At 46.9% G+C, this 129,889-nt stretch overlaps 1 protein-coding gene across 1 annotated transcript; it reads right to left on the reverse strand.

The window, feature by feature from the left end:
* Positions 1-7,806: 7,806 nt before the first annotated feature.
* OSCP1 (Organic solute carrier partner 1) lies at positions 7,807-96,905 on the reverse strand. The gene is made up of 7 exons (XM_084587084.1): positions 96,794-96,905; positions 38,086-38,240; positions 37,245-37,382; positions 36,591-36,671; positions 36,449-36,534; positions 36,295-36,393; positions 7,807-7,948 (listed from the first exon to the last, which is right to left on the reverse strand). The coding sequence occupies exons 1-7, from the start codon at positions 96,903-96,905 to the stop codon at positions 7,807-7,809; spliced, it is 813 nt and encodes a 270-aa protein (XP_084443210.1).
* Positions 96,906-129,889: the final 32,984 nt, after the last annotated feature.

Genomic DNA, 129,889 nt, shown 5'->3' on the forward strand with positions numbered 1-129,889 from the left:
TGTGGTTTTGCCGTGGGCACCTAGTGCTAATCGTCCAACGGTTCTCTGATTTATTTCTAATGTCGACTGTACCTTGATTTTAGGCACAAAACCGCATTTCCGAAAGTAAGTTCGGGCACCATAATAGAGGTTTTACAAAAGTTAGCGCCATCTAGTGAAAGAAAGAGAAACTGTGCGCGGCGGCCATGTTTTGTTCAGTCCGCCCGCGCCTCCCATCGAGTACGTGGTCAACGCGCGCCTTCGTAGAAACCGTGCATGCACCGAAAGGTGCATTGGAATGCTCACAAGCGATTGTTTCATTTTTTAACATCACAGCAGTCGCTGTTAGCTCCAAGCTCTATTCGGAATGATGCCAGCATGTTGTTGTGTGCTCTTCTGCAGCCAGCGCACCGTCATAGACGCGCACGGAATCAAGGTATACGCGTGTATGCGACCGTTTGTTTGCAGTCCTAATCGGCTTTACAAGGGTCACTTGCATCATGTAAAGCATTACTGCACGTCCCTCTGACTGCTAGCTCACAGAATGTGCTATTACCTTAAACATCAAGGTTGTTTTGCGCGCTATGGAGCCTTGTGAACTTGAAAGATAAACTTATGCTGCGATGGAGGACACGGGAGAGGGAGCAATGCATGTATAACGAACGCTATTGCGCAGATACGTTCTTTGAAACATTTTGTACGTAGGTTTCATTTGCCATTGTGTATTTGATTTAAGACACGGGCATGATTACCGAAACTACTTTTTACAGTCGTACGAAATGGTAGTGCTTGGTGCAGAGAGCAATACGGTTGTCTAGTGCGCCCGAGATGCGTGTTTCACGCTGCAAAAGCAAGCGGCTGCCAAACCCGCGGTGTCTAGAAAAGCAGGAAAAGATGACATCCCACTAGTGTGTTGTAACATGCTCACGTGCAGCCCGTTTCGACCGGTCCACGTCCAGAGCGCGCAGCTCAGGTTTTATACCTGCCAGAGCGGCCGATAAAATAACGAAGCGCGCGCTTCACTTTTGTGTGTTTTTTTCGAGTCACCCGATGGTTCGCTAATTCACAGCTACTTGAAATTCTGTGAAATTTTTAATTATGTCGATTTCTTGTTTATTCCCTCTGTCAGAAAGTAAACATTTGAAGCCGTAATCTCATATGAAAGCGCTGACATTGGAAGCTTCGAGGAACTCGGAGGCGGGGGAACTCGGCTGAAACGAAAAGAAATTTGACAAGTCAACTCACATTACTGCGAAGTGTTTGTGCTTTGTGCAACTGGCTATGTTCATAAAATCAGATTTATATTATATCATATCGTTATAGAAAAATTAGGGGGTCACTTAAGCTCCGCCGTTAAAGGTATAACGCGATAGTGTCTCTCTCTCATACACACACGCACGATATTTTCTTTCTTCGCGTGTTATATTTTAGCTCTTTTATTTGTTTATTTATTTATTTACCAAATACTGCAGGCCCTAACTGGGCCCTAGTAGGAGGGGCGAAAAGAGTACAATGCAGTGAAATATTAATTCATCAAAAGTAACATACTATACACAAGTGTAGTATGTTATATGTTGTTATGTATGTTATATTTCTGTTATGCATTGTGCGGTTCTCACGGGGCTCCGGTTCCGCTCTGAGAACCGAGGCCACACCGCTAGCTCTGGCCACACCCGTGGCCGTCAAGAACGTCACACCGAGGCAAACATAGCCAGCGGGCCAAGCTGTTTATTGGGAACGCCCAATGTTCTTCCTCGGTGTCATAGCAGCATCCGCGCGCTACGGCGTCGCGGCGTCGTCTCTCTGGGTGAAGCTGCTGTCCGCTGAGATGAGAGGGGAGGAGGAAGGAGGGGCCGTTCTCTCACCCCCGTGCTCTCCGCCACAGCACGGGAGGAAGGAGGCCAGAAGGGGAAAGATGAGGGCTCCCCGAGAGAGAGAGAGAGGGTGTTCGCAGCGTCATGCGGGCAAGGGAAACGTTGAATTCCCACAATATGTTATGTTATATTTCTATCATTTCTTTCTTTATTTTTATTTTATTTGACATTTTATATTTTTATACACCAATACGCATTCGTCAGCAACAATCGGCTTTCCATTCTGAGCAATTTGACATTTTTGAACACATTCTTCAATTATTTCAATTAATCAACTACACATTCTAAATTTTCTTCTTAGCATCACCAAGCACTGGTTTTTCATTCTGACACCTTTAAACCCTTACTTCCCAATTTTTCCTTTTTTTCGTTTCTTTATTTCATCCATTGATCAATTAATTACAAAGATTTTATTAACTCGTCATCGCCTATCGCACACCAATCAATATTCAATCACTGGAAGCACAAATTACCATGACACTTTTTTTTTTACGCAGCCCCCGATTATTTCCGAGACTAATGCCAACTACTGCGTCGACGGCATGGGAAGGAAAATGCTAAGCGCCAGTCCAACTTACGTCATTACGCACGATCCTTTTATCATAAAATAAAATGCATCCTCGCTCATTTCACCAGCCAAGTATCTTCCAGTGGGATGAGCGACTGTGATTGCGCAAACCAAGCAAACAAACTCGCGATGATCTCTCATAGGCGTTTAAGCAAACAGCAAAGGCGCACAGACAAAAAAAATCCACATTACAGAACTCTGGATACTGTACCTGGATAGGGATGACGCTGCGGATTGCCGAGGGGGGGCCCATGCACGACTCGTAGAGCAATTTGTAACTGCGCTTGGCAGCGCGGCTGGTGGGCCCCGCCACGTCTCGGCTGTCAAAATACGCTTCTAGGCGCCGCTAACAGAAATCGCCAGGGACCGAACAGAGGTCCAAGCACAGCACACTAGGTTAAAACGTGAAAAGCGAGAACAGAACGGCGAGCGCTGACGGACGGACACGAAGCGAACAGATGGAGCGAACAAAATACGGCGGCCAGCGCGGGATCAGCGCGCCGCTCACGGTTGCCAGACGTACTTTTGTAAACCCTCTATTCCTTTCCAAATACCCCTCAAAACCTCATACCTGTTGTATCCCCACAATGCCCCATGCTTCATTATCCCATACCCCCAGATATTTATATTCTGCTACTCTGGGTATTTCATGGTCTTGTATTTCAAGACCCTGATCAGTTGAGCCGTTGAAAATCATCAGACCCGACTTAACTGCACTAAAACTGAAGCCTAGAGCGTCCCCTTCGTCTCCGCAATACTTAAGTAGAGTTTGCAATTCTTCCAGACTCTCAGCTAGCAGCACAATGTCGTCTGCATACATCAAACCGGGGAGGCGCTGCTATACCGCCTTTCTACCTAGTCTATATGACAGGTTAAAACCTAGGTTGCTTTCTTGTATCCTCCGTTCCAGGTTTATCATATAAGGCATGAGCAGCAGCGGTGATAGAGGACAGCCTTGTCTTAATCCTTTGCATACTTTGACATCTTCCGTACTTCTTATCCCTTCTCATGTAATTTCTACTTTGTTATCTCGGTATATTTCCTGTAGGTACTCTATTATCTCATAACCGATACCTTCTTTTAATATGTTCCACAGGAGTTCCCTGTTTACGTTGTCGTACGCCCCGTTTATGTCCAGGAAGGCCAAATACAAAGGTCTATTTTCCACTCTAGATATTTCGATGCATTGGGTAAGCACGAACAGGCTATCATCTAAGCGCCTACCATTTCTAAAGCCGTTCTGAAGTTCTCCGAGTATCTTGTTACTTTCTACTCATGCTTGCACCTTTAATTTCACCGCCTATATGGCCAACCTGTACATAACAGATGTTATGGTAATCGGCCTGTAGGATTTTATGTGCATCCTTTCTCCTTTCCCTTTATAAATCAAATTCATTTTACTCTGCCGCCAGCTGTCCAGAATTTGCTTATTCGTAATGACTGTTTCCATAGCTTTTAACAACGTTTCCTTACTTTTTGGACCAAGTTCATTAATCAGCTTGATCATTAATCAGATGCACCACTGCCATGGTACTTACGTCATGGAGACAATTCTCAGTGCCATTCAGATGCATCACTGCCATGTTCATTTCAATGAGAATAAGCAGTGAGCATATGATGCGATGCAAATATTGAAGTACAACGTTTAAGTGATAGCTGATACAGCTCATTCGGTCAAAAAGCTGTCGGCTAAGTTGTAGTAGTAGCAGTAGTCGGCACCGCATGTTGTAAACAATCGGGGGCTTCGTAAAAAAAAAAACATTGTATCGTGGCAATTTGTGGCTCTAGTGATTGATGATTGATTGGTGTTTCACCACAAACGAGCCGAAATGGGGTAATGCAGAGTAGGGCGTAACCCCAGGTCTATGCTTGGCCAGGGCCACGACGCATTAAACCGTCGTTTACCGGCATATCATTAAAGGTATACCTACCTACCTAATGATGAGTTAATTAAATCATCGACTGATTAATTGATGAATTAGAGAAATTAGTAAATATTGGACAAAAGAGGGCTCAAAAGTGTCAATATGGTGAGACAGCCAATGCTTGATATGTTGAGAGAGTATGTAGTTTATCAGTTAAGTGATTGAAATAGCAGAAAAAAAGAAATTGGAAAAGCTGCAAAGGTGTCGGATTGCTCAGAATGTTAAGCCAATGCCTGATGCTGCCAAGACAATTTAGAGTATGTAGTTTATCCATAAATTGAAAGAATTAATAAAAGCAACAAAAAATTGGAAAAAGAGTTTCAATTGTGTAGAATGCTATAACGTGAAGCCAATGCAAGATAATATATTAAGACCATTTGGAGTATGCAGTTTATAATTTAGTAATTGCAATAATTAAAAAAGTGGTAAAATGGGTTCATAGGTGGCAAATTGCTCAGAATGGAAAACCAATGCTTGATGATGCTAATTAAGAAACTAAGAGTGTAATTGATTATTTGAAAAGATGAAAAATTGAGAAAAGAGGCTAATGTGTCAAAACGATCGGAATAAAAAGCAAATGCGTGATGCTTATTACGCAAATTTAGACTGTTATTGATCAATTAATTGGAACAGTTGAAAAAATGAATAATGCATTCAAAGTGTCACACTGCTCAGAATGAAAAGCCAATGTTTCTTGATGCTAAGTATTGGTGAGTAAAAAAATTGAAAAGAATAATTAAAAAGTAAAAAATAATTTAAAAAGTGAAAATAACACCATCCTTGTGAATGAAGTGCTATCACATATTAATGAGGGCAGAGCTTAAGTGTCACCCTAATTTTGTATCTGAAAGTTTGGAAGGATATTAAAATATTCGTTAATGACTGCGACATTGCAACTAGCGTGGAAAAACGCAAAGGACAGCGACAAAAGGTACCGAGTCGGGACAGCACGCGAGTGCACACGTAACAAAATTTATACACTCGCATTAGGCGCATGCTCAGGAGACTGTTCCCCCCCTCCCTGTTCCTTTATCAAGTCATAACAAAGAGTAAACATTTAAACCAAATTATTGGTTTTTGCCACCCTGCTTGGACCTGTACAAGGTTCGCAGTATTGAAGAAAGAAAGAAATTGACGCGCAAGTGTTTTGACAAATAGATTGCCTTTTTTCGTGAGGGCTATTGAGGGTGTGCTCACACACTTATCCCCTGTCTTATCAATACAAAACGCCTCAAATATCATCACCCTGCCTATGAAGCCGCCTCAGCACTCTGGTGTGGCTAAAAAGTGGAACACATTTTTCTTCTGCCTGTTGTTTTTATTCTTCATTTGCGGCAATGTGCGGCCAAATGGCAACCGGCCATCACAGCTGCGACTGTAGTCCGGTGTTTTCGCAGCCTTTAATTCAGGCACTGGCCTGTTTGCCCAGTATAGCACTTACCACAGGTCAGTGGGATTAAATACACCAACGGCGTAGTTCACAAACCGCGTGGCGTGTTTCGTTGCGCAGGTACGCACTGTTGACCATGCGGCACACAGCTTTTTGTGGGGCTGTTAAAACGACACGAATGCCGCACTTTCCCGCAGGCGATGGGACAGGTAGCTGCTGTCCCTTTTGTCGCTGTCCTTTGTGTTTTTCCGCGCTAGTTGCAATGTCGCAGTCATTAACGAATACACACCCTACTGTCTTCCATGATATTAAAATACTCCACAGTTTTGCATAATAAACAGATGGTGATGACAGTTCAAAAGCATCACTCTGTTTGTGGAGCTGCCATTCGCCAATGGCTGCATTTAGATATCAGTGCTGCGTTTATGCAGTGTGTGTTGACTTGGCTTTACATATTTGATTTTCAAGAAAGGGTATGAGCACTTCAACTATATACTGATACAGCATTTTCAGCAAAATTGCTAAAATTATATATCTGTGCAGTACAGCGTACTGCCGGACTACTAAGTCGTTATTTGAAGACTAATCTGCTATATATGTAATTTTTTTCTCGCTTATCACACTCTAAAAAAGTGCACTGAAGCATTCCTTGAGGATATTGATTGCTCTCTAATTGCGTGCCGACCTGTATTTCTCCTTAGACTTCACCACCAGAGAGTACAAGGGATGCAAGAGCTGTGACATTGCTCGCTTGAATACAAGTATCGCAACAATGCTGGCCATGGAGAAACAACATGATGAGTTTCATTTCCACATAAAAGTTTTGTGCCAGGCATTGTGCGTGCGAGGTACATTTCATCTATTGCTACTAAAAGCACGGAATGCTTCTGTGAAATTTGCAGGGCAACTCATCTTGAGCAGGAATCTGCTATATATAAGACTAACAAGTTCTGCCAATTAATCCTTTTGTTCAAAAGTGCGACTGCATATTGTAGTTTTAAGTGTAGCACACACACATGGCGGATGCACTATACATATATAGCTGAGAGTAGTCAATAAACACCCAATAAACTACCGAATGGATGTATACAGGTCTATCAATAAACACTCAAGTAAGTGTGAATTGCAGATCAGGTATATAGGAATGGGAAACAATAGACACGCAAATATATGTTAACTTCCCGATAATCGCATATGAATTGAAAGTTTATACATGCAGTTAAATGCGTATTGACGGTTTAGCTACAGGGAATTAAATACGAATTTTCAGTTTATGGAACTGAGTTAATAATAAACAATTAAATCACGGTGGCCAATTTTAAATTCAAACTCAACACAAGAAGCCTACACGGTGTTAAATCTCAACTAGTCACCAAAATAAATGTTATTTCGCAGGAAAATAAAAATGAATTCTTAGTTTGCAAATGTGCAGCTAAATATAAACTTGCAGCCAATTAAAAATAAATTCAGTTTTATAATATAGGAATAAATGTGAACTTTCAGGCAATTAATCCTAAATTCAGAGTTTATAAACATGCAACCAAATGTGAATTTGAGGTTTGTGTGCAGGCAATTAAATAGGAATTACCTCGTCTATTAGGTTGAGTTAATAAGTAGCCAATTAAAACACGGGGGCCAATTTTAGATACAAACTCGACACAAGGAATCTATAAGCTCTCAATTGGATCTCATTATATTGCCAGCGATGAATAAGCATTCTATTAAAATTTTATAAAAATTTTTGTAAGGTATATATCGATCGACGTGGTCACACTTGACAGCACGCGTTTTTTTGTGACCTTGGCTAGTGTCATATAGAGATTGGTCACATATGTAAGTGTCGGAAAAAGGCATTAAACATCCTGCAAGACCGGAGCCGACGAAGTTGAATGTCTTTTTCGCCTTAGCTCGATCCCCCTAAATATATGAGGAGCCCATGAAAGTTTATTCTTCGCATGTGGTGAAGCGATACTTCGATTAGTCAACTTTAGCAACGACATATGGTGTCCCGTTGCATTACTCATAAGGGTGTTGCAAGCAGATCTTAATATTGACTGGGCACGGCAGTGTTCAACTAAGTAGATGCTCATCGAAGGCGAGGCTGGCGAGACCGGGCTCCTCGTCATCCGGTCCCAGAAGCCGCAGCAGAAGACCGAGCTCAGCTAGGCCTGTGCTGGGAGGAGTCACCGACGATCCAGATGGTCCAGCGTACCTGCCAACAAAGACACTCGGTCTTTCATACCTCTTTTTCTGATCCACCCATACACTGCCTCTCTATTCACGTGAACGTTGTATTTTATAAAAAAAAAGGAAAAAAAAAAAACTTTCTGAAAGGCGAAAAATATATGTATATAAGTATAGGACAGCACGTGTGGCCACACTTAATTCTACTCATGTGATTGTGTTTGTTGCACCACATTTCTGGGTACTATTGTGTCTTTATTTTGGCACGGGTCTGCAGTTGAGTGCGACTGGGTGCGTGATTCTGTGTGAGACAGGCTGTAGGACACACGGCATAGTGTTACACCTGATCTCTGTAGTGTGCGTTGTCCTATTAACTGTGATGTGGTGGCGCGCCTGGTTGACGCATACTTTCATTGAATTGATGTGGCGTGTATACGTAAACGAACAGTAAATTCACCACTGCCACTCTGTAGCCGGTGAGTGCGTTTGTTGCTGGCGTCGACTCGTGCCCAGAAATGTACACATTGTTTCGGTTTGACAACGCACAGGGGCGCCACGGAACAGCTATTTTCGCTGTTGGTCGTTTTCCTAGTCCGTTGCAGTCCCCATCGAGTAATGCTTATGGGGCGATTTGATTGGTTGTTTCCTTGTTTTCATGTGTGGCTGCCATGTTAAGGTAATCTGCACATGGATGGATGGAATATTGGAGTGTCCCCTTTGGAACGGGGTGGTAGCTGTAGCTATCATGCTCACTTTTCTCCCTATATCCTAAATATTGTTTTGGTTAACTATACCATCATTCTATTTATTGAATTTTGTTTCTACATTATTAACATTGCGACCATTGCGACTGAATAAAGTGGAAAATGGAGTCAGGAAGGAAGCTTTCTTTGATAACTCAAGAGGCAGTGCCCTACTTTTTGAAGCTAGATCAGGGTGTCTTAAAACACGCAGCTACAAAAAGAAATTTGACAATGGAGATGACGCATGTGCTGTATGTGGTTACTCCAGTGAAACAATTGACCATATTATGCTCGAATGTAATGGTATCCAACCGGAAGTTGATGCAGGCGTGATCACTGTTCCTGAAGCACTGGGGTTTAGAGATACCAGTGGCCGGGTGAATAAACCGGCGGTGGAAACTAGCAAAAAACGACTGGAAGATTGGTGGCTTAAAAGCAGAGAAGTGACACAATGTTAGTAATGTAAAAACAAAAATTTAATAAATAGAATGATGGTATAGTTAACCAATCTAAAACAATAATTAAGATATAGGGAGAAAAATGAGCATGATAGCTACTGCTACCACCCCGTTTCAAAGGGGACGCTCATATGGCTTTTACCTGGTTTCGCGCGGTCGCCCGCGGGTTTCATGGTAAGTGCAGCTCCGAAATGAAAGAACACATAATGTAGATGCTGGGGCGGCATGTCGTCAGCGTACTGTACACGTGAAAGGACCTCTGTATATAAAAATACTATCACTAGCTAACGTTCGACAAGAATATGACATACAATATAGCATGGTAGCTACGTTTGTTCATTTTAATCCAAACTTTCCTCTAGCCTGTACAAGAACAGGGAAGAAAAACTTAACAGTGATCACATCGAAGCTTCTTCAAGGCTAACATGACAGCCCTCAACATTCAACGCTAGATGCGAAACCGTCCCGGTAGCACCGAAGATGAAAATAATTTTATAAAAATTTAATGTAAGTTGCATAATACTTGCATGACATAAAGTATTAATATAACTGTCAAAATAAATGTTGCAAGTTTGAGTTTTCAGCATTACTATAATTTATAAATTAGCCAATGTGTTATGTATTATAAACATTATATTAATTTTGCAACCTTGTTTTAACGAAACCTTTACATGATATTATACATATTATGAAAACAATCAAACATATTAATTACACCACTTGTGCTGGAAGCTTAACGGGCGACCAATAAATGACACAGGTGATTCTCGATTGCAGTGGCTTACTAATGAGTTCACTTGCTATATCGAAAGCATCGTTAAACGACACTTGACTGAAGAAACATTTCCGCCATGAAGTCTCTCGGAAACACCCCATTGAGGCTAATGCGCGGAGGGAATGAGAGATGCGAGTAACAGTGGCACCACATTGCCAAGACGGACGTTTAAACTGCGAGCAAAATCAAGGAGTCGATTCTGCAGCAAACAGTAAGCGAGGAACTGGAGGAAGTCTCTTGTCATCCCGTTTCACATATTCCTGTTTAGCAATGATAAAAAGGCGCCCTTTCTCATAGTCGCTTTGGCACATTAAAGCCCATAACCAAACCAACCAACAAAACAATTTAGCTCTGCCGTTAAGGGTATGCGTTTCACGCACACACACGGAGAGGGCGTTTTACACGTTTCCTGTCTTTTTTATTTTTACTTGCTTCTTTTATATTGTTCATTTTGTACACCGATACTTAACATCGGCAAGCACTGGCTTTCCAATCTGAGCAGTTTGACACTTTTGAAAGCATTTTCATTTTTCTATTACTTGAATTATTAATTATCAATCACACATTTTCACATTTGCATTACGTTTTTAATTGGCATCACGAAGCAGTAGAGTTTCATTCTGAAAATTTTGACATTTGAACCCTTTTTCATTTTTTCATCTCTTTTATTCCTTTAATTCATGAATTACAATGGTTTCATGACCTCGTCATCACCTGTTAAACAGCAATGAATCATCAATCACTAGAACTACAAATTGCTAAGATGAAATTCTTTTACGGAGCCCTCGATTATTTCCGACACGTGGTGTGGCTATTACTACGCCGGCAGCGTTTCTAGCGAACGAGCTGTATAACCTATACCGCTTAAAATGAATAACACAAATGACGCGGCGTTTGCAATCTGATCGTTGACTTCCGAAGCCCACATTCGTAGCGAAGTCGAGCATTTATCGTAGTTGTCTAATGTGAATGTTTGCTTCAGAGAGTACACATTATCAACGAACTTTTCAACCTATTCAAGTTCGATTTACGGAAAATAAAAGTCAAGCAAGCAGATTTCTCTCAAGCCGCGCCGCTGACGGTACACTGCGACGCGCCTCAAATGCAGCGTGATTTTGGATTGGAAAACATTTATTTCGTCAAAATGCAGATGCTGACGGTCCGCTCTAGACAGCCTCCAGTCCATGGCTGGCGGCGACCTGCTCGGTGGCCAAGGCTTGAATGCCCGGATCCGAGCTGACCAGAACGGCCTCCCATCGCTCAAGAGAAGGAATTTGTACTAGATCCTCCGGTGGAGCTTTACATTGTCATAATATGTGATCATACGTGGCTGTTTCGCCACAGAACCTGCACGCGTGGTTAAAGTCATCCGAGTACATTTTTGCTAATATATAGAGGTTAAGGAAGGATCCCGTCTGGGTCTCTTCAAAGCGGTCTCCTGTGCCTTATCCAACGTTTTGACAGGTGCTGGGAATTTGTGTCGTTCCCATCTGTAATGAATTGTGATATGGTGAAAAGATGCCAGCCCCTCCTTGGACTAATCCATGGATACGAACGACTCACCGACTCGGTTGACGAAACCTCGAGCCAAGTTGTGGGCCGCCTCATTTCCCGGATCCCCCGAGTGAGGCCTCATTCTCACAGCCGGTTTTTCTCTCCTCCGTCGCCTCCGTCGCGCCGGCGCTCGCCCGAGAAGGGGAGTTAATGGTGCCAGTACTCCCCGAAATCGGGTGGCCGGCGCCGTGGGGTTTTGGCTCCAAGGCGCCGCCGGTCCGGCGAGCGGCGGACTCCGCCCCACGAAAGACGGACCAGTGAGCGCGCTCGCTTCTCTCACGTGACTCTACGTCACGGCTTGCGTGTCGCGACCGAGCGAGCGCTGGCGGAGCGGCCGCGCGGCCATCGCGGGCTCGCATGCAGACGGCGGTGCGCGAACACAGAGAGAGCGAGAGAGAGAGAGAAAAGCGGGAGTTGCCCTCTTGTTTGGTGCCCCGCGAAGCGCGCGCTGACAAGAGACAACAAATGCCGTTTTTTTTCATTTTTCAATGCACCGGGTGTCGCAGCTAAACATGACCTCCTACAAAACTTAACGATATTTCAGTTGTATGTTTGAATGGGTGTATCAAAATAACTTTTGCAAGTTCTGGCGACCCATTCCTTTATTGATGACAAAGTTATTATATATGTTCCTATAGATTTCTTCGATTTCGCAGACTGCCATGAATAATATTATAGATGTGCACATTTATGCTGAGTTTGGACACTGGCTTGATATGTATCCGTACCCATTTGTTGTTCCGTAGTACGTGCGGTGTTTGTACTGAGGCTGAAATAAGAAGGCGTTCCAACTCTGAACTGCTGCGAGAAGTCGCGACACTAAAAGCGGAATATAAGAGACGGGTAATTTTTTTTTATCTTAGATGCTGAGGTAACACTATTTTCAAGTAGTAGATTTGGAATTTCACTCCCTTTCAATTTGGAGCTACGCAAACGGTACCTCGCTGCAAATAGTTAATCTGGTAGTTTTTCTCGCCAACCTAAGTCGATCCAAACGCAGAACAGGTTCTTGACAAATTGAAATCATGTAAAGCATGTGGCTCACAAGTTGAGCTAAGAGCCATTATATAGACACAACCAGAACCAAAAAACAAGTACGGAGTGGCAAACAAGGTTCGAGGCAGTAAAGATTTGGATGGACGGAAAACCTGCTGGCTAGGCAGGCGAAGAAGTCAGAACGACTGCCGCACAGGTGAGGAAGGGAAAGGAAGAGGTAATGGGCAAGGTGAGGAAAGGAGCAGAGGAGAAAACTGAACAAAGAAAAGAGAGAGAGAAAAAAAATGCAAACAGCGGGTAAATGGCGCGGCAAGAAAACTTCGTCAAGGGGAGGAGGTCTAAGAAAGCAAGTAAAGAAAAGGCATATGAATGGGGAAAAGAAATGTAAGAAAAGGTCGCAATCTCCCCGCAAGACAGAGAATACTTAAAAAAAAAAGTTGTGACGAAATTGCGTTTCAAGAGGAAGCCACAGCTTTTGAAGCCGCATTGCTTGCACTTGCAGGTGATAGCGAAACATTATGCGCTACCTTAATATCACGAATGGTGGTATCGACAGGAACGTTTCATTGCTGGTGAACAATGCTTATATTGATAGCAGTCTTGAGTTGCGTGGAGTTTCGTACAGCTACTGAAGCACCAAAGCACAAGAGGCTAACAAAAAATGCCGATTTTATTTAATTTTGCAATATGCAGGACGTCACAGCTAACCTCGACTTCCGACAGATTTGCGTGAAATATTATTTCAGTCGGCGCCATTCTAACTTGATTTTTTAATGCTTCTATCAAAACCATCTTGCCATGTTGTCGCGAACAATTCTTTTATTGATAGAATAGTTCATTACGTTTTCTGTGATTGTGGAGTGAGCATACCTTTTTGCGGTTTAATACATGCTTGCTATAATTATACTCATTTGTTTTGGCGCAGTACGCGTGGTGTTTGTACCGTTACCAAAGCTGAATGAAAACGCTTTCTAGCTCCAAACTGCTGCTAGAGCACGTGAGACAGCAGGCTTTTTTTTCCCCGTACAGACGCGGAGTACACGACTTCGGCCTCATTCTCACAGCCGGTTTTTCTCTCCTCCGTCGCCTCCGTCGCGCCGGCGCTCGCCCGAGAAGGGGAGTTAATGGTGCCAGTACTCCCCGAAATCGGGTGGCCGGCGCCGTGGGGTTTCGCTCCAAGGCGCCGCCGGTCCGGCGAGCGGCGGACTCCGCCCCACGAAAGACGGACCAGTGAGCGCGCTCGCTTCTCTCACGTGACACTACGTCACGGCTTGCGTGTCGCGACCAAGCGAGCGCCGGCGGAGCGGCCGCGCGGCCATCGCGGGCTTGCATGCAGACGGCCGTGCGCGAGCACAGAGAGAGAGAAAAAAAAAAAAAGCGGGGGTTGCCCTTCTCTCTGGTGCCCCGCGAAGCGCGCGCTGACAAGAGACAACAAATGCTGTTCTTTTTTTTTTCTTTTTTTTTCATTTCTCAATGCACCGGGTGTCGCAGCTAAACATGACCTCCTGCAAAACCTTACGATGTTTCAGTTGTACATTTGAATGGGGTTATCAAAAGAAATCTTGCAAGTTCTGGCGACCCATTCCTTTTTTGGTGACAGAGTTATTATATACGTTCCTATAGACTTCTTCGATTTCGCTGACTGCCATGAATAATATTATAAATATTATAGGAGTGCGTATTTATGCTGAGCTTGGATACTGCCTTGATATATATTCGTACCCATTTGTTGTTTCGTAGTACGCGCGGTGTTTGTACTGAGGCTGAGATAAGAAGGCGTTCCAACTCCGAACTGCTGCGAGAAGTCGCGACACTAAATGTGGAATATAAGAGACGGGGATTTTTTTTTTATCAGGGGTGCTGAAGTAACAGTACTATTCTCAAGTAGTAGATTTGGAATTTCACTCACTTCCATTCCGGAGCTACGCAAACGATACCTCGTTGCAAACAGTTAAGCGGGTAGTTTTTCTCGCAAACCTAAGCCGATCCAAACGCAGAACAGGTGCTGGGCAAACTTAAATCATATAAAGCATGTGGCTCATAATTTGAGCTAAGATTCATTATATAGACACAACCAGAAACAAAAAAACGTACGGCGTAGCAAACAAGGTTCGGGACAGTAAAGATTCGGACGGGCGGAAAATCTATTGGCTAGGCAGGCGAAGAACTCAAAATGACTGCCGCACAGGTGAAGGAAAAGAAAGAGGTAATGGGTGAGGTGAGGAAAGAAGCAGAGGAGAAAACGGAACAAAGAAAAGAGAAAAAAAAAGCAAACAGTGGGTGAATGGCGCGGCAAGAAAACATCATGAATGGGAGGAGGTCTAAGGAAAGAAATAAAGAAAAACCATACCAATGGGGAAAAAAATCAAGAAAAGGCCGCAGCCTACCTGCCAGACAGAGAATCCCTTTTATGAAAGTTGTGACGAAACTGCTTATCAAGAGTAATATAACTAGAGTGTGCATTTACACTATGTTTTAGTACTCGCTGCTTATATTCGTACCCATTTGCTTCCGTGCTGTACGCGCGGCGCTTTGCAGTAAACTGTGGAGTTGCGTACAGCTACTGAAGCTAAGATGGCAATGCCTTCCAGCCCCAAAGCACAAGAGGCTAACAAAAAATGCCGATTTTATTAAATTTTGCAATATGCAGGACGGCACAGCTCGACTTCAGATAGATATGCGTGAAATATTATTTCAGTCCGTGCCATTCTAACTTGATTTTTAATGCTTGTATCAAAACCATATTGCCATGCTGTCGCGAACAATCCTATTTTTGATAGAATATTTCATTATACTTTCTGTGATTGTGCTGATTGAGAAGAATAATTTCGCTGATTACGAAGAATAATTTTATTGCAGTGAGCATAACTTTCTGCGGTTTAATACATGCTTGCTATAATTATACTCATTTGTTTTGGCGCAGTACGCGTGGCGCTTGTACCGTTAGCAAAGCTGAGATGAAAACGCTTTCTAGCTCCAAACTGCTGCTAGAGCACGCGAGGCAGCACGCTTCTTTTTTTTTCCCTGTACAGACGCGGAGAACACGACTTCCATCGCTGCAGAGAGGGCAGCCGCCCTCCGTATTTTTTTTTCTTGCCGGAGAAAAAAAAAGCGCTCTGGCGTGGAGTCACGTGGGAGCGGCGAAGCCCCGCCCGAACAGGTTTGACGGCATCCGGCGGCCCTTTATGTTTGAACATCGCGCCGTTCCATCCGTCGTGCGGTGTCCCCCGGCGGTGCCGCCGCGACGGAGAGGAGCACCGGCTGTGAGAATGAGGCCTTCCACTGCTGCAGAGAGGGCAACCACCCTCCATATTTTTTTTTCTTGCAGGAGAAAAAAAAAGCGCTCTGACGTAGAGTCGCGTGGAGCGGCGAAGCCCTGCCCGAACAGGTTTGACGGCGTCCGGCGGCCCTTTATGTTTGAACATCGCGCCGTTCCATCCGTCGTGCGGTGTCCCCCGCCGGTGCCGCCGCGACGGAGAGGAGCACCGGCTGTGAGAATGAGGCCTAAGGCCTAAAGGCCGCTGTACGGTCACTATTTGGGCGCTGCGCCCGTCCGCTCGAGGACGCATCCGCCAGGTCCTAACAATGGGACGGACGGAGGCATGCGTCCTCCGCCCGGCTGCCGCACAGAGTTCGTCAATTTCAACTTTTGTCGCATGCGTTCTGGAGGCGCATCGCAAGCTCCTCCTACTTTTTCAAAGATGGCCGCCGGCCGACCGAGCGTAGGTGAAGCAAGGCCTAGGCGGACGGTGCCTGTCGATGAAAGATAGACCATGTCGCTATTGCTCGTTTATTACGATTATTCAAAGCGACTTGGAAGTTTGCCTTGCCATGTGCACAAGCATCGAGTGACAGTTCCCCCAGTTGAGTTGGCCCGCACCGAGTTGACGAGTGGCCGACAAACCTACGGAAGATGTACTACTGCTACACAGTTGCGGTGCCTCGACGTGTTTATTTGGAGCCGTTTGTGATTGCTGCAGGATTTTCACGGACAGCATCAAGAAGCAGTTCCCCGCAGTGAATTAATTCCCTGTGCGCGTATACAGTTTCATAGCAACGACAATTAGTGGGAGTGTAGCGAAAGTGATACGTTCGGAACGACTGCTGTTTTGCCAAGTTGGTGAAATCGCCTGCAAGTATATCTGTTACGAGTGAAAAGCTCACTGCACACGCTTTGTTTTGCGAATGTTGATATGAATTCTGAGCTGTGCTAGACGCATTCATTCGTCTGCGTGCAGCGATCGCGAGCAATCACTGATATCAATCGTGTTTCGTGTATGTGCTGTGCTTCAGAACTGCCGTGGGTGTGAAGTGCCCTTTCTGAAAACTGTGTTTTACGTGCGCGAAACGATTTTGGCTGCACGGAGAAGCGTCGGGAAGCCGGCACCAATCTGCGGCTTGATGCTTCGTGAAGTATGTTTGCGATGGTTGCTTGTTATCGTTGCTTCGTGTGATGTCTTGACAGATGTGTTTATTGGGTTTAATTGTTGTACTCCGAATGCTCTCATTACAACCGTGCGCGGACGGCATTGTTGTTAGTGTTCTTGGCCTCTTTATATATAGGTATGAGTTGTGGGCACACAACCACGGCGGGCTTGTAACCAAGTTTTAGTGCCGAGAAAAAAAAAAAACAACGCATTCTTGTTCTGTGAATGGAACGATTACCGTAGAAATGGCTGAGAAAGCTAAGAGGGTGTGTAAGAATTTTTAGGACAAGTGTAATAGATTGGGCAGTGTTATATGGTACAGGAAGAAAAGTACAGACACAATCTGAAATGAAATGCCATCTTATGTGTTATTCAGTTTGCCCATTTAAGCATTATAAGGTTAGAAGGATGGAAGTTTTCTGCACATTGTGCAGGACAGTCCTCATGATATTCGCATAAAAAAAAAATCTCGCACTGTAAGCCATAATAAAAAAGAGTAAGAGTACCTGCAAGCAAGATCTCAGTAGAAAACCACCTGCACGAAAGTGTATAAGGCTCCATGGATTCAGCTTTATCATGCGGCTCACAGAGCATAGTGTGAACCTTGGGGTGCAAATACATGGCACAAGACAAATGTTTACATCTGGCATGCCTTAAGCTGCATGCAGTAACACTTCATGAGAGTGATGAATGCTGGTACTCTCAAGTATGACTCAAGGAGCAAAGATTTTAGGGATATAGCAGAAATTAATGAGTAGAAGGTATGTAACACGGTCACACAAACACTTGCGGTCCTTATTGAACTCGATCTGCATTCAGCTCGTGCAGTCGTGCCCGAGCCTGCTTGGATCGAAGCTGTTTCTAAGCGCTCTTGAGTTTTGAAGCACATCCGAGAGCGGGTGTCGCCACCCTCGATGTCACCTAACGCACACGAAGGAAGCTTCTCAGTGGTCATTCAAAACGGCCGTGCAGCACCGGATGCTTCAATGCTTCCTGAAAACCTCAATGCGGATCACAAGCGTTCGCGTCGCAGAGGTATAAGAAGGAGCAGGTAATTTCAGACTGAGTTTGCTAAGAAATGGGCTGCTACCACAGTTCTTTCAAGTGCATTACAATGAAAAACCAAAGGTATATGCAGAAAATAGCATCTCATAAGCTTTTGTACTCTCAAGACAGGCAGTTTGCACATGTAAGCACTTCAGACGTCACGTGAAATCCTGTGAACAGCTGACCAGCGGCATTTCCCTCATTGTCTTATGAACAGCCAAAAACAAAAATGCTTTTCATAATGGCAATAACATGCACCTATTATTTACTGCAGATTTCCTGCTCTCATTGATTCATTTCTTTTTTTTTTTAATATTTACTTCTTAATTATTTCGTGGTTTAAATTGCCTACAAGTATTTGATTCGTTTGAAAAGCTCACTACACATATCTTGCATTCTGAATGCTGAAATAAAGTTCGATCTGTGCAGGTAGTCGCGTTTGTTCTTCCCCCTGTAGTGACCATGCATGCACGGCTTTTTCCCTGCAACGTGTCCATCATAAATATTGATTGTGGCTCATGTGTACTGTGCCTGAAAACAGCCTTGGGTGCGATGTGATCTTTCTGGAAACTATTTTGTATTAACGAAATGATCTCCACTGTCTGCTTTCTGATGTGACTACAGAAGCATCGGCACCACTCAGTGGCTTGATTCTTCATGAAGTATAATTCTTGCAATTATAGCTAGATTATAGCAAGCCTGTCTTGTTCTGATTAATCGTTATGTTGTGGGTGCTGGGCATCATGATGGTGTGCCGACAAAACTGTTAATTTTCTTGTCTCTCTAAAAAGGGTACATATCTATGATGGGTACCGAAGGTTTGGTGCTGAGCCAAAAACAAGAGGAGAGATTCATGTCCCGATAGAGCACATGCCGTGTAATCAACTTCTGTCGTTCTATCCTTAGCTCAACAGAGCAAGATGCCACCAAATGAATGGCTAAGAAAGATGGTAAGGCCCATTATAAGACTGTAATGAATTGGGCAATATTATGGTGCAGAATTAAAAAAAAAATGTACAATCTGAAAGGAATTTTCAACTTGTCTAAACATTCTTCCAGTTGCAATGATACAACAATATACAGGTACTTGCACACTTTTACCAGGGCAAGGCCCTTGATCACACTGAGGGGAAGACGAATTCAAATAACGAGTTACAGCTGAGCTAGATGAATTTTCAAACAAGTTTCCTTGAGTCTAAACCGTGAAGGTTCGATAGTGTCAACCCTCTACAGCATGATAATTCGGATAGAATCCCGTCGCACAACCACATTACCTTGCATTGCCTTGAGCTGCATAAAGTGATGCTTCTTGAGAATGTTAAATGCTGCTGCTTAGTGTAGCAAGAAAATGAAAATTACTTGGCAAGAACCAAATGTTGAGGAGAACCAGAATGGGGAGGATAAACATTTATTTTCTGGCTTCAAAGACCACTATACGGGTAACAGATGCAAGATGCTACAACTGGGGATATGCATATAACAGCTTAAGTTTGCTGCTACAGACAGGCAATATTCATTTTTTGTTCATGGTATAGCATGCAGAAATCTGGATAAAATATCCTTTGCTTTGTTGAATTTCCTGGCTTCAACCAGAGCAGTGCAGCATTACTATCAGGCAACACAAACAGCTTGAAATCTCAAAAAAAGCCATGTTACATACACCTAAAATCACTGGAGTGCTTCTAAGTACTCCACAGATATGTTTGTCAAGTGAAAATGCATGCAGTTGTGTCAGCATGTACCTAATTAGCAATCTTGGACTGACCGAAAGCTTAGTGCGCTTCACGACTCTGGAACACAGCACCTTACAGCATGTTATGTGTCCTCTCAGAGCAATGTACTTCTCTTTCCTTGTTGAGCTCAGTGGCTATTTTTATAATGCCCTCCTAAATGAAGCTGTCACTGTATACACCCATTGCAAGGACCCTTTTGTATTTAAAATTCCACAGAGCCTGTCTCCACATGCAACACTGCACAAGTGTGAAGAAGTGAGACTACAGTACAAGGCTGCATGCTTGAAGAAAACACAATTGTAATGAATGAGCAAGAGTAGTGCTTTGCCAACTTATCTATTTATTCAATTTGTCGGGGTGGCGCAGTGGTTGCAGCGCTCGACTACTGTTCCCAAAGACGCGGGATCAAATCCCGGCCTCAGCGGCAGCTTTTCGATTCAGGCAAAAAGCAAGGCGCCCGTGTGCTGTGCGATGTCAGTGCACATTAAAGAACCCCAGGTGGTCAAAATTTCCGGAGTCCTCCGCTACGGCGTCTCTCATAGCCTGAGTTGCTTTGAGACGTTAAACCCCACAAACCAACCAACCAACCAATTTGTGATAGAAAAGAACCCAGCAATATAGTCATCCACACTGCTCAAAGGCAAAACAGCATTGTCTGCTAGTCTACAAGGTGGGATCATCACTATATGTTGTGCATACCACTGTGTATCACTGCTGCATTACAACAGTACCCCCCCCCCCCCCCCCCCCCTTCTCGTTTACTTGGGGACTGCGCATTAAAGCAGACAGGATCTCCCAAGTGTGAAACTGCATGGACTAGTTTCTATCCAGATTTAAGGGGAACAAAGTGGAAACGAAAAGCACAAAAACAAGGCGCACAAGAATCCGTAGTGCTGGCCAATGTTATTCGACGCAGCCCAAAGGCCTGGAGAGTGAATGAAGGGAAATGACAATGGCAGAGAAGGAAATGAACACAGTACAGCGCAGGTAGGAACGCATCCACAAAGCTTCACAGGAATTTGTGCATGATCCTGGAAACATCTAAAAAGTAACATTGAAACACAGACAAAAAAAAAATAAAATCAGGAATGCATATAGAAACCTACACGCATCATCTAACACGGGACAGGATGACGTATCATGCAGCATGAGCTCTTCAGGCGATCTAAACTAAGGGCTATTGAACCAGGCACAGACTAGAACCTTGCAGTGGCAGTGAAGCGAGGGCGCCGTTACGCATTCGAGAAATAGTAACCCAGCATAACATGATCAATAAAACGGCAAAAGAACACGATTACAGGGAAAGAAGAGGGATTGAAAGGCGCTCTTTCTTTCCATCTTTTCCTGTGATCATGTCCTTGCGCCGCTCAAATGGTCAGTGTGAACCAACTATAGCATTACAGCAAGTACTACAAGCATAAAATGGTCAGCACATGTAGCATCCTAGTGGCATGTTTCCATTGCAAGGCAGATGCTGTTTGAGTTACTAAATGGCACGTATGGATGAGTTGCGAATGATTATTGCATATGCATGCATCCTCTGGTAAGTATGCAAAGCCTCACTGGTCCATACATTTACATTCAATGCCTTTGTAGAGACAGACTCCCTAACGAAGGATCCTGCAGCGGTTGACCAAAGCATGAAATGTGTTTTTTTACGGTACACCTGCTGCTTGGTGATATTGTAAAATGACCCAGAAGCCTCCATATGTGCCTGTAAATACACAAAATTCAGTGAGATGAGCAATCCAAAACACAAAGCTACATTAGATGGGTTTTTAAGCATAGGTAGCATTGAGGAAAAAAAAACACTGCCAGTTTCAGTTGATTAAGGAAATAAGTAAGTATACAAAATGCAACCATAATTTCAAACGGTTCAATGGTGCGCATAGCCAGAATTTTTTAAATCAGTTTCAAACAGGCCAGGTGATTGTAAACAGTCAATAAAAGCATTTTTCTTGGATTGACAAGATTATCCAGCAGCTTTCTCACTATATGCAATTATAATATTGACCTAGTAAACATTTTGCAGTTCAGTGCTGCTTTCCTTGCCTCTCTGTCTTAGCATTCGTTACTTGTTACACGAGCCACCGGGTATAAAACATCTGGGTTTGCAAGGCATTTAGCCTTCCGTGGCAAGGATGCCTAACATCCACACACACTCGCTTTCTTCCATTTTTCTTTTATTTGATAGTTCAGAGTTCCAAGCACAGTTTTCTTTCTTATAAGAGTATTGAATTCTCAGAGGGGATATTTTATTCGATATCACAAGGTGCAGTTTTGTCGCGACTCTTTTGGAAAACTGCACTGTGTTTACATGCCACTACAATTGGTTTCTGTTCTTTGAATTGAATGAGGATCTGTGTATTCACTCCACGATGAATTTGATGTATGGGCTTGCAGGATATTTATGTAAACAAAGCAAAGGACTCGGGTAGGTAAGTACACTAGTCATAGAAGTATAGTATTTCATGTTCACAGACAAGTCAAAATTCCGTCAAGTCTGCATGCTGTCCTGGCAACTAAGTAACATGCCATTACACTTGGTCACTGTTTTACAATTAGCCCCTAGACAGTTTTTCTCTACAAGTGGGGACCCTTAGCTAATGCAAGGCAGTGGCCGCTAAGTATTTCTTGATCCCAACTGACCACTCCGGCCATGCACTATTACCCTGTCGTGCAGTGACGTGACTTTTCAGTGCTTACTCTTAGCTGTATTGTTTTTAAGTATGAGAAATAGTGAAATAAAACTACAACACAAGAATAAAACACTCATTCCACACAAAACATCCAATATATACATATTTGTACTTAGAATAGTCATTTCATATCATGCAATGTTTCGAAAACTTTATGGACTCTTCCTCAGCAGCAGCACAATTGTGCCATAATTCTTGTTTATTTGTGCTCGGCACTAACTGTACAAATATTTCACTTGAAATTTGACTAGTAGAGGCTGTCTCAATTGGTAACAATTCTTTTCAGTACATGCTGCAGCTGAGTAGCTTGAGCTGTGTTGCATGTTAACACTCAATTGCCAGATTTCATTTGCTACTTTCTGTGTCTGAAATGACAAAAGCAGTGCACACACATGAAACCTAGGAAGACCAAATGGCATAGGTCAAGAAAAGGAAATGTATGCTGCACTTGACATGAAGGCACTTATTAATATAGGCAGCATTGAGCACAGAGATGGAGAAACTAGTATTACGTACTGGGGGGCATGCGAATTGTAGTTTTGCCAACCAAACCGATTATGAATAGCATAGTCTTGCTGCTGAATCAAATATGAATAGTGCTGAAAACCAAACTGAATACAAATAAACTAGTTGAGCAGCTATTTTAAATGTCTTTGAAGAAGTAAACACATTGAATTTTAGAGATAATTTGAACATGCACTGTTTGAATCATTTGCTATAGCATGGATACCATAACAAATAATTCCATGCACTTTTAAAGATTTGTTACTGTCATGAACCTCGACACATTTTCTGCGTGCAAATGCATCTCGTATGCAACACCACAGCTGTACGTTGCAGCCAGAAATGAGGATTACGTGGCGAAATGTACGCCACTAAGAGATTGCTACCACCGGGGAGAACCGCACGGAAAACAGTGCTTCTGTACATGTTACAAATGATGTGCATGTTAGTTTATGCTTTGCAATCTATTTTCTCACAGTAAAACAGGTGTGTTGTAAAATGTGTTTAGGCTGTGATTTCGGATGAAAACATTAAATGACCAGCTCCTGTATCTTTGCCGCGAGTGCTATACCGAAGTGAACGCGCGAACACAGGCAGGGGAGATATGAATATATACATTTTACATTTAAATGTATACGCCTGGGAGTACTACGCTGTTGCTGGATGATTGCATCGCCGGCGACTTAATCGCTCTACTAATGGTCAGTTCATACTGTTTGTGCTGTATATGCGGGGGCTCAATTACTCTACAGCTAGGGTGCAAATTAATTTGATAGCCGATGATCGAGAGCCACCGTGAAGAGGAAAAGTTTCCCGAAACCAGCGCCGCAGCCGTCATATGCAGCGTTTCGACGTTCGAAGCAGCGCGCGCCGGGCGCGCCAATCAGAGCGCTGGAGAAATCCGCCACCCAAAAGATGCCCAAAAGTGACCGTATAGCACCCTATGCGCCTCCCGTGCCGAACGCGTCCGGCAGCTGGCGGAAGGCGGACGAGCGCAGCGCCTCTAAAAACGACCGTACGGGGGCCTTAATTCTCACAGCCGGTTTTTCTCTCCTCCGTCGCCTCCGTCGCCTCGGCGCTCGCCCGAGAAGGGGAGTTAATGGTGCCAGTACTCCCCGAAATCGGGTGGCCGGCGCCGTGGGGTTGTGCTCCAAGGCGCCGCCGGTCCGGCGAGCGGCGGACTCCGCCCCACGAAAGACGGACCAGTGAGCGCGCTCGCCTCTCACGTGACTCTACGTCACGGCTTGCGTGTCGCGACCGAGCGAGCGCTGGCGGAGCGGCCGCGCGGCCATCGCGGGCTCGCATGCAGACGGCGGTGCGCGAACACAGAGAGAGAGAGAGAGAAAAGCGGGGGTTGCCCTCCTGTTTGGTGCCCCACGAAGCGCGCGCTGACAAGAGACAACAAATGCCGTTTCTTTTTTTTTTTTTTTCATTTTTCAATGCACCGGGTGTCGCAGCTAAACATGACCTCCTACAAAACTTAACGATATTTCAGTTGTATGTTTGAATGGGTGCATCAAAAGAAATTTTGCAAGTTCTGGCGACCCATTCCTTTATTGATGACAGGGTTATTATATATGTTCCTATAGATTTCTTCGATTTCGCTGACTGCCATGAATAATATTATAGATGTGCGCATTTATGCTGAGCATGGACACTGGCTTGATATATATCCGTACCCTTGATATATATCCGTACCATTTGTTGTTCCGTAGTACGTGCGGTGTTTGTACTGAGGCTGACATAAGAAGGCGTTCCAACTCTGAACTGCTGCGAGAAGTCGCGACACTAAAAGCGGAATATAAGAGACGGGTAATTTTTTTTTATCTGAGATGCAGAGGTAACACTATTTTCAAGTAGTAGATTTGGAATTTCACTCCCTTTCAATTTGGAGCTACGCAAACGGTACCTCGTTGCAAATAGTTAATCTGGTAGTTTTTCTCGCCAACCTAAGTCGATCCAAAAGCAGAACAGGTTCTTGACAAATTGAAATCATGTAAAGCATGTGGCTCACAAGTTGAGCTAAGAGCCATTATATAGACACAACCAGAACCAAAAACAAGTACGGAGTGGCAAACAAGGTTCGAGGCAGTAAAGATTTGGATGGACGGAAAACCTGCTGGCTAGGCAGGCGAAGAAGTCAGAACGACTGCCGCACAGGTGAAGAAGGGAAAGGAAGAGGTATGGGCGAGGTGAGGAAAGGAGCAGAGGAGAAAACTGAACAAAGAAAAGAGAGAGAGAGAAAAAAAATGCAAACAGCGGGTAAATGGCGCGGCAAGAAAACTTAGTCAAGGGGAGGAGGTCTAAGAAACTAAGTAAAGAAAAAGCATATGAATGGGGAAAAGAAATGTAAGAAAAGGCCGCAATCTCCCCGCAAGACAGAGAACCATTAAAAAAAAAATAGCTGTGACGAAATTGCGTTTCAAGAGGAAGCCACCGCTTTTGAAGCCGCATTGCATGCACTTGCAGGTGATAGCAAAATATTAAGTGCTACCTAAATATCACGAATGGTGGTATCGACAAGAACGTTTCATTGCTGGTGAACAATGCTTATATTTATTTATTTTATTTATTTAGTGCATACTGCAGGCCGTGAGGCCCAAGCAGGAGTGGATTACAAACAAGTTATTACGAGTGAGCAATAATACCAAGATGCGAACAGAACAAAGCACAAACAGCGGTAAATGAAAAAGATAATGGCACAGCATAACCAAAGCTAAACATGGTCATAAATCAGGTCAAGAGACTGTAGGCAGGTAGCTGGCAAGTTATTCCAATCACTGATGGTCTGCGGAAAGAAAGAGTGTTGAAATAACCTAGTCTTAGCAAAGTACGGGGTAAGAGAAAGGGGGTGAGAGTGTCGGGTTTGTCTGGTGTTCGATACTAGCAGGTACGGTGAAGAATCTATTCCAAGTTTATGGTTAAACAATAAGTATAAAAATTTCAGTCGAGGGAATTTTCGCCGGGATTGAAGGGTAGGTATTGAATTCGATTGCATCAGTGTAGAGACAGAGATTGTTCGACAGTACTGCGAAAACATGAAACGGACGGCTTTCCTTTGGATCCGCTCTAGAGCGTTTATGTTGGTGACAGTATACGGGTCCCATACAATACAGGCATACTCTAATTTAGTCCTTATAAAAGTTTCGTATGCTAATCTTTTAACTTTGAGAGGGGCATCCTTTAGCTTATGGCGCAACAAGCAAAGTTTTCGAAATGCAGACGAGCAAGTGTTAGAGATATGAGTGTTCCAGTTTAAGTTGCTTGTTAATGTCACACCAAGATATTTAAATTCGTTAACTTCAGCTATTAGACCTGAATCCAAAGAAAAAGAGTATTTTAACGGATTATGTTTTCTTGTAACACGTAGTAACACCGTCTTTTCCGAGTTTAGTTTCATTCCCCATTTACAACACCATGTGAATATGTTGTTAAGGGTCATGTTTAGTGCTACCTGGTCGTCAACTGACCGGATCTCATTAAAAATAATGCAGTCATCAGCATACATGCGGATCTGCACAGGCTCATTAACTATATTGACAATATCATTGCAATATATCAAAAACAGCAGCGGCCCAAGAACACTGCCCTGAGGGATACCAGATGTAACCGGAAGAGCACAAGAACTATCTCCGTTAATTGTAACATACTGTTTGCGTTGCAATAAATACATAGAAACCCAGGCAACTAGGAAATCGGGCAATCCTATCATTTGAAGTTTCTCTATTAGTTTGTTATGCGGTACTAGGTCGAACGCCTTGCTGTAATCCAAAAAAATTAAGTCTACCTGGCCGGTCCTATCCACGACGGAAGCAAGAAAGTGAAATAAAGTGACTAACTGTGTGACCGTAGAAAACCCTTTCCTGAAGCCATGCTGGTGTTCCGACAAAATGTTATTATCTTGGAGAAATTTAGAAATGAGGTCGGCTACGATATGCTCCATGAATTTACAAGAAGAGCATAATATAGATATGGGTCGGTAGTTAGATAATAAAAGTGGGTCCCCCTTCTTCAGGACGGGCACCACACGCGCAGTCTTCCAGTCTTCAGGTATGGATGCAGTTCTAATAGAAGCTCGAAATATCAAAACGAGAAACTTGCTAGCAGTCTTGAATTGCGTGGAGTTTCGTACATCTACTGAAGCACCAAAGCACAAGAGGCTAACAAAAAATGCCGATTGTATTTAATTTTGCAATGTGCAGGACGTCACAGCTAACCTCGACTTCCGACAGATTTGCGTGAAATATTATTTCAGTCGGCGCCATTCTAACTTGATTTTTTAATGCTTGTATCAAAACCATCTTGCCATGTTGTCGCGAACAATTCTTTTATTTATAGAATCGTTCATTACGTTTTCTGTGATTGTGCTGATTGCGAAGAATAATTTTAATGGAGTGAGCATAACTTTTTGCGGTTTAATACATGCTTGCTATAATTATACTCATTCGTTTTGGCGCAGTACGCGTGGTGTTTGTACCGTAACCAAAGCTGAGATGAAAACGCTTTCTAGCTCCAAACTGCTGCTAGAGCACGTGAGACAGCACGCTTCTTTTTTTTTTTTTTTTCTTTTTTTTTTTTTCCCGTACGGACGCGGAGTACACGACTTCCACCGCTGCAGAGAGGGCAGCCGCCCTCCGTATTTTTTTTTTTCTTGCAGGAGAAAAAAAAAAAAGCGCTCTGACGTAGAGTCGCGTGGGAGCGGCGAAGCCCCGCCCGAGCAGGTTTGACGGCGTCCGGCGGCCCTTTATGTTTGAACATCGCGCCGTTCCATCCGTCGTGCGGTGTCCCCCGCCGGTGCCGCCGCGACGGAGAGGAGCACCGGCTGTGAGAATGAGGCCGGCCCCCATATCACCTTAATTTCTTTGTATGGTTGCTTCGTCAGTTTCAGTACCGGCTGTGCCGCAGTTTAGATTCTGCCCCCACAAAGCTACGAACGGCAAATTTAGAATCAGAGAAGATTGTATCCGCGTCGCTGCTCTAGTGCCACAGCTGCCTGTTCCGCTCTTTCCGAAGATTTTGTCACTACCGACCCTGATGCCCGCTCGTGCACGTCCACCACCGCTTGTGAGCGAGACTGCTTTGTATGCTAGCCTAATTATTGTCTCGGCTTTGCCTTTCACAGCGGCATCTAGCTTTAGGCATGGCAGTGCATACACCATCTGTGGCATTATCGCTACTTGTGTGATAGTAGCTATCTTAACAAGTGCACGTGTACGTTTGCAATACTCGGCGTCTGTATATATACTTGTCATGTCGCAATAAAGAGAGGCTTGTTCCCTGAGGCCTGGTCGAAGTGTCGTCCATCGAACTCCACACCATCCTGCTCAGGACCTGCACTATCCTACAAAGGTTTTTTTTTTTTTTTTTGTAAGCTCCTTTCCTACGGTTGGAGATTCTTCCGATTAGCCTAATTGACATATTAAGTAATGTTTTCATCTTTTGTAGGGTTTATTTGTTTTTCTTGTTAGCAATTGTAGATACAGTCCTAGGATCGTTATTGACTGCACCTCCTTGATTGTAAGTCCCCCCACGCACAAGTTAAGCTGGGTTGGGGGCGCTTGGCTCCTGGAACCGGGACCCCTGGGTTTGGGTCGGATGACCAGTAGCTCTGATTTTGGATGTGAGCATGTTAGTCCTGAATGACCTGCGAGCTCTGCGATATTGCCTACCGCGCGTTGTCATTCCCATTGGTGGTCCAGAGTGAGATGTCATCTGCGTAGAATGTATGTCTCAGCCCAGGAATGGCTTCCAGTCTTTGGTGGAAGCTTTATGAGGGAGAGATTGAAGAGGAACGGTGATAGTACCCTGCGGTGTCCCTCTGCCCGAAAACGCATTGACTCTATCTTAATTGTCGCGGCCCTATGGCTGAGAAATGAGGGAATGTATCGGAAGGTTTTTTCTCCCGGGTTAATGTGTGAGAGGTTCTCGAGAATGGCTTCGTGTGCAACGTTATCGAATGTCTTGGCATAGCCCTAGCACTGCTTTGGTGCCTTTCCCAGTGTCTATGACATCTGTTTTGAGCTGGGACATCCCTATTGAAAAAGCCGCATGAGGAATGAATGAGAAATGTGTGATAGTTGATTTATGTGTATGATCTGAACGATATATGTACGTTAAGGATGATATTTTTGTACGATCTCATACAAAGGTCGAATGATTTCTGTTCGAGATCATATAACTTGTCTGATATCGTCAGTCATACAACATCGTATACGTCACACGCCTCATTCAGCTCTCATACAATTGAACGTCCATCTCATTCGGGATCATTCAGTTGGTGTATGAGGTCACAAGAATGGAGTGGCATCCCATCATTGACAATCAGTCGCCGTGACTTTCTTATCACATTATACGAAATTTTTTTGTAGACAACATGAACAAGGTGTAACAGTGCTTGAGAAATAAGGATACCTTGATGGGCATAATAAAGGTTGTAAAATATATCACGAAGAGAAATGAGTAATGTAAATAACTTAATGGATTGCTGCACAGCTTTGGACTTACATATTTAGTGAACGCAATCAATACAGAACGTTAGTATAAAAGAACACTGCACAATATATAGTTATTGTACTAAAAGGAACCACACACTCGATGCAATAAAATTAGGACAATTTACTAAAGGAATCATGCAGTGCAAATAGAAGTGAACATTTTTTAGCCCTGCCAAACCATGCCAATAAAAAATGCTTTCACATGCGTTCATACGGAGTTAAACCGCGGCTAAAAGAAAAACGCCAGAGCCTAAGCGGGTTTGTTTCCGCGGAGTTTCGCCGGCCGAGTGGTGAATGTATGTTTATGTGTCCATGCTTGTGTATGCGTGTGGACGCGTTGGCAGTGGAACGACATTCAAACCGGGTGCCGAGAAGAATGGAACCTACTTCCGCCGCCGTTTCTGCAAGGAACCATATGTCCGCCGCGCCTGCCGAATACGAAGGAGGTACGATAACGGAAGACCTGAAAAGGGGGGGCATGATGCATGCGAGACGCCGAACGAAATAGTCGTCCATACGGTTGTCTGTAGAATTTTTTTCTTTCCTGTAGCCAATTAAACGAGTTGTCAACTTTCACCGTTTTGTTCTGTCGCCAATACCCCAACGCATAGACGACAACGAAAAAAAATAAATAAATAAACTTGTGTTTTTTTACTGCCATGTGGTACCAAATCTCATTTTCTGCGGATTATAGCATCAATCAATCCAATAGCACCATCAGCGAACTCAAAATTGTAAAGTGCCCGATGTGAGCTGTGCGCTGCGCCGCAATGCCGCTCTGGCTAAAGAAAGTGTATATTTGTCAGCTGAAAACAAATTATTCCAAGTAAATTACATCGAGTTAGAAGGAGATATATTGGACTATAAACAGAGTAATATTTTTTAGGTGGAGACCCAGTGCGTACATCCTGCAACCAATGTTTCTGCAAATGGCTGTCGAGCATGTTCTATTTTGTTTTGCAAACAGAAATACAGATCATGATCACAATTCATTGTTATTTAAAGTACAGCATCTTGAAAATTATTGAACATGATTTATTCAACCACAATACGAGCACTGCTTTTGAAATCAATCCGAGAAGTAAAGCCATTGTGAGGTATTAAAGTAAACAAAATTTAGTGACGAAATTTTTCATTCCTGCATTGAAGTTGAAGTTGAATTTGAAAGTTGATTTCTGAATAAAAAAACGACGTACAAGAATATACAGCGAGAGGTCCCATGGTACAAGACTGCAGGTGGGACCTCCCATGGTAATAGATTTCGATAGGCAACATAAAGAATAATATTATTATTGTAAGAAAATTTATGAAGCAACACTGAAAATAAATAATGAAATACACAGTAAAGTGCATCGCTGACAGATTTAGTTATAAAAACAGAATACAGGAAAAAGTACAAAAACACTTACGAATTCCGCGACACAAAAGATAAAGAAATCACAAATTAAGAAGAAATTTTTTTAATTTCAACTTGAACAAAGAAAGTTTATTAGTTTGCTTAATGTCGAAATGCAAAGAATTCCAAAATGATACGGACGATAATTGAAGGTCTTGTTTCCCGTAGTTAGTGCTGACCTTAGGTAGTAAAAAATTATTACGTAGAGCGAACCGTGTAACGCTGTTGTTTTTGATCATGCCGGGAGGAAAAATGCTAAATGGGAACTGATGGTGAAGAATCTTCAAGAATAGAATACCGATATTATAAAGATAAAGAGCCGAGAGGGGTAGAACATTTAAATTCCTGAACAAAATGTGCGACGGTGACAATCGAGGGGAGGAGGTTATGATGCGTATGGCGTACTTTTGCAGTTTTATTAATGGCCAAAGATGAACATGATAGACGTTACCCCAGGATGAAATGCCGTAGTTTAAGTGGCTGTGGACGAAAGCGTAGTAAAGTGATAGTAACGTGCGGATTGGGAAAAAGGATCGGGCTTTGATTAGTGCGCGTAACCCAAATGAAATTTTCTTGCAAGTTTCCGCTATAGGATAATGGAATTTTAGGTGAGGGTCAATAACAACACCTAGAAACGAAATTCGGTCTTGCGACGCGATGGCAGTGGAACTGAAGTATAGCAGTGGTGAGACGGGCTTCTGAGGGGGATGGAAAATCTGAATGCGTCTTAATAGCATTCACAGTTAATATGGCACCAATGCTCAAGAGAATTAATGTCATTTTGAAGGTTAGATATGAGCTGGTAAATGTCATGGTGCGATGTTATCATAATAGAGTCATCTCTATTACAATGCCTAAAACAGGATGGTAAATCGTTAATATAGAGTAGAAACAATACAGGGCCTAGAATAGAACCCTGTGGAACACCAATGTTAGTGAGAGCTTTATTAGATGCATGGTTATTAATACAGACTATGTGCTCTCGGTCACGAAGAATGCTCTTCAAACGCATTAGTGGAGGTCCTGGTATGCCGTACGACTCAAGTTTCTGAAACAAGATGGAGTGATCGATGGAATCAAATGCTTTGCTAAAATCAATGAAAACTGCGCCTGAAAACTTTCCTTTACCGATAGCAAGCCTGATATAATATATGAGAGAAGATATAGCAGTATCTGTAGATAGTCCGCGTCGAAAACCGTGTTGAGCATCAGTCAATATGTTGTATTTTTCAATATATCCTGACAGCCTTATTGCAAATAATTTTTCTAAAATTTTGTCAAAAAAAAGGAAGAATGGTAATTGGTCGATAATTATTTGGCATAGATATTATTTGGCATAAGCTGGAGCATGAAGGAACATGTGAATATGTAGGAAAATATATAAATTCTGTAATGTGATCAATGTAAGTGTTAAACAATTCTAATCCCTGCATTTGCACCAAGCCTAATATTTCAACACGCGCTTCAAGGTGCATGTTTTTTTTCTCGAGAAATATTCGGCAGATTACGAATTTTTATACCCATTACCACGAACTTTATATATATATATATATATATATGGGAGATCTGATACAGTCCTGTGGTGAGATAGTCCGTACACCTTGGATGTTTGAGACGGAATGACCCAACTGCAACGATGTAAAAGCAGCTGGAATAATTAAACTCTAGCACAAATTCAGTTGTCAGTGAGAACGCACACACAAAACGAAACTGATTATAGCACTATCATGTGTCAATCAGGAAGTAACCTTTCCATTGCCGAGAAGGAAGACGTTACTTCAAGGGAAGTTGATCGGACAAATGGCCGTGTTCATAGTAAAATTTTGTTTTCGAACGCTGTTGCATTGGCACTTCGCGCCGCGTCGTCCGTTTACCTGGGGCAAGGACCAAATGCGCTGTGCGTGCTTTCTACACATATGACGTGCAAAATGAAGCAGAGGAAGACTCTCGAGGTTTTAGTTTTTTTGCCATTCCCATGGTGCCCCCCCCCCCCCCCAAAAAAAAAAAAAAGAAAAAAAAAAAACAGAAAACGGCAGTTACTCGCGCATGCTGCGAGCATGACAAGTGTATATATGGCGCACAACACATATATCGTCATGGTTAAACAATAAACTTGTTCATCATTCCAACCACGCTACGGGAGGTGGAAAAGGAATAAAGAAATACTAGTGAGAAGTGGAAAGCGAAAGGGGAGAAAAAGATCAGCGTGATTGTCAACGCACGGAACTATATGGGTTCAGACAAGTTTGTTGCGTTGCCAGAAAGTATAACATTGCTGAGAACAGGGCGAAATGTTCTGGTCACAACAAAATTGAAAATGTTATCCTTTCAGGCTGCTGCAGGATGTGTGCATGCCTTTTGTTAGCTGCGCGGCCGGCCATAGCAGTTCTTTGAAAGAGCTAGGTGGGGAGGGGAGAGACAGTAGGGATGGGCTCATATGCGCGCGGCGCGCCCAGGAGAGAGGCATCTCTATGCAGGGCTTTAGTATGGTACCGGGGGCCAGGGCTCGCCCGCTCCCTCACTCTCTCCTGTCCCTTTGTAGCTCTCAGGCTGCCGTCGCTTCAGGGGCCTAGGGTAAACGCAGAAAGAAGGGATGTGTCATCCGCAAGGTCCAGTCGAAGAAGCCAACAGTGGCAAAAAAGGAAAAAAAAAAAAAAAGACGTTGGAGGGTGGATGGGAAGGTTTTTTTCTTCTTTTTTTTTTTAGATCAAGCGCACCTTACAAGACCTGCGACCGCTTCTTATGCATTTCTTTAATTTCTTCCTTCGTTAGTTCCTGCGTATAATTTGGTTCTTTTGCGCCTATACATGTTACATGTGCTCCGGTTTGTGCTTGCCAAATAGTTGGTTCATTGCAAGGGGGAAGAGCGCAACAAAAGGGGAGACAGCGGAGCAAGGAGTACAACAACGGCGGACAGAGAGAGTATATCCTTGCAGCGTGCCTTTTTCCCATACAAGGTTCTGTATAATCTCCTACCAAATGTTCTATTTTCGTATCCTGCTCGAAATAACTGCGCAAAGCATGACTTTCAAGGACTAGGAACATTTTGTCAGGGTTACACGCAAGGAAGTGCGTGGACTTATTTTGGTTGCTGAAATACGGACAACAACATTTGCGCTGAAAATTGAGCAGCCATGCATAACAGGTGTTATGCACCAAAGCGCGACTGAACGCTCAAGGCAGCTATTTGCGCAAATTGTCTTGAGTGCGCGGCACGCCGCAATCAATTAGTAACAACATACGACGCGCCCGGCTTTGGAGAGCGTTTCTTCTGCTCGCAGGAACCAATGCTTGCTCGTGCAGTTTTCGCATTTTTAAGAGTGTATACAGGGCAGTTTTTTTGTTTGGTTTGCGGAGTTTAACGTTCCAAAGTAACTCAGGCTATGAGAGACGCCGTAGTGGAGGACGCCGGAAATTTCGATCACCTGGGGTTCTTTAACGTGCACTGACATCGCACAACCTTGGGAACAGTAGTCGAGCGCCGTAACCACTGCGCCACTCCGGCGGGGTTTTTTGTTTTCACGTGTACACACATTGTATTGAAAACTGTCCGTGCGGTCTTTGCAAACCGATTTTACAGTGGAGAGGACATTATGTGCGTGATACCGCCTGATGATTAGGCTATAATTTAGCCATAATGAATTCCCATTTTAATGGGAAAATTACATTGAACTGAAAGCCGTGAACAGCACCAGTGAGCCCCGTTTTAAAATTTTCTCAATCGACACCTGGATTTCCTCTCCTCCCTCCGAGCAAGCGTCTTCTTGACTCCCCCACAAGCACGCGTCTTCACGCGCTGTGCCGTACCTGTTTTGCCATCGCGGGCAGCTGCTGTTCAGAGGAAGAAGAAAATAACAAAACAAGCAAAAAGGCACACACGCCGCGTGTGCACTGCACCCATGTCACTGCAAAGTAAACAACGCGCATTGACTGCTGGTGTGAGGCGACGATCGGTCACGGAGCGCACTTTCGGGCGAATTTAGACAGGGCCTCAGGTCCGCCTGTTTGGCAATTACAGCTCTTTGTGCCGTGCAGTATGCATGAAGTGCACATAATAGCCATCACAGAAATGTTGAAACCGAAGCGGAGTCTAAAATGAAATGAAATTCTGTTATAACCTATTCAGCATCCTATGTGAATACGAAAACATCATTTGGGAGGAGAAAATACCGAACTGTCCTTTAATGAACAATATCCATAAATATGCGGTTGAATAGTTACAGTAATGGAGTGTTTTGTCAGAATTCTTTATAGCCGTGGCTGCAATAAATATTACTCATATCGCTCTGAGTTTTAGGCTCTGGCATTGGCAACCCCATCCAAAAAACCGACTAGCGGTGACATGTTGTTTACAGCTATTGATGAAAACGCAGGCCATCATCCCATTATTGCAGACATATTTGCTTCTTTTTGTACCTCTGTTTCTTACAAGCAAAACTTAATTTTGTTCCCTATTCCTAGGGACTCTGGACCTCTTGCGACACCCACTGTTCAGTCGCTTTCAGTCACGGTACAGAAAGGGGAAAATGTGCATGCATTTATAGGACAGCAGCAAATAACATGCCACTGCTGCTCGGTTCCCTGGATGTGAAATTGTCAATGGGGATATCTGAGATGCCGAGCAATTGCCGTGATATTTATAGCAACCACTGCAGTTTAAAAAAAGGTAACGCTGCACCACTGTAACTGCTGCATGCACCTCATAATGGGCCTTAATTTTATTGCCTATTCATATAAGATGCTGAGCCTCTTCCTACTGGCTTTGTTCAGTTACCGCCTTTCATTGCTTCACTTCCTATCAGCCCACTACTTTTATGTCGCTCTGAGTGTGATCATTTCATTGCATTGTCCAAATCTTTTTATCGCTTGTGAATGATTTCTCCTAAACATGCATGCTTTTTTTTTTCCCTTTTAAATGCACATCTGGAGTGGTTTTCACGTAGAAATGGATCGATTGAGTTGAATCACTTGTACCCTGTATCCAGAAGATATGTGTTCTGTGTTTGGAAGTGGAATTAACGAAGAGGATAATCACTGGAAGCCTACCTAAAAGACTTGGCACAAAGAAATCAGACTGAGTGTCTGACTTCTTCTCAGTTATCCCACATCACTTGCTAGGTGATGTGGCTATAGATGGAGCACCTCAGTGAAATTTTGTGGTTGAGGCCACGAGAGACACCGTGGTTGAGTGTTCTGGAAGTTTCTGCCACCGCAAAGCCTTGCTTTTTGCCTCCATCGAAAAACGGCCGGGATTCGATCCCGCGTCCTTGGACACAGTATAATTGGAGTGCCTTAATCACTGCACCACAACGGCGGGGCTCACTGAAATGGGTTACGCTGAATGGTATTTGGCCGAATCTTGTACGGTAATGCGTAGTTAGGTAAAGAACGATTCCTTGGCTTTGCCAATGTCAATCCCCAAATTCTGGCAAAGATGGGCGGCTGAGCTGGGCGGGTTTGGTTCTCGCTTAACCAAATATCATCGCGGTCCCTTGTAGTCTAGCGTGCATTTAAACTTGATTAGGTATATATTTGGCCGGATACTTGCATATTGGTGCCAAGGGCGGGACGAGTGTCAGCGGGCTCGCCGCTGTCGCCGGTCGCAAAGCTCGTCTCGGAAAGTAGCAGCCCGCCCGGCGCCCATTCCCTGCAGCCAAGAAGGCCGGCTAGCAGCCTTTCTTTACGCGGGTCAGCGTACGCACCTTATGGCTCCCGGCAGCCGCGGGCCCGCGACCACAGCCAGCTGGCCACTGGGTCGCTGGGCTCCGCTGCGAAGCAGCACCGACACCTGCACCAAGGGAGGAGGATGCACACGATGCCGCCGAGGGCCGTAAATCTACATACCCGGACACGCAGGTCTTGAAAGAAGCGCAGCAGAGCGTAGCGCGCCCGCTGCAGACTAGCCACGTCCTGGGCCCCCAGGTGCTGCGCCAAATAACACGCGATGCATTTCTCGAGATATATTGCATTACAACGTTGCTTAATTGTCAAAACCTGCCGTGCACAGAACATGCCGCTGGCTTTCCGACAGAGCGACTCACGCGCGATGCCGCAGAGTTGGAGAGACATTGTTTTTGTTATGCATATTTCGTAATTACATCACATGTAAGTTTCGCGGTTCTGGTACATAGTGAGCAGATAGATGTATAATGGCAGGGGAGAAGAAAAAATCACATTGTCAGTTATTGGCCTGCAGTTGACCTAAGCGATACACGGCAGCGTTTGTAAAATTTCACGCGGCACTCACAGTTCTCAGTGCTTTTATTAGGCGACAGCACCTGCTGATGTCCCGTGTAAAGGCCACATCCGTGGATATAGAGTGAATAGACAACTCTATTCAATTATTGTTAAAAATGATTATCGGGCTCTCTATGTTGGCATTCGTCCGAAGTGAATGTTTCGGCGAAAAAGTTGCAATACTCCCCGCCAGGCAGTTGAAGCATCCCTACTGAATAACCTGTTCTTTGATCGCGGCTGTTTTCCGCCCTGCGACGATACCTTGCGCACGGCATGTGCCACATGCGATGCGCCGGGGCCGGCCGCCTCCAGGTGCTTGAGCGTGAGCGGCATCAGATCACGGGGGCTGGCGCAGGCCCACAGCTGGTACTTGACCACCATGCTCATCAGGTCGTAGAGCTGCCGACGCAAAAGTGGGGGCTGACATTACCGTGGGAAGAGTAACAAATTAGTCTCTCGGAGGGGTCACGTTCAAGAGGCCTGAAAAAATGGCACATCATGGCGCTCCGAGGCACTTGGGCGGATATACGCATCTCGTTAACAATAAAAAACCCGGCCAACGAGTGATCGAAATTACCATAAAATACGCACTTTTAGTCATTTAGGGAGCCCCGCATGTAAAGAGGAATGAATTCACAAATGCGGAGAGTTGGGGAAGATGTTTCACCAAATGCACCGCCCTTGAACGAATGACACTTTGAGCGCTCACATTTTGTAACGATGACAGTGGCGATGGATGTCCCAGCACTCTGAGGCAGTTAATTTGTTTTCGCATGAATGCGACAAGTTTTGTCACAGATACAGTTACTTTATTCAAGCTAATATTTAGAGGACGCCGTTGGGATAACCAATCGTGAAAAGGGCTGGCACCGATGCTCGCTCGGTGTCGCCCTAGGGAAGAGACCGCGGTGCCGTTATGCGTGATCTAGTATCTAGTATTCTATTTTTATGCCATTAATGCATTCTGTCCGGCATTGAATTATCGAGAATCAGAAGAACCTGCAGCAGGAACACTTTCCCTAAAAAAGCTCCTTCGACCGCGAACAAGCGCGACGATTTAGATGGAACGGTCGCTGCTAGTCACGTAGTCATGCGAACTCACCTTGTCCATGCTGGCGGGACTGAGCCGCATGACGGAGGCATGCGTCAACTTCTCGAACAAAGAACGCAGCGCCCGAGCCGAGTAAAGAGGCTGCGGCCGGAACAACTCGTCCACAAGCCGGCCACCAAACATGGCGGCCACGATGTCGGACATCACTGCAGCGTGCGCAAAGCTCGCTTTGTATGTGGCCGCATGCTGCAACAGGCCCATTCACACTTGCAGTCGCGAAGGGCGTGCGACCGGCTGTCGCATGCGATCATCTCGACCAATGTTCACACCATACTCGCTTTACTGAATTGGTCTAGTTCGAGACTTGTCGCTTTTGGCTGCCTACGAACAACGAGAAGCCGGATGTAAAACTAACTTCCGTTTACCTCAGCTGAGCCGCTGATTGGTTACCGGCTTGTGACCAACAGTTGCAGCAAGGCTGTATAATCGAGCACTGGTCGATCGCCTTGCTATTGTCGCGACCACGGCGACTATTTGCGACTTTCGCTTTTCGACCAAAACTGTCACCCAAATCCTGCGCAAGTGTGAATGGCCTTTTAGATAGGAAAGCTAAGACACAGATGGAGACAGCTGTGTTGCCTTCTCCATCTGATATCCCGTGGTGGTATATTGCCGAATTATGAACAATATTTCTTGATACTCAATCTTCCCTCCCCTGCCGCCGTGCTTGCATAGGAGGGGTCCGGTAAAATGGCCTACGTTGATACGCCTCCGGAAATCTCTCTATAGCTAACAATGCGGGCGGCATCGCTGAATTCGCCGAAGTATAGAAATTATCCTGAGCGAAGCAGGATTAACGGGTACAAAAAAATCAGCCTTCATTCATGAGTGAGTCTTGCAAACTGGAGCCAGAGTGCAGCCACTTTTGCTCTTGCAAAGCCGGGAAGGGGGACGTTGTTCACGCTACGATCAGAGTTTTGGAACAGGCGATATGGTATACATTCGTCAGAGATCCCACAGAACGTATAAACCAGCATACACGATTCAGCGATCCCAGTTTCGGCTGGAGCACCCGCCTTTTTACCAGCACCTAGAGGCGAGTCGCTTCGGCCAAAGCATGCAGAAGAGGCACTGTTCGCCAGCACGCGCCACACTGGCAGCCAGCAAACATTTATGCTACACCAAGTTGGCTGGGCCACCGTGCCCGATTGGACAAGAGTGCTGACAAATTTCAGACTGAAGGCTTTTGTTTGCGCCATCTGAGTAGTTTTGATTAAAAAAAAAAACAAAAAAACTCAGGAGATAACGCATTTAACATGCACGTTGAAAGGACGTACCAGCGGGTGTCGCGTGGTTAGCTTTTTCAAGCAAACAGAACGGATTGAACAAACTGATGCATAAGCGGATGGATAGGTTGACAAAAGGAGAGCGTTACAATTAAAAAAGGAGCCGGTAGACATATGCGATATACAGATATAGATGAGGCCTCAAGTTTACTAAATAAATATCGCACCTATGATATATTTAATAACTATATGCTGCAGGAGGTTTTTGAGGTAGGGGATAAGCGCAATGAGCTGTCTTGTGCTGTGAATAAATAATACCAAGTGTGGCCTTTGTGAGACAAAGCGCGGTGCAATGCATACAGGACGACGTGATGAAATGTCGATGAGGTAGCGGGCCAAGCACGAGCGCCCGCTTCGTCGTCTTCGTGCCAAAATGTAACGGCTAAATATATAGCAGAAACTCGGACGCTATAGACTGGAGAAAAATACAAACAAACACATTCCCTAATCTTCAAATTTTAAATAAGATAAGCCCAACAAAATACACGAGTTACTGTCCTTGGTGCGGTGCAAGCGCCACACTCTATCACATCTCTTGGGAATGCCAGGACAAACCTGACCCAACGTTAATAGTGCCATGCCCGACACACGAGCAGTGGGAGGCGGCCCTGACCAGCGACAACCTGGACCAGCAAGCCTGGATTATCCAGCTAGTCCGCAAGTCAGCTGCTGCCAGCGGAGCCCTGGACTAGGGGCACCGACCACCCAGCTCCTGCGAATTTTTACTGATTATTATGCTCATTAAAAGTTTTCTCTCTCTCTCTCTCTTACAGATTTGCATACGAATCTACAATCGGAACGACGAAGAAGAGGAAGATGTTTTGAAAGCGGGGGCGCGCGGCAGAGAATCGACGCCATGTTGGCATACCGATAGCCGGGGGACAGCCAGGAATTAAACGCATTCAGAGGCGTCCTGGTGCCTGCCCTTCTACAATTTTTTGTGCCGAAATCTGGGGAGGTAATGTGATCTCCTCCAACGATCTTTCCTGGAGTTTGCAAGAGGAACGCCATGACCCTCCAGGAAGGTACGAGGAGCTTCACCATCGAACTCCACTGGAGAGAGACGACGAGGGTTTCAACGCGATACAATGGACCGCATCAAAAGGAAGAGAATCATTCAACGAGCTTTTATGACCCGGCTGTGCAATGAAGCAAGATAACTTCTGAAATCGAACGATGGAACTATTCTTTAGTTGAAGGTTTTTCAGGGCCGACTGAAAACCTGCAACGACGGCTTACGTTTGCTCAATGAGCAGATAGAGGTTAAAAAAAAAAGCATTTTGGTAGATGTCTTATCTGCGCTAGAGTATGAGAAAACTGCCTCAAGAACAATGATGCTCCTTTGCACCAAATCAAGGCCCTTCAGTCGTCTGCTCCTGCTGACGATCAGACGTTAGTTTATGAAAGCAGCAGTTGAGTTCTTTGCAGCATCAGCATCGTCCGCATAAGCACCTTCACCGGAGCATTTCTCCGAATCACCTTTCGACTTTACCGCCGATTCTATCATGGAGCTTAAAGAGACGCAAGATGAAAGTTCTAACGCGGTCACATCGATGCCTGATTTCCTTTTCCCGAGCCAGTTTAAAAGGTATCGGCGGAGCCACAGTACACCGAGACATCGCGTAGTCATTGATAAGAGTCATGGTTTCAACTGGGCCCAGAGCGATGCCAGCAATCGCGATGGATGTCATACTTTGGGACATACCATTGGAAGAAGTGTATTGCAATCAGGAACCGATCCAGATCTCCCAGAGTAAATAAATGATCGAACCAGTCACACACTTTGAAGGTCGGGCCGAGGAGTCTTTGTAGTTTATCGGCAATATTGTTTTCGGACCGTCAACGAAAGAAGACTGCGAACGAGCGCAATATGTTTATCCTGTGCCTGAAAAGGTACCCACGGAGCTATCATCCAAAGGAATCGTCTTTATCGGTTTGGAGAAGTACGAGATTGCAAGGCAGATCTTATGGGATGTGCCAAGGATGACCTCACCCAAGGCCCCCAGAAGCCGTCAACAGAGAACGATGGATGTGCATTCAGAAACTGAGAAAGACAGGAAAGACAGCGAACAGCAGATGTGCTCAGCCTCCTTCGAAGAGATCAGTAGTGAAAGTTGTGTAAAGAATATGGGAGGGTAAGACGCCGCCACAGTGGTTCCAGCTGACACGCCAACCTCTGTAGACCCTACGAAAGAATGAACTGCAAAGTGAAGAGCTTGTTTCCAGTGTTAATACACAAACGGAAAAACTGAATCATGCAATGCTGCAAGCACTGAGCAGTGCGTAAGGTCGATGAAGAAAGAGAACAAACCATTGGACAGCCTGGAAAAGTCGCGGCCACTCTTTCACAAGCACTGAAAGTGATGCCAGTACGCAGGAAAAGAACACGGTGGACAACTGTGTGTGTGTGTGTGTGTGTGTGTGTGTGTGTGTGTGTGTGTGTGTGTGTGTGTGTGTGTGTGTGTGTGTGTGTGTGTGTGTGTGTGTGTGTGTGTGTGTGTGTGTGTGTGTGTGTGTGTGTGTGTGTGTGTGTGTGTGTGTGTGTGTGTGTGTGTGTGTGTGTGTGCATCTAGAACTTCGAGCTGCGCTTTGAACTTATAGCGTTGAGATCGCAGTTTTACGCATGTGAACAAGATCAATGCCGATTAAGCTTACAGTGAAGTACGACGAAGCCACAAGACCTTCATGTCGGGTAGCAAGGCTCTAGCTGACAGCCAAGTCCTGCCCCCTGTCCGTGGTGCGCCAGCTGTTCGACCTTGGATATATCGAGCCCTACAAGACGGTCACCAATAAGGTTGAGAGCGAGCCTTAAGAAGTGAACCTCAGGCCTAGCAGAAACTACATGAAACAATCAGTGTCACTCTTCCAGGAAACGCGGAGCAGCTGAGTGCGCCTTCAGCGAAACTGAAGCAGATGATTGCTGAGAACTTCCGGTCTACAACTCCAATCACAGCATCTTGGACGGCATTCATTACTCACAGGTCATTATCATAGCCGGTGCCACAGGCTACGAGATAACCACAGTACTTACTAGGCTCCTACATGCACTATAGGATTGATGTTGAGCGATGTATTTGTGAAGAACATGTGTGTGAGTGGAGAGAAACTGAGAAAAGACGAAGAAGGAAAACCACGTTTGGAAAAAGGAAAAAGAGGGGAACGTGGAGGTTGGCTCGAGGAGCGCGAAGCACGAGGAGAAGAGAACAGGCGAGCAGGAGCCGATGGGGTGTCCACGGAGCTCGAAGCGGTGCGTGTTCTGCCAGGCCCGGGGATCCAGATCTGGGGCCTACCTGCCGCATCCTGTCCTAATCCTCCTGCTGTCCCAGGTGAACGGACCTGGGAGTACTACCACTGCAGCTCATTGTCGCTGCTGTAACGGCAGTCCATCATCGGCACGGGCGTTCGCCGCCGTGCTGGACCACATCGGGGAGACCGGACTCATCGGCCGTGGTACGGCAACCCGAGGCCTCGTGCCTCCACTGGACCCCGTCCGGTAGCCTGCCCTTTCGCTAGGCCTGCCGAGGCCCTATGTCAGCGACCCTACAAAGCTTGACCAACCGGAGCGTCCACACCGACTTTCCTACCTACCCAACGAACTGGTGACTCTTGACAATTTTATGTGTAGTCTTTGTCTTACTTGCTCGTCATACTCTCGTCCCGTCCATGTGTGTAGATAAAATTATTCGTTGCTAAACTGGTCGGCCTGGCCATGTATTTCGATTGGCATCCTTGAATAAGCCACGGTACAAGGCGGCCCGTAGATTCCAAAGAAAGAACCTCACAATTTTGGCGTCCACGGCAGGACTAGGCCGGCCAAGCAGCATTTTCCCGCGACTAGAGATCGGAGAAAAATGAGTGCAAGAGTTTCTCGCGGTAGGGGAATTTTTAGGTTTGCAGGGAGTTGAGTTGCGCGAATGGGTTGAGGAAGAATTGCAAAAGGCAAGGGAAGACAGAGCTTCAGAACGCGGAGAGCTGCAGAACGCGAAAGCTGCAGAACGCGAAAGCTGCAGAACGCGAAAGCTGCAGAACATGAAAGAGCGAAGCAGCGCTTGGAGCAAGAAATCCAGAATCTGAAAGCCAGAATTTGCAGCTGCAAGTACGACTTGCCGAATTGGGAGAAAACGTTCCCAGTGTTGGAAGTGCTGAGTACGGTACCGTACCGGCTTCGGCTTTCCGTCCTCATGGATTGATTCCACTGTTTAATGAGGAAAGGGACGATTTGGACGCGTATTTGAAGCGTTTTGAACACGTCGCCATTGGCCAGGGCTGGCCGAAAGAGAAATGGGTCACAGCTTTGAGCCTGTGCCTCGGCGGAGAAGCTCTCAGTTTTTGGATGACTCTCTCCTGAGGAGTAAGTGAATTACGAGGTAGCGAAACGCGTTACTTCGGAGATTCCGTTTCACGGCTGAGGGCTATAGAGAAATGTTTCGTGGAAGCAAGCCGCAAGATGGCGAGACAGCTTCCCAGTACGCCACGAGGCTGTTAAGTTTTTTTCGACCGCTGGGTTGAGATGCGAAGACAAGGTCGCACGTTTGAAGTGGTTCGGGACATGATAGTCGCTGAACAGTTTTTAAACAGCTGCCACAATCGCTCAGTTCTCTTCTTGCGAGAACATGATTGCAAAACAGTGGATGAGATTGCTGAGGTCGCCGATCACTTTCTTCAGGCTCAGCGACAAAATAACCTCGCGGCTTTTAAAGATAGCTGAGCAGAATTCAGCGAAACCGGAGGACGCAGCCCCAAACCCAGAGACTCGAATTCGATGCTTCATCTGTGAAAAGATCGGACATAGGTTGGCGGATTGCCGTACAAAACCGAAGCCCCCATCATCATCATCATCATCATCATCATCATCAGCCTGACTATACCCACTGCAGGGCGAAGGCCTCTCCCATATTTCTCCACTTAACCCGGTTCTGTGCTAGCTGCATCCATTTGACCCTTAACTTCTTTACCTCATCCGCCCACCTAACTTTCTGCCGCCCCCTGCTACGCTTTCCTTCCCTTGTAATCTAGTTTGTTACCCTAAGCGACCATCGGTTATCCTCTTTTCACACTACATATCCTGCCCATGCCCATTTCCTCTTAATTTCCACTAGAACGTCGGTAGCCTGAGTTGTTTCCCTGACCCACTCTGCACGCTTCCTATCTCTTAATGTTACCCCTACCATTTTTCGTTCCATAGCGCTCTGGGTTGTCCTCAACTTAAGTAGAACTCTCTTGGTTAGCCTCCACGTTTCAGCCCCATAGGTGAGTACAGGTAAGACGCAACTGTCGTATACTTTCCTCTTGAGCGATACCGCTAAACTGCTAGTCATAATCTGCGAGTGCTTGCCAAATGCGCTCCATCCCAATCTTATTCTTCTTGTTATTTCCTTTTCATGGTCCGGATCTGCGGATACTACCTGTCCTAAGTAGACATATTCGCCTACTACTTGCAGTACTTCGCTACCTAATGTAAACTGCTGTTCCTTCCCGAGGCTGTTGAACATTACCTTAGTCTTCTGCATATTGATTTTCAAGCCTACCTTTCTACTTTTCCTATCTAGCTCACCAATCATTATTTGCAGTTCATCCCCAGAGTTGCTTAGCAAGGCAATGTCATCAGCAAATCGCAGATTACTGAGGTATTCTCCATCTGGGGATTCTGTGGCCAAGTGTTTCATGCACTAAGTTTTGATTGTGCTCTCTTCTAGTGCCCGTTGTCGCGTGCTCTTCCTGCAAGCTTGGTGACGCGGCCATTATATCACCGATGCGTTATTGATATCGGATCTACCGCCTACCGACGTTTCACCTCCGAGGATTCACAGCGACACCTGTTCCTGTGGCTCCGGGTGGCAACACCGCACTCACCTACTTAAAGGCTGCCGAAATTAACGGATGCGGGATTCTGCGGCCAAGTGTTTCATGCACTAAGTTTTGATTGTGCTCTCTTCTAGTGCCCGTTGTCGCGTGCTCTTCCTGCAAGCTTGGTGACGCGGCCATTATATCACCGATGCGTTATTGATATCGGATCTACCGCCTACCGACGTTTCACCGCCGATGATTCACAGCGACACCTGTTCCTGTGGCTCCGGGTGGCAACACCGCACTCACCTACTTAAAGGCTGCCGAAATTAACGGATGCGGGATTCTGCGGCCAAGTGTTTCATGCACTAAGTTTTGATTGTGCTCTCTTCTAGTGCCCGTTGTCGCGTGCTCTTCCTGAAAGCTTGGTGACGCGGCCATTATATCACCGATGCGTTATTGATATCGGATCTACCGCCTACCGACGTTTCACCTCCGAGGATTCACAGCGACACCTGTTCCTGTGGCTCCGGGTGGCAACACCGCACTCACCTACTTAAAGGCTGCCGAAATTAACGGATGCGGGATTCTGCGGCCAAGTGTTTCATGCACTAAGTTTTGATTGTGCTCTCTTCTAGTGCCCGTTGTCGCGTGCTCTTCCTGCAAGCTTGGTGACGCGGCCATTATATCACCGATGCGTTATTGATATCGGATCTACCGCCTACCGACGTTTCACCGCCGAGGATTCACAGCGACACCTGTTCCTGTGGCTCCGGGTGGCAACACCGCACTCACCTACTTAAAGGCTGCCGAAATTAACGGATGCGGGATTCTGCGGCCAAGTGTTTCATGCACTAAGTTTTGATTGTGCTCTCTTCTAGTGCCCGTTGTCGCGTGCTCTTCCTGCAAGCTTGGTGACGCGGCCATTATATCACCGATGCGTTATTGATATCGGATCTACCGCCTACCGACGTTTCACCGCCGAGGATTCACAGCGACACCTGTTCCTGTGGCTCCGGGTGGCAACACCGCACTCACCTACTTAAAGGCTGCCGAAATTAACGGATGCGGGATTCTGCGGCCAAGTGTTTCATGCACTAAGTTTTGATTGTGCTCTCTTCTAGTGCCCGTTGTCGCGTGCTCTTCCTGCAAGCTTGGTGACGCGGCCATTATATCACCTATGCGTTATTGATATCGGATCTACCGCCTACCGACGTTTCACCTCCGAGGATTCACAGCGACACCTGTTCCTGTGGCTCCGGGTGGCAACACCGCACTCGCCTACTTAAAGGCTGCCGAAATTAACGGATGCGGGATTCTGCGGCCAAGTGTTTCATGCACTAAGTTTTGATTGTGCTCTCTTCTAGTGCCCGTTGTCGCGTGCTCTTCCTGCAAGCTTGGTGACGCGGCCATTATATCACCGATGCGTTATTGATATCGGATCTACCGCCTACCGACGTTTCACCTCCGAGGATTCACAGCGACACCTGTTCCTGTGGCTCCGGGTGGCAACACCGCACTCACCTACTTAAAGGCTGCCGAAATTAACGGATGCGGGATTCTGCGGCCAAGTGTTTCATGCACTAAGTTTTGATTGTGCTCTCTTCTAGTGCCCGTTGTCGCGTGCTCTTCCTGCAAGCTTGGTGACGCGGCCATTATATCACCGATGCGTTATTGATATCGGATCTACCGCCTACCGACGTTTCACCTCCGAGGATTCACAGCGACACCTGTTCCTGTGGCTCCGGGTGGCAACACCGCACTCACCTACTTAAAGGCTGCCGAAATTAACGGATGCGGGATTCTGCGGCCAAGTGTTTCATGCACTAAGTTTTGATTGTGCTCTCTTCTAGTGCCCGTTGTCGCGTGCTCTTCCTGCAAGCTTGGTGACGCGGCCATTATATCACCGATGCGTTATTGATATCGGATCTACCGCCTACCGACGTTTCACCTCCGAGGATTCACAGCGACACCTGTTCCTGTGGCTCCGGGTGGCAACACCGCACTCACCTACTTAAAGGCTGCCGAAATTAACGGATGCGGGATTCTGCGGCCAAGTGTTTCATGCACTAAGTTTTGATTGTGCTCTCTTCTAGGTGAGTAACTTTTATCCTGATACAAGCTTGAACTTTGCTGTAATTGGCCGCAGATCCCAGTGAAACTTGCTGTCGTGCATTGCTGTTATGGGTGTTGATTTGAACACGTACCGCGTTCGCATTGGCTGTTTCCTTCAACACTGCAGAAAACATACCCAGAAGAGTTGTGGCTTGATGTGGCTGAAGGCTGGGTGTTGGCTCCCCAGCATGAGAACACTTCTGCTTGCACTATGCATCGCGAAATTATTGCTATGTTCCAGTGATGTAGAACTGAACCCCGGTCCTGACCAACTAGAACTAATCCTGGAAACAATCAGCAACCTTGAGAAGGCTATCAGTTCTAACGTTAAGCACCAGAAAAAAATTGATTTGCAACTTGAAACAATCTCTTCGGGGATGCTTGACATAACCAACAGAGTATCAAGACTTGAAGTGAAAATGAGTGAATTTACTGGATTGACGGAGGAAGTGAATGCGGTCAAATGTGATATAAGTGTCCTTAGATCAGACATGAACGTAAAACAAGCTAGTGAAGGTTTGGCTGGTGTGGTTGATGATCTGAACAACCGAATTCGCAGGAACAACTTAATAATTAAAGGTTTACCTGGGTCTGCATCAGAAACCTGGGATGAGACAGAAAATATTGTTAGAACTTTTTTTCGTACCCACTTGAAGGTGGATGCTGGCGAAATTGAACGGGCCCATCGTATCGGTAAGTATAATTCTGTATCACGCCGCCCTATCATTGTTAAGTTTCTGAACTACAAAAGCAGGAATGCTATTTTAGGACATGCCCACAAACTGAAAGATGTATCTGCGCCAAAAGTATGGATAGAGGAAGATTTTTCACCAAAAGTTCAACTCGCACGGAAAAAGTTGAGAGATTTCGCGAAGGCAAATAAAGATGAAGGAAAGTACAGTTTTTCTTATAACAAACTAAAACTAAACGGCAGCATCTACAGATATGACGCGTCCTGTGACCGTGTCGTAGAACTTAAGCAAAGCCAGCGCTGTCCTAATGTTCATCAAGAAAAGTCATTTCAGAACCAACTCGTTTAGCAAACTCGGTCCGTTATCATTCCTTCTTGCCAATTTCCGCAGCCTTCTACCAAAACAGGATGACTTGCTGTCTCTAATTGACACGTGCGATGCAAATGTTATTTTGGGGACAGAAACATGGCTTAACCCAAGCATCTCAGACTCGGAACTTTCTTTTTCAAATGCATTCACAATTTATAGAAAAGATCGCATTGGCGCCAAAGGAGGCGGTGTTATGATCGCAGTGTCACATTCGGTACCATCTACTATGGTCGATGTTGAATCAGAGCTGGAAATTTTATGGGTGAATATCGGTCTGGGCTTTCAGAAAATCTTAGTTGGCGTCTGCTACAGGCCGCCTAACTTCAGTTCTGACTTCACGGATAGTCTTCATGATACTATCGCAAAAGTTCAGTCGTTGTTCCCAAATGCTGTGTTAGTTCTGGCAGGCGATTTTAATTATCCCAGCATCAACTGGACTTCAAACACTGTCCTCAGTGAGTGTACAAATAAAAGTGAATGTATAAAAATGCTTGATATAGCTCACTTTTTTTGCTTACAACAACTTGTGACTTCGCCAACTCGTGACACTGCTGTTTTAGACCTGTTTTTCACGACCCACCCTGCATAAAATAAGTGATCATTTTGCCGTTCATGTTAATCTCTCCCTCGAAGTCGAGAAATGCGACCGTGCAAAGAAAAAAATTAATGATTACAGACGGGCAGACGTTGAAAATATGACGACAATGCTGGTCGATTTCTCGTCTTTTTATCTCGATGGATTCGAGAATCGGTCGATCAACGACAACTGGGTATTGCTTCGTGATAAACTTCTTGAATGTCAAAACGCATGTGTACCTGTATTAGAAATAGCCCCTTGTCATCGTAACCCATGGTTCACGACAACAATTAGGCGCAGTATACGCAAAAAGAAACGCCTATACAGGCATGCAGCTGTCTCGGACTCGGAGCAGCGCTGGGAGGCTTATCATGCGCAGTCTCTTCTCGTGAAAAGACAGATAAAAGAAGCTAAAGATGCTTTCTTTAATACTGAAATTGCTAACATGATGCGGAATGATCCGAAGAAATTTTGGAAGGTTGTAAAACCCAATTCTTCTAACGCTCTCCCGAGTTTAGATATAGATGGCATGCCTATCGACGAAACTCTTTTGGCGAATCAATTCAATGTGTATTTTAGTACTGTTTTTACTGACGAAGAGTCTTTTTCCGACACGGGCATTCTGGAATCTGTTGGTCACTCCATGAATGATATCACTATTTCTTGTCATGGGGTAGAGTGTGCCATTGACCGTTTGCCTTCGAACTCTAGTCCCGGACCCGATGGAATTTCCACAAAACTGTTAAAACTAACCAAACATATCTCCGGACCACTGCTGTGCAGGCTGTTCCAGTACTCCCTTGACACAGGCAAATTGCCTAAGGATTGGAAAATTGCTCATGTCATTCCTGTCTTTAAGTCTGGAAACAAAAATTCACTTCACAATTACAGGCCTATTTCGCTCACTTGCGTTTCATGTAAACTCCTTGAGCACATTATAGCATCTCAAATCATGCAGTACCTTGTAAATTCTAAGCTCATCTTTTCTAATCAGCACGGGTTTCAACGTGGACGTTCTGCGAATCGCAGCTGTTTGAGTTGGTCACTGATCTTCACCATTCTGTTCATTCGACTCATCCCATTGACGCCATCTTTATTGATTTCGCTAAGGCCTTCGATCGCGTTCCTCACTTCCGCCTAATCCATAAACTTAATGCAATGAATTTATCCCCTGGCGTCATTGACTGGATCAAGGATTTTTTAAGTGATCGCTCTCAATCTGTCATCATTAACAAAAATGCCTCTGCTCCTGTCTCAGTGAAATCGGGTTCTTTTTCTCATGTACATAAATGACCTACATTCTAACATTGCCTCTAGTATTCGTTTGTTTGCAGACGATTGTGTCATTTACCGTCCCATTAAAAGCCCTCGTGACCACATTATCTTACAGGATGACTTAAACGTTATTTCTGACTGGTGTACAACGTGGCTAATGCAAGTAATATACTGACAAAACTAAAGCTCAAACGTTTACTAAAAGGCGACGCGTTGTCCTTCATACCTATTTCATTGGTAACGATGCCATTGAACATGTGTCATCCATTAAATACCTAGGAGTACATTTATCTTCTGACCTTACTTGGTGTACTCACATTGAACACATTATCAACAAGGCCGCTAGAACATTAGGCTTTCTAAAACGCACTCTCTATCAAGCTAATGAAAAAACGAAACTCCTAGCCTATACAACACTTGTCAGGTCTCAGCTTGAATATGCATCCATCATTTGGCACCCTCATCAAGCTTACTTAGCAAACTCCATTGAATCTCTACAGAGTAAAGCAGCCAGGTTTATTGCCCACGATTATTCCTACCCATCTAGCGTAAACAGTATCAAGCAACGATTTAATTTATTGCCCCTTGAGACTAGGCGACGAAATGCCCGCCTATCTTTCATGCACAAACTATACCATGGTTCATCAGACTTTCGAAAAACGTTCCTTCGCCCTGCCCCCCACATATCTGCTCGCGTAGATCATCCATTTAAAATCAACCCCGTACATGCGCGTACAAATCTGTTTAAATATTCACCACTGCTACTTGCTATTTCACAATGGAACAGTTTGCCAGCAGATGTCGCTACCATACCTGACCATAGTTCATTCCTCAAGGCTTTGGAGGGAATTGAATGTTAAACTGACTTAACTTTCTTAATAAAATTTTGCAATGCTCAATACTTTTTTTCCTTGATGTGTAGTGCTGTGTTATTTCTTGTTCATTTCAGCCTACTGCTTGGTATTAAGCGCGCGCATACCTCGTTTCTTCAGTGCATGTAAAATTGCTTAGGTCACATAACTACTGTATAAAAAAAAAAGGGAAAAATAGCGACCTGAATGACTTTTTTTTTTCTCCTCTCTGATCCTCCAGTGCAATTGTTACTTATGTGCCTGTCATAACCAACTTTGTTCATGTGACTCCTCCCCCCTATGTAATGCCTGAAAGGGCCTTTAGGGTATATAAATAAATAAAATAAAAATCTACCCTTATCCCTAACTGCTCCCATTCCAAGTCTGAATACTTCCTCTAAGCAAGCTCTGAATAGTACTGGGGAGATTGTGTCTCCTTGCCTAACACCTTTCTTTATGGGAATTTTGTTACTTTCTTTATGCAGAACTATGGTTGCTGTGCAGCCACTATATATATCTTCCAGCACTTTCACGTACGGCTCGTCTACCCCCTGATTTCGCAATGCCTGCATCACCGCCGAGGTTTCAACAGAGTCAAATGCTTTTTCGTAATCAATGAAAAATGCTCGGAATATCACCAGCCCTTATACATGTATGTATAAGGGCTGGTGATATTCCGAGCATTTTTCTATCACCTGATTGATGGTATGGATATGATCGATAGTAGAGTACCGTTTCCGAAAACCTGCTTGCTCCTTTGCTTGATTGCAGTCTAAGGTTGTCCTGATTCTATTAGCGATTACCTTAGTAAATACCTTATACGTAACAGACAGTAAGCTGATTGGTCTGTAATTTTTAAGGTCCTTAGAGTCCCCTTTCTTATGAATGAGGATAATGCTTGCATTCTTCCACGGTTCCGGTTCCGTCGATGACACCAGGCAATGCGTATACAGGGTGGCCAGCTTTTCTAACACGATATCCCCTCCGTCCTTCAGCAAATCTGTAGTTCTCTGATCCTCTCCAGCTGATTTCCCCCTTTTCATAGTTTCTAATGCTTTCTTGACCTCGTCCTTCGTAACTGGTGGAACGTCTGACTCTTTTTCCCTACCTCCAATCTCCTTACGATCCTGACTACTTTGGCTACTGTAGAGATCTGTATAGAACTCCTCGGCTACTTTGACTATCTGGTCCTTATTCGTGATGACGTTGCCCTCATTGTCCCTTATCGCATACATCCGGTTTTTGCCTATGCCCAATTTCTTCTTTACCGCTTTAAGGCTTCCCCCGTTCTTTACAGCATGCTCAATTTTCTCCATGTTATACTTCCTTATATCGGCCACCTTGCGCTTATTGATTAGCTTTGATATCTCGGCCAATTCAATCTGGTCTGTTGGATTGGAAGCTTTCATACTCTGGCGTTTCTTAATCAAATCTTTCGTCTCCTTAGACAGCTTACCGGTATCCTCTCTAACTATCCTACCGCCTACTTCTACAGCGCATTCAGTAATGATATCTCTGAAATTATTGTTCATTGTTTCTAGGGTAATGTCGCCATCCTCGTTTAGAGCTGAATATCTATTCTGTAGCGAGATCCTGAACTCTTCCGCCCGCCCCCTCACCGCTAATTCGGTGATGGGTTTCTTTCTTACTAATTTGTTGCGTTCCTTCTTCAGATTTAGGCTAATTCGGGACCTCACCATCGTGTGGTCACTGCATCGCACTTTCCCGATTACCTCTACATCTTGCATAATAGCGGGGGTTGAACACATTATGAAGTCAATTTCATTTAGTCTCCCCGTTAGGACTTTTCCATGTCCATTTCCGGTTCTTCTGTTTGCTGAATAAGGTATTCATGATTCGTAAGTTATTGCGCTCTGCAAACTCAACTAGTAACATCTCCCCTGCTATTCCTAGAACCAATGCCATAGTCACCTACTGCCTTGTCTCCTGCCTGCTTTTTCCCTACCTTGGCATTGAAGTCGCCCATTAGTACAGTATACTGCGTCTTTACTTTTCGCATTGCCGATTTTACATCTTCGTAGAAGCTTTCAACTGCCTGGTCATCATAACTACATGTAGGTGCTGTTACGACCAAGCATCCGCAATTGCGCGCTCTATTGTTCGCCTGTGGGCATGGATAAGTTTTGTGAATATGTGGTGATGGTCCAATGGCTCTAAGTGAGCCTGTTTCCAGGAATCCTGTTTTGTAAGCATGTTTTGCTTTGTGGACAACCTGCAAATGCCAAATTGACCCTGTCAAGAGAACGTCTGGAAAAACACAAAGAAACGTCCCCCTGAGGGAAATAGCAGGAAGTGCTTTCTTTCTTTTGTTCACCCTTCCAGTCAAGAAGTGCTATCCTCCAGTGATGAATGCCTCCTATCCAAAGGAGACGACAGAGTGACATGTCCGCTGACGTGCAGGACAAGAAAGGAGCATGACTCATACGGCCATTAAGTGATTTCCCGGGAATGCAGGAAAGATTTGCAATTGTCGAAAAGGGACCATGTTGGGAGCCCTATGCGGCGCCACGTGCACTCGGGTTTCTGAGAAGTAAAACCCCTTGACAGAACCAGCCTGTGGTTTCTTTGCTGAAGAATAGAAATGTACCTCCTCTCCTCGCCGTTCCCAAGCTTTTCCCGCCAACAAGTGATCACGCCCAACGAATGAATGCCGGACCAGTCAGTGCTTCAGACCATCAGTGCAGTGATGTGTTCGATTGGATGCCGATACCTGAGGGGCGTGCCCTGGATTTGGTTGGTCAGCATCTTCAGAGAGGGGCTGGACATAGGGGGTTTTTAAGGACGCTGCAGAGCACGAAATGTCGCTCTGGGCCCTGGGTAAACGGCTCATCCAGTCGCTTCTCGCTATGAACTCTTAACGCTTGTCATTTTGCTGATGTACCCTTCTTCTTCATGTAAATATTCTTGTAAATACGTTTTCTCAAAGTGCCAGTAAACCTGCTTGTACATATTTTACCAACTTCGAAGATTCAGTCCTTCTTCAACCCGGAGTCTCTGCACGCTACCAAGTGAAGGCCGGGTCGACATAGCCCCAGCGTCACGACAACTGGTGGCAGCGGTGGGATAAAGCCCCAAAACTGGTGACCAGCGGTGGGATCTGAATCTACAAGCCACAACATCTGGTGATTGGAGGTGGATCTGAAGCTACAAGCCACAACACCTTGTGATCGGAGGTGGCATCTCAAGCAACAAGCAGGAGCAACAATCGGCCAAGAGGGCAGCTCGGAACATCGATCGCATGTGTGGGTGAGTGCTTGGCTTTTCTTCTGATGTGGACCAGGTTCTGGAACAGGGTTAGATTTTAGAACTGGTAAAAAGAGTGTGGAAACGCCTTTAGGTTTGGTAGTTTGCACAGTTGTTTTGGAAGTAGCCGACACTCGGAGCGATCATGGACCTACAAAAGCTGCAGAAACCGGAACTGTTGCAATTGTGTGAGGAATTGGGAATTGATACAAGTGGTTTGGCACGAAAACCTTTGATTATAAAGGCAATCACAGATTTGGGAGCCGATGATGAGGAGCTCAGTGAAGCATGGAACCTCATCGCCCAAAAAAAGGAGCAGCTCAGACAGCAGAAAGAGCGGGAAAAAGAGGAAAAGAGGCGTGAGCGCGAACGTGAGTGGGAAAAAGAGGAAAAGAAGCGTGAAAGAGAAGCAAAAAAGCTGGACCAAGAAATTGAGCTCCGGAAATTAGAACTAGAGTTGAGCAAGAGGTCGGGCAATTGTCCCCAGCTAGCGGTACCTCTTCTCAACAAGGAGGCAGATTTCAAGATGTCAAAGTACATGCAGCCATATGTGATATCAGGGGATATCGGTCTGTATCTGGCTAACTTTGAGCGAACCTGCGAAAAACTGTCCTTCCAGCGAGACACTTGGTCTCAGAGATTATTGACGGTTCTGCCCTGCGAGGCAGCGGAGGTTGTCGCGCGGCTGAGCAAGGAGGACGCGGACAACTACGAGAAGGTCAAAACTTGCCTTCTGAGAAAGTATAGGCTTAGCGCCGAGGCGTTTAGACAACGTTTTCGGAACGCTACTAAGTCCAGGGACGAGAGTTACCCTGAATTCCTGTACAATTTAAGAGTTAATTTGGGCGAGTGGCTAAAGAGCACTGATTCCTACAGTGATAGGGACGCTGTAGTCGAGCGAATTCTTTTGGAGCAGTTTTATAACTGCCTCCCAGAAAAAGAAAGAAATTGGTTACAGGACCGAGGCGAAATTAAGTCGGCAACTGAAGCTGCCGAACTTATTGAGGAGTATGCTTCGCGCCGACAATTCAGCAACCCAGCAGTGGATAGGCCCCGCAATCCCAAGTTCAGTGTGAAAAACCGTCAGGAAAGGCGCTTTGCTAGAGTTGGAAACGAAGAAATGAAGGTTTCTTCAGGCAGAGTCCCTAGAAAGGACGGCAGTGAGAAAAGTGGGGAAGTGACCAACGCGCAGAACACAAAGAACAAGCTTGAGGCTAGGAAGCCGCTCACATGCTTTAGGTGTAATGAGCAGGGTCACATTGCCGTCAACTGCCGGAAAGAAAAGATTGCTTTCTCGTATGTCAGGGACTGCGATGAAAATATGCAGCTTTTAGAACCCTACCTGCATGACCTAGTAGTCAACGGGAAGCCTTGCAAGGTACTGCGCGATTCGGCCGCAACGATGGATGTTGTCCATCCGGCGTATGTGTCGCCTTCCGACTATACAGGACAGTGTGCATGGATCCGACAGGTAGTTGAGGAACAGAGTGTGTGCTTGCCGATCGCGAACGTGGTCATCGAGGGCCCTTTCGGCGAATTAACAACCGAGGCTGCCGTTTCAGGAAAGCTTCCTAAGTGCTATCCGTATTTGTTCTCCAACAAATCGGACATGCTACTGCGAAAGAGGGGCATCCTTTTCGGAGACAGAGTTGTGCAAGCCTTAACACGTTCAAAGGCGCGAGAACTAGCTACACTGCTCATTCCAGAAAAATCCACAGCGGAGGAAACGGCAGTTAAAACAGTGGTAAATGCGGAAGATAGCAGGTCAGAAAACTTTGAGAGCGAGGCATCTCAGATATGTCAACTTGAAAGTGAGCTTGATGAGACGCGGAATGAGGACGTTCTTGAGAGTAATCTCTTGCCGCCAGTGTCTAGTAATCTCACGAGACTTTTAAGTGGAACCCGAGAGGACTTAGCTATAGAGCAAGCCAATGATCCCAAGATACAGGAGATAAGGGAGCGCCACCGCGCCACTAAGACAGCAAACAATATTTCTTTCGAGATGAGAAAGGGAGTGCTGTATCGCTTATTCAAGGATAAGCGCGGAGTAGAGCGGGACCAATTAGTCGTTCCCCAAAAGTACCGCGGAGACTTACTGCGACTTTCCCATGGCAGCTCGTGGTCATGTCACCTTGGAATAAAGAAAACAAAGCAGAGGCTGTTGCAAGAATACTATTGGCCTGGATGTTTTAAGGACACGGAAAATTTTGTACGGTCATGCGACACGTGCCAGCGGGTTGGAAAGGCGCAAGATAAGTGGAAAGCTCCGATGGTGTTAGTACCAATCATTACCGAGCCGTTTCACCGGTTAGTAATAGATGTAGTTGGGCCACTTCCTGTGACAGAGTCAGGGTACCGTTATATCCTCACTATGTTATGCCCAGCCACAAAGTTTCCAGAGGCTGTTCCGCTGCGCGAGGTGACGTCCGAGAGTGTAGTGGATTCGCTGCTGTCAGTGTTTGCACGAGTTGGATTCCCTTCCGAGGTCCAAAGTGATCAGGGTAGCGTTTTCACGAGTGTCCTGACCACCTCATTTCTCGAGCGATGCGGCATTAAGGTAGTGCATAGCTCGATCCATCATCCGCAGAGCAACAGCGTAGAAAGATGGCACTCTGTTCTCAAACGAGTCCTGAGGGGACTGTGCTATGAAAACAAGCGCGAATGGGATACCTGCCTGCCTGCAGCGCTTTTCGCTTTGCGGTCAGTGCCGCACGAATCCACTGGATTTAGCCCAGCCGAGTTGGTGTACGGAAGGTCACTGCGCTCACCTTTGCGAATGGTGCGCGAAGCCTGGGAGGGGCGCGGAGAAGACCCAACAGTAGTAGAATTCATTCTGAACCTCTTGAATCGCTTACATAACACTAAGGAACTCGTTGAGGCCAGCATGAAGTCAGCCCAGGCTCGTTCCAAGGTGTACTATGATAAGACAGCCCGTCAAAGGACGTTTTGTATCGGGGACCAGGTGATGTTGCTGAGAAGTTCAAGGCAGAATAAGCTCGAAGTACAGTGGGAAGGACCGGCTGAAGTCGTTGCAAAGCTTTCTAACACTAACTACGCAGTGAAAATTCCCGGTAGGCGTAAAGAAGTGCGCATTTATCATTGCAATCTTATGAAACCTTATGTGCAGAGGGAAGCCGTGGTAAATCTAACGTTAAACCTTCCCGAGGAGATGGGGGACAACTTGATTTGCCTCAGCGGAAAAGGAAGCAACGCTCAGGAGCTTCTCAAAAAGACGGAGCAGAGAGGAGAACTAAAGAAATCCCAGCTGTCCGATCTGGGCGAGATAATAACAGAGTTTGAGGCCTGCTTCGTGGACAGGCCAGGCAGAACTGATTTGACTGAGCACGATATTGAGCTGACTTCAGACGTGCCAGTGCGATCAAGGTGCTACCGATTTTCTCCAAGGCAAAGAGAAATTCTGGATAGGGAAGTAACTCGCATGCTGGAATTGGGAGTAATAAAACCTTCGGAAAGCGATTATGCTTCGCCTATGATCTTAGTAGAAGCTCCAGGTAAAGACCCTAGGCCTGTGGTAGACTACCGAAAGCTAAATTCTCTCACCAGGGATCAAGTGTATCCTATTCCGAATATTGAGGAGAGAGTAGAACAGGTCAGTAGAGCGGCATATGTGACTACGCTGGACCTTACTCGAGGATACTGGCAAGTACCGCTCACTGAACGCGCCAGCAGATACGCGGCTTTCGTCACTCCGACGGGCAGCTACCAGCCAACAATGATGAGTTTCGGGCTCAAAAATGCTCCATTTTGTTTTTCCCGACTCATAGATAGGGTTTTAAAGGGGTGTGAAACATTCGCGGTGCCTTATTTGGACGACATTGCGGTTTTTTCCGACTCATGGGCGGACCATATGGTACATCTAAGAGCTGTACTGAGCCTTTTGCGTCAAGCTGGACTAACCGTAAAGGCCGAGAAATGTTGCCTGGCAAGGGCGACCGTGGACTACTTGGGTCACAATGTAGGTCAAGGTTTCAGGAAACCCAGCGAGATTAAGATTTCTGCGGTAGCAGACTACCCGCGGCCGAGCACGAAGACGGAAATTCGAGCATTCCTGGGTCTGACTGGGTACTACAATCACTACATCCCTAACTATTCAGCTTTGGCTAGCCCTCTGACCGACGCTCTCCGCAAGACAGAACCGACAAATGTAGTCTGGGACGAACAAAAGGAAGCCTCCTTCGTAAACCTGAAGGCTGTGCTGATTAGCCGTCCGGTATTGCGAGCTCCAGACTATGGCCGAGAATTCACGGTCCAGTGTGATGCCAGTGATCGAGGGTTAGGTGCTGTTCTCTGCCAGAGAGATGACGACGGTAATGAGCACCCCGTGCTCTACTTGAGCAGAAAACTGAGTTCTAGAGAGAGGGCTTATTGCGCGTCAGAGAAAGAATGCGCTTGCATTGTATGGGCCATTCAAAAATTGCAGTGCTATCTTGGAGGGGCCAAATTCACCGTAGAGACGGACCATTGTCCCCTGGCTTGGCTGCAAACTGCGACATCGAAGAACAGTCGCCTTCTTAGGTGGAGCTTGATTTTACAGCAGTACAATTTTGAAATAAGATACAAAAAGGGGAAGTTAAATGGGAATGCGGACGCGCTTAGCCGCTCTTTCTAAGCGGTCCGAGATGTTCCTCACCATGTATCCAAATTGATAATCAGGTTTTTTTTTTTTTTTTTTTTTTTTTTTTTTCGTGCGCTTGTATATGTGTGACTATGTAAAGCAGCACGTTTGGTTTTCTAGGAATACGTGGGTCCTGAACGTCTTGAGAGTGGGCTTTTCTCGAACAACAATGGCAGTTTTCTTTTAACCTGGTCTCTTCAGACGGGAGCCGAGTGCTTGCTTCGACATGTGGTTGAGTTTCAGACAGCTCGAGCAATTTGGCCTACAACAATCAAGACAACGCGACAAGCAACAGCGAGCTTCAAGCGTTCACGTGCAGGCCATTAAGTCGTCTCTTCATGCAGCAGCTGGGACTGCTGCCCTCCGAGACTCTTCTGGCGGGGGAGGAGGCTGTTACGACCAAGCATCCGCAATTGCGCGCTCTATTGTTCGCCTGTGGGCATGGATAAGTTTTGTGAATATGTGGTGATGGTCCAATGGCTCTAAGTGAGCCTGTTTCCAGGAATCCTGTTTTGTAAGCATGTTTTGCTTTGTGGACAACCTGCAAATGCCAAATTGACCCTGTCAAGAGAACGTCTGGAAAAACACAAAGAAACGTCCCCCTGAGGGAAATAGCAGGAAGTGCTTTCTTTCTTTTGTTCACCCTTCCAGTCAAGAAGTGCTATCCTCCAGTGATGAATGCCTCCTATCCAAAGGAGACGACAGAGTGACATGTCCGCTGACGTGCAGGACAAGAAAGGAGCATGACTCATACGGCCATTAAGTGATTTCCCGGGAATGCAGGAAAGATTTGCAATTGTCGAAAAGGGACCATGTTGGGAGCCCTATGCGGCGCCACGTGCACTCGGGTTTCTGAGAAGTAAAACCCCTTGACAGAACCAGCCTGTGGTTTCTTTGCTGAAGAATAGAAATGTACCTCCTCTCCTCGCCGTTCCCAAGCTTTTCCCGCCAACAAGTGATCACGCCCAACGAATGAATGCCGGACCAGTCAGTGCTTCAGACCATCAGTGCAGTGATGTGTTCGATTGGATGCCGATACCTGAGGGGCGTGCCCTGGATTTGGTTGGTCAGCATCTTCAGAGAGGGGCTGGACATAGGGGGTTTTTAAGGACGCTGCAGAGCACGAAATGTCGCTCTGGGCCCTGGGTAAACGGCTCATCCAGTCGCTTCTCGCTATGAACTCTTAACGCTTGTCATTTTGCTGATGTACCCTTCTTCTTCATGTAAATATTCTTGTAAATACGTTTTCCCAAAGTGCCAGTAAACCTGCTTGTACATATTTTACCAACTTCGAAGATTCAGTCCTTCTTCAACCCGGAGTCTTTGCACGCTACCAAGTGAAGGCCGGGTCGACATAGCCCCAGCGTCACGACAGTGCATAGGCCTGTACAACCTTCAGTTTATATTAAGCCTAATAACGATGCCTGCCACCCTCTTATTAATATTATAGAATTCGTCTATATTACCCGCTATATGCTTATTGACAAGGAAACCTACTCCTAGTTGTCGCCTGTCTGGTAAACCTCGATAACACAGTACATGCCCATCCTTCAGTACAGTATATGCCTCATTCGGGCTCCGAACCTCACTAAGCCGTATGATATCCCATTTCATACCCTCTAGTTCCTCTAACAGCACTGCTAAACTAGCTTCTAGGGTTCTAGCGTTAAACGTTGCCAGGGTCAGTTTCCAATGGCGGCCTGTCCAGCGGAGCCAGGTATTCTAAGCACGCCCTGCTGCGTCACAATTCTGACCGCCGCCGTGGTCAGTTGTTCCGCAGCCGCTGGTGACTGAGGGCCGGGGCTTTATGGAGCTTGTCATAGGAGGTTGCGGCCAATTACTGCACCGGGGTGGCCAACTCCTGTTCTTGTGAGGGAGTGCGTTGTCGGAGGTGTTCACCGGCATCAGGTCGCGCCCCAAACCTGTTTATGCAATTCCATCGACACGCGGATTTTTTTTTTTTAATCCGGTGGAGAATTGCGCGGCACCGAGATTTGAACCCCGGTCCTCTTGTATGCCAGGCGGATGTTCTACCGCTACGCCACCGCTGCCCTTGAAGCCCCCATATTGCACGTTATGTCGTAAATCAGGGCATGGCACTCAGTTCTGTCGACGCCAAAGTTCAAGTGACCGGGAAACATCTGCTTGCTGCACGTCCCCTCGAGATTCCTGCCCTGGTCGTCAGCTGGGAAGAACATGCCTAGATGTTCGAGGGGAAGATTCAGCTCTTAGTCCAACTCCAATGCATGCCGGTGGAACATGGAGAAGTGTTCGGACAAGCAGTGTCGGTGCTGCGCGATACTGGATCATTAGCATCGTGGTGCGTCAGGCTCTGGTGCCTGAGGCTGCGTACACTGGTGAACGAGCATCCTTACGTTAAGCGGATGGCTCTAACATCGAAGCGCCTGAGGCGGAGGTCATTATCAAGTCGCCATACTTTACAGGTAAGGCTATTGCTAGGTGGTTGCCGACGCCTTTGCATGACGTAATTATCGGCAACGTTCCTGGTGCAAGCGCCCCATTCGCCAGCATTCCTACAGTCTTGACAGGCCAGAGAAGCATACCTGCCAGTGATGATGAGTGAGCTGCATCCACTTGACCCCTGCGAACTTCTTAACCTCATTCGCCCACCTAACTTTCTGCCGACCCCTGCTACGCTTTCCTTCCCTTATAATCCAGTTTGTTACCCTAAGCGACCATCAGCTTACTCTCTTTGCACTACATGTCCTGCCCATTCCCATTTCTTGATTTCCACTAGAATGTCAGTAACCTGAGTCATTTCTCTGACCCACTTTGCACGCTGCCTATCTTAACGTTAGCCCTACCATTTTTCTTTCCATATCCCTCTGCGTTGTCCTCAACTTAGGTAGAACCCTTTTCGTTAGCCTCCACGTTCAGCCACAGATGTGACTATAGGTAAGATGCAACTGCTGTATACTTTCCTCTTGAGCGATACCGGTAAGCTGCTAGTCATAATCTGCGAGTTTCCAAATGTGCTCCATCCCAATCTTTCATGGTCCGGGTATGCGGTTACTACCTGCCCTAAGGTGGTGTGGTGAAAACGTTTATTGATTATTGAGCCTTTTTTTCTTTATTGATTCTGGCTCTCAGCGACTCTTAGAGCCAGCCCACCAGCTCTCTTGTGCAGCTGGGTCCGAGTTACACCGCGATCTCCCATCGCTCTATGTCTGTTAGTTTCCAATTGCGGGGTGGCTGGAGCTCAGAGCACATATAGAGGATGTGATAAAAGTCTGCTTTGAGTGCCCCGGAGAGGGTGCATACAGGGGAGAATAGGCCGTGGTGGATATGGGCAAGGTGTGCTGGAGATAGGAAGGTGCGGGCGAGCTGGCGCCAGGTCACTTGCTCGAGCTAAGATAGTGCTTGGTGTGGGGGTGGATACTGGAGTCGTTGCTCCCTGTAGTGGAGAGTAATTTTGTTATAGGTAACCAGGAATTCGCGTGTGCCCGAGTCTGTAGCTAACCCTGCTCGGTTGACGTGCGCTCGAGCTATGTTGTGGGCAGCTTCATTCCAAGGGTTACGCATATGAGCAGGTACCCATAGGAGTTCAACCTGCCCTAAGCAGACAGCGAGATGACATCACCGAATTCATCGTGATGATCTGTGATCATGATGATCACAGATCATCGGGGTGATAAGGCGTCTGGCTTCCTAAATTCCGGTGCTTCTAGTTCAAAAATCGCTGGAGCATGCAGTAAGCGCAGTAGCTCCCCAATTCAAAATGTCCCGAATCAGCCCTCTGAATCTCGACCCAAGATAAATCCTGAGAGTGAGCCCAACAGACACATGATGTGCTGATGTCTGCTGTAGACTGCATCTTAGATTCAGCATGGGTTTTGTAAAAATTTTGCAATGGAGCTTAGGCTCAATTAATTCTGGTTTTGATTATCTCTACTTAGTACTGAAAATTCCCATTCACATTATTTTAGTTCAAGAGTCCTGGCTTTCCACTCAAAAAAGATTCTTTCAATAACTTTCAGGCGTTTAGGTTAGATCGCACAGGCAGAGGCGGTGTGTTAGTGGTTTTAGTTTCGTCTAAATTGTGTCATAATGTTTGTTTCATATGCATTCGTTTGTAAAGATTGGGAAATACTTGATTTGGAGTTTACGCTGCCCGGTTGTAACCCTTTCACTTTGCGTACTTCCCAAATGGCGTTCGTTGTACTTCGCAGCTGGATTCTTTATTAACTCGTTCTTCTCAAAACCTTATATTAAAGGGTGATTTCAATTCGCATCATATTTATAGGGGACATAAAACTTATTCTTGTGGGCGTACGTTGTGGGACTGGATTCAAGACAATGGCCTCCATTGCCATAATTCTGGCGATATCCCCTTCATGCGGGGACAGTGCTTCTCAGCTCTGGATCTTACTTTTTCAACTGCGGGTCTTCTTATATATCATCGTGGGCGACCATATATAGCTGAACCAGATGTCATCAACTTCCTATTACCTATAATTTACTTTTTTCAAAATCTGTCTACAGGGCTCTCGAGGGGCGCTTTGTAAATTACGTTAAATATGAAACCGCTCTTCGAACTTCCCTTTCGTCTCTCCTTCTGACGATCATTCACGGCCGGCGTCTGTGGTGTTTGGCTGCACAATGCCGGCTGAATTTGCTGCTGCCTCTTGGTGGAATCCTGACTGGCTTATCGGTGCCGTAAAGCTGCATGGAAGAGTCTGCGTTATAATCAGTCCCCCTCAAATTGCTTTCATGCTGCCCTTTTTAAACGTGCTGTGTCAAAAGCATAAGATTGATTCACATTCCTTTTTATCTGGTATTAAGCACCGGGGTGCAATATGTTGTTTCCTGCGCCGTGCTAAATCTCCGCAGCAAGTAGTCTGATCTTCATCTGTAATGCTGAGCCCTATCGAGGCGGCTGATTTATTGGATAGTGTTGGTCGCGGTCTAGAAATTCGTTTTTGGTCGCCATGCCCAAAGCCGCTCGCATTCCCGGTCGCTGCGACATATTTTTCCAAGGTGACTATGTCAGAATTGGCAACTGTAATTTCAAAAAGAACTTCAGCTCCAGGCCCTGACGGTATTACCGCTGGTATGTTAAAATCCTATTCTAGACTTCTTCACAGGAATTATTAAATATTGTTAACAGTTCTCTACAGTACTCCTGGATACCTATAGCGTTGTGCTGGTTCCAGAATGTCTTGTTGTTGAAGACGGTCGAGTTCTTCCATTGGCTCTCGATACGCAAGGGACACTGGACGCGCCTTACAGAACATAGGCGTTGCGCCTTGCTCAAAATCCAAATGAACCAAGGGTCCCGTGTAGCCGTCGATATCTGGCTTGAACACATCAGGATGGCGTGCGAGAACCTCTTGCAGCAGCTCTGGTGTCGGCTCAGCGACCTGATTAATTCCGTGCAATCGCATGTGTAGCGCGGAAAACCAGTCACGTCCAAGCGAATTGCAGCCAGTTCCTTTCATTGCGAGCAAAGGTAGCGCGTAGTCTTTTGATTTAAATCGCACACGAACTTGTGCCGATCCAAGAGTGCGAAGTCCATCTCCCGACCAAGTGCGCAAGTCAAGGGGTTCTTTTGTTAGCTTTGGGGCATTCGTTGGCCATGTTTGGCCGTAAGTAGCCTCGCTGATTAAAGAACATGAGGCGCCCGTATCGACTTCAAATTTTAGCGGCCTTCCCTCGACTTTCACATCAACTAGGAATTTGGGGCAGGGTTTTCACTCACTCGCTGCGTGCAGCTCGTAGCACGGATCGTTGTGCGGAGTGTTGTTGCTCGTGGACTGTGCGTTCCTGGCCAGGTGTTAGGCTTGCTTTCCTTAGCTTCCTTCTTGCGGGAGATGCAAGCTTTCTCGATGTGGTCCTTTTTTGGGCAAAAACGGCATTTTGCAGTCCTGAACTTGCAGGTGTGAGCCTCGTGCCAGCCGTCACATCGATAACAGCGTCGTTGCTGCGGTGAATTGTTGTGCTTTTTGAGTTGCGAAGTTTTGTGCACTTCTGCGGAGCTCGTCGCTCCCTTGAGTCCTCGCTGCTGCTGCCTCGACGCACTTTCTGCTGACATGGCCAGGTCGAAAGCACGCTGAAACGTCTTTCTCCGCGAACAGTCTGTTGGAGGTTCTCGTCGAGGATAACGCAGACGAATCTGTCGCATGACGTCTTGGGGCAGCATGGTGGGATTTGTTAAAGCAGTTGTGTCTCCTTCTGTCGGTGGAGTCGATGTTGGAGACGTTGTCGTCAGTACTCTGAAGTTGCAGTCGGCTGTCAAACTTCTGAGGGCTGCGACGTAGTTCCTGATCGACTCTTGGGCAGTTGGTCGCGTCGCTGGAAAACGTACCGACTGTACAGCTCAGATGGTCTAGGGTCGAAGTGCTTTTGGAGAAGTGATAGCTGACTTCTCCCGGAGTCTTTGGCGCAACCAGCGCGCAGGCAGTCTCGAAAGTCTCGGTTCCGCAAAGCGTCAGGAGGAGCGCGCGCTTCTTCACTTCGTTGGAGATGACGTTTGCAACGGAGTAGAAAGTATGGCGCCGTGCATCGCTCCTGTAGCCTGACTCTCAACTGCGTCTGCTCTAAATCCAACTTCTCGTCGGCAGTTCGGGGCGTCGCAGCCCTCTCGGGTAGAGACTACTTTATTGTGCTTTGAGAGAGAGGGGAAGAGAAGGAAATAGAGAAGCGCGAGAGCCTGTAAAGAAGGCATTGCTTCTCGTGCCCTGGTCGCGCACATGGTCCGAGGACGGTCCAGTTCCGAGGCAACGCACGACTCGGGTTACGTCGGCCCGGGCGTCGTCATCGGCGCAGGCAGGGGGGACCCCCGCTGGTCTCTCCGAAGCGGCCGGCTCCCAGGTGCAAGGAGGCATTGCAACTGGAGCGGCCGTACGTCCGTTTGCTAGGAGGCGCTGTGGCAGTGCGTCGGTTCGCGTACACAACACCTAGCTCCTGGAAGCTTGCCAGAGTGGTTCCCACTACTGAAGAATCCAACCCTTGGCTATGTCACTGGCAATATCAAACCCATTTCTTTATTTCCATTCTAGTGAAAAAAAAAAAATAGAGTGCATAATTCATTCGCGTTTGTCTCAGTTCCATTTCAAGAAATAAAATTATTTCTCCCAGACAGATTGGTTTCCGCACAGAATGCTCAATATGGTCTGCTCACATTCACCTGGAAAGCAGAATTCGTTTGGCTAGTCGGTCTCGTGAAATCTCTGCTCTAGTAATTTTGGATATTTCGAAAGCGTACGACAGTGTTGATCACAGATAACTAATTTCTCATTTCAGAAATTGTCAAATTCCGAACTACATAGTCAATAGTCACCTGGATTCAAGAATTTTTGTCAGGAAGATATTTTTACTGTTATCAGGGTGGTCTTTCATCTCGCACATTTTCTCAATCGAAAGGCGTTCCTCGAGGTTCGGTCCTGTTCCTTTCTTCAATACCTTTGCTAGATGATGTTCACCTGTATGTCTACGCAGACTATTTTTTTTTCTTCATCCACAGATACACATACTTTATATTATACCTTCCAGAATTACCGAAATGCTCGAACATTTGGGCATGAACGGTCAAAATGTCTTGCAGCGTGCGGCGGCCACTGAACGGGAGCGATTTGTTGACCATACGGTCAAGCTCAGCAGAATATTCCGACTTCCCTTTCGCTGATCCTCTGTAATCAGAAATAGTTCCAACGGCGTGGGTCACACGGTTCTCAAATCTCGCAAGTGCCAAACCAGAAGGAAGGCGAATAGGCTCTTCTGACACGTTCACAGTCCGTTTCTTTCGTTCCGTTTGAGACATCTGGCTCGACGACTATTGACCGTTTGCCCACGACGTGTCCTAATGATTTCACGGACACAAATGTTGCCGTCATCGCAGGCAGCAGCACACCTTTCCTCAGGGAGAGAACTCCTTCATGACTCTAGGACATATGTTCTCCAACAATGAGGGATAACGTTCGACTTCAATGAAAGGTGAACGGCCTTGTCGCTGCGGCGGGGGAGTTGGAGAGTCATTGCGTGCACCGCGTTGTGTGGAAGAAGGCCGATAGAAGGTAGCGGGTGGCTTTTTCCGCTGGACGCTATTCCTGAAGTGCAATGGTCGTTGTACAGGGGGTCGAGAAATTTGACTACGCGGGCAAAAGCGGAAGATGTGTCCACCGTACCCACGGCCGTAACATATCGGTGGCTGGCGGCTCTGGTAGCTGACCTCAGGATCCCTTGGAGGCCGAGACGAGGGGACAGACGCGCGACGAGGCACTTCATCCAGAGGGGATGGAAGCTGCTGCAAATAAGGACAGGACGTCGATTGCTGGGTCCGCTCAATACCGTAGTTGAGACGCTTCACTGTGATTTGGTGCAATCCATGGCATATATGGTGCTCCCGTGATGGCATGGACCTCGATGTCTGGGGTAAGGTAAATCGAAATTCATACGTTGCCGTATCCAAATCCTCGCGTACAATACTTCTGGCCATAGAAGCGATGTCTTCAGCCTCCGGGATGTCAGTGTTGGCGACGGTTGTTACATAGGCAAGGTGGCCGAATTTGAGCGCTATCCGGCGTGCTTTAAGCGCCTCAAATGCACGGCACTGATTGATGACATCTGGAACCGTAGCAAGGCTGTCTCACGAAATAAGCAAGTTATAGACGTCTTCAGCAATCCCCTTGAGATGGTGCCCTACCTTGTCTCCGACATCTGCCGGCTGGCAATGCGACAAAGTTTCAACACTTCCTCAATGTATTGTGTGCATTTCTCACCGGGCAGCTAGGCTCGCTGGGAAAGTAGCGCGTTCCTTCCTCGCAAGAGTATCTTCGATTTCAGGTCATGAGGACTTCCTTGTGGTTGTCAAACCAAGCCGTGCCAGCAGGGAAGAAAACGTTGTACAGGCGGGCGGTAGAGCTAAGCGGTTGTAATGCTGCACCTTTCGTAATGTCGGAGCCATTCTTCAACGCCATCTTCGGGCTCACCATGAAACGTACGCGGCTCTCGTTGATGAGGCAAGGTCGCCTCTTCTTCAGCTCGCCGTTCCTGAGTCTGCGTCTCTTGGGTGGTAGCCATTGGAATTTGGAAGGAACTCTTGAGGCGATAATGGTAGCACACCTGCTACTCGGCGGCTGCGACGAGGTACTGGCGAATCCAGGACATTTTTACCTAGCGCCTAGCACCAAGCGTAGCGGATGAAATGGTTTTAATGCAGATGATGTCTTAAGAATGAAAGCTGGTTGCAGGTGCCTCAGAGCCCAGGTCGGTCTGTGCGTGTGTTCCTCTTTTCTTCCTCCAACTCCTTAAGCCGCTAAGCAGCGTAACAATATTGCTGATGAGTAATATACAATAGTAATGTAATTATGAGGATAACGATTAGGAAGAAAAATAAAAACATGTCGTCGGTGGGAACTGAACGACCGACCTCGGAATTTCGCATCTGGTTCGGATCTCGCCGGTGGCATATGATTGTTTTTTTCTAATACCTTCTAATCAATAATCACCATGATTACATTATTATTTGACGTTGATCAACAGTCAGAAAAAAAAATCACTTGTGCTTTCCTTGGTGTCGCTGGCTGCGTGCTGCTCATCCTGTATGTATTTAACGAGTGCCTAATTTCCCTACATTTGTTTCATGAGAGTGTATTAGTCATACAATATCAGATCATACAGATCATGATCGCAATGTAGCTGTCTTCGAATAGCTAGGCATGAGCCTAGCTATTCGAAGACCGCTTCATTGCCGATAATGGGTTTTATGTGGCATCATGAAACGCTAAATATCAATCATGGCAAATCTTTGTTATACAAGAAGCATACAGAAGCATTACTATATTACAGAGAAAACCGCTCCATCAACCCTACCTCAGCAAGTGGCGAGAAGGAAAAAAGTCGCTTACAAGTGTGCACTCAAAATATCACAGATTGGAGAAAAAGCTTTGTGCGAGCACCTGAAATATGTAGCAAGTCAGTGCTCTTGTGGGCTGATCTCATGGCTGCGTCAGAGTTCTTTTAATTTTTTCCTGGATTTTTAAGATGGTCTATAAACAAGCAAAACATCTCCATTTAAATACATCTAAATACATCTTCTCAATCAGTCGAGCTTTCTTCCCATTTCATTCCACTGCATTTCTTTTTACAGTTGCATGTTTTACATTTTAACTTAGCTGCAGATAGTGTAAGTAATAGGCATGATAGTTCATCCCAGTGTTCTGTGTTGAGTGACTGTGGCTACTACGTCCGCTAAGATGCCTTTTTGTCATATGATGAAGCTGTGCTCATTGAAAAAGTCCGAAAGATGTGCTACAAAGAAGTGGTCTGTGATTTTGAATGATCTCTAAAGGTCACTTTGTCATTTTAAGTTTTAATACGTCTCTTTAGTCTATCTCATCATGCTATATATAGCAGTAAAAGGAGGTTAGTTGCAGGTCTTAGTCTCTGTCTAATAGCAGAAAAAATATATTTGCATGTTAATTATCTGCAAGATTGTTACATTTTAATACTCCTCAATTTTCTATAAAATGTTATAGGAATTGAAGTGCAAATCAGCGTCTCAAGTAAATTTTTCAAATAAAACAAATCTTACAAGCACCCTTTCTTTTGTATTTTCAGGGGAGCGGGAAGAAAGAATGCAACAGATAAAGTAAAATAAACCGAATGTTCTGCCTTAAGTGCATTGCATGCATGCACGCGTTCATGCAGGACAAGACGCACCTCTTCAACATGTGGTCGATGACGCTGCTCTGCTGCTTGACCACACGTACAGGCGCTGTAAAAACGTACATTCTACGAAAGGACAAATCAACCATAAGAAAAAAGCTGCTTCCAGCTATCAAAGAATCCCTTTCAACCAACAGCTGCCAAGCTATATACCATGACGTCACGGCCGACCGCCTTCTACGAGTGAGTCCGTGCTGGCAAATAGTTCCTAAATACTTGGTGAGTTCCAGCAAGAAAACGTACATCTACTTAATTCGGTCGATAGCTCATCAGAGTGCATCTCTTTTCTGCCATGGGGCTTCTCGAGTCCCCGCAAGTGGTACGAGGAGACGGGAGACGAGGTATCAGTACCGGGAGCGTAGCGTGGAAGAAACGTGCGCGGAGTCAGCGCGGAGTTGGTGATGGATGTCAAAAAGGGGGAAAACGGTGGAAACGCCCTCCCGGAAGCGCCCACGAAACGCAGGAAAAAGACGAGGCACGGAGGTATGACGACTTCACGAAATGCGCATTGCGGTCTTGTGTACATCGTTTTTTTCCCCGTAATGAGATCCAAACAGTGAAGAAGGTTGCCGCCGACTTCAACGCTAGAGGTGACGTTGCTCCCTTAAAGCCATGGACTGTGCACCGAGATATAGGATTCAGGAAGGACTCGCGGGATGACATCGTCGATTGGTACCTGCATGAAATCGTGAGGTACCGGAGAGAAGGCCGGAGGATATTTTTCCTGGACGAAACGTGGGCGAATTCCTACGTTGGCTGCTTTGGCTGTTTCACGGTGACAATATGTATATGTTCACCTTTATCTCACACATCTTGTTGATCTGCCTCGGGCGTCTCTGAATGCCGGACACACTCTCTCGACTGTGTGGATAAACATGACTTTTGCTTCCCACCTTCATGCGTGGTCTGACGACGGGTCTGAAGCAGCCGTCAGGAAAGAGGCCTGATCGTGATGCATATCGGCAACGAGGACGGTTTCGTCTACGATTGCTTGGACGTCTTTCGCAGTAAAAAGACTACCACGAGGAGATGGACGGCACACGCGAGAGGTAGAAATTGCCACAAGGTAATGTTATTGTAATGGACAATGCCTCGTACCACTTGCGGTTGGAAGAAGTAATGCCTACGACTGCTTCTCGCAAGGAAGTACTGCAGGATTGGCTGACATCGAAAGGGGTTATTTGGCAACAGAAAATGCCGAAAAAGGAGCTCCTGAACCTTGTGGCATCTGTAAAGCACCAATACATGAAGTATCGTATTGACAGCGATGCCGAAAGTGTGTCGTGCTTCCATCATACCCCTGTGAGTTGAACCGAATCGGATCAGATGAAGCACGGTGTGGAAGCCAGGAGTGCCACATATGTAGAGGTTCTCCTTAGAGAGTCGAAGCCTCCAAGGCAGAACACTAGGCTGTCAGGCATGCCATCGATGATTGAAAAAAGTTTACACAAGACAGAAGCGGCAGTCCAGCCCGCAGCAAAATCATCATCCATCTCGATGAAGATGACATCCGAAACTGATGCGTCTGAAGCACCTCGAAGACTTGTAGAGCATATATTTACCAGTGTCCTACAAGTATTGGAACTCCCACTGCTGACTAATTTGCTGTGATTTATTCAGAGGCGGTGGGTGCACTAAGATAGAAACAATTGAAAAAAAATGTGTGGCGCAGTGAAAATCGACATACATTGAGCGAGCCTACCGGTATATCTCATGTATAGTATACGCATTCATCAAGCCGGTAAATCACCTAGAATTCTATTCAAGCCCTATAAAAAGTGCGACCATAGTCATTTTCGAGGAAAGACGCAGTGCGAGCTGCAAAGGTGAAATCTGCACGGTCGGCAAAGGCAGCTCAAAGTACCAAAGCTTCAAAATTTTAATTTTTGTGGAAGGCCCACTAATTACCTCACATCTAGGCGGACACCTCAAACGCGTCTTGAGGGAAGGGAGAGCTGGGAATAATTTCGACCGTGCACTGAAGTCGCACACGGGCGCCTTTCGCATTTCGCCTGCATCATGCAGGCGAAATGCGAAAGGCACATTCGAGCCAACCCAGCCGCTTCGTTTTGGCAAAACGGGGGGGGGGGGGGGGGGGGGGTCAGTATAGGGAAAGGGGGCCCGTATGCTCATTAGCCCAGAGTCCCCATTTTTCTTAATCCAGCCCTGCTCTACCCTAATCAATGCCACGCTTTCTCAATATGGATGATGCCACCCTGCTTCTCACAAGAAAGGATTTTATTGATGATCCCATCGGGGCCCGGGACCGATTGAGTTTTCAGTCTTAGAATTTCTGCCCTCACCTCTGCCTCCGTGATAAGGGCATCAGGGCGCCCCATCGTAGCTCGGGAGGGGGGAACGCTAGTTGTCCGAAATGTATGTTTTAACTAAGTCATAAAAGCCCCGTCGTCTCCTTTGAAGGCGTATCTGACTTTTGCCAGTCTTATTCCTGATTGAGTTTCTGAATTTGTAGGGTCCAGCAGATGCTGGAGCATGCCCCACGTCTTGGAGAGATTCAAGCGCCCCTCTATTTCGTCGCATCTTCTGAACCAGTTTTGTTCACTCAATTTCCTTGCTATGAACAAAACGTTGCGGGCTAGTTGGTTCATCGCAAGGGGGAACTGCGCAAGCTACACACGGACAAAAAGGGGAGGACGAGACACACACAGCGCTGACTTACAACTGAAGGTTTATTTCAGACACGGCGGTAAATATACAGTAGCAACAAGGGATACAACCGCAACCTAGTTAGAAACAGTCATCGCCACCAGAAAACATACAGGAAAACACAGATCATCCAGCTCCCGATAAGAACTGCAATTCTTTATCTATTAGGGCTATGGAGGGGGTGCCGACACAATGCTCTTTAAGATGCGCAATGTTTAAGGCTTCAATAATCTCTCGCGTGGTTTTGTCACCGCACCTGCTTATCACGCTCGTGTTGCCCAACTCAGGGGTGCATTTGCAATCTCGGCAATGAATGCCCAGATGGCCTAAGACATTGTAATTGTACTCAGACAATCTCTTGTTAAGGCATCTGCCGGTTCGGCGTATGCATGGCCGCAAGACAAGGGGATGGAATATACAGCGCCCTGAGCACGTGTACGTATAGGGATGACCGCGATCTTCCGAAACTTCCAAAGTTCTTAGCAATTTTGCAAGCACTCTGAGCCCATTGATTGTCACTCATGAACTTACTACTAATGGCTTCATACGGTTTTTAGAATTGGGAATTTATTTTAACCCCAGTCACGTGCGCTGGGCCTTTGAGCCTCGAGCCAACAAATCACTTCTTCCTTTTGACTCAGCACACTCAAAGTTAGTTAAGCGCAGTATCATCAATTCATGTTTTGACAATTCATTCAAAAAATCCTGCAACCACAAACCCAGACGCGCCGATTACTACAGGCTGGATACCCGCTAACCCTCATATCCTCAGTGGCTGAGGCCTTGTTGAAAGCAAAAGAAAAAAGAATCAGAGATAAGGACAAGATCGCGGCCATCCCCTACGTACACGGGATTTCCCACAACTTAAGAAAAATAGGAAAAAGAGTAGGAATAGACGTTTTATTTTCAGCTCCGGATCGCTTGTCAAGCCTCTGCAAGCGCGTTAACCAGATGGGTCGTAAGCACACAGTTCGTTTCCTGTGCTCAGGGCGCTGTATATTCCATCCCCTTGTCTTGCGGCCATGCATACGTAGGCCAAACCGGCAGATGCCTCAACAAGAGATTGTCTGAGCACAATTACAATGCTACGCAACGTATCTCGGGCCATCTGGGCATTCATTTCCGAGATTGCAAATGCACCCCTGAGTTGGGCAACACGAGCGTGATAAGCAGGTGCGGTGACAAAACCCCGCGAGAGATTATTGAAGCCTTAAACATTGCGCATCTTGAAGAGCATTGTGTCAGCACCCCCTCCATAGCCCTAATAGACAAAGAATTGCAGTTATTACCGGGAGCTGGATGATCTGTGTTTTCCTGTATGTTTTCTGGTGGCGATGACTGTTTCCAACTAGGTTGCGGTTGTATCCCTTTCTCTTGTTGCTACTGTATATTTACCGACGTGTCTGAAATAAACCTTCAGTTGTTAAGTCAGCGCTGTGTGTGTCTCGTCCTCCCCTTTTTGTTCGTGTGTAGCTTGCGCTGTTCCCCTTTCCTTCCTATGCTTCGCGATCCGTCATCTAAGTGGCTTCAAGGATAGAAACTTACTAAAACTAATCCAGGTGCACGTAATAAATAGAATCAGTTACGCCACGCCCAACCTCGACATGAAGGCGGAGAAAATGAGAAATTAGACTGCCTGATCCGAAGATGCGTTAAAGGGCCACTGTCCAGGGAAGGACCTTTTAAGCAGAGGAGCCCAGTGTTTCGATTAGGTACCGGAGATAGTCTGTGCAAAATGCTACAGTGACACGAGCGCCGCAAAACAACGAAAATACAAATCAAAGCTCTTTCATGCTCTCGGGAAGCCAGCTCCCCGTTTCCCGTCGAGCCACAGTTATGACGTACTTGCCGAGAACGACGTCCATTTGTCCGTCTCGCTGACTGACGGGAGAAGCTAGGATGGGCGTACACCCCTAATTGTGTCTACCGCTCGCTGCTGCACGCTTTTCCCTCGCCCGTTTCGTTTTCGCGCACGCAGAGAGTACCACCATCCCCCTGCTCCGAGTCCGTTCTGTGTGCTGCGCCGTTTCTACAGCCTTCCCTTCTTTCGCGCAACCTGAAGCTCTCACTCCGACGTGACCTCTCGTTTTCTCTCCTTTTTAAGGTGGATTCACACGACGGACCGAATAGCGAAGCGATCGGTCACGTCACCTCTGATCCAGGGTTTGCCCGCCCGCGGCGAGCGTTCACACGGTGGGATAGCAGACGACAGAGCGGACTTACTCTCACAGCACTGCGCGAGAGGTGAGCCTTGTTCTGGCGCACTGTTATCGAGGGTAGCCTACTATGGACGATGCGTGGACGGTGGGCGGCGGCCTGCAGCTACTGCTGCTGCGCCGTTTTGCTGAAGTATTGTTGTGGTGACTGTTCCGCTCGATGTGGTATAAACCCTTTACAGCGCGAGAGCATGGGCGCTGCCATATTTGATCACGTGACCCTTCCGCCATCGCCGGCCATCGGGCCTTCTGGTTTGACGGCTTCCGGCGCGCTGGTACTCGGCTGCACGGTGCGGCGTACCCGTTGTCGCTGGGGACAACGAGCTTGTAGGCAGCCAAAAAAGCTTCATGTGAATGTCCATAGTATGAGTAGGGGCTAAAAATCTTTAGTTTAACCACGCAGTTTATTTATTGCGTCCTCCTAACTGCCTGCATTAGCTGCAACGTTTCTACAAACCCGTCAGCCGTCAACTCGTTTTTTTTTTATCAATTCCCCCTCTAGCGCTCTTTTTGGAAAACACGATTTTTTGTAAAACTGAATAGATTACTGATTATTCCCTCTGATTATCCCCTCAGAAAACTTATTATCCCTTCAAACTCATCTTTTTTAAAATTTCCTTGCGCAAGGGGCGAGTGCATGTTCAGACAGTGCTGGCTGAGACGCATTATGAATGTTCACCATTTAACATTGTGCACAATATCTACTGCTCAATATGGACGCGCGTATAATCCCCGACAATTGATAAGGTATAATTTTACCTCCTGTAAACGTCCTGGCTTCAAGATTATTACGCTGCTTGAAGGCCGCATCAGGCGTTCAGCGGCGTTCACCTGCGCTCGGGCGAAAGCGACTGGAAACTGCACGGGAATTCAGAACCCACACTAGGCAGCCCAAGCAAGCGGGGATATAAAAAAAATTTTGGTAAATTTCATCATTCGCCCGTGCATTAGTTTTATAAAAGCAGCAGTTATAACATGTATTGCAGCACTGCTTGTCTAATTAAAGTTTCGTTTGATTTGTGGGGTTTACCGTCCCAAAGCGACTCAGACTATGAGTGGAGGATGCGGAAATCCCCCCCCCCCCCCCCCCGGCGTTCTTTAACGTGCACGGGCGCCTGGGTATTCGGCTCCATCGAAAAGCAGCCACCGAGGCCGGAATTCAATACCACATATCCTTGGGAACAGTACCTAATTAAAGTAAGAATTAAGGCTCACTGACATGCCCGCGTTGACTTTCCAATTCTCTGCACAATCAATTCTTATAAATGCATATACATTAATAGCCATGTCAAGGTACTTCTTAACGTCCTGCGAAAATAGCGTGGTAGCAGTGCAACGGCGCAATATATGCAACTTCCCAGAAAACGTCAGGGTCGTTCTCGAATTCCCATGGCTGCTGCCGGTGCTAAAATGAGCTGGTGCGTGAGATATAGCCTTTCCCCCCCCCCCCTCTACTTCATGGACAGGAGCCTGCGGAACCGCCCGCGGCTTCCTGCAGCTCCTCGGACCTGGGACACACCCTGGCTAACTCTCGCTGCACTCTGGTGACGCGAGAACCCTGCCTTCCCCATCGCCACGGACCACGTGTTGCTGTGGATCCTGGCGACCTACCTGCCGCGCTGCTGCAGCAGTTCCCGGCGACCTCTCCAGTTGCCGCCCGACCTCGTCGTCGCGGTGACTCCCTGCTGACATCTTTGTGATGCCGCAGTCCTCGCTGCGCTCGTGCTTCTTGCCAAGCCAGCACGCTTGCCACGTGCAAGCCACCCGCCGTCCTCGCAGCACCAGTGGTGTGCACCGAGGCGGTTCCACCTCGCCGCCATGGACCACGTGTTTCCGTGAATCCTGGAGCCCCCTCCTGCTGCTACCCGGATGCTCCAGGACAGCTCCCCGTGGGCTCCCTGCTCGCGGGCCTCGGCGCGCTGTCTACGGACGGTCTCCTCAGCGCCACCCGCCGCGCTGCTGCCTTGGCAGCAGTCTATCGCGGTTCCCTCTTGCTGCGGCGGTTGCCCCAATCGCCGTGGTGTCCTGCTGTCACCAGCAGTCCTTCCTGTGCCTCGCAGAGGCGCAGTACCAGGCTTCGACTGGAACACCCGCAAGCGCTGCTGCACCGGAGGCTGCGCACCGGACTACCGACCTGCCAACGTTCACCGGGCTGTTTGCTTGGTGCGGGCCAAAACGATCTCCCCCCCCCCACCCCCACCCCTCCCCACATCCCACTTCCCCATCCCCCGGACACCAAGAGTGCCGCCGCGACATTAGGCCGGCATAACTCGTGTCCAGTTCCCAACCAACCAACCAACTCTTTTCAAAAACTTCTTTCGGCCTTGCGTTGTGGGGACGACGCCTCACAGCCACCGCGGAAAAGAAAATTTCTACCGGAGGGTGGGAAGTGGGCCTTTAAGCAAAGGAGCCCAGTGTTTCGATCAGGTACCGAAGATAGTCTGTGCAAAATACTACAGTGACACGCGCGCCGCAAAGCAACGAAAATACAAATCAACGCTCTCTAATGCTCTCCTTCGGAAAGCCAGCTTCCCCGTTTCCTTCCCCGTTTCCTGCGCTGGCCTGTCGAGCCACAGTTGTGACGAACTTCCTGAGAACGACGTCCATTGGTCCGCCTCGCTGACTGATGAGAGAAGGATGGGCGTCTACCGCTCGCTGCGCGCTTTTCTCTCGCTACGGCCAGACTGTATCCAGCGGCGCGCGCTTCCTCCCTCGGTTTTATTTATTTATTTTTTTGCGCACGCGGAGTGCCACGCCCCACCTCCCGCCAAACGCGGAGGAGGAAGGGGAATTTGTCTTGCGGAGGCTAGACGACCTCGGGCAGGAGAGTGAAAAACCTTTGCGAGGGAACGGAAAGAGAGAAGCATGACAGAATTGGGTGATTGCGGTGGCTGTAACTGCGTTATTAGTTACTCTTTTCAAAAACATTTTGCGGCCTTGCGTTCTAGGGGCGAAGTCTTGCAGTCACCGGAGAAGAAAATATTTTCGACCGGAGGGTGGACAGTGGGCCTTTAAGAAGGTGTTGGGACTGCCCACCGGCACCTCGAGCAAACGATTGCTCGAATTCGGGGTGCACAACACATGGACAGAATTAGCGGAGGCAGTGCGAGTCTCCCGAATAGAGAGACTAAGCAAGACCGAGACGGGCAGGAAGATCCTGGCAAAAGTAGAACTCGGCTCAGACAGAGGAATCCAAAAAAAGTCACAATTCGTAGAAAAAGCATGAATGTCTTGGTAGTCCCCCCCCCCCCCCCCCCCCTTCCCTAGAAACATGCATCCAGAATTTAATTCCGAAAGAAGGGCTAAACGAGCTGAACCTTCAGAGCGACGGTTCAAAAACATGAAAGCGATGGAAGTAGCCTATGTCGATGCAGCGAGTTGCAAAGCAGGTGCGGCGGCAGCCTCGGTAGTTGATGGCCGAGGGACGCCGGTCTTCGCGGAAGCCATTAGAGGCCGCAAAATAGAGACTGCGGAGGAAGTCGCGATAGCGCTAGCTTGCGTAAGAACGGAAGCCAAGCTCATAATTAGCGACAGAAAAACTGTCATCTAAAATTTTGGAAAGGATATCGCTGGAGGCAGCCAAAATGCTCCCACAAAGAACGCTGAATAGGAAAATTCAGTTAATTAGAACCCCCGCACGCTGCCGTCTCTGGTAACGAGGCGGCTCACGAGCTCTCTACTTCCGGGTAGCCGTCGAGGCCCCCTCACACGACGAGCGTCTGCAGAATTACGGGGAAATCATCGACCGTTATAAAATGGGACGCAGATTGGTACCCCCGCCAAATGTTCACCTAAATAATAGAGAAGCTGTCGCGTGGATGCTGCCTCAAACTAATACCGCCATGAACCCGGTCTGGGTGTTTCACGCACTACCAGACCTCAGGGACAACAATCAGTGCGAAACTGCGGGGCGAGGGAGATCCTCGCCCACATAATTTATGAGTGCTCACAATCCCCAGGGATAGGAAAAACTATAACAAGTAGAGAAGCCTGGGATACCCTGCTGTGAAGCGCGGACCTTGCAATCCAGTAACGCACCATCCATCTGGCGGAATAAGCCGCAATAAGCCAAAGGCCGCACGACTCCCCATCTTCCCCGTCATGCGTGCCGTGGCAGGGGAAGAGTACGCCCTTTTCCGGCGGAAAAAATTTGAAGGACGCTTAAGCTTCGCCTTCAAGAGTGGAACGCGATAGCGTTATTGCACCTCGTCGAGAAAACTTACTAAACGCAAGGGTATTGGGGCATCCTCGCACCGGTACCCGCGCGGCCCGAAGGGGAGAAGCGGGTGAGCGAAGATAGTGATCTAAAGAAAGGAAAGACGCTTGATTCTACAACCTGTGAGGGTGCACGGCGAAACGTCAGGGGCGAGTGGCGCGCCACGTGTCGGGGCAGCGCCGCACATTGCGAGGAGGGATTCTTCTGTCAAGGTCATTTGTTGGGCGAGTTGGTGACGATGTTCCATATCTACAGCGCGATAAACGGGACAAGAGAACACAATAACGACAAACACAGCGCTGGTTCTTCTGTGTTTGCCGCAAGATGGCTCTGCATGTGCGCAGAGCGCAGAAGAAATGTAGCGGAAACGTACTTCGATACTCGTGTAACTGCGACTTCTGTAAGTAACATGCTCATAATTACCGATATACACTGCAGTATAACGTTCTACGGCATGTTTCTAAGGCAACACCGCATTCACTAGAAGCGCTTTTGTACCGCTTTCAAGCATCGAACTCGTGGCTGAGTGGGCTGAGTGGGACTCCACTTCCGGCCGCCGTAGCGAACGGACGTGTTATGTTGGGCTCCGTTGGAGCGGGTACAGCGGTCATGTCTGGCCGCGGAAACAGGCTTTTTGTTTCGGACAGTGATTATCAGGTTGTACTGCCAAGTTTGCCTACAGGGCGATTTGTTGAAAATACTGTTTTTTTGCATGGTGACATCAGGGCCCGCCCATACCGGGTGGAAGACTTTCGTGATGCGCTTGCTCCGCTTTCGCTCATGCCGGATGTTATCGCCCTGGGGGCGTACCGCATGAACCACGTCTGGGCCGTGACCTTCAAGGACGCTGACTCGATGAAGAGGATACTTCGCATTGCAGACCTGCAGGTTAAAGGTGCTCGGTGTCTCGTGATCGATCCTGCTAACCGAGACGTCCGAATGAAGGTACACTGGTTGCTGCACAGTGTACCAGACGAAGATGTGCGGCTCGCGTTTGCTGCTTTCGGGAAGGTGACAGATGTTGCAAAGGAGAAGTGGAGAGCACAGGGTGTGTGGGATAAGGGTTCAACAACAAGACTTGTGACACTCAAGTTGAATCCAGGTGTCAAGCTCGACGACCTTCCGCATCAGGTGAGCGTCAGTGGCGAATTGGCTCTAGTGGTAGTGCCTGGCAGGGTCCCGCTTTGCCTGCGCTGCCAAGGTACAGGTCACATACGGCGTGAGTGCCGCATTCCGCGATGCAGCTCTTGCCGTCGGTTCGGACACGAAGAGAGTCAGTGCACTCGCACATACGCAAGCGTCACCGGTCCCGGCAAAAGCGATGAAGCGTCCGAGCTGTATACATGGATGAGGCGGACGCTGAGGAGACTTCGAAAGCAGGAAAAGGACCAGCGGTCAAGGAAGTATTGCAGCCTAATCTTCAAGTCCTTGTGCCGCAGAAGCCTAGTGTTCACGCTAGCCCACCGAGCAAACCAATAGTTACCGACCAAGAGGAATCTGCGTTGGATAACGCGACGAACGACGATGAATCGAACATCGAGGGCGCCGAAGCAACCGCAATGGACGTTACTCAGGGAGCAGCTGGCGTCGGTGCCGGTACACTTCCCGGAAAGCGGCCGCGTGACCAGAAAGATACCGAGAGTGAGCAACTGGACGGCAGTGGCAGCGGGGAGCCGCCACCAAAAACAACCGGGAGGAGACGGCCGCCCGTCAAACCGCGGCCGAACCCGAACGTCGCGTCCGAGCCAAGGCAGGTGGTCAAACCGCCTCCGTAATCCTTTGGCCTGTGTGGCCAGGTGGACTCAGTAAAGACGGTGCTGGCTGTGATCTGTACGGCGCCTGCGAAAGACTGGATTGGGGAACGCTGCATGGAGGCTTTATGCACTGTGAGTTTAGTGTTTTGTTACCCGCTACGAACTCTTATTAGCGGGGCTTTTGTTACTAAACATGGCGGTTAATCTCGATGTAACACTTCGTCTAGCATCTTTATATGTCCGGGGTTTGGGAGCAAGAAGACGACAAAGCCAGCTGCGACGCCTAATTCTTGAAAATGACCTTGACCTAATCGCTATCCAAGAAACTAAGATTGAAAGCGAAGAGCTAACTGATCGTATGGCGGCGTCCTTTTCTTCTTTGTATGACGTATGCGTCTGCCATTCCGTCGGCGCGTCGGGTGGCTGCGTTTTATTTATTCGTAAAAGTTTAGGCATCAACGTTGCTTCCGTTGTGGCTTCCCAATGCGGTCGCCTTCTTGTTGTTGACTTTTCGTTTTCGAATTATAGTTATCGTGTTGTCTGTGTTTATGCTCCGAACGCGGTGAGCGAGCGCAAAACATTTTTCGAAAGTCTCGAAATGCATCTTAGGTGCGACAAGGTAGAATTAGGAGACTTCAACTGTGTTTGTTTCGCTCAGGACCGCGCAAAAAATTTGCCAATGAGGGATAAGAGTGCTCAGCTGCTTCACTCTTTAATTAATGAATGTAATCTCGAAGACGCTGGCTATTTGTTCTCTTACGACGCACACTCTAAATACACGCATTTTCAAAGGGATAGCCACGCCAGATTAGATCGAATTTATGTCTCTATTGAACTGGCTTCATTGTGTACAGAGTATGACGTTAAGCCCGTAAGCTTCAGTGACCATTGCTTAGTAATTGGAACATTTGGCAGGAAACAGCGGAGGTCACGATTTAACTGCCACCTGTGGAAATTTAACGTGAAGCTTTTAGAGGACGACAGTTTTGTAAGAGAGACAACGAAAGAACTCGATAAATTACTTTCGACGCAGGCCGAAAGCTATATAGTTGAGTGGGAGGAGCTAAAGCAGAGAGTAAAGCTTTTAGCTATCAAAACTGCCAGCGCAATTCGATGTGACGAAAAAAGAAAAGAGAAAGAAATGCACGAGGAGCTTGAGTTTTTGCTTAGCATGGATAGCATCCAGCCGGGAAGATATTCACAAGAAATAAAAGCCTTGAAACGACAACTTGAAAACATTGACACTGAAAAGTATAAGGCAGCAGTGATAAGAGCAAGGTCTGAAAAATTTTGGGCGGGGGAGACGCCAACTAAGCGAGCGCTGTCAGATGAGAAACGGCACGCGTATCAAAAGGAAATACGGCAAATTGACAACCGAGGTGCTGTGACTAGTGACCCTGCTACTATCAAAAATACCTTTATAGAACACTACAATGAATTGCTTGGCCGTAAACGCGAAGTCAAAAATGGCTTTCAGGCAGAATTTTTGCGCCAAATGCCAAAACTCGATGATGATGTTAAAACGCGTCTAGAACGACCCATAAGTTTGACAGAAATAGAAAGTGCGATAGACGAGCTTCCAATGGGAAAGTCGCCAGGACCTGACGGGCTTGGCGCTGCTTTCTACAAAGCATTTAAAGATTACACAGCCCAGATTTTGCTTAAAGTGCTAGACGAGTCATACGAGCGTAAGCAGGTTCCACCTTCGTTTTCTACCTCGCACATTGTTTTGATTCCGAAGTATGATGAGCCAGGAAAACGCCTGTTGGTGGGTCTTATCGGCCGATAAGCCTCACCAACGTGGATTACAAAATATACATGAAAGTGCTGGCGAAAAGGCTTCAAAGTGTAATACCGAGTCTGGTTGGGCCACACCGGACGTGCGGCATTACAGGTCGAAGCATCGCAACTATATGTGCACGTGGTACGAACTGTTTTGGAGTGTTGTGACGCGATTGGATCTCGAGTGGCAATGATACAGCTGGATCTCGCCAAAGCATTCGATCGCGTTTCGCACGATGCCTTGTTCGAAGTATTGGCACACTCAAACATAGGGCGAGTGATTGAGGAAGGTGTTCGAATGGTGTATGCGAACTGCACGACACGGATAATTGTGAATGGAGAGCTCACTGACAGCATTCGTGTGCTGTCGTCAGTGAGGCAAGGCTGCCCCCTGTCACCCCTGCTGTTTGCGGCCTACCTCGAGCCTCTCTGCCGGTCTATCATAAACAATGAACGTATAACTGGTTTTATGCTACAGTCAGCACAGGTCAAAATGCTGGCATATGCAGATGACATCGCTGTATTCTGTTCAAGCAGAGAAAGCATTCAAGAAGTTACTGTCCTTGTTGAAAAATTCTGCCGACAGACAGGCTGTGAAGTAAATTGGGATAAAAGTGCCGGTTTCTGGCATGGAGACTGGGATGTTACGCCTGAATACTTTTCTCGTTTCAATGGTCAAAATTGCCGACCCAGTATTTAGGCGTGCCGCTTGATTCGTACCAAGATCCCACCCCTTTCTGGGCTGGCCAAGCAGAGAGGGCGAGAGAGAAAGCTGATTCATGGCAGGGCAAGCCGCTGTCAATGTTCTCACGCGCTTATGTGTGCAATGTTTTCCTTGTGGGAAAGATATGGTACGTAATGAATGTGCTTTCGGCGACGCGTGTTAGCATTCAAAAAATTCATCGTGTCTTTGCCGTTTTCATGTGGGCATCAACATGGGAAAAGTGCAGCAGAACCAACCTCTTTCTTCCTGTTAAGGCGGGGGGCTTGGGCCTTGTGCATCTCTTTTTACGACAGGTTGTCTCGCGTTTTTTTTTTTTCCTTCGTGATCAAAACGACAAATTCTTGAGGACGGTCATGCAAGTACGACTGTGTAAAATGCTTCCAGAATACGTTGTCTGTTCTGGTGAGAATATGAGTGGCGCTTTAAAAGGGTACATGCGCGAAGTTGTCTTGTCTTTCAGAATGTTGCATGCGCGTTTTTCAATGAATACTTGAGCAAAGTGTGTAAGAAGAAGCTGTACAAAGATCTTCTGGATGTGACGATACCGTTGCCGATTTACCGTGCACCACACCGTGGAGGCCCCGGACAGGATGTCTTAAAGCGTGTGAAAAAGATGCCAGTTAGGCCTTCAGTTAAAACGTTCTTCTTTAAGCTACATTCCAACACATTACCTGTTAAAACCTGGTTACATGAAAGAGGCTTATTCGTTCCCTGGACAACAGACTGTCTCCTTTGCAAAAAACCAGAGACAATCGAGCACGTCTTTCTGGATTGCTGGGACCCAGTCTTTCACTGGGATGTTCTCCAGAGTACACTAAAAGACCTTCCGTTAGACCCGTATGGCATACGGTTCCTTCCAGTCGAGAGTGAGGGTATTCCTTTGGATTTAGTCATGGTCTTGGGCCTCCACAGCCTGTGGAAAACAAGGATGCAAGTGCAACATGCAGATGTCAACACGCGTTCTGTACGCGAGAACTTTATTGAGAGTGTGCTGCTCCTTAGAGAAACGTACCGGGTGCTTTCTGATCCACCTGACTGGATCAGTGTGCTCGATGAACTGGCTGTCCTCAAGAAATTTTAAACCTTTCGTGACAGCCGAAGTCTAGTTGTTGCGAGTTTTACCATTATTGTGGATCTTTTTTGAATTGATGTGAACTCAAAACAGGCAATAAAGAAAAAAAATACTCGTGGCTGAGTGGTAGCGTCTCCGTCTCACACTCCGGAGACCCTGGTTCGATTCCTACCCAGCCCATTTCGGAACTTGCTTTTTATTTATGAAGTGCATGTTTATTTATGAAGTGCATGCCGGGATTTATCGCTCACTGGACGCCGACGACACCGGCTTTTCTGCGACACGAGCTCGTTGTCCAACCAACCAACAAGAAAGGAGCACCGGCGCCGCACAATACGCCTTTTGCGCGAGGATGTGGCGCCATCATGCGGGAGCGGGCGAGAAACGCATTGGACGGCAGTGTAGCAGACGACGCGAAAGCACACCATACGAAAAGGCCACGCCAACGCAGGTAGAAAGCGAAAGCTTCCCCCTTTTTTGGCCTCTGGGAGAAAGTAGTGAAAGTGATTGAAGTATATCATGTTCACGCAGTATGGGGGGATGTACAGCGTTTTCGCAATCCACTCATAACACACGCATATACTATCTTCGTATTGTAAGAGCGTGTAGCGCGGGTCGTGTTCGACGTGACAGAATGAGACGCTCTCAGCGTGCAGGTTTTCGGCAGACAGGAGAGCGCGAAGGCAGAGAGACAGAGAGAGGGATCTCAAAGGGCAAAGCAGTCAGGGGTTTGTTGGTGCGGTAGAGCTAGGTGGAATCGTCTCCTGTGACTTCGAGCGGCGCATATGCGCGGGGTTTCTTGAGTTACCGAGCACAATGCGGTCGCCGCGGCGCCGGCATGGTGCAATGGGCGTCGCTTCCTGCTCGCGTCATCTACAATCGTGCAAGGGACCGGGCGCCCGTTGTATGGCGCCACAGTCGGATGGATGGATGGAATATAGGAGCGTCCCCTTTGAAACGGGGTGGTAGCAGCAGCTATCATGCTCATTTTTCTTCATATATCTTAATTATTGATTTAGAATGGTTAACTAAACCATCATTCTATTTATTAAATTTTTGTTCCTACATTACTAACATTATGTCACTTCTCTGCTTTTAAGCCACCAATCTTCCAGTCGTTTTTTGCTAGTTTCCACAGCCGGTTTATTCACCCGGCCACTGTTATCTCTAAAGCCCAGAGCTTCAGGAACAGTGATTGCGCCTGCACCAACTTCCGGATGGATACCATTACATTCCAGTATAATATGGGCAATTGTTTCACTGGAGTTTCCACATACAGCACATGCGTCATCTCCATTGTTAAACTTCTTTTTGTAGCTGCGTGTTCTAAGGCACCCTGATCTAGCTTCGAAAAGTAGGGCACTGCCTCTTGAGTTATCAAAGAAATCTTCCTTCCTGATCTGCATTTTCCACTTTCGGTATAATTCCACACTCTGTTTCTTTTCCACAGAATTTATCCAATTTTTACCTTCTGTGTTTTTCACCTGTTGCTTAATGCTCTTTATTTCTCCGTCCTACTTACTAGTTAGGTTCCTAGTTCTTTTCCTCCATTGTGAGTCAACGCTTTTTAGGTACAGGTATTTAAATACTTTAGCTGCCCATCTGTTACTGTCCAATTTCGTCAGGCGTTCCTCATATAATATTTTACTCGGAGCTTCCCGTACTTCGAAAGATGCCCAGCCCATATCTCCCTGTACCGCCTCATTTGTAGTTTTGCCGTGGGCACCTAGTGCTAATCGTCCAACGGATCTCTGATTTGTTTCTAATGTCGACTGTACCTCTGATTTTAGGCACAAAACCGCATTTCCGAAAGTAAGTCTGGGCACCATAATTCCTTTCCAAATACCCCTCAAAACCGCATACCTATTGTATCCCCACAATGCCTTACGGGCCCTGCGATGATCCCGGTTGGCCTTGCGACGTGCCCGCCATGCATTCTCAACCTCAGCATCCCACCATGGATTCTTGGGTTTCCGCGAAGGCCTTGCATCCCGTACCATGTGGCTGTCCATGATGGTTCGCAAGGCTGATAAGAAGTCCTGATACGATGCGGCTGCTCGTCGAACTAGGCTGTTCTCAAATTCTTCCGCAACCGTCTCGATGACTTTGCTTGGCAGGAACACACCGACTTTCCTTCCACGAGGAAGGCGAATGCCACTTGACCAGGAGTGGCTAAACACGAGTCTCAACCTATTGTGATCACTCCCAAGGCTATGCATTCTATCCTCGTCGATGTCCATCGTCCGGAGAATGGCACTGAGACGACCGGACACCAACGCATAGTCGATGGAAGTAGCACTACCACGTGCACACCATGTGCTCTGCCCTATACAACGAGAGTCCAGGTTCACAATTACCAGGTGGAGAGCCTCAGAGAGCTGCAGCAACAGTTGCCCATTGTCTGTGTGCCCATCCAGTTCCTCGAGGTGTCCGTTAAAGTCGCCAGTCACGACAACCTCTCTTTCCTTAGCCCACCTAGCTGAGTCCTGGCACACACACTGCACCAACTGGGCATTTGCACAATCTCTGGGTTTGTAAACAGAGAGGTACAGTACACACAGTGCTACTGGCACCCCCAACACATCACCCAGCACCCACAGGTGGTCGCTGCACTCTTGCTCCGGTGATGGCACCTGCCACTGCAACTCTTGGCGCCACAGTAATCCGACACCCCCACCTCTGCGTCCTTGCCCCCGTCTATTGTCGCCAGCCCAGCACCACTCTGGGTGGATGGGGGGCTCTTCCAGCTCCCGAAGGTGCGTTTCTGCGACTGCATACACAGAGAATTTTTCAGCATCCAGTGTACGGTACAACTCCGCCCACTTCTGCGCGCGGCGAGCTCCATGTAGGTTTAGGAACCCCACTATAAAATGCTCCTGCCGTTTACACCTTCTGGTGCGACGGGAACGGCACTGGCTAATTGGCGCTGCTGATGTGGCCATTGGTGGCTCATGAACTGGCGGACAAGGTCGCCGACCATCCGGACCAGGTCGGTGCCTGGGCTGGGTGGTGTCGTATGGGCCATCATTGCCTGTGGTGCAGCTTGCGGATGATGCAAAATCTGCGTCGGTGGCGACGGGGCATGTTGTGGCACCTGGTGGGTCATTATTGGACCTGGTGTCCCGACTCCGAAGGACTGCGGCTCCCAGCGTATCCCCTGGGTCCACGGCGGTGGCTGCGAAATGGGGAGTGGTCTCACTGTCGGTGCAATGCCTGTGGGGGCCATACCCTGTGTCGCTAACGACCCGCCCGCTAGGCACATGGGACCACCGTGCATGGGACTGGCTTGTACAAACCGGCTCTGCTTGATTTCCGGGCTTGATTTCCGCCGATGCTGGCGAGCGGCCTTGCTTTCCCTGTTCTGAGGCTTCTGTACCTCTAAAAAAGGGCGTGTCGCCTGGTCCAGCTGGGTCGCAATGTCACGGGTTGTGCCGGCTCGGTAGTGCAACCCATCCCTGCTGAACCGTCCTTCGCCTGCTTGCAGTTCGGTGAGGTCTACGAAGGTCGCCTTCAGCGCTTCACACACCTTTTTGAGCTCTGCGTTGGCTAGCATTGCTCTTGCTCGCGTAGCTTTGCCCCTAGTGGTGATTTCCGGGATAGAGCACATCACAAGCTTAGGAGCGTATGGAGCCACGATCTCTTGAATACCCAGGGTAATATCATTCGGCTCCGTTCCCTTCAGTACGTCTGTCAACCCTGCATGGAAAAGCAGCAGTGGCTCACTGTGACTGCTACCCTCCCGTCGCTGAAGCAGCTGTTGCATTGCTCCTACTGTCGTATTGCGCTCACAGCGAAGCCGCACATGGACACCCTTGTCCAGCTGTCGCCGAAGCGCCCCCGCAATTCGAGGGGCATTAGCGTCTTCAACAACGAGAACTTGCGGTGTGGGGATTTCCCCCCCTTGGCATGTCATGGCTTGCCATGCCCGCCCCTTGAGGTCGAGCACTATTTGTGGGGGCCGGATGCTTGGTTTTTGTGGCCTTGTTGAAGCGGCGATGTTGACGCCTGTTGCCGCTTTTCTCTTGAGGTAAACCGAACTCAACCGCTGCCGCAGTGCTCTGTGTGCTGCTCATCTGTCCGGCATTCTCCGCCCCCTGTGTACTGGAGTTCCCCAGGAGTTCAGGCGTCTCCTGCCCCGCCGATGACAGCGAAGCGCTATCCGACTGCTGTTCCCCCTCAGCGGAAGGGGTGTGGGCGTCAGACACTGTGCCCATAGCAGTCTCGAGAGTAGATGAGATCGCATCTGACTTTCGGGGCTCCTCCATGCGAGCTGCCTTTGCTGGCTCAGGTTGCAAAACTTGTAACTGCTCCTGCAGCGCCCGGACAACCCCATGAAGTGCTTCGATCTGTTTATTCGCATCCTGTAATTTGCCGGTGAGGGACTCAACTTTTCGGCACAAGGTACAGGTGAATAACCCTGCACCCGCTGCTTCTTTGTTTTCAAAGTGTGTTTCGTCGAGGTAGGCCCATCGCCGACACCCGTCGCACTGCACCATCGCATCGTCGTCCTGAGCTTTCTTTGTCGACCGCTTAGCCATTGTCAGGGTGGACGGGGACAAGCTGGGAGATACAACGGGAGCTGGCAATAATGCTGTCTAGATCGCGCCCTTTGCGACCAGGAGATGGCCAGCGCCACCCAATGTCGTTCATTCATTCATTCATTCATTCATTCATTCATTCATTCATTCATTCATTCATTCATAAACCTTTATTCACGAGGATGACCTGAGGCCTAGAGGGGAAGGGGGTGGGTTAGGTGAGGTTGAGGGCGCCAGACTCCGACATGAAGTCTAGCAGGGCACTATATATGCTTGCGCTTGGCGTTGGTATTGGGGGCTGTCCAGTCTTCGTAACTCTGAATGTGGTGAGCAGATGTGTAGCGTGCGCGGAGGCCAGCCGTGCCAGGACAGGTCCAAACCAAGTGCTGCAGGTCAACGGAGTCAGCAGGGCAGTTGGGGCAGCTGATCTTGGTTCGGCGCCATTGACTCAGGATGTCCGGTGTGTACACAATGTCGCTCAGACGAAGCCGGTATCTGGCTGGTTTGTTCACAGGTGGCGGCACACGTCTCGCGGAGCGTAGGCGTAGCTGTTGCACGCCGCCGTAGCCGTGGTGCGGCTGTGTCAAACTTCGGGCGACCAACGCTCTACAGACCACGAAGCCCCCAACCACGATGCTGTCGTCGCCAAAAACTGCGTTGTCGTCGTTAGAAAGGACGTGCACAGGCTGGATCCATGCGGTGCGAAGAGCGAAAAGCCCATGGGCGCACGTGGGACGCATGCACGTGAGCTACCACTCAGAACACGCTCACTGCCGGCTCGGGGCCCGCCCGGCCTGGGCCGCACGAAAATGCACACACACGCGAATACACATCGCCACATGGACCTGCACAAATATGCACATACACGCGACTATGCACAGACACGCGCACGGACACCACGGACGCCACGCTAAACGGTGCTAAAACGGTGCTGGATGGATGGATAGAATATAGGAGCGTCCCCTTTGAAACGGGGTGGTAGCAGTGGCTATCATGCTCATTTTTCTCCCTATATCTTAATTATTGATTTAGATTGGTTAACTAAACCACCATTCTATTTATTCTAAAAAGGTGGAACAGCGCCGCCCGCGGCAGAGTGCCGAAACAGCGGAATGGCGAGGCAGCTGAGCGGCGCAGTCGTTTCCGTTCTGCGAGGCGTCTTTGAGCCTGTCCATACCCGTCGTTTTGCGGTGTGGCTTTGAGAGCTTTGAGCTGCTTTGAGTAATCGCAAGGAGTATTTTTTGACGGGGAAATCTTGAAAAAGAAAAGGGCCGTTCTCGGCAGGGCGTGCATCTTTTTTTTTTTTTTTGAAACCGCCCGGCACATGGTATTTCTGTTATATACTCGAAAATGCCGCGCGCGTGATTTCACCATGCGCTAGGAACACCTTCGTTAGGCACTTGTTAAGGCGACTTCGAAGACGGGAATTGCGTCTGCACTGCGCGTCTATCTTACATTAGGTCTAGTCTGAATCTGCCTGAAGATCAAATACCGCCGAGCCGTGTAGCCGTGTAGTAGTGGTAGTTGTAATGGTCAGCGTTCATGTAAAATGAAAAAGATGCTGCACCTGTCTTTTTTGGTAATAGCTAGGCTCAAGCGATTCAGAGCAGAATAATAGCAAATGACATTCCAGTTTCAACCTTGCAACGAGAGCTGTAAAAGGAGAAAAATAAACAAGCAAGACAAAAGTAGGATCCTATTTATGGTTGGAATAGCAAACGCACATATACTTCCAGGACTTCCTGCACAATTACGCTACAATAGCTCACTGAACCCGGCCTTGAGACCATCAAGCTTAATCATAATATAAGCCAAATGAGTAATACCACCCCAGCATCATTTTTACATATACGGCAATGCTCTTGTTGAACACGTCGGAGCTGCTACATATAATTGACTTAGAAAATATTATACTATGCATGCCTTTCTCCCGACATGCTGCGGAGGTTGTGAAAATAAAAAGAAAATTAAATTTCCTGCTAGCGTTCTCTCAGCGCAGGAAATTCAACGCGATTTACCGCACCTGCCTTGAACATCTGAAGGCAAGTCCAATACTGTCAAACTGTTAAATACAATCGAAAAAAAAAAACACAGTGTGATGTGTTGTAAGATAAGCCACCGACAACTAAGAGAGCGTTCTATTGTTAAATGAATCCCTCTGATGGCTCGTTCGCTAAGGCGGTCTACTTTCTCAGCGTACCACGAACTTGCGGGGCCGATACCTAGCTGACCTCGATACCTGATGAGTGTGAGGGGACACGACCATGTATGTAGTTTTCTATTTGCACGTAAAGGAATTCGGATAACTGAAAGCCATTCCTTTTACAACTTTGTCACTGCAGCTTGCCGGACAGCTGCTAAATCTGTTTACATTGGCCATACCTAGAAGCAATTTCTGAGAGAGGTAAAACGGTCTTGTCATACTACGCCACAATCAGGAAATCTCACGTTCACTAAAACGCCGGTGAGAAACACATGTATTTAGGCGGGCCAGGATATGGACACTGCTGAGAAAATACGTAAAGCCGTGTCAGGTGCAACGTGAATGGGAAAAAAAAAACTGCTACACGGCCTTCGAAATTAAAAAAAAAAAATGCTACGTTTATGCTCGTTTCCACAAATCAAATTGTATTTTTTTTCTTGTTCGGCTTTTATATGAAGCCGATAGCAGACTTTGTGACCATGCGGTATTGATTGCGCTGTGAAATGAGTGATTTTATTAGGCGAAATGGACATGCCACAAACAAATGTTAACAAATTCTAAGAGTATCAACGCAGAGCTCTCAGCGCATTTTCATTGGTTGACAAACGAAAAGAGGAAAAATGACAAGATCATGGCAATAGGAATTGTTCATGTCTCCTATCTGCTCTTTCTGTTAAGAGAAAAAAAAATAAATTATCTTTGACTATGTCAGCGAAAGTATCCGCACAAACATTGTCTCTGCCCATCACTGAAGATCGTAACGCAGCCCGAACGACGATGGTGGAGCTGCCTTTTCTTTTTCGGTGCTGGGGTTTTCTTGTACAGAGGCGGGGAAATGCTAGCGTTGTAACTTACGCTGTTGGGTTACCTCGATTTCCAATTGTCAATAAAGTGACTACAGATGAAGGAGTGCGGCTTCGGCTCCGAGACTCTCGTGCCGTCACTCCTGGGGAACAGAAGGCACAGAGCATCCGGTAGCAAGCGGAATTTTGAAAATTCAGCGCTTTCCATGACTACACAGTAACCAAATACGTAGATTCGTGCCTTTGCCTTTCAAAGAACCATGCTTAGGTCACCCGCCACTCATGCTTCTGTGGAAACCCGTAGAAATGAATCGACTTAAAAACGTCCGACGAGTTTGCGTATCTGTCAGTGGAGCCAACAACGCACCGCGTTTCGCCAGCCTTGTTCGACCAGACTTCATTTCACTGGACATATTCACACAATTAACTAGCCCAATTTCCTGTTCTCTTGAGGATATATTCAGGCACAACGTCATCTAAACCTTAGGATTTCCAATTTCCACACAAACCAACGACGAACAGTACCCTCCAATGCGCTGGCAATGCGCCGGCCGGGGCCGGCACATTCCGGCGGCTGGGCGATGCGCCGAGAGGCGGCGCCACCCGTTCAGCTGTCCGGTCCCTATAGGATTTCATCTACGAAGCTCGGCAGAGAGGCACTAAAAGGGCATTGTCCCGACCGGAATGCACACCTGCAGGAAACGCGCAGCATTTTTCTGGCAACGGATGATTAAGCGCTGTAGCCGGTTTCTGCCCTCAGGAGTCAGAACGGATGTGGTCGCAGTGGTGAAAAGGTTCTCAGTGCACAGCGAATGGTCATTCTGTTGTGAAAGGATCCACAATTAACCTTTCTGCCTCCGCCGCGATTTCTGCGGAATCAACGACTTGGTGACACATGTGCATCTCCTACATATCGGATGCGCATCTCAGTCAGGAACCAACCCTGTTCTACGTCCAGAGCGATCCACTCTGCAAGTGAACGAGCATGAACCCTCCAGGAGACTCATTTGTGCCGGGCGGTTTCCTTGCCGTTGCAAACGGTTGAACGAAGGCGATGATAGCTTCCTAACGATGTGCATCTGATTGTGTACACCAAAGGAACAAAATCCGAATGCTTTGTCAAGAGGGAAGGCGAGCCTTTAAGGTAAAAAAAATACTGTGCATCGTGCAAGAGTGTCAAGTGCATCATATGCTCCAAGCGGCAAAAACACAGATACTACAGGTATGCATCTAAAGGAAATATGCATGATGAAAATTACCTACTGCAGTTTCCATCCAGCCTATAACGCACCAGTGATAGCTGCAATGAGGATTTATTCGGTGTGTGATTGCTTTAGTCGTGCCGGGGCCTTAAGGCGGTGTATTTTGTTTCTTTTCTTTATGTGCGAAAGGGCTAGGTAGCTTAGATATCACAGGCGGCTGTGTGCGCTAGGCCGTAATATTTAGCATGTTTTATCGTGACTGCCATCTGACTAAGAAGAAAAAACAAATACGGCGTTTTAATGCACTGCCGTTCGCGAGCCTCATGACCAGCTCAACCACAATCGGCTCTCGAACGGCGGTGCATCACAACAAAAGCCCAATTTTTTTTTTCTTTTTAGTCAGGCGGCAGTCGTAATAAAACATGCTAAATATTACGGTGTGGCGCACACAGCAACCTGTGATATCTGTGCTACCCGGCCCCTTCGCACATAAAGAAAACAAACGACAAAATACATCGCCATCAGACGCGCCGAACAAATGCTCATTGCAGCTATCACTGGTGGGTTACAGGCTTGGTGCAAACTCCGGTAGGTACTTTTCATAATGCAGATTTCCTTTAGATGCATACATACCTGAAACCAAGTGGTTTTCGCACAGTCGAGCGTACGCAGTCGGTTGCTAAGGTCGGCCATTCACATCTTGACGCTTGGTGGCCCTAATTCAAGCTTCACGTCGTTGTTGGTCGCGGCTCGCCGAAAGAAACCTGAAAAACCGCGTCTTGCATCTCGGCACGCTTAGAGAGTGGCAACCGTACGCGGCAGGTGTGGTTGGCATCGCTTTGCCAAGCCTGTGACGGTCACCGTGCCGCCCGGCGCCGCCAGCCCCCGTGCACTGGCGGCGCCGAGCAACGCCGTCCAATGTGTTTCCATCGGTCGCCGCTACGACTTCGCGCATGCGCAGAAAACTCGCGCAAAAGGCGGATTGCTCTTGTCTATAGTGAACTAGAATACTTCACTATACTCTTGTCCCACCGCGTGCGGTAACCCTACCCAGCGGTCTGAACCGCACATGCAGAGAAGGTTGTGCTACATGCCGGGCCGGGGAAGAGGACGCCCTTTTCCGGCAGAAATAAAAGTTGTCCAACCAACCAAAAAGAAAGGAGCACCGGCGCCGCACAATTGCTCTTGTCCCACCGCGTGCGGTAACCCTCCCCAGCGGTCTGAACCGCGCATGCAGAGAAGGTTGGGCTACATGCCGGGCCGGGGAAGAGGACGCCCTTTTCCGGCGGAAATAAAAGTTGTCCAACCAACCAACAAGAATGGAGCACCGGCGCCGCACACTCTATTGTCCCACCGCGTGCGGTAATCCTCCCCAGCGGTCTGACCCGCGCATGCAGAGAAGGTTGCGCTACGGATGATCCGAGTCGGGGTTGCCCTCACACCTGCTCCCCAGAGAGGAAAATATTTCCGAGAACTGTGGAACGATCTGCACTGCAGAAATTCGGAAGCTTAAGCGTTGCTGGTGCATCACGTTTGCTCTCATTACCATTATCAACTAAATACACCCTCATTATCACTAACTGCAGCTTCATTGTCATCGTTACTATCATCCTCACGGTAGACAAGAATTATGGTGTGCGTTTCACGATCAAAACAATACTTTTCCTTCGTGCGGCCATTCAGTATCTCGGCTCGGAGCATCAGGCCCCTTGGCTGGCCACAACTATAAGCCAATATGCTACGGCATGAGAGCCACGGCTTTCTACAAAGAGGTTGCGCAGTTTCTGGCGCTGCTGCAAGGGCTTTTTTCGTGGGAGTACCTGCTCGCAGCAAAGCCCAAAAAAACTTTACTGGGACCTACTGGAGCAGTTTCTACAACATCCACTATATCAGCAACAAGTATATGGGGTGGAGTGCGTGCGTGGCCCGAAACCAGCGTGGCGGCACCTGGTGGACAAAACAGCGAACGCACTCGAGTCGCCTGGCTCTGACGACATGCGGGAGGAACTACAGAGGGGCTGCCGCGCTGTGGTTATCTTCAAGACCCGCCAGTACACACGTTTCGGGTGCCGCTGATGCTGTATGCAACGTTGCCCAAAGGTTTTCCCCCTCTCCTTTCTGGTTTTCTCCATTGCGCGCATCTCGGGCTACAAGCTCTCACTTTCTCAATTCCCTTCTGTTCGTTCCTTTCCTTCTGTGTGTTGTTAACGCGAGAAGCAACCAATACTCCAGGCTATTGGCTGAGCCTTTCCTTCGTTTATGTGTTTCGCGCTGCGGTTATGTGGAAACAAAGTAACCAACTTGCCCAAAAGCTCTTTTTGTTAAAGCTATCGGGATCCAAGGGATGGAGGCTCGATTCCCGGTGGAGGCAGGATTTTTATTTTTCTGATAACCTCATCGTGACGTCATTTGATTGACAGCTATAGTGTGACCGGATGAACGAACGCCGACACTACGAGCCATTAAAACATTTCGCCTTTAGATCCATCGAGGCGGGAACCCGCCTACTGCCGTATCCAGGCAGCGGTCTGAGCAATCAGAAATGCCTGCTCGCTTCTAAAGGCGCGATCAACCGATCATATCATTATTAGCGCTACACTGACGCTATTCTGTCCGCACCTGTACATCATCACAGCTATCTCGTGTGATTCGGCTGATGGTGATTTCCGCTTCCTCCTTTGCGACTGCACAGATCCAGTCGTAGGAGATTTATTTGAAGATGCTCTTTAAAATTGGTTGTGCAAGCACACGAGAAGCAGGATGCTTGTATAACTGTGCTGCCTACCTGTTGTTTTCATTTTCACTGATCTTTGCAGCAATGTCTACCTTTTCAGCAGTCGAAATGTTGTACTGCACTGTTGGAGCCATTCTGGAAATGATACTGTGGCGGCAAGAGAAGGCGCATCCAAAAATATGAGCGAAAGAGCACAAGTGAAAGATCAAAAGTGCAACTCGCTCCCGATTAAAAAAGAAAACTTGAAACATCCAGTTGTTCGATGTATATGCTTGCAGCTGCTTTTCTCTTTATTCACCGAGAACTGACATGCCCATACTGTCAGCGCCACGCCCGGGCCATGAGAAGCGGCGCCCGTAATGCGTTGGCGATATCGAAAGTCCTTACTAGTATTTCGCGAGCGGCCGCCTCCGCACGTCTCGATTCGCCCGGGGACTTCTCTCGTGGGACTGCTCGGTTTCGCGGGTCGACAGCGAAATTTGCTTTTCTTGCAGCTTAAAATACTGTTTGGCATTCCCTCACTGTTTCATTTGACAGTACCCGGTATGAATAAAAATAATTATTCTTAACTGTTAAGTTAATTAGTACCTTTTAGACCTCCTGATTTTTCTCGACACTTAATACAAGAGTTAAAAGGCAATCGAGAATAAAATTCAATTTCCCAATAAAAATTATGTAATGGTGAAACATCTTGTAACATGCAACCAACCAGCCCTCCAGTTCGCCCCTAGCAAATCCATGGCTTCGACGTGCACCTGGAAGAAGGGGGACGAGCAGACCACGCCTTTGGCGTACACAAGAGAGGCAGTCGCGTACTTGTCCCCGAATTGTTCTGGCTGCGCATTAACTTGTGAATTCTATCAAGAAGACACTTCATCGCTTAGAAGTGTTGTGATCATCAAGATCCTCATGTATGTATCGCAGACTCATGAACAGTGAGGCCATGTTATATGATAGCGGAAGCAGGTGAAGCCACCTGAGCGTGAGTGAGTCCCATCGGGCATCACTATAGAAGAGACAAGAACCATCAAGTATTAAGTCCTGCTTGTTCAGCCAGTCTCTACAGGTGTTACTGAATCTATCCCAGACGAGCTAGTCACATAATGCACAATCTTGCACAAGCGCCGTCATGCAATAACCCGCACTGACCGTCCACGAAAAGTGCGCGTGGTATCTGCAGAGGTTCACGCACAGATTGAGTATTCGAAGCACTTACGGCCATTTTGTGTGTATACAACGCGGCCACGTACCTCGCTGCGCCTTGTCAGTGTCTATCCGCTGCGCGTTGAGCCTCTGGTTGAGGATATACAGCATTTCGCCGCCCATATTCACATACAAGAGCGGCAGCGCGCGGAGAGCCATGTCGGAACACAACACAGAGACGGCGCGTGGCAACGGTCGATTACACGAGTCGCTCGTTGTTGGAGGACCAGCTGACGGGCATCATCGACCAGTCGGCGGCCGCCGCCGCCACGCAGGTGCAACGCGGAGGAGCGCACGACGAGCACTCGCTGGGAGCACCGCGCAGGCTGGACGCGGCGCCGAATGGCAGCCTGCGGCCGAACGTCCCTACATTGCGCGGCCCCAGCGACCAGCTGGGATCCAGAAGGTGGGTGGCGGCCGGTTGCCGGCGCCTGCGGCAGCGATGGAGGCTGCAGCCGGCCACGGCAGTCAGACAGAGTACACTGAGCGCCGTACAGGAGCCGATGAGCACGTAGGCCAGCTGGGCCGTGGTCAGCTTGGGCGCAGAACGGTGCTCTGGCCTGGGCTGGGAAGGCGGCCGGAGCACGAAGGATCCGTGGCGAAATACGCTCGGCTCGGTGATGTACTGCGGTGAGCGGGGCCTGTTATTGAGCAAGGGCGGCCAGGGGACGGTCGGTGGAGGGGGCCAGGCGGCCGCGACGGACGAGGCAAGCAGAAAGGCCAGCATGGACGGCGACGCGCGGCCCACTGGCCTCCGCCTGCAGCCGCCGTCACGGTCCACGGCGCCGGTAGATGGATGGAACCGGAAACCGCTCGCTCTGGGGTTGTTGATGCTCCAACGACCGCGCGCATTCGTCGCTGCGAACTCTCCTGGCGTAAAATCGCGTAAAATCGGTGGCCCGTTGCGCATCTTTGCCAGCTGGGAAGAGCGGCGCGCGGCCTCGGTGTGTTGCCCGCAGAAAGTATTCGTCAGTCCAGCCGCCGGATCGCTTTTGCGCACGTCAGACTTTGGGGCAACGACGGCACTCCCCGTCCAAGCGCGAGTTAATTAAGCACAAGAACGAATTCATAGCTATAAGCATATTAATGGATACGATTTCAGTCCCGGTGATCGGCTTTGCTGGTCCGCGTTTCTGTCGCCTATGATGAATGAAAGGACCGATCCTGAAGGTTCACAAAATGTACAGTTTTGCACTTGACTGGTCCTCAACCCGTCTGGTGGCAGCGATAAAATATTTGCTATCATAAAAGGCATAATGTTATGTTAGAAGAATAAAACATCTCAGTTGCATTTTCTGGAACAAAAAACACATAGAAAAATAAAACATCCTTATAGAATGTCTAAGATACAAAATAGATGGTAAGGACCCGAAAAAGTTTAACAAACTATGCTTACATCTTCAACTATCATCAACACTGTCAAGGATTAGGGCATTTAATTATTCAGGCAGTCTGTGATGTATTCTATAGTTGGTACGCGGGTGCAGTTCCAACCAATATTCAGGACGCATTGTGCTATAATAAATTAGATTTATTTTCAGGTTGGCAATAGAACCTTTGTGTTTCAGGTTATTTTTACAGTCCTTGGCATATTCCAAGACTAATCTTGTTTGGCACTTGAATTAATTGTAGATCCTTGAACAGAGGACTGGTAGAGGAATAAAAAGGTGCACGCACTTCAGACAAGCGGATAGTGGACAACCGGAAGGCGGCTAAGGAACAAGGAATTGTAAATCGACAGTTTAACTTTGTGAGGAAGTGTTAAGCTGAAAGCAAAAAGCCGATAACTATACGAGAGCTTGCCCGCCAAAAAGTTTATGCGGTGATTCCAGAACATATCCTGATCGAAAAGCACTCCTAATATTTTCACCGAATCGACTGCATCGATTGCAGAACATCCGAGTACAATAGCGTTTTCTAGAGCAACATTATTTTTGGGCTAAAAGAAAACGGCTTTAGTCTTTTCAGCGTTAATTAATAACCCATTATCAACAGACCACGCACGAATTTTTTCGAGTAAAGTTGTTTGCGGTCATAACCAACTCGTCCGCGGATCAGTGGAATAAATTAAAACGCTAGCATCATCAGCATATATTGTAAATTTTGTATTGTTTGCAACGTTAACAATATCATTTATAAATATATTTCATTTCAATACTCTCATGGCCGGTGGCGTTACAGAGAGCAGTGGCACGCATGTAAAAACAGCAGCTTTGAACTTTTATGATCCATAATGGTGGCGACGGAAAACGCAGGTGGTTCCATTCCAAGCCAGTTTTGGGGAGTAAGGAGTTTGAGCTGGTCAGTTCGGCACTGTGGAAGGTGGTGGTAATCTCTACGGGAAGATAAGTGCATTGTAGGAGTGAACAGGGGTTGTTTTAGGCTATCTTTAGCGTAATATATTTTATTAAAGGTGCACAGGCGAAAAATTCGACGTCGTAAAGAAAGATCTGGAAGATTAAGTGTTTTCATTTGTGAAACATTGGCGTGACGCGAATAATTGAACGTAATAAATCTTGCAGAGCGATTTTATATCGATTCAAGTAAAGCAATGAGAGAGTTAGTGTATGGATCCCAAAGTGGAGGCGGCGTACTCAATCTGCGAGCGCACAAGAGTTTTGTACACGGATGAAACCAAATATGCGGTTAGCATCATATATTTAATGTGCGCCCTGTTTAAGCAAAAGCGCAGAAGGACACCGCCGCGGCGGCGACGGGGTGGGGTGGGGGGACATATATATATATATATATATATATATATATATATATATATATATATATATATATATATATATATATATATATATATATATATATAATAGTTTACCAACTCGGAAATTACTGAGGCTGAAACATCAGAAAGAGGTGAGAGTGGCGGCCCACTAGTTTATTTTGAAATTATATCTGTATTTATAGGCTCATGAAAGCCCCTGAACTCCTGGTGCTTGCAGTGGAAGGGGGGGGGGGGGGGCAACTTTACTTGTGAAGTGACCTGGCAGTCGCAGACTTTGCAAGCTTGAAGAACTTGTCAGAATAGGAGGTCACCGAGAGCCTTGTTGGAAAGCGAAGACCGGAATTCGGTTCTTGTCTTCTTGACCGTGCTAAAGATCCGCTCACATTCAGCGTTGCTGAGTGGGATGACAAGTAGTTGCAGCATCACCTTTGCCACTCTGCCAAACTTCACTCTTCCATCAATGCTACTTCCCACTTCTGACCACTGAATATCAATCCTTTCTTTATTTAGGATCTCTTCGGGAACATCATACGCCTGGAGCTCTGCAAATTCTACTTCCAGGGCATCCAAGGCCTCTTCTCTCGACTCGTTCTTCTCCTGGGACAGAAGTTGCGGGAAAGACTCAATGAAGAAGCTAAGGCTCTTGAAGGATGCGCTGTCAAAAACTTCAAATTGGCGACTTCTGCTTTCTTCAAGGCTTCATCTTCCAGAGGAAATTTGCGCCTTATGTAGTCACATGCCACAACAAAGTACTGCCGAACCGCAGAAAAGAACTGCTCCTTGTCGCTGGTAGGCAGCCTCTCCACAACAGATGATGTGCGGCTCCCAAGGACCAGATCTTCATTGGCTTTTTGGTTCTTTATACCTTGGTAGTCAACCTCCAGTGGTGAAGCACATGCCTTCATGGCAGAGGGTTCGACAAGCCTAGCCATAAGATCCCTTAGGAGCTGCACCAAGAGAGACTAGTGTTGATGAATTTGAGGTGCTTGGGATTGAAGTTGGCAGTTGACTTTTTCAAAAACAGGGATCACACTCTTCAAGAAAAGGCCATATGCCAAGTTTACATCAGAGGACAGGAAATATAACAGCCGTTCTTCACGGGTAAAGCTGGCATGTCCTGTACCTTCGGATGAAAGCTTCCCTCTTTTTGCCGGGGTTGCATCCATCTTGCCTCTTGGCTCCTTCCGTTTTCGGCGATCTTGCTCAACTTCATCATGCTTATCTTCTCCCAAAGCTGTAGCTCTCTTGGGGATCTGATACGACCCTAAAGGATGGACGCTGTTGGTTTTTTGGCCTTGTCTCATTTAGAAAGAAGCTTACCAAAGGCTGCCACTGCTCCAGCAATCTGGTCAGGCACTTTCCCAGCGATAGCCACCGCGTCAGCACGTGCTTCAAAATCTTCCTCACCTCTGTGTTGTGCATTTCTTGAAATTCGATGAGCCTATCTTTTCGCTTGGCGCTCTTCTCGAGGAAGTAGATGTCCACGAGCACCTCGTCGAATTTTACAGGTAAGCAGGCGGCTCCTTCCTCGGCCGCAAGATTGGTGAGGCGATAGGGGCAACCAACGACTAGCAAGCTCTCATAAGCTTATTTTAGCACAACTGCCGTTCTTTTTCTCAATCATAACGTTGGCGTTGTCAGCGCAAAATGCAATACAGTTCTTAATGGATATATTGCGCTACTTGAGCGCGTCTAGAACGAGGTTTCCAATTTTCCGCCCGGTGGCCTCTTGGACATGCCGCGATTCCTCGACGTAGTAAGTTGCCACGATAGGATACATTTGCGACGTTGCTTCCATCCACAGCGATTGCGAAGGCGCTTCATAGATAGACTCCAGATGGCAGTTGCTTTGGTACGTCCGCATCCGTAGCGCTTCGCGTCGTCACATTTAGAAAACAGCACTAACATAGTTCTTATGCTTTTGTGAAGCGATGTGTACCTTGATGTCGCTCTTGCCGCCGTGCGCAACGCTCACATCACAGGCGCACGTGGTACAGAATTCATACCTTTGTCACCTTTTCGTGAACTGTCAAAGCCCGGAAACTCAGTCGTGTACGATTTCCGAAATACTCTTGGTTTTCGAAAGCGCCATCGATTGTCCCAACCCGGGGAAACACAAAAAGTACCTCGGCGTTCCGCACTCCACTGTGCACTTCACTCGACGACCTTAGAGAGCCAACTGAAGCCTAGCACGGCTAGCGTTGGCTAGCGTGCCCACGACCCACGGGCCGTCGCTGCTGCCAGTTGGAATAAGTCTGAGGGCCCAATTCTAGACAATTCGCCATTTTGTTGAAATTGTGATGTACGCGTGACGTGTGCAGTAGGACGGTGCCAGGTTACGTAAGTACACAATCAGGTTACGTATTCTAAAACACGTGACTGTTCTGAGGACCAATCAGAGAAAACAAAATGGCGCCGAACGTCGGCCATGTGTGTCGAGGTCGAGAATAGGGGGGAGAATGTTTTTGCAGATCGTCTATGCGCAATCACGTGACATATGGGTGACGTAACCTACACGTCACGTACGCGTATCTCGCGGAGTCTTTTTTTTTTTTTTTTTCTTCCTTGTAAGAGGGAGCGCTCGCGGCAGTTTGTCCGTTTTGTCAGAGCCGTTTTTTCCACGCCATGTCTCCTCCTCCAACACAGTCTTCTCCCCTCCCCCATGGCTCCAAGCAGTGCTGACATGATTATGGGCAGCAGAAAAACAGAATTTTCCTCCCCCGGGGGAATGAGTGAGCGCAGATTTTGTGCGTTCGCAGTCTTTTGCTGTCGTTTTTTTTTCTTCCGGTGGTCTGGCACGCAGGGACTTCGAGTCGCGAGTCTGCTTCTTCGCAGCGCGCTGCAGGGATTGTGAGTTTGCTTTCTCACTACAATGAAAACGTGCAAGAGTGCCGACGCATGAGTTATTTGCACACGCGCGCGCCCATAAACATGCAGTTTTCTAGTGGCAAAAAGCAAATAACTTTAACTGCATGAGAGCATCTTGCGCGCAAACGTTGATGTTTTTAAGCCGTGAAATTATACAAGCTGTTACTTAGCTTACGGATGCGTCACTACACACACACACACACACACACACATATATATGTGTGTGTGTGTGTGTGTGTGTGTGTGTGTGTGTGTGTGTGTGTGTGTGTGTGTGTGTGTGTGTGTGTGTGTGTGTGTGTGTGTGTGTGTGTGTGTGTGTGTGTGTGTGTGTGTGTGTGTGTGTGTGTGTGTGTGTGTGTGTGTGTGTGTGTGTGTGTGTGTGTGTGTGTGTGTGTGTGTGTGTGTGTGTGTGTGTGTGTGTGTGTGTGTGTGTGTGTGTGTGTGTGTGTGTGTGTGTGTGTGTGTGTGTGTGTGTGTGTGTGTGTGTGTGTGTGTGTGTGTGTGTGTGTGTGTGTGTGTGTGTGTGTGTGTGTGTGTGTGTGTGTGTGTGTGTGTGTGTGTGTGTGTGTGTGTGTGTGTGTGTGTAATTATCTTTCTCCTGAACAGATTACATTACTAATTTATGTGATTATCGAAGTAAAAATTAAAAAAAAATATATATATATATATATATATATATATATATATATATATATATATATATATATATATATTTGTTGTATGTACATAATTGAGGAGTAACTAAGTTGCAAAAGCGGCTGATTGAGCCAAGTATAAACGGCACAGCAAATCTTCAGCACTCCCTTCCGCTGCCGCTCACGCCAAACCAGCCCATACCTCACATATAGTGCCTAGAATATACTGGCTAGTGTGCCGAGGGCGCTCGCTCGCGTGGCCGCCGCGGTGATGCCTTCCCGCCGCAACCGCGGGGCGGCGCTACCAATAGCTAAGGCACGTGCATGTTTTCAAAGATCGCATGCGAAAATAAACACAAGCAGTCTGAATCGGACTCTTCAGTTTTTGTTCGTTCTCTTTATTCATGTGTTTTATTAGAAAGTCACTTGTTGCTTCATACATAAATTATTATTATCCGGTGTGCTTCCTCTTGTAAGAGAAGGAAAGGCAAGAAACAAAAATGGTAATTGTACCACTGATTCTTTTTTTTTTACAAAGTCTACAATACAGTAAAATTTCAGCAAAAAGGCGCAGCAACAATAAACAAGTAAAAATGTAAAAATGCACCGTAAAGGTTTTTAACGAAGGCCGCACATGACACCGCAATTTTAAAATAGCATGCAGACCAATTTTTGGAGGTATCTTTTTTTTTCTTGCTAATGATGCGCAATATATTCCTATCTCCACGTGGTTTTTCGCCTAGCACCGCTAAGTAATTTATAATTGATTTTACTTTCTTAATCAGTTTCGGCTTCGGTTTCAGCAGCTGAGCGGTTATTGTACGCGGTCACAATCAAGCCCAGGTCACGCGCGGGATTAAAAAAAAAAAGAAAAAAAAAGCTTCAACCGCAGACTCATTTAGCGCCTCATTTTTCGCCTTAATTTGAGCGACTTGCTTCTGCGCTCCAGCCAGTTTTCTCTTTGCTCTTCTTAGAGCGCGAGAAATGTTGCTGCATTCCGGTTGCATGATTGCTTCCTTTTCCTGCGCATCTTATTCTGTGTAAGCCTCCGCTGGTATTTGCATTAACAGAGTCGACGGTCAAGCGACACTTTTCTGCAAAAGACATTCCCATGAATGATGTGTGTTTTCCTGAATCAGGTTTCAGGCCACATCTGAAAGAAAGACCCCCCAGTGCACACTGCCTATTAGCTCTATAAGCTTTAGCTGTTGTTGTAATCTAAGCGCTTTTTTTTTTTTTTGAGAATAGACACTGTAGCGTCCGCAGAACTGCATTCAGGAATCAAGCTTCCAAAGTTACCATTTTTTCTATGTGCAAATAGTGGCAAAGTATTTTTTTTTTCGGCTCGATAACGTGCGTATGATACAGAGCCAGCGGGTGCGAATTTGGTTAATTTGGTCCAACTTGCAGAGACGGAAATTGAGTCAAACGGATGCTCTGCACGTCTGCTGCTGCGGGCATGAGTTCTCGCTCGGCTCCAACTGCTGCCGGCTCCTCGGAAGCATTGTCAAACATCCTTGACGGTCCATGGCTGTCGTCTGCACCAGCCGGGATTACCGGCACTGCGCTTTTGTCGTTCAGCGGCCGGTTGGTCACAGAGGTTCCTCAACTTTCTTTTCGATGTCTTCTTAGGCAGAAGATGGTTCGGATAATGGTCGAATAGCGTTGGCACGGTTTCGGGCTTAATTCGTGGTCTATCTCTAGCGAGCTCGTTGACGATGCCGTTTACTGTCACTTTGAACGTTCTCTCGATGTAGCTCTCCTCAAAATATTTTTCGCAGACAACACACGTTGGAGTCAACTTGCGGTCCTTTCTTTTAATCAGCCGCTTCCCCTCCGCAAGCTGCGCAGGGTCCGATGACACACCGAACATAGAAACCTAGTTCTGATTCGAGCGGCACGAAACATGTCTTTTCCTTGCCCTGATGCTTTATTTTTAGCATTTTTAGTCGTTGCAAATTTAATTCCCACTGATGAATGCAAGGAACAGAACGAATAAAACAAAAGAAAAGAGCAGACGCGTCAAAAGCGCTTCGAATCGCTCAAGGCAAATCAAGGGCGCGCCGGCGGCCGACGGCGTCGACGGCACGGATGGATGGATGGGATGGAATATAGGAGCGTCCCCTTTGAAACGGGGTGGTAGCAGTAGCTATCATGCTCATTTTTCTCCATATATCTTAATTATTGATTTAGAATTTTTAACTAAACCATCATTCTATTTATTAAATTTTTGTTCCTACATTACTAACAATTTGTCACTTCTCTGCTTTTAAGCCACCAATCTTCCAGTCGTTTTTTGCTAGTTTCCACAGCCGGTTTATTCACCCGGCCACTGTTATCTCTAAAGCCCAGAGCTTCAGGAACAGTGATTGCGCCTGCACCAACTTCCGGATGGATACCATTACATTCCAGTATAATATGGGCAATTGTTTCACTGGATTTTCCACATACAGCACATGCGTCATCTTCATTGTTAAATTTCTTTTTGTAGCTGCGTGTTCTAAGGCAGCCTGATCTAGCTTCAAAAAGTAGGGCACTGCCTCTTGAGTTATCAAAGAAATCTTCCTTCCTGATCTGCATTTTCCACTTTCGGTATAATTCCACACTCTGTTTCTTTTCCATCGAATGTATCCAATTTTTACCTTCTGTGTTTTTCACCTGTTGCTTAATGCTCTTTATTTCTCCGTCCTTGTTACTAACATACTTACTAGTTAGTTTCCTAGTTCTTTTCCTCCGTTGTGAGTCAACGCTTTTTAGGTACAGGTATTTAAATACTTTAGCTGCCCATTTGTTACTGTCTAATTTTCTCAGGAGTTCCTCATATAATATTTTACTCTGAGCTTCCCGTACTTCGAAAGATGCCCAGCCCATATCTCCCTGTACCGCCTCATTTGTAGTTTTGCCGTGGGCACCTAGTGCTAATCGTCCAACGGATCTCTGATTTGTTTCTAATGTCGACTGTACCTCTGATTTTAGGCACAAAACCGCATTTCCGAAAGTAAGTCCGGGCACCATAATTCCTTTCCAAATACCCCTCAATACCTCATACCTATTGTATCCCCACAATGCCTTATGCTTCATTATCCCGGCATTCCTTCGCCCTTTGGCCTTAAGTGATTGCTCATGCTTTCCAATGTATGCCAATCCTTCGTTTATCCATACCCCCAAATATTTATATTCTGATACTCTAGGTATTTCAAGGCCTTGAATTTTAAGACCCTGATCAGTTGAGCCGTTGAAAATCATCAGACCCGACTTAACTGCGCTGAAACTGAAGCCTAGAGCGTCCCCTTCGTCTCCGCAATACTTAACTAGAGTTTGCAATTCTTCCAGACTCTCAGCTAGCAGCACAATATCGTCTGCATACATCAAACCGGGGAGGCGCTGCTCTACCGCCTTTCCACCTAATCTGTATGACAGGTTAAAACCTAGGTTACTGTCTTGTATCCTCCGTTCCAGGTTTATCATATAAAGCATGAACAGCACCGGTGATAGAGGACAGCCTTGTCTTAATCCTTTGCATACTTTGACATCCTCCGTACTTCTTATCCCTTCCCACGTAATTTCTACTTTGTTATCCCGGTATATTTCCTGTAGGAACTCTATTATCTCATAACCGCTACCTTCTTCTTTTAATATGTTCCACAGGAGTTCCCTGCTTACGTTGTCGTACGCCCCGTTTATGTCCAGGAAGGCCAAATACAAAGGTCTATTTTCCACTCTAGATATTTCGATGCATTGGGTAAGCACGAACAGGCAATCATCTAAGCGCCTACCATTTCTAAAGCCGTTCTGAAGTTCTCCGAGTATCTTGTTACTTTCAACCCATGCTTGCACCTTTAATTTCACCGCCTGCATGGCTAACCTGTACATTACAGATGTTATGGTAATCGGCCTGTAGGATTTTATGTGCATCCTTTCTCCTTTCCCTTTATAAATCAAATTCATTTTACTCTGCCGCCAGCTGTCCGGAATTTGCTTATTCGCTATGACTGTTTCCAAAGCTTTTAACAACGTTTCCTTACTTTTTGGACCGAGTTCACTAATCAGCTTGATCGGAATTCCATCTATTCCTGTAGATGTGTTTTTAGGAATATTTTTTTCTGCCTTTTTCCAGTTTAGATTGGTCAGTTCTAAGGTGCTTTGTATTCTGCTACCTTGTGTTGCTTCCTGACTTGCGGAGATTACCCTATCGTCGTTCTTAAATGACTCGGCTATAACTGATGTAATGTAGTTCACTGCGTTGTCTCCCTTTAAACAATTTCCCTCGTTATCTTGAATCCGATCTTGCTTTCTTTGATTCTTCTTCCCTAGCCAGCTTATATGGTTCCAGAATTTTCTTGCTCCGCCTCTAGAGGCATCGTGTATATCAGCCATCCAGCGATCGGTGGACTGTCTTATTTTACTTTGGACGAGGGCCTGCACTTGAAGTTTCGTTTGTCGATATGATTTCCATTTTTGGTGGATTTCCTCCTGAGATACCTGTGCTTTCTTTGCCATTCGGTGTTCCCTTGAAGCAGCCCGTCGTTGTTAGCTTCCCTGATTTCCTTATTCCACCAGCTCCGTGGCTTACTCTTTCCATTCCAGCGGTTTGCTGCTTTAACCTCCTTAATTTTACTCCTTATGAGTAGTTCTACCTGTTCATAATCCCAGTCTTCCATGGGGCTTTTCTCTATTGCTTCCTCTATGTCTGCTGCTATCTGCGCTATTTGATCGTCGTTTAATTTTGCGTTTACGTTTTGTCTAAGTTCCATTTCTCTTTTCATCAAGGGCCCCATCTGCAGACTAATACGTTTATGATCACTTCCCAGACTACACTCCCCTTCTTCGTCTATTTCCATTTTTGTGACCTTGCTATAAATTTCCTGCGACATTAGACAATAGTCAATGGTCGTCTGCCTGTTGCGGAATTCCCACGTGATTTGGCCTTCACATTTTGTTTCTCTATTTACTATAACTAGATCGTGTCGCTCGCAGAAATCTAGCATTAGCTTCCCGTTACAATCCGTGTATCCATCCAGATCGTCGATGTGGCCGTTCATGTCCCCCAGTAGAATAATATTGGCCCCGTTTCCAAACTGGCTTATATCGTCACTGAGACATTCAACAAGATCCCTGTTTTCTTGCCTGCATTGATGTCCTGTTCCTAAATAAACTACCCCTAGCCATGTCCTTATGCCGGCAATGGTTCCTGAAACCCAGATATGTTCTTTACAAGATGATTTAATTCTTTGCCAATTTGTTCCCTGGTGTATCAACATACCTACGCCTCCACCCTTTCTTTCCGTTCTCGTTCTGTTGCACCCTTCCCAGACGTAGCCTTCTATAAACGGCGGATCTTCTAGATCGCTGAGATGAGTCTCGCAAAGAGCGTACACACCTATTTTGTCATGCTTCAACTGCTGTTCTATCTCTAGCCATTTCGCTCTTTTTCTACCTCCTTGCATGTTTATGTAGCTGATCCTAGTGTTAAATTTATTTTTTGTACTTTTCTTTCTCGACCTACTCTTTGCCATTTTTGGGGGCTCAGCCTCCATTATTACACTTTCTTCTGCTTCACTTCTAACTACCTCTGTGCACGGAGTCCTCGCGGACCCCGTAAAAAAGCTACAGCCCTGCCTGCCAAGCGCCAGCCGATCTTTGCTCCGACCCTTCTGTTAAAATGAATGCCATCTCGCTGAAAAGCCCTACCAAAACCTGCTTTATGTACCTCCCTGTTTACCTCAACCACTTCGAACCGCTTCTCCAGGCTTAACTTTCTTATGTCCTGATTAACTGTCACCACGTCCTTTTCCATCTTTCCGTTCAATCCTAGCACCTCTGGTACTGTGCATACAACTATCTGCGTCTGCTGTGCTATCTCCCTGATCTCGTCAACTCCCTTAGCTAAACTTTCCACCACTCCTGCAGCGTCACCATTTAGGACATCGTTTAGACCCGCGGCTACTATTACCATACTGCGCTCTGCTGAATCCTTCAACAGCCTATTTTTACTCTCTTTTAGTACATCCCTCATTGTTCTCCCTGGGAAGGCTCCAACCAACACTTTCTTATCACCCCTTACACGTTCCAAGATATCTCGCTTGCACCTGTTCATGTTAGAATCTCCGGCGATAAGCACCTGGGCCTTCTCTCTCCCTCTCCCAACTGTTGGCTCCTGCTTTCGGTTATCTGTGTCCTTATCTCTGGGATTTTCATTCTTCCTTACTTCTTCCTTTTTTTCCGGCGTCTTATCTGCTTCTAAATAACTCTGACGGTTCGGATCCGCCTGACCTACTTTGTTTATGCCTTCCATGCCAGTGCTGGCCCCAGCCACGTGGCCCGCATTGGAATGTTCGTCCTTGTTGGTTCCAAGGACAAAGTCGGCCCCTTTCTTTTCAATCTGAGTAAGCTGTCCAAGCAGTTTCTGATTTTCCGTCCTTAGCAAACGTACTTCATGTTCTAAATCCTCCACACGAGGCACTAAACTGCCCCTTTCTTGATCAAATCTATCTAGACGTGCATTCAGTACGCAACATCGACACAAAAAGTCGCTGCCTTCCGCTTCACCTACAGAATCAAAACGCGTTTCTTTGAGATTAACCTGCGCCTCACACTGAGTACACCTTACCTTCTTTTGATTTACCATCTTAAGCGCTCATCGACTGACCTATAACTGTTACGAATTCTTAGAATATACAAATTGCCAAAAGAAGACACAAGAAACGACTAGCAAACACGCGTTAAAAACCAAATCTGCGACTTCCAATAGCCTAGAAAGAAAAATATCTATTTAAACAAGATAGCTAAACAATGAACACCAAGAAAACCTAGCTGCCGGCACGAAAAACCAGGCCGCTAGGGCCAAGAGCTAAAATCTATTCTTTAGGCTGCACCTAGCTGAAAAAGAAATAAGGTAATAGAAGAAACGGATATGGATGGATGGATGGAATATAGGAGCGTCCCCTTTGAAACGGGGTGGTAGCAGTAGCTATCATGCTCATTTTTCTCCATATATCTTAATTATTGATTTAGAATTGTTAACTAAACCATCATTCTATTTATTAAATTTTTGTTCCTACATTACTAACATTATGTCACTTCTCTGCTTTTAAGCCACCAATCTTCCAGCCGTTTTTTGCTAGTTTCCACCGCCGGTTTATTCACCCGGCCACTGTTATCTCTAAACCCCAGAGCTTCAGGAACAGTGATTGCGCCTGCATCAACTTCCGGATAGATACCATTGCATTCGAGTATAATATGGTCAATTGTTTCACTGGAGTTTCCACATACAGCACATGCGTCATCTCCATTGTTAAACTTCTTTTTGTAGCTGCGTGTTCTAAGGCACCCTGATCTAGCTTCAAAAAGTAGGGCACTGCCTCTTGAGTTATCAAAGAAATCTTCCTTCCTGATCTGCATTTTCCACTTTCGGTATAATTCCAAACTCTGTTTTTTTTTCCATCGAATTTATCCAATTTTTACCTTCTGTGTTTTTCACCTGTTGCTTAATGCTCTTTATTTCTCCGTCCTTGTTACTAGCATACTTACTAGTTAGTTTCCTAGTTCTTTTCCTCCATTGTGAGTCAACGCTTTTTAGGTACAGGTATTTAAATACCTTAGCTGCCCATCTGTTACTGTCCAATTTCCTCAGGCGTTCCTCATATAATATTTTACTCTGAGCTTCCCGTACTTCGAAAGATGCCCAGCCCATATCTCCCTGTACCGCCTCATTTGTAGTTTTGCCGTGGGCACCTAGTGCTAATCGTCCAACGGATCTCTGATTTGTTTCTAATGTCGACTGTACCTCTGATTTTAGGCACAAAACCGCATTTCCGAAAGTAAGTCCGGGCACCATAATTCCTTTCCAAATACCCCTCAATACCTCATACCTATTGTATCCCCACAATGCCTTATGCTTCATTATCCCGGCATTCCTTCGCCCTTTGGCCTTAAGTGATTGCTCATGCTTTTCAATGTATGCCAATCCTTCGTTTACCCATACCCCCAGATATTTATATTCTGATACTCTAGGTATTTCAAGGCCTTGAATTTTAAGACCCTGATCAGTTGAGCCGTTGAAAATCATCAGACCCGACTTAACTGCGCTGAAACTGAAGCCTAGAGCGTCCCCTTCGTCTCCGCAATACTTAACTAGAGTTTGCAATTCTTCCAGACTCTAAGCTAGCAGCACAATATCGTCTGCATACATCAAACCGGGGAGGCGCTGCTCTACCGCCTTTCCACCTAATCTGTATGACAGGTTAAAACCTAGGTTACTGTCTTGTATCCTCCGTTCCAGGTTTATCATATAAAGCATGAACAGCAACGGTGATAGAGGACAGCCTTGTCTTAATCCTTTGCATACTTTGACATCCTCCGTACTTCTTATCCCTTCCCAAGTAATTTCTACTTTGTTATCCCGGTATATTTCCCGTAGGAACTCTATTATCTCATAACCGCTACCTTCTTCTTTTAATATGTTCCACAGGAGTTCCCTGCTTACGTTGTCGTACGCCCCGTTTATGTCCAGGAAGGCCAAATACAAAGGTCTATTTTCCACTCTAGATATTTCGATGCATTGGGTAAGCACGAACAGGCAATCATCTAAGCGCCTACCATTTCTAAAGCCGTTCTGAAGTTCTCCGAGTATCTTGCTACTTTCAACCCATGCCTGCACCTTTAATTTCACCGCCTGCATGGCTAACCTGTACATTACAGATGTTATGGTAATCGGCCTGTAGGATTTTATGTGCATCCTTTCTCCTTTCCCTTTATAAATCAAATTCATTTTACTCTGCCGCCAGCTGTCCGGAATTTGCTTATTCGCTATGAGTGTTTCCAAAGCTTTTAACAACGTTTCCTTACTTTTTGGACCGAGTTCACTAATCAGCTTGATCGGAATTCCATCTATTCCTGTAGATATGTTTTTGTCCCTGTCAGGAGCAGAGATGGCGCTCCCTGCTACTGACAGGGAGCGCCATCTCTGACAGAAAAATAGAAACTGGGGATACACGCGGCGGCGCCACCTAGGCATCCCGTGCACGTTTTCTCATTTCGCTCGCTTGCTTCCGCGCACGTGCAGACGTCTCGCGCTGCTTTGTCGCGCGGACAGAAAAGCACACACTGGAGGCCGCCGGCTCAGCGCGCTGTCTTCACGGCGTGCGCCGTGCGCTTTCTCTCGCACGAGCACGCGTCTTGGCGCGCCCCCGCAGGCGCACCGCGACATGCCACCTGCATTCCGTCTTGATTGGGCAACCTGACACGTATTTTCATGAACATTTTATTCACGTCTGCACTGTAGAGCAGACAACAGACGAGGATGAGTAAATATTGATTGTGAATGCGTCCCACGTTAGCAAAAACGTAAGAAGTGCATCTCGAGGTAAGTCCGCTATGTAACCATATTGTCGTATATATTATGTTTAAAAACTGCTAAAATATAATCAGTACTGTGAAATAAAGTGGCCCGCTCGCTGACCATCGTTTTGGCCAGTAGCATGCGATCTATATATGGATTTGTTTTTTATTATGACGACGTTACCAATGCAAATCTTGCAGTAGAAGAATAAGTATATAGTCCGAAGGAGGTGTTTCTTCAAAGAGAAGAACGCTAGCAATCCCATAAGGACGTGCGTGCTCCGTGCGCTGCACGTGACATAACCGGCTCGCTGGCTCGGAAGGCAGGTGAAATTCAAGCTTGTACTACATTGTGCTTTATTTCGGTTCTTATTAATTGGTTGTGCTTCATTTATTATAATATTTGGTTTGCACTCACGAACCCTGTGACGCGAATGGGGTGTTCCGGGCGAGTAGTGTCAGTCGAGCCATAGCTAGGATCACTTTTGTACTGCACTTCCGACATATCATCGTTAATAATAATAATAATAATAATAACAATAATAATAATAATAATAATAATAATAATAATAATAATAATAATAATAATAATAATAATAATAATAATAATAATAATTATTATTATTATTATTATTATTATTATTATTATTATTATTATTATTATTATTATTATTATTATTATTATTATTATTATTATTATTATAATTGGTTCACTTATTGGCCAATTTGCGAAAAATTGTAAAATCGTTTCAGCAAGGCATGTTTTCCAACGCCGCCCCCACCCCCGAAAAAAAAAAGGCCTCGTTCCTAGATATTTTCTCGGTGAATCTAAAAATGAAAAGGCAGCTGTGGACACTTATGGCACATTCACACATCAGTCTCGATTGCGGACGGCGCATCTGTTGATTTGGTTGCTTTCAGAGTACTCACAAAGCAGAGAGAGAGCACAGAAAATCGGCAAAACTAGACACCCGGGGAACGAAGAGCAGGATAATCTTCCATCCTCTTCATTTTATGCATGGTGTTAGACCACTGTACTTTTTTTATGCCTCTCCGAGCCGTCTTTGTCGACTGTCAACATTTCTGAGTTTACGAAGAAAGGAGAAATTGGCTCTTTTCGTTTCCACAAAGAACGCGAGACTTCTCAGAACGCTGTCGTGCGGTTGGAAAACAGGTCTTGCGAACACGCTTCGAAAGAAATCTGCAAAGTTTCACACGTGAGCATCGTCTTATGGTGCTTCGCCTACTATTGTGGCTTCCCATGACACAATGCTACTTAGTACATCCGTTTCGCATCAGCGGAAGCGTTTTTGTATCGCCAAATAACCGCCAGGCGCAACGCGATCGCCGCGCGTGCACAGCAAGCTAGCGGAGCGTCTACGCGCTCCGGCGAAGCCCCATCGTTTCACATTTCGCCACCACGCCATGAATGCGGCGCTGCCGTCGCGCGGCGAAACTTGAGCCACGGCCGGTCTATGTCCTAATGTATTTCAGTCTTTAGCATTTTCTATGTTCAGTTATAGAAAATTTGCGACCGCGTCTGTATGTGCGTGCGTGTGCGTGCATGCGCATGTATGTACGTGCATGTATGTATGTGCATGCGTGTTCTCTTCTCTTACGGCCTCTCCAATGGGGTCTGTTTCCACCGCCCGCCGCGCCTCGGTGGGGTCGCCACCACCCCACTGCTGTTCCTCCGCCACAGCTGTTCACGCGCAAGGGAAACGCGCGCTCGCTTTTAACTTCGCCCGCGTCAGTTGCAACCGGCAGGTCCTGACATTTCGCCCCTTATGGTTTATACAAAGTCCATAATCAACACAGAACATTTATCGTGTACGAGGAATAAAATACAGTCAACAATCCGCTCACGCGCGCGCTCCTTCGTCAGTGCGGCCGTGCACGGTCGAATGAAGCTTCGGGTACACTTCAACATTTTTTACCCCTAAGTTTTGTACAAAAATAAATTTACCAGGCTATGCAACGTGCCTTTGAATCTTTTAAGCAGGTGTAGCGCGACCTGACGTGAGTGCATGGTGAACTGTTGGGTGGAAATTCTGTCAACCGCTACCGTGTTCGTTTAGATCAGAAGAGGCACCGGCAAAAATTCATGGCGCGTCTCAGATTACGAGTAAAGAACAAAAATTTACTCATATAGTAAAAATTTTACTTGTCTAGTGGACTGGGCTGTTCTAGCTTCGTTCAAAACATATCAGTCGGTTGAAAGACCGAAGATGTATATGTAGTCTCGCGACTACTTTTAATCAATGAAATGGGCATAAACAGTTAAGCAGAATCGAAAAGAGCGGCAAACAATAAAAAAATTGTCCTTCAATTACACATTACACTATATATTCATCAATTCAGCAAAATGCGACCTGCGGCTAGAAAATTCAGTCTCAAAATCTTCCTGCGCGGCTTGTGCACATAAGGAGTTGGCCTCTCGGTCTTTTCTGTCACTTTCCAAGGTATAATTATTTGAGAAGAATAATTCTGAGAAATTTTTCAAATATCAAAGTAGCGGACCTAATAACATAGCTGTTGTCAATTCCTCTCGGACAACTCAGTGTTGAATTCTGAAATGCTGACTGAGTCAGGATCCTAAGTACTTCGAGAACATTTCTGTGTAGTACGTGGACGGCAGCTTTTTCGAAAAAAAAAAAACCTGTCCAATAGGGCAACAAGCTCTGGTTTCGGATAATGCAGTCCACTAGAATATTGTCATCGCAGAAGAGCGTACTACATGGGGCTTCTTCTTTCGCTAGTTTCAAGAAGAATATAGCGCAAGCGTCACACCCGAAGTTGATTAACTGAACGATATATCCAGCGACGTAAGGTAAACCGGAATATGTGACAGTGGGAAATGAGATGGTAGGAGATGCCATCACTTCCTTCAGTGCCTTGATTTTGCTCTCAGATGAAAAGTCCGTCTTGACAATGTTCATGTGCCGCTAGCTGTTACGGCCCCCGCATCTAGCATATGTCATTCCCTCCGCACATTAACCTTACTTTCCCGAAGAGAGACTCAATGGGTCGCTATATAAGGCTTGAAATGAGTCTTCAGTGAGAGTGTCCTTCTTTAACGCTTTTGAAGTCTCTTGCATACTTTCGATATAGCAGGTGAACTCATTTGTAAGTCACTGCATCGAGTATCACTTTCATCATTTATTGGCCTCTTTTTACCACTTCGAGCACAAGTGGTGTCATGAATATCAAACCATTTTTTATTGTTTTCATAATAAGCTTAATATCATGTAAAATTTATTAAAACAATGTTTATTTGCCAAATTAAAATAATGTTTATAATACCACACATTGGCTAATATATGAATTGTAATAACATTTCAAACTCAACCCTACAATGTTTACTTTGACTGTTAGACAAATACTTTATATCATGCAAGCATTTTGCAATTTACATTACATTTTTATGAAATTATTTTCATTTTCGGTGCTACATGAATGGTTGCGCATCTAGCGCTGAAAGACGATTTTGCTGTTGCAGACGAGTTGCTGTCATGTTAGCCTTGAAGAAGCTTCGATGTGATCACTGCTCATTCAGTTTTTTTTTTTTTTTGTTCCTATTCTTGTACAGGCTTGGGAAAAATTCGGATTAAAATGGACAAAAGTAGCTACCATGCCGCAATGTATGCCATGCCTGTCGAACGTTTGCAGAGCGACAGTGTTTTTATATAAAGACTCGGTTCACCTGTGAAGTACGCTGACATGCCGCTGGTGTATCTACCTTCCATGTTCTTTCATTTAGGGGCTGCACTCACCACGAAACAAGCGAGCGATAGCGCGAAACCATGCAAAAGCCACCCGCCGCCGCTGAAGCAGATGCGGAGCGAACAGTGAGCAGGTCGCGCCCCTTGCGGTGGCGGAGAGCGTGACTCAAGGAGAAAAGTTCCCATTGTTCACGCGGCGATTGAGAAGGCCGTAAGAAAAAGCGCGCGCTCTCCCTCGAGACCGGCCGTGCTTGAGCTTGGGTTCCCTTACCGTTTTATCATGGGCGCTGCCGGATGGATGGATGGATGGATGGATGGATGGATGGATGGATGGATGGATGGATGGATGGATGGATGGATGGATGGATGGATGGATGGATGGATGGATGGATGGATGGATGGATGGATGGATGGATGGATGGATGGATGGATGGAGGGACGGACGGACGGACGGATGGAGGGACGGACGGACGGACGGACGGATGGATGGATGGACGGACGGACGGACGGACGGACGGACGGACGGACGGATGGATGGATGGATGGATGGATGGATGGATGGATGGATGGATGGATGGATGGATGGATGGATGGATGGATGGATGGATGGATGGATGGATGGATGGATGGATGGATGGATGGATGGATGGATGGATGGATGGATGGATGGATGGATGGATGGATGGATGGATGGATGGAATATAGGAGCGTCCCCTTTGAAACGGGGTGGTAGCAGTAGCTATCATGCTCATTTTCTCCCTATATCTTAATTATTGATTTAGAATGGTTAACTAAACCACCATTCTATTTATTAAATTTTGTTCCTACATTACTAACATTATGTCACTTATCTGCTTTTAAGCCACCAATCTTCCAGTCGTTTTTTGCTAGTTTCCACAGCCGGTTTATTCACCCGGCCACTGTTATCTCTAAAGCCCAGAGCTTCAGGAACAGTGATTGCGCCTGCACCAACTTCCGGATGGATACCATTACATTCCAGTATAATATGGGCAATTGTTTCACTGGATTTTCCACATACAGCACATGCGTCATCTTCATTGTTAAATTTCTTTTTGTAGCTGCGTGTTCTAAGGCACCCTGATCTAGCTTCAAAAAGTAGGGCACTGCCTCTTGAGTTATCAAAGAAATCTTCCTTCCTGATCTGCATTTTCCACTTTCGGTATAATTCCACACTCTGTTTCTTTTCCATCGAATGTATCCAATTTTTACCTTTTGTGTTTTTCACCTGTTGCTTAATTCTCTTTATTTCTCCGTCCTACTTAGTTAGGTTCCTAGTTCTTTTCCTCCATTGTGAGTCAACGCTTTTTAGGTACAGGTATTTAAATACTTTAGCTGCCCATTTGTTACTGTCTAATTTTCTCAGGAGTTCCTCATATAATATTTTACTCTGAGCTTCCCGTACTTCGAAAGATGCCCAGCCCATATCTCCCTGTACCGCCTCATTTGTAGTTTTGCCGTGGGCACCTAGTGCTAATCGTCCAACGGATCTCTGATTTGTTTCTAATGTCGACTGTACCTCTGATTTTAGGCACAAAACCGCATTTCCGAAAGTAAGTCCGGGCACCATAATTCCTTTCCAAATACCCCTCAAAACCTCATACCTATTGTATCCCCACAATGCCTTATGCTTCATTATCCCGGCATTCCTTCGCCCTTTGGCCTTAAGTGATTGCTCATGCTTTCCAATGTATGCCAATCCTTCGTTTACCCATACCCCCAGATATTTATATTCTGCTACTCTAGGTATTTCAAGGCCTTGTATTTTAAGACCCTGATCAGTTGAGCCGTTGAAAATCATCAGACCCGACTTAACTGCGCTAAAACTGAAGCCTAGAGCGTCCCCTTCGTCTCCGCAACACTTAACTAGAGTTTGCAATTCTTCCAGACTCTCAGCTAGCAGCAAAATATCGTCTGCATACATCAAACCGGGGAGGCGCTGCTCTACCGCCTTTCCACCTAGTCTATATGACAGGTTAAAACCTAGGTTACTGTCTTGTATCCTCCGTTCCAGGTTTATCATATAAAGCATGAACAGCACCGCTGATAGAGGACAGCCTTGTCTTAATCCTTTGCATACTTTGACATCCTCCATACTTCTTATCCCTTCCCACGTAATTTCTACTTTGTTATCCCGGTATATTTCCTGTAGAAACTCTATTATCTCATAACCGATACCTTCTTTTTTTAATATGTTCCACAGGAGTTCCCTGCTTACGTTGTCGTACGCCCCGTTTATGTCCAGGAAGGCCAAATACAAAGGTCTATTTTCCACTCTAGATATTTCGATGCATTGGGTAAGCACGAACAGGCTATCATCTAAGCGCCTACCATTTCTAAAGCCATTCTGAAGTTCTCTGAGTATCTTGTTACTTTCAACCCATGCTTGCACCTTTAATTTCACAGCCTGCATGACTAACCTGTACATAACAGATGTTATGGTAATCGGCCTGTAGGATTTTATGTGCATCCTGTCTCCTTTCCCTTTATAAATCAAATTCATTTTACTCTGCCGCCAGCTGTCCGGAATTTGCTTATTCGTTATGACTGTTTCCAGAGCTTTTAACAACGTTTTCTTACTTTTTGGACCGAGTTCATTAATCAGCTTGATCGGAATTCCATCTATTCCTGTAGATGTGTTTTTAGGAATATTTTTTCTGCCTTTTTCCAGTTTAGATTGGTCAGTTCTAAGCTGCTTTGTATTCTGCTACCTTGTGTTGCTTCCTGATTTGCGGTGATTACCCTATCGTCGCTCTTAAATGACTTGGCTATAACTGATGTAATGTAGTTCACTGCGTTATCTCCCTTTAAACAATTTCCCTCGTTATCTTGAATCCGATCCTGCTTTCTTTGATTCTTCTTCCCTAGCCAGCTTACATGGTTCCAGAATTTTCTTGCTCTGCCTCTAGAGGCATCGTGTATATCAGCCATCCAGCGATCGGTGGACTGTCTTATTTTACTTTGGACGAGGGCCTGCACTTGAAGTTTCGTTTGTCGATATGATTTCCATTTTTGGTGGATTTCCTCCTGAGATACCTGTGCTTTCTTTGCCATTCGGTGTTCCCTTGAAGCAGCCCGTCGTTGTTAGCTTCCCTGATTTCCTTATTCCACCAGCTCCGTGGCTTCCTCTTTCCATTCCAGCGGTTTGCTGCTTTAACCTCCTGAATTTTCCTCCTTATGAGTAGTTCTACCTGTTCATAATCCCAGTCTTCCATGGGGCTTTTCTCTATTGCTTCCTCTATGTCTGCTGCTATCTGCGCTATTTGATCGTCGTTTAATTTTGTGTTTACGTTTTGTCTCAGTTCCATTTCTCTTTTCATCAATGGCCCCATCTGCAGACTAATACGTTTATGATCACTTCCCAGTCTACACTCCCCCTCTTCGTCTATTTCCATTTTTGTGACCTTGCTATAAATTTCCTGCGACATTAGACATGGTCGTCTGCCTGTTGCGGAATTCCCACGTGATTTGGCCTTCACATTTTGTTTCTCTATTTACTATAACTAGATCGTGTCGCTCACAGAAATCTAGCATTAGCTTGCCGTTACAATCCGTGTATCCATCCAGATCGTCGATGTGGCCGTTCATGTCCCCCAGTAGAATAATATTGGCCCCGTTTCCAAACTGGCTTATATCGTCACTGAGACATTCAACAAGATCCGTTTTCTTGCCTGCATTGATGTCCTGTTCCTAAATAAACTACCCCTAGCCATGTCCTTATGCCGGCAATTGTTCCTGAAACCCAGATATGTTCTTTACAAGATGATTGTGTATGTGGCGCCCTCCAGCGGCCGAGTTGTGAACAACCGCCATGCTGGTATGTGGGGTCCCATCCACGGAACAGGCGACAAGTAGCGCAAATCGGCATTTTGGAGCTTTCGCTTGCAATGTTTTGCCTTCTAAAGCTACCTAGCTTAAAGAAAAAAAAATTCAGTAGCAGCGAAGCTATTCGGTCAGAAATGACAAAAAATTATGCTCCTGATCAGGTCGGCTGAATGCTACAAGTCTGATTACAATTAGTGCGAAACTTTTATGTGACACAGAGAGGCGGCGGCGCACCACTGGCCGCAAAGGCAGCTTTCGATGTACTTTTTATTATTAAATGTTTTCTAGAGACAGCTTACCGTAACAATTTGAGGAAAGAAAGCAATCGAATGTAGCTCATGTAACGTTTAGAAGCAATGCTAATTGCGCTACATTTGTTGGGTCAACCCAACTTTTGTTGGGTGACAATCAGGCAGTGTGTTCAAGCGTCCACTACCAGGCAATCGGATTTCAGCATTGCCTACATGACTCAACCACCTGTTTGTGTGCGGGGAGTGGCGATGACTTGTCAATGGCGGGAGCTGCTATCCTGCAATTTCTCTGACTGGGCGTTAGTTGCGTTTGTCTGACGCTGCCGTCATGCTGACATCCAAATACAAGATAAAATGGACAATTGATACCGATGGAATAGTGACCTTAAATTATGTCCCAGAATGACCTCATCAAAAGTTGCTTTTGTCAACAATTATATAGTCCATTTTTTGTCGCAAGGTTTGCTTACTGCAAGCAATCGCTGCTATTCCTATGATCATATTCCCCTTTATTATCGGCAGCAAAATCTTACGAGATGCGTGTTTTCAAAAAAAAAAAAAAAAAAGAAATACTGTAGCGCTGTTTTACTAAATAAGCTGAAAACCAATTTATTAGTATATCGTTGTCTTCAAGTGGGAAAGGTTCTTTCATACTTGCATTAACCTCGGGTGACTGAATCGAAATAGTTCTTCTTTACCTGGCAGCATCTCGTAAATATTTGCCGCCAGGAATATCATCCGCTTGTTGCCCAAAGACTGCCGTTGTTGCACGGGTATTCAGTTTTTCCAGCCCCTACTCTACAAACACAGTGTTCGGAACTCGCAGTGTTCGGCTGCCAAAGCGAAACATTTTCGGTTGGGGCTTGAAATTCAGAAGCTGCTCGTCTTAGCCCAACTGAGTGAGTTGCAAGTGGAACAGTGTAGAGCGACACACGCGCATACCAGCGCTGTTAATCTTTTATCTTCTGTTAATCATCTCCTTTCGGTGGCTATTTTTTTTTTTTTGTTAATGCAAACAACTGAGTAAAAAAAAAAGATTGTGCTAGCAGCTAAACTGCGGCCGGCGGAAATGAAGCGATCAGAGAAATGAAGAAAGGGGCGAAAGAAAAAAGAACAGAGAATTTCTTTCCCTGTTCACATCAGCTAATCGGCTTAGATACTTTGCGGCTATTCAAGACACTCTGTGTGCAAAAGACTTCAACGTGTGCCCTTTCTCCGTAGAATGCCCTGCCGCCCCCGCTGCTATTCCCGCGTCCCCACATACCAGACAGGAGGAGCCGTGCAGCGCGTTCCGGTTCGAGGCTATTTTCCTCCTCGCCGCGACGGCCGCTCTCTCCCTCGAGACCGGCCGTGACCGAGGGCAGCTCCAAGCCGTCACTCGTTTGAAACCACGCTGTCTACGCTGGCTAGCCTGCCCGCCCCTAAAGCCCCTTTATTGACCCCTCCTTTCAACCTCTCCCCACTAATAGGGAAAAAAAATACAAAAAGCGTGCGTGCTTATGAGTGCGGTCTCTCTCCGCCAGCTTGAAGCCGCGCTCCGACGACCAAGCGCTTTTCTCACTGCCCCCCATTAGAATAAAAAAAAAAAAGAAGTCGGCAGGACACGCAGAAGTGACGTAGCTCTACGTCAATTTTGTGTCACGTGATTGCGCGTTCACGATCTGCAAAAACATCCTCCCGTCGGTTGCTCGCGTTCGTGATGGTGCCGGCGGTCGCTACCTCGATTCAAGGTGCATGCTGGCGGCTAACTGCTCGCGCGTTGCTTTCCGGCATGGTTATATAATAGGCAGTTATATGATTATAGCTTAGCTATAGCCCGCAAAAAAAAGAATTAAAAAAAACGCTGGGCTGTGGCGGCCACTTTTCGGGAGATTTGAGGTCGCGTCCGTGCAATCGGGAGATGTAATAAAAATTCGGGAGACTCCCGGACAATTAGGGAGAGTTGGCAGGTATGAAGGAGGTACACAACGGCGGCGCTGAACTTACTACTGTCTATATTAGGAAAACCACACATCAATTTATACTATACTCAATCAGCGCACATGCGCAACGTCACAAACATGCGTCAAACTCAGACGAACTTATCAGCATAAAATCAATTACAAATCAACATATGTGTGCAATGAGCCTTTAACCTTTGTGAAGTAGGCTCATTTTATCATCATCATCGTCGTCATCATCAGCCTGACTATACCCACTGCAGGGCGAAGGCCTCTCCCATATTTCTCCACTTAACCCGGTTCTGTAATACGTGCTAGCTGCATCCACTTGACCCCTGCGAACTTCTTAATCTCATTCGCCCACCTAACTTTCTGCCACCCCCTGCAACGCTTTCCTTCCCTTGGAATCCAGTTTGTTACCCTAAGCGACCATCGGTTATCCTCTCTTCGCACATGTCCTGCCCATGCCCATTTCTTCTTCTTAATTTCCACCAGAATGTCAGTAATTTGAGTTATTTCTCTTACTAACTTTGCACGCTTCCTATCTCTTAATGTTACCCCTACCATTTTTCGTTCCATAGCCCCTTGTGTTGTCCTCAACTTAAGTAGAACCCTCTTGCTTAGCCTCCACATTTAAGCCCCATAGGTGAGTACAGGTGAGATGCAACTGTTCTACTTTCCTCTTGAGCGATACCGGTAAGCTGCTAGTCATAATCCGAGAGTGCTTGCCAAATGCGCTCCATCGCAATCTTATTCTTCTTGTTATTTCCTTTTCATGGTCCGGATCTGCGGTGACTACCTGTCCTAAGTAGACATATTCGCCTACTACTTCCAATGCTTCGCTACCTAGCGTAAACTGCTGTTCCTTCCCGAGGCTGTTGAACATTACTTTAGTCTTCTGCAGATGGATTTTTAAGCCTGCCTTTCTACCTTTCCTGTCTAGGCCATCAATCATTATTTGCAGTTCATCCCCCGAGTTACTTAGCAAGGCAATGTCATCACCAAATCGCAGATTACTGAGGTATTCTCTATCTACCTTTATCCCTAACGGCTCAACTTCCAAGTCTGAATACTTCCTCTAAGCACGCTGTGAATAGTACTCGGGAGATCGTGTCTCCTTGCCTAACACCTTTCTTTATGGGAATTTTGTTACTTTCTTTATGCAGATCGAACTATGGTTGCTTTGCAGCCACTATATAAATCTTTCAGCACTTTCACGTACGGCTCGTCTACCCCCTGATTTCGCAATGCCTGAATCACCGCCGAGGTTTCAACTGAGTCAAACGCTTTTTCGTAATCAATAAATGCTATGTATAAGGTTTGGTTATATTCCGAGCATTTTGCTATCACCTGGTTGATGGTATGGATATGATCGATAGTAGAGTACCGTTTCAGAAAACCTGCTTGATCCTTTGCTTGATTGCAGTCTAAGGTTGTCCTAATTCTATTAGCGATTACCTTAGTAAATACCTTATACGTAACAGACAGTAAGCTGATTGGTCTGTAATTTTTAAGGTCCTTAAGTCCCCTTTCTTATGAATGAGGATAAAGTTTGCATTCTTCCATGGTTCCGGTACCGTCGATGACACCAGGCACTGCGTATACAGGGTGGCCAGTTTTTCTAGCACGATATCCCCCCCTCCCCTTGGGCCCTTCAACAAATCTGTAGTTATCTGATCCTCTCCAACTGATTTCCCCCTTTTCATAGTTTCTAGTGCTTTCCTTTCTTGACCTCGTCCTTCGTCACTAGTGGAACGTCTGACTGTTTTTCCCTACCGCCAATCTCATCACGGTCCTGACTGCTCTGGCAACTGTAGAAATCTGTATAGAACTCCTCGGCTACTTTGACTATCTTGTCCATATTCGTGATGACGTTGCCCGGCTTGTCCTTTATGGCATACATCTGGTTTTTGCCTATGCCCAATTTCTTCTTTACCGCTTTAAGGCGTCCCCCGTTCTTTACAGCATGCTCAATTTTCTCCGTGTTATACTTCCTTACATCGGTGTGAGGTTGTCTTCTTTAAATCTATTGGCCACCTTTTTCCGTGGCTTATTCAAGGATACCAATCGAAATACATGACCAGACCGACCAAGTTAGCGGAGAATAATTTTATCTACACACATGGACGGGACGAGAGTATGACGAGCAAGTAAGACAAAGACTAAACACAAAATTGTCAAAGATCAGAAGGACACAGCGCTGTTATTCCAAAATGTCAAGAGTCACTAGTTCGTTGGGTAGGTAGGAAAGTCGGTGTAGACGCTCCGGTTGGTCAAGCTTTGTAGGGTCGCTGACATATGGCCGCGGCAGGCCTAGCGAAAGACCGGACGGGGCACACTGGAGGCACGCGGCCTCGGGTTGCCGTTCCACGGCCGGTGCATCAGGTCTCCCCGACGTGTCTGGGTCCAGCGCACGGCGCCGAACGCTCGTGCCAGTGAAGAGCTGCCGTTACAGCAGCGGCGATGAGCTGAAGCTAGTGATGCCGGTGTAGGAGCTGTTTTGTTGCAGGAACACGAGGGCAAGCTACACCCTGTTGCGTTCGCTAGCCGCACGCTCACATCGCTCCGCGACCGAAAAGGAATGCCTGGCGATAATGTTCGCATTGTCAAAGTTCGACATGTACCTAGACGGAGCGGTTTTCACCGTGCAGACAGATCACCAGGCACTTTCGTGGTTAAAGAGGCTGAAAAACCCCGCAGGCAGACTCGCGAGATGGGCGCTGACGTTGCAACGTTACGCGTACGCCATTGAGTACCGCCGGGGCAGCATGAATAAGGTGGCCGATGCGTTATCGCGCGCACCGTTGAAGGCTGGCAGAAGCGCAGCAGAGGCACAGACCAGCATTGCTGAAAGCGGCGTCGCCGCTAGTGGAGAGGAGGAGAGGGCGGACGCGAGAGTCGCGCCCTGCGTAGTTAAAGAGAGAAAGGAGGCGGACAGAGTTGCCGCGCGGTGCTGCGAGAGAGAGAAGGCGCAGCAGCTGGTGGCGGCGACTACTCGCCTGCCAAGAAGCGAGGCAGAGAGAAATCTGTCTTGGGGAGTAGCGGTCAGTAGGGAAGAGCTAATTGAGGCCCAGAAAGCAGACGGTCTACGCCAGCGGGTGCTGACAGAGCTTGCAAGTAGTGCAGCAGTGCAGCTTGCACCGGGAACGCTGAGGGCTGCTGGGCGATGATGGCTTACTGCTCCGCTACATCCTCCAACTTGACGAGGAAGAAGCGATTGCATCCCCTTTCCGAGTCGTGGTCCCGAGGAAGTTGCGGAAACGATTCCTCCAGTACTTCCATGACTCAGCGCTGGCAGGCCATGGCAGCGGCAGTAAGACTTATGACAAGTTATGCCGTGTCGCGACCTGGCAGGTATGAGAAAGGATGTGTTGGGTTACGCCCGTACATGTCCTGTTTGCCAGGTAGCCAAGCCTCGGGCGAGGAAACCCGCTGGCATGAAGCCGGTAGTTAGCAACTATCCGTGGCAAGTGGTCGCGTGCGATATCATGTGACCCATCCCTCGCTCCGCGCGCGGACACCAATATATCCTGGTAATAACGGGCCACTATTCCAAGTGGGTTGAAGTTTTCCCCCTTAGGAAGCTTGTGTCAGAACGGATTTGGAAGAAACTGTTGGAGACATTCACTCGTTTCGATTTCCCTTCCGACCTGATTACAGACAATGCTTCGTATTTCACAAGCAAAGTCTTTGTTGATTCCTGTCGGGCGCTTCAAATCCGCCACAGGAAAACGAGTCCCTACCACGCTCAGAGCAACATAACCGAGAGTGAATCGGAATGTTAAGAGTATGCTGGTCGCGACGACCGAGCAGCACAGAGATTGGGACGCACAGCTGTTCGAACTGGCGTTCGGCACTAGAACAACCGTGAACAGGTCGGTGGGTATGACACCTGCTTACTTGAATTTTGGGAAAAAGATCGCTTTTCCGCTAGAGAACGCCCTACTTGACGCGGCAGGGCCCGCGCCCCCTCCGCTTACGCAGTACGCGGCAAAGCTCCGCGAGCGCCTTGAGGCAGCGCAGCGCGCGGCTCGTGAAAACCTCGATGTCGCGCGCATGGAGCAAGCGGATCAGTACAACACGGTCGTCGTCACGTCGTTTTCAACACGGGCGACTTGGTACTGAAAAGAACGCACCCGCTTAGTAACGCAGCGCGTGGTTTCGCCGCGTCGCTAGCGCACAAGTGGGTTGGACCGTCCGAAGTTACAGCACGGACTACGCCACTCACCTACCAGCTGCGGTGGTTGATGAGTGGTTAAACCGCCGGTCTGGTGCACGTCGCAGGCTTGAAAGCTTACCACCTTCGCAAGGACGATAACTGCGAAGCGGGGGAAGCTCAAGGAGATGCAGCGATCTCCCCCAGAGTAAGGCGTACAGGTAGCAACCCGGTTCGCAACCGACGCTATAACCTAAGGCCAAGGTAGTGCACTACTTTGTCTAACGTCTTTGCTTCTTTCAGAATGCATTCCGATAAGATTTTGCAGCAGCCAGATGAACACCGTCGCTGGGGCGGGAAACCGCACCCAGCGCATGGTTCAAGGAGGGGCCACTTAAGCAGGGGGTACCCCCTAGTTTGTAGTGGTTTGTGGCCCATCATTGTGACCAGCGCGACCATGCTGGCCGTCTTCAACGAGTCTGGATTGGAGCCCGCTGCCCAGGCCTGGAGTACGGGCGTCAGGAAGCCAGGTGTGCCCGGGGCGGAAACGCCTGCTGCAAAGGGGTCCCGGTGCATGCAGCACGGCGCCACGTGGAAAGGGGTCGACAGCGACGTAAAGTAGCAGCTCAGGGCCACTGCCAGGCGTACCCGTGGCCGAGCCCAGCTGCGCTGTGACCCCGAGGATGTGGCCGCTACCGGAGAGGGACCAGCCGGAACAGTCCCGCCATGCCTGCTCCTTCTCCCGTCACACGGACCAGCTGAGATGGCATCTTCCCAGGCGACAAGCCTCCATATTTTACGCCGACCCGGGCTCGGACATAGACATGGCCCGGCTGTTGGCGGAGCCCGGGTCGGACGCTGAGGGGGGGGCCCTGCGCCATTTACCTTTAGGGCCCGTGGCGCGCCGCGCATTCAAAGGCCGCGCCACTTCCCAATACTCCCTGCGTGCTGCCTGTTTCCCTCTCCCCGCTCATTCGGGGATAACCGGTCCCGCGCGAGGGGGCTATAAAGGAAGGCACGCGCCGCCGTCTCGCTCTCTTCGTTCCTGCTCTTCGCTCCTGGCTCTTCACTACGGAGACGACCCGCGGTTCGCTGCCTGCCCTCCCGGACGACGACCCCGCACCGACTTGGACGACCCCCTTCTGGACGTGAGATTATAGATGTTTGTTACACGACCCGCTGTGTATTTGTCTTGCGCATCCCTCGGGCAGAGGAATCGCCCACAAGCTGTGGTACTCCGATCACCTGGGAGAGCAGGAGAAACCGGACAAGATGCGGCCGGCAGGCCCCAGATCTGGATCCCCGGGTCAGGCCTGGCAGAAGACGCACCGCTCCGAGCTCCGTGGACACCCCATCGGCTCCGCTGCTCGCCTGTTCTCCTCGTTCCTCGCGCTCCTCGAGCCACCCTCCACGTTCTCCTCTTCTTCTGCCTTGATATTTGGCACATACCCACGAAGGGGGATTGGCCAGGGTTCAGTGTGGACTGCCAAATGTCCTACACAAACTGAATTAGTGCATTAAAGTAATTGACAACTAAACAAAAACATAATATTTAAGATCACGAAAGTGACTGAAAGAAAAAATATGAAGCAAAATTTTGGAATTTTGTAAATTTAGAATACAATTAGCAAGGAAATCTGTCCTAGCAGTTATACAAATTTGAGGCAACGCAAATCCTTTCGCACTCGCACCGAAGGAGAGTAGAAGCGGGACCGACAACGGAAATCCCAAGCGTGCAATTGGAGTTTCTAAATGCACCCTCCTCTGATGTGAAAAACTTCGGCAAGCGAGAAGGAAGTGATCAATATTTTCAAGCTTCAAAAAGGTTCGTGGGGCTGATCCCGCATCTACATAAATAATGATTTAGGCGAGGAATCCTGCATCTCATGAGTCATCGTTACCTCACACTGCCGTGATTTACATGAACGAACTTTCCATGAGTATATAAGATGCTGGTATTCGGCTGTAGATATAGCAAGGGATCATTGCATGAAGCGGCTAGGTATTGATAACGCTGGAAACGGGACATTCCAAAAATTGTGATATTTTGGATGGTACATGAAACAGATGCATCAATAGCTGATTTAGCCAGGAAATCTGCCGCTTCGTTCTGTAAAAATACCGCTGTACCGCTGTGACCGGGGACCCAGATGAAGCGCATTTCTTTCACCCACCCCAGTATGAAATACTTTAGTGAGCAGCTCAACAGAGCATCCCGTGCTGACTCCAGTGATAACAAAACAGAGAGTCTGATAGAAAAAATTGTTTTTGATTGACTACAGGGAACTTTTAGTAGTGCTAGCCCAATTGCCATAAACTCTGCTAAAAATATCGGCGTGTAATCCGGGACACGCACCGAAAAAATCCAGGAAAGAGACTGAAAAAATTTCTAATCGCTGCTTTCTGCGCAGTCACAGACGCATCCGTGGCAATTACAGTGTGATCAGGGAACTTTTCAAGGTGATCACATAGGAGACTGGATATTAGACTTGAAGGTAAGTGCGTCACATTAGATGGAAATATAGAATCATAATTGATATCCACAAAGGACGTTGAGCAACCAATAGGACTATAGAACAGAGGTGCACACCAATGTTTGCCAAAATGCTCTGCGTGAAAACAACCTGGGGCATGCAGACCCTTGGCCACTGGTGAGTGAGAAAGAGGGCGGGGTTTGACACAAAAATAGGTATAGCCACACAGGAAGCAGCCTCAAATGATCGCAAGAATGATCTAACAGTTAGAAGGCGGAAACGGGAGATAAGGTCCGGAATGCGGGCCTCCAAGTACAGAACAGTGGTAGAGACTGACTGTGGAAGCCCTAGGCAGAGGCGCAGCGCCCGTCTCTCTAAAAGTTGGACACCCAGAAAAAAGAATGCAGCCAAATTCCAGAATCGGTCTCACATAGGCTTTGTACAAAAGTAGGAGAGTATCTAGACGCATACCAAATTTCCTATTACTTATCCGTATGAACCTACCAAGGGCACGCTCACCTTTCCGAACATTAGACTTGATGTGAAGCCTCCAATCCATACTAGCATCATACGTAATGCCTAAATACCGCACAGATTCCACTTGAGGTATGACATCTGAGCGGTAGTTTAACGAAACATATAAGGGGGTTTTGGTTATAAAAACTAGCACAGTACTTTTGCACACGTTTAAAACCAATTAAATTTTGTGTAACCAGACCTTAAGTGCATTTAGGTAAACCTGTACTGAACGATAGAGGTCATGAATATCTTTTGCAGAGGCGAATGCTATGTCATCTGCATATACAGTGACATCAGGATGAACCGGAATATCGCACATTAATATATTAAAAAGGAGTGGTGAGAGCACAGAGCCCTGGGGTACCCCTCTTGTCTGTGCATAGGTATCTGAGATTAATGAGCCATCAGTGCAAAAGAATTCTCGTCCTTTCAAAAATCCCCTGATCCACGCATAAACGTAGAACGGAGGACGTAATAATGACAGCTTGTTTAGTAGAATGGAATGTTCAATGCTGTCATAGGCCTTAGCAATATGTAGCGTCACTAACGCTGATACCTCCTTATTGCACAATGCAAGGCAAATCCTGCTTTCTAAATCTACATGTGCAGACCATATTGAGCATCCATTGCGGAAACCAATCTGGGAAGAACTCAAAGCATTA

This window comes from Amblyomma maculatum, chromosome 1, assembly GCF_055883805.1.
Source record: "Amblyomma maculatum isolate TAMU_Amacu chromosome 1, ASM5588380v1, whole genome shotgun sequence".
Lineage (NCBI taxonomy): Eukaryota > Metazoa > Arthropoda > Arachnida > Ixodida > Ixodidae > Amblyomma > Amblyomma maculatum.

Coding starts and splice junctions, on each gene's coding strand:
- OSCP1 (XM_084587084.1), bottom strand. CDS start 96,905: ATGGCTCTCCGCGCGCTGCCGCTCTTGTATGTGAATATGGGCGGCGAA. Junction 38,241..96,793: donor CACTGACAAGGCGCAGCGAG/GTACGTGGCCGC, acceptor CGCACGCTGCAG/TGATGTCCGACATCGTGGCC. Junction 36,394..36,448: donor CGGCTGCCGGGAGCCATAAG/GTGCGTACGCTG, acceptor TCTTGGCTGCAG/GGAATGGGCGCCGGGCGGGC.